This window comes from Microtus oregoni, unplaced genomic scaffold (assembly GCF_018167655.1).
Source record: "Microtus oregoni isolate MIOR12 unplaced genomic scaffold, Mior012 000006F_ref0000085, whole genome shotgun sequence".
NCBI lineage: Eukaryota > Metazoa > Chordata > Mammalia > Rodentia > Cricetidae > Microtus > Microtus oregoni.
Genome location: NW_024543065.1, coordinates 14,702,177 through 14,846,355, shown reverse-complemented (window position 1 = coordinate 14,846,355; position 144,179 = coordinate 14,702,177). Strand labels below are relative to the sequence as shown.

At 35.7% G+C, this 144,179-nt stretch overlaps 1 protein-coding gene across 1 annotated transcript; it reads right to left on the bottom strand.

The window, feature by feature from the left end:
- Positions 1-56,606: 56,606 nt before the first annotated feature.
- LOC121449227 (triadin-like) lies at positions 56,607-129,146 on the bottom strand. Its single transcript, XM_041653531.1, has 19 exons — positions 129,120-129,146; positions 106,227-106,253; positions 105,793-105,822; positions 102,646-102,675; positions 100,822-100,848; positions 100,410-100,457; positions 99,729-99,776; positions 98,267-98,271; positions 95,683-95,758; positions 94,538-94,558; positions 87,443-87,469; positions 86,717-86,755; positions 85,626-85,670; positions 83,394-83,426; positions 67,031-67,069; positions 65,353-65,361; positions 63,821-63,868; positions 61,789-61,827; positions 56,607-58,959 (listed from the first exon to the last, which is right to left on the bottom strand). Exons 9-19 carry the CDS (start codon positions 95,690-95,692, stop codon positions 58,820-58,822), a joined length of 450 nt encoding a protein of 149 aa, XP_041509465.1. The 5' UTR covers positions 95,693-95,758; positions 98,267-98,271; positions 99,729-99,776; positions 100,410-100,457; positions 100,822-100,848; positions 102,646-102,675; positions 105,793-105,822; positions 106,227-106,253; positions 129,120-129,146; the 3' UTR covers positions 56,607-58,819.
- Between the last annotated feature and the right edge of the window lie 15,033 nt (positions 129,147-144,179).

The window sequence follows — 144,179 nt, the reverse complement described above, 5'->3', positions numbered from 1 at the left end:
ATGGTGTTTGGCTTGCTTAACAGATGAAATTTACTGGCTCCCAAACAACATAACCTTAACACTTTTTTTTTTAAATTTAAGGAACTATCCAAATGTATATTGTTGTCTTATGTAAAAATAGCAATAATGCACAAAACTAAAATAACGTGTCTTTCTACAAATTCAGAAGTGTACAAGAATTTGCAATCAGGATTTGAAATTCATCTAAAGGCACCATGTGTTTGATGAGGAGTTATAGCGCACATCTACTATGTTAGCAATTGGGAAGCTGAAACAAAAGGGAAATGATATCAAGCCTAGCCTGTGCTAAATAACAAGATGCTGTCTAGGAAACACACAAGCAAAATAACACTTTTAATGTTTAGTTGCCAAACAGCTTTGTTCCCATGTCCTCCGACTTGGGAAGCAGTGTTCTACTGCAAATATAATAGTAGTACCAACTTTTAAAACATCGTGTAAGTTTTAGGCTCATTCTGTATTGAAATGTCTTTTTATTTCTATTTATTTATTTATTTTTTTTGCCTACAAAGTTAATACAGAAAGAAGTGAATATTAAGGGCAATGCTGTGCCATTTGAAGTAATGAAATAGTAAAATATATACATGCCTTAGGTCAGGAAATTCAGAATATGTAAGATCTGAGTCTCTGTGAAACTTAGTTTTGTTTTATGACATTGCAAGTCAATAATTTTGGGTGGTGGCAGTGTATGCCTTTAATCCCAGCACTCAGGAGGCAGGAGGATCTTAGTGAGTTTGAGGCCAGTCTGGTCTACAAAGTAAGCTCTAGTACAGTCAGGGTTGTTACATTGTTACAAAGATAAACCCTGTCAGGAAAGAAAAACAAAACAAAATAAAATAAAAAACAAAACACCAACCAACCAACAAACAAAAGAACAAATGAATAATTTCAATAGATGTGGTTTGTTTTCCTTTGTGCTATTCTTTCTCAAATAGAATGATTTGTCAAATGATAGGCACTGTTTTATAGGAAGTCAAAGAGATCATCATTTAGTCAGAATAAACTGTCAGGTATATGAATGAGAAGCTTTGTAAGACTGTCTACTTCTAAATTTCTCCTGAGTACCCTTAAAGTATGGTTAATTACTAACTGGAACATTCTTTGCTAATTTAGAAGATTTCTCCAAATGCCCTCTTATGCCATTTATTTCAGATGCAAGATTAATAAAGAGCTGAACTCAGCTTTGATTATTTCAGTTGACTGGGGTTTACCATTGTGATTCATGACTAAATAGTAGACAGCTTAATGTAACCAAGTTTCTTTAAATACATTATGTAATTAATTGACATTTTGTTTCAATGTCATGCCTGAAGAAATACTAAATATTTAAATTTAAAATGTTTTTATAATAGGAATAAAAAACAGCTGTTCAAGATAAAACATTCATACAGAAATCAATTTGATACAACAATTCTTTTAAAAAAGACAATGTTACATGACTATCTTTGAATCCTTGTTTTCATTCTGCAGTCACATGCAGTTTGAGATAGGTAAATGTTGGTCACTGTCTCCATATTGTAGTCTCTTTAAACTAGGAAGATATTCATTCATCTCTGGTCTTTCTGCCTAGTCATTCCTGGGGAGAAGCAGATGGTATAGAATTCCAAGTATTGCAACAAATTTCCTCCCTAGAAGCATTTTAATAAGTACCCACATTTGTTCTAATGACAATTTGTCCCGCACCTAAAGTAAGCCAAAAGTAACAATGGATGTTTATTTTCATATTGATTTCCTAGAAAGAAGTATGTTTCTTAGTTACAAACAACAAGATGTGGAAATCCAGTGGGACTCCTGTGAAATTAATATCTTTTCCAGTTCCTTGCTCGTTCTCTCTCTCCTTCTGCTCCTGATTTGGACCTTGGGATTTCGGTCTGGTGCTCCAATGTGGGACTCTGTCTCTGTCTCCTTTCATCGCCTGATGAAGGTTAATATCCAGGAGGATGACTATATGTTTTTCTTTGGGTTCACCTTCTTATTTAGCTTCTCTAGGATCATGAATTATAGGCTCAATGTCCTTTGTTTATGGCTAGAAACCAATTATGAGTGAGTACATCCCATGTTCCTCTTTTTGGGTCTGGCTTAGCTCACTCAGGATAGTGTTTTCTATTTTTGTCCATTTGCATGCAAAATTCAAAAAGTCATTGTGGGGAGAGGGAGGGAAATGGGAGGCTGTGGCAGGGAGGAGGCAGAAATCTTTAATAAATAAATAAACAAACAAACAAACAAATCTTTTCCAGTGATAGATAGCTGCCTGAGGAGAATGTGTAGCCTCATTCGTCTCACATTGTTGAGCTTTGGAAAATGACCTATGAGGAGGTGAAACTAGATTAACATAACCAGGTGGTAAAGTCTCCTCCATACTGAGGAAGAAGCTGCCAGTGTAGAGCCGAGATAATGGAAAACAAATCTCCATAAAAATTTTCCTCTTTTTACCCAGTCTGCACTTTATATCTGATAGTGAGAAAGCAGTCTCTGAACTACCCCAATGAAAGTTAAAGAATGATAGTACTTGGGCCATAGCTCATATTTTATGGGAATCAGTAACTAAGAATTTTCCCCAGAAGATACTCTGTGAGTTAGCAGACTGATCCCTGACCACCACCCTTGTGTTCCCCCACTACACACACACTGCTAAAGTCTAACACTAGATCTTTTAAAACATTGTTACATTGGTGTTTCAATCTGGGATTTAGTTTGTAAATTTATACATTAAATTTGTTCACAACAATTTTATAGACGTATATCAGGTATACTGTCCACTCTCATCTTTCATCTCTCTAATAAATACCGTTTACCTCCCACACTTAAATCTCTTTCTCACGTTCATTTCTATTTTGTTTTATGAGAACAATCTGTATGACTGTGGGTTTGGAGTTATTCTTTAGATGGTAACTTAAGCCTGATAGGCTTAGACAACTGAAGACAATAGCACCCCTTTTCCAGAATCTCTCAATGGCCAGTACTTCAGCAATAAGAGCTTTTTGGGCTATTTTCCCTTCTATGACTGATTTGAAAGAATTCCAGTCTTGGTAACTAGTTTAAGTAACTATATTTTTGAGTTCATGACTGCATTTTTCAGAACTTTCTTCTGTCTTCCAGCTCTAATACATTTTCAACCCTCTCTTCTACAGTACTCCTTGTACTTTAGAAGTGACGGTGTGTGTCGTAGTTAGGACTGAGACTTCAATGATCATTTATTATCAACATTTTGGACTGCTATGCATCTCTGTCTTCATCATAATTCACAGGAAAGGTGGAGTTATCTGATTAAGGCCATTAATAGACTTTGTCAATCATTTAAACACAGAGATTTAGAAGACATTTTAGTCCTATCAATTTAAACAATAGTAGTAATTTCCTTACATGGGCCTGCAACCTCCCAGGCACAGGTTGCTAACCATGCTTACAATACAAGGCATGGAATTCCTTCCTTAGAATGGGCTTCAAATTTAAACAGTGTGGTTGATTCCCACCACACAACAGTACTGTCACTACCTTACAAGTGGGCACACTTTGCCCAGCATGTTGGTTCTTTCATTCATAGGGTTCAAAGCTTGGTAAGATCAATGCTTTTTCTCTCCATGAAACCTACATAACTTCTTCCAGAACACCAAAGGCTGGTCAGCAGGAATGCAGTATCCAGCTCAGATCCAATTATATTCTTCATATCATATACACAAAGTGTGTAGTTTCTTAAGCAACAGTGTCTTTAGGCTCTAGTTCTGATGGCAATCCAAGAGAACAGCAGCCCATATCATATCCTTGACCTCTGGTACCTCCGTGATCCACTTCTGTGGAACTATCTTACACTTGGCACTAGGGATTTTATTTATTAATCCACTGTTTGTATGAGCAGCATTATCTAGGTGTGCAGGGTGACCTTCTTTATGGTCTCTTTTGTCTATTTTGCTTAAGTTATAAAGGTTCTATATGGTGTTCCTTCATTTTGGTTAATCCTCATTTGGTTAATCTTGCCAGCATTCTACACATCCGTGGTTAAGCTTTTCTCTTCTTTTTCTTTTGCCTGTTCCATGTTTTAGCTGAGAGATTTAGATGCATTTTTTTTATATTTGAACACATTAACAATATGGTCTGGAGAAATGACTCAGTGGTTAAAAGCACTTTTTGTTCTTGCAGAGAACTCAGGCTTGATTCCAAGCATGGACTTAATAGCTTTGATCTTCTATAACTCAAGAGTAAGGGTTCTCATGCTCTGAAGTCCACGGGCACCTGGCACATACTTAGTGTACATATATATGTACAAGGAAAACAAAATAAGATACAGTGTTTAATACACAAGAAATATAAATCACATCTTTGAAATTAGCAATAATAACTGTACAAACATGCAAAGTATAACTTTTTTTGTAATATATGTTTACAGTGAGAAAGAAAAATAATTTGATTGATGTGTTCCTCAATTTAAATACATATGCATTATATGTTGTGAGGACATTTAAAATTACTTTGGGAATTTTGAAATATATAAGTATGTGATTAATTATTCATAAATTAATGATTAGTTAGTACAAGCTGATTACCGATTATAATCATACCTTGTGAAATACATCACTAGAAATTTTGACTCCTTTATAATTAAACATGTAACCTCTCTTCATGCTCTGTGCACCTCCACCATCAACTTTTGACAACCACAGTCTACTATAATATTGGAACCCTATTTAAGCATTAAAAGGTAAGGTGCTGTGTTATTTATAAGGGAGTGTACGGATCTAGAAGACCATACTAAGAGAAATAAATAAAGCAGGCCAGAGGGATAAATACTATATAATTTCCATATATATATATATATATATATATAGTCTTAAGACAGTAGATTTAATTACTTATAATAGTATCTTTATTTTTTAAACATTTTCTTTAGCATATAAAATATCATAATTTATTATGTCATGTTCCCAATCAGATGTCATTATATTTTCTTTCATATTATCTATAAATCTTCTCTTGTTGCTCATACCTTGTTCTGCTGGTGCTTATTGTCTCTTATTGTTTTCTTGTTATATGCATGTACACGCACATGGAAAAACACACACACACACACACACACACCACAGATTCTTCATGAAATAAAGTGTGCAATATTGTCTTCTTTATTTTATTTATTTTTATTGATTTCAACATTTTTCTCTGCTCCCCTCCCTTCCTCTCCCCTTGCCTTCAACCCTCCCCTAAGGTATTGTTTTCTTTGTTGTTCCATACATCAATTCCCCTTGCTTTTTCTTCTCCCTTTCTTTAGTCCCCTTATTAACTCAAATAGTAAATTTCTTCAGAAGTCTGCACTTGGGCTGTTAAGGGCTCTGAAATGGCATAAGTGCCAGGAATTGGGGAATTTTCCTCACACCCTCCAATGCTGTAACAGCATCACCTAGAGTATAATTGTGTTGTGTACCTGGAAAATAGCCTAGCTTAATCGGCACCTAGAAAATAATTTCCCTGTGGCTCTAGATTCCTGAGAATGTGCCCTAAAAAATAATTTCACTGTGGCTTCTAGATTTTTGAGAATCTGTCAGAACTTTTTAAGACCATAGGGACACCTCATTACCAATCTTTGCCTTGTAAGTCTTTTTGTTAGCCTGTTTTCTGTTTGGATTTTTATCTGCTGCCATGAACAGCTAGGCTGTTTGCTGATAATTCTTTTTTTTTTTTTACTTCTACTAGGAGAAAAAGCTTTTTATTTTTTGTAATGGTAAGTATGAAGTCAGTAATTATGAAGAATAAAATAAAGATTCATATTTCAGGTATCAGAGAAAACTACAGAATCATTCCCAATAATGATAGTTCTCTCCAACCTGGGTATTCAGGATGTACAATTGTAATCTATCCATGGCTGGTAATCTTTAAATTTTCATCTTTAGGGAGGTAGAAATGGAGTAAACACTAGTTTAAAACAGTACAGAGCTGATGATCTTATTTCAGTTGATTTTCTTAAGTAAAAACTTTTTGATATAATCAAGTCCTTTGGTTATTTTCCAGAGACCAAAGCTTAAGGCCCAGGACTGGAGAATGTGACTCAGTAGTAGAGTACATACCTCATATGTCAAGGACCTGGGTTCAAACCTTGTGCCACTAAACATAAACAAGCAAACAAAATCTGTAAGGTTCATTTGAGCATTTTTGCAAATTTTCTAATTAATAATTTTTCATAATCCTGAATAATGAATTGATGGAGGTATCTTACTTTAAACTGTACTTCAGGGGTACAATAATAAAAATAAGATGGTATCCGAATAAAACATGCACATAGATAAGTAGAATTAAGTTAAGAACCGGACTAAAGCCTGCTGTTAACACTTAAATCTGTTAACACTTGATATTTTGACAAAGAAGATAGAAATATTAACTGAGAAAAAGTCAGCATCCTCAACAAATGGTATCAATCAAACCAGGTGCCTGCGTGTAGAAGAATGAAAATAGTACCATATTTATCATCCTAAAAATCTCACTTCCAAATAGATCAAAACATTAACCTAAGATTAGATGTACTGAAGCTGATAAAAGAGAAAGTAGAGATTAGTCTTGAACTTATTGACACAGAAAATTACTTACTGAGAATGACACCAATAGTATAGGCACAAAAATTAATAAGTGAGGCCTCATGAAACCTAAAAGCTTTTGCACAGCTTAGGATACCATAATTCTGGGAAAGCAACAAACAACAGAATTGGAAAAGATTTTTATTAACTACCCATCCAATGGAGGTCTAATATTTAAAATACATAAATAGCTTAAAAACTGTCTATGAAGAAAGCAATCCAATTATAATTGAAGTACAGATCTAAGCAGAGAATTTTCATGAGAGGAACCTCAAATGGTTCCTCTGAGAAACACTTAAAGACATGTGTTCAACATCTGTAGTCATCAGGAAAATGCAAATCAAAACTACTTTGAGATTTCATCTCCCACTAGTCACAATGACCAAAATCAATAAAATGTTGGTGAGAATGTGAAACAATGAGAACACCAATCCACTGATGGTAGCAGTACAAACTTGTTCAGTTACTGTGGCAAAAATTAATAGTGAGACCTCATCAAATTAGGAACTATATTATCTCAAGATCCAGCTATCCCACTCTTGGATAAAACCCCCAAAACTCCACATCCTACTATAGAGATACTTGCTTAACCATGTACATTGATGCTTTATTCATAATAGCTAGAAATTGGAAACAGGATAGATATCCATCAATGCATGAATGAATTTTTTAAAATGTGGTACATTTATACAACAGAATATAATTTAACTGTTAATAATAAAATCATGAAATGAACAGGAAAATGGATGTAGCTAGAAAATTGATCAACCTGAATTGAGTAACCAAGACACAAGAGATATATATGGTATGTATTCATTTATATGTGGATGTTAACTGTGAAGTCCTTGATATGCAGGCTATAATTCATATAACAGCAGAGCTTACGTAAAGATTAAGGTAATGTGGGGAGGATTAGGTCACCCTAGGAAAAGGAAACAGAATAGATAGCTATGAAAAGATGAGTCATATTGGAATGGGAGGATCAAAGTGGGAGATGGGAGGAAGAGGCGTAAGAAGGAATAAAGGGAAGGACAAATAAAAGTTTGGGGGAGCAGATGGAACCCTAATACACTGGAAGCTTCCTAAACTATGTACATGTATTAACAGGAACCCTAAGCAATATATTAAGCCTGTAGCAATATATGAAGATGATCTAAATGGAATTTCCAAATAATGAAGGAGAACGAATCTCAACTGGACATCTCTCCTTACCACATGAAGTCTCTAGTTGTATGAATAACTTACGTTCAATTGAGTTATTGACAAAAGGTACCCCATAGAACCCTCCAAAACAATGTATGTTATTGCCAAGACTATTGGATGTTCTCTAAAAACTGATGTTAAAGCACTATTACTGACCATAACACACAGCCCATTAAAAACAGGAGTTAAGCTGGTACATACCTAGAGCCTTTATAACTTGGAAATAGTGTTCATAGCTCTGGAAGGCACTCGGCATGCTACCAAAGGGGACAGGTAAACACCAACCCAGCTACAAATTCTTGGATCCACAGTGACAACCTGTCTTCAGTATATGCTAGTATATATACATTATTAGCAGAAACTAATGTCCTATTAAATGAATGTAGTCATAAAATGACTCCTAATAACATATTTTGCTATACTCATATATCAGCACTTGCTCAGCCATCATCAGAAAACCTTCCTCCTACAATACATGAGAACAAACACAGAGACCCACAGTTGGATGAAGTGCAAAGCACAAGAGACCTTGGAACACTCAGTCCTAAATGGGATGTCTCCATCAGTTTACTCCCCTCAGGTCTCAGGGAATCCGGTAGAAGAAGAGGCTGAAGAATTGTAAAAGTGAGAAGGGATTGAGATCATCCAGAAAAAGGAGGACTTCTAAACACAGTAAGATAAACACAGACACATATGAGCTCACAGAGACTGTTGCTGTATGCACAAAGCAAGCTTAGGTCTGAGCTTGATAGGGTTCCAACACTGGGTGAGGAAGTGGACACTTAGGGAAGTGAACACAAGCTGACATCCATAACCCCTAAGCTATCTAATTGATAACTGCTCACAAAAGAAAAATTTAGCTTTCTCTAATAAAGTCTCACTGTGGTTACAAATCCCTTTAAATGGCAGGCTTCATTTCCAACAGTGAATGTCAACACAAAATGAACTCAGTGGCATTTTTTTGAATTTCTTTATTTCTTAATGCTTCTCAGGGTTTTACATTTTTTTAATTAATTTTCATACCTTAACAGGGTATATATATATATATACACACACACACATATATATTATGATTTTTGATTATGGGAATACTCTGTGTATGAATTGTGTGTGTGTGTGTGTGTTCATTAGTCTGAATTTCCTGATCTTTTTCTTTGGTTCTTTTTGTTCTGTTTGATTGTTTGTTTTGTCTTCTTCTAACCTGTTTTTATTTTACCTAATTTCATTTTATTAGTGATAGTATCATTTTTTGATTCCTGTTTACATCTTAATGAGATATAGAAAGAAAGGATATAGATTTGGGTTTGTGAGGAAGTTGGGAGGATCTGGGACAAGTTAAAGAAGAGAAAAACATAATCAGAATATATTTCTTAAAATACCTATTTTCAATAAAAATAAAAATATAGTATTTTTTAACTTTCTCTGGTGTGGTGCTATACCTTCTTTTCTAATATAAGTACCATTCAGTGTCATGGTCTACACTTAATTCTCACACTGGCCACTATTTCTCACAAAAAAGTTTTTATAGCAAAGTAGCTAAAATTAAATTTTGTAAAATATTGAGACATGAATTTAGAAAAATTAATATCACTTTACAACAAGAAAACACTTAGAAAAATAACTAAGCAACATGATTTCAGAATTTATTTTTGTTAAGCTAATGACTAAGGAATAAAGGATATTAACTTATACTTTTGGTAAAGTTGTAATTTGAAAAAAAAACAAAAGAACTGAGGTTCTAGAAACACTGAGAAAATTACTGAAAATGTATTTATGGTCTGGAAAATAAAAATCAAGGCCTGAGGAGATGTCTCGGTTTGTTGTGGGAGGTCCTTCTGCTCCTCCAGCCTATAGCCACTGAGATACCAGCCCATTGGGGCGTGGTCTTTCTCCCTTTAAAAAAGTGCCACTTCCCTCTCCTCTCTCTCTTCACTTCCTGCTTGGCCGGCGACTAGACTCCCTTCCTTGTTGCACAGAGGGCTGTTGTCTGGGATGGTGATCTGTACGTTTTTTCCCCTTTAAATAAATACCACCCTTTATAAGTTACTTGCCCTTTTTCCTTTGCAGCTCTTAATATTCTTTCTTTAACCTGTATATTTTGTGTTTTAATTATTATATGGCAAAGAGATGTTTTTCTTTGATCTGTATGCTTCTTGAATATTTAAATTAATATCTTTCTTTATGTTGAGAAGGATTTCTTTCATAATTTTGTTAAAAATATTTTCTGGGCCTTTGAGCTGTGACTCTTCCTCTTCTTCTATTCCGGATGCTCACCTTACTAGATCTGGATGGAAGTGGGTGGTCCTTGGGCTTCCCACAGGTCAGGGAACCCTGATTGCTCTTCGAGCTGATGAGGGAGGGGGACTTGATTGGGGGAGGGGGAAGGAAATGGGAGGCGGTGGCGGGGAAGAGGCAGAAATCTTTAATAAATAAATAAATAAATAAATAAATAAATAAATAAAAAATAAATAAATACCACCCTATTAATCATAATTCCAAACTGGTGTGGCATTGTTTGTGACTTACGCCTTCATCAGTTGTTAAAGTGTTTTCTGCATAGCCACAGGAACGTGAGTTCAATTCATAGAATCCATAGGAAAATGCGGGGTGGATGTCGCATGCTTGTAATTCCTGCTGAGGGGAAAAGGTGAACCCCAGGGATGAACAACCAGCAAAGCAGAATTAGCAAGACTTTGTTCACAGTGAGCGTGACCAAGGAAGATACTTGCATGTCTCCACACACATGAAGAGTATATGAAAAGAAATAATTTGACCAAGGTAAACAAAGCTAGTAAATGATAAGATGGGGTCTTGATTCAACCAAAACCTGGTCATGGGGACCCTTAGCCCATGGTTGAAGAACCTGCATCTCTCTGGAAAGTGTCTGCCCTACTCACCTAAATACTGGTTTCCAAGCTGGAATATTCTGCTTAGCTGTAGGACATACTACTGTCTGAACATTGGGAGATGACCCTTCTTTGGGCAGATACTGGCAGTTGTGATTTCTGGATATTATAATGCTTCAGACATTTGCAGATCGATATTTCACTGTATGGACATCCTATCTTAATGGGTTATTTGTTTTTTTAATTTATTTTTTTAAGCTATACATTTTTCTCTGCTCCCCTCTTTCTCTCCCCTCCCCTTCAACCCTCTCCCATGGTCCCCATGCTCCCAGTTTACTCAGGAGATTTTGTCTTTTTCTACTTCCCATGTAGATTGTATCCATATATGTCTCTCTTAGGGTCCTCATTATAGTCTAGGTTCTCTGAGACTGTGAATTATACGCTACTTTTCTTTATGTCTAAAAGCTACTTACAAGTGAGTATGTATGATATTTGTCTTTCTGGGTCTGGGTTACCTCACTCAATATGATGTTTTCTAGATCCATCCATTTGCCTGAAATTGTCAAGAAGTCATAATGATGGAAGTTACAAAATAATCCCACACTAGTTCTGAATTACATATAATAGAGGGTTATTTATTTAGGGGAGACTTCCAGATCATTGTCCTAGATCACAGTTCCTCTGCATGAACAGGGAACAAGAACAGAATCTAGTAGCTGGAATCGAGAGCCGGAAGCAGAAGAGCAAGAGCAGGTTTTACAGCTGTGTTTATATTATAAGAGACTATGCCTAAGTGTGCTGGTATCTTAAAGGCTATTGGCTGAAGTAGCAGTAGGAGCTCTCACAAAAATCTCATTATTTTTTTCTGCTGTGTAAGTACTGCATTGTGTAAATGTACCACATTTTCCTTATCCATTCTTTGGTTGAGGGGTATTTTGGTTGTTTCCATGTTCTGGCTATGACAAACAATGATGCTATGAACATAGTTGAGCACGTCTCATGGAGGAAGGTCATTGGTTAATTAATAAAGAAACTGCTTGGCCCTGATAGGTTAAAACATAGGTGGGTGGAGTAAACAGAACAAAATGCTGGGAGGAAGAGGAAGTGAGGTAAGATGCCTCAGACAGATGCCATAGCTCTGCTCTCTGAGGCAGATGCGATGAAGCGTAGACCCAGGATGGATATAGGCTAGAATATTCCCGGTATGCATACCTTGGGGTGCTACACACATTAATAGAAATGGGCCAAGCAGTGTTTATATGAATACAGTTTGTGTGTTGTTATTTCGGGGCATAAGCTAGCCAGGTGGCTGGGAGCAGGGCAGCAAGAATGCAACCCGCAGCTCCTTCAACACATGTCCTTGTGTTATGATTGAACATGCTTTGGCTATATATCGTGGTGTTACTGGGTCTCAAGGAAGGTTGTTTCCAAATTTTCTGATAAATCATCATACTAATATCCAAAGGGGCTGTACGAGTTTACACTCCCACCAGCAATGCAGGAGTGTTCCCTTCTTTACCCACAACCTCTTCCATCATAAGTTGTCATTAGTGTTTTTGATCTTGACCATTCTTACAAGTGTATCTTATTTAAATGAGAGGGTTTCTGCATGTGTCAAGAGCTTTCAGTCATATACCCACACAACCACAGTCTGTTAATCTCTTCTACATCATTGAAGAGGAAACAAAGGTGACAGCAAAAGCTTATTTAATGCACACTAAGGACTTGTTGAAATGTTTCAGCGGCCCATAGAGGGTATTGTAACTGTTTTCATTCTTTTTCATTTTTGTGTCAGTTCTTACACTTGCAGATTTCTGCTTGCTCCCTTTCTTTCTTCTTTCCTTTCTTCCTTCCTTCCTTCCTTTCCTTTTTTTCAATTTTTGGATTTTTGAGAAAGGGTTTCACTGTGTTGTGTAGCCCTGGCTGTCCTGGATCTCACTCTGGCAAACCGGCTGGCCTCGAATCCATGGAGATCTGCCTACCTCTGCCTCCCAAGTGCTGGGATTAAAGGTGGGTGCCACAACCACTCAGGTAATTTTTTTATTAATATGTTTTTGGAAGCTTTTATTTCTTTTTGTATGTTTATATGGTATGGTCTGCATACACTGTATGTGTCCACTTGTTGGTATGTATGTGTATCTTATATGCATAATTGCCATATATAGTACAAATATCAACTTACAGACCTGAAATATAACTATGATTTTGTACTCCATTGATACGCCATAAGGAATGTATGTATTTTTGAAATTAAAATTTCTACTTACTCTAACAAATAATAACAAAAATGTGATTTTTGATGTTTTATTAAGAAATATTAAACTTCATGTAGTCATGGAACCTGATATGAAGATTATGAGAAGGTATGGGGTAGAGACAAGAAAGGAAAATTACAGTTGTACGAAGTATAACAAGGGTTTAATAAGCATATAGAGTCATCCTACCTCAGTTGTAAATGTAAAACAATTATTTTTTTTTCTGATTGAGATTATGAAAATATGCATAAGTATTAAACAGGTAAAGAAGTCAGTGTTCCAGGTACGCTGGCACACGTAACCAGTAGCAGTACATCTGGTAGAATTTCACTTTCAGCTGAACTTCTACCAAGAAATTAGTTTCTGTCCACAGATTCATGTGATATTGAGGAATCTCGAGCCATGTAAGAAATGATTTATCAGAGAAGGATACGGTCAAAAATACAGCCTACAGCTTCCTAACTTTCATGAAGATTACATTCTAGCAGTATAAAGTGGAGAATGAATGAATACTTGGAATTTGCTCAAGTTCCAATTACTCAGAAAAGTGAGGAAACTTGAGGTAAGTGTGGTTCGTTCAAACAGGGCAGAGTGGAAACCCGATCAGTTCGACATGGATTTCAGGATACCACTAAGAAGCTATTAGTTCAGTGAAGTCTTAAGTTTCCTGTGCTCTGATTTCTATAACCAAAACAGCTATTTTACAAGGCTCTCGTAGAATTTGAGAGTAGAATTTGTAGACTACATAGTGTAGCCTGTCAAATGGATAATCAATGACTCACCACATTTTTCACATTGGCATACCACAGAAGAGTCACCCTTCCTTCTAGTCACTTCTATGCTGCTACTGCAATACCCATCTTCTCCTGTCTAAATCTAGCCCCTCATGAAGCCTGAACCCAAATGTCCACTCTGTTTACTTCAAGTAACATCTATTTTTTCCTGAAATTTTAATCCCTTTTGCTTGTAAATCTGACATTACCTTGATCATATTTTCCTTTTGCATTTGTTTTCTTACTTTTCTCATTTGCAAGGCTAAAATAGTCTTTTTTTAAAAAAGCTGTGCTATTTTATCTTTTTTAAAAATTTATTTATTTATTTTTACTTAAAAATTTCCACCTCCTCCCATTTCCTTCCCCCTCTCCCCAAACCTCTTCCCCTCCCTCTCCAGTCCAAAGAGCAGTCAGGGTTCCCTGCCCTCTGGGAAGTCCAAGGTCCTCCCCACTCCATCCAGGTCTAGGAAGGTGAGCATCCCACAACGACTAAGCTCCCATAAAGCCAGTACATGCAGTAGGTTCAAAACCCAGTGCCATTGCCCTTGGCTTCTCAGTTAGCCCTAATTGTCAGCCACGTTCAGAGAGTCTGGTTTGATCACATGCTCTATCAGTCCCAGTCCAGCTTGCTTTGGTGAGCTCCCATTAAATCAGCCCCACTGTCTCAGTGGGTGGGTGCACCCCTAGCAGTCCTGACTTCCTTGCTCATGTTCTCCCACCTTCTGCTCCTCATTTGGACCTTGGGAGCTCAGTCCAGTGCTCCAATGTGGGTCTCTGTCTCCAGATGAAGATCTATGGTGATAATGCAAGATATTCATCAGTATGGCTATAGGATAGGGCCATTTCAGGCTCCCTCTCCTCAGCTGCCCAAGGATCGACCTGGGGACATCTCCATTGACACCTGGGTACACCTCTAGAGGCAAGTCTTTTGCCAACCATAAAATGACTCCCTTAATTAAGATCTTTTAATATATTATTTGAATGCACATAATAAGTATTCAGAAATATTTTTTGAATGGAAAATGACTGAGTTATTTTTTTGCTAAATGGGAGGAGAATTAAATTATGTGAGGAAGCTGTCTTGGGTACCACTCCTCAGTCACATTAGCTTCAAGTAAGTGGGCATGCTTTACAGATAGGAAAGGAATGGAATTCAAATTCCATTTTTTGCACACTATCTAATATTTCAGAAAATACTTTCTGCAAAATATGCATGCAAATAAATTGCCTACTGTTGGAAACATTCTGTGTGGAAATTGAATGAGCAGTTGCACAATTATTATCCTGGAAGCTGCTGACCTCACCAGACCAGTGGGATGACTAATTTGAAGATATTCAATCTCACTCTCAATTTCTTCACATTATTTAAATGATGCTAAGAAGCATCTCATGAAGGCTAAGTTGTCACATACAACTTATTATTTATTCTGTCACTATACCTCAGGTTAATTCACTGAAAAGACAGAACTTCGTCATGCTACATACATGAGTCACCATCAGATAAACACCAGACAAAGACTCAGAGTTTTCTGCTGAGTGCATTTTCATCATGGTCCAGTGGATCAACTGCAAAATACCATGTAAACCTTTATAAATTACCATAAGATGTTATTAAATCAGATTTTTTTTTCATTTTTTTCATAGAGTTTTTAATTTTAGTTTTTTGTTTTGTCCTAAATATATGTATGCATTAATATTGTTAAAGTTTAAAATAAATGCTTCTTCTTTATGTTTCTGCATCACTTGTAGAAAAGAATCTCCTAAAAGAAAAGAATGAACTGTAGCACAACTAATAAAATCCCAGAGACAGAAATTGGTGTTCAACCTGAAAGTCAGAAAAGCAGAAGAGCCAGACACTGACTTTTACCTCTACCTCAGTTTGAGTTAAAAATTAGCTTCACTATGAAACCAGTTTTGTAAATACTATGCATTTTTATAATATGTTCTGAGTTACTCTGTGCCAATTCAAAATGTTGCTCTACCTCAGTCTGAAATGGTGATACTGCCTCCAGGAATTTTAGAATAAGAATGTGTCTGAGAACTGTCTCCTCCCATCTTATATTTCTCTCTAGTGCTGGGATCGAAGTTGTGTACCACTACCACACAATTTCTACGGTAACTACTGGGATTAAAGCTATGTGCCACCACTACCTGGTCTGTAAGGCTGACCAGTGCAACTGTTTTACTCTCTGAATTTCAGGTGAGATTTGTTTATTAAAATACAAATAATTATCAGTATGATTAACTCTAAAATGCATTTGCCATTTGCAACTATATATCTGCCTGACCCAGGATTTTCTTTCCAAAATGATGTTGCTACTGAGAAAAGTAAGCCTGAAAATATTACTCATAGCCTGGGTTTTCCATCATATGGGAAGTCCTTCTGTCTATGTCTAACCATAAGAGCATTTATTGGTTAATAAATAAATCTGTTTTGGTCAGAGGCTTAGCAGAATAAACCTAGGCAGGAAAACTAAACTGAATGCTGGAAGAAAGAATGCGGAGTCTGTGAGAAGCCAAGTAGCCACCACCACAGACAGATGTACTGGAACCTTGCCTGTAAGCCACAGCCACATTGCGATACACAGATTAATAGAAGTGTGTTAGCCAAAGATATAAGAGCTAACTAGCAATATGCTTAAACTATTGGTCAAACAATATTGTAAATAATATAGTTTCTGAGTGCTTATTTTGTGGTTTGGGCAGCCAGGAATGAACAAGCAACTTTCACCAACGTGTGTGTGTGTGTGTGCGTGTGTGTGTGTAATGAGTAGATACAAAAACACCCATTTTTTTTGTATGTTAACCTTCTTACTTCTATGTAACAATTGGCTTTTTAACATAAGATAAATACAAATTCAATGTGTTGTCCAAACATGTTTGTGTTATATAGAGAAACAGGAAACTGTCCTGCTTCCTTGGAGGCCTCTGTGATTTACAGTCAAATAGCACCAGGAAATGCACATATTATTGCCTTAGTTGATAACTAGTGCATTAGTCTAGAATGATAATCATCCTGCAGCAATCAACACAGTAATCACTGGCTATGTTTGAAAGGAAAAACAAAAATAATTGGTAAATTTTAAGAATACTGTGATGTGCAATAAGCATTCCCTTTGACTATGCAGTTTTTTCTTGAGCTACATCTGTGGCATCTCAGGAAAGGCAAAATCAGATTAGCTCCACTCTGTAGTGAAGACAGAAAAGGGAAAATGAACACTCTATTATTTCTTCCTGTCTCTGTGAAAACATTCAGGAGGCAAACCAGAAAATAGTATCAATAGCATATTGATCTCAGCAGTGATGCTTCGAATCATCAAATTACCTCACGGAGAAATACCCTTCAAAGAGGTCCTTCCTAAAGCTCCTTATGTTCAGCTATTTTCTGAGTCTTTCCTGTACGATGTATCTCTATGGCTTCAGGTACATTATTCATATCCTTCACTTCCTTTTCTTGTGTCAATGCTATCTAAAATTGTCCCTTGCAAACTATTGACAAGAAGACACTATATGTACAGTCTTTACATGCTTGTGTGTACAAAAACTGAGTCAAGTATATTGGTTTATTCCTGATAAAATAAAAAATCAGTGAATGTTGCAGGGGGCTGCTTGTTCGTTCCGGCCGCCCAGAACCAAAACAATCACACAGAAACTGTATTAATGAAATCACTGTTTAGACCATTAGCTCTAGCTTCTTATTGGCTAACTTTTATATGATACTTTAACCTATTTCTATTAATTTGTGTATCACCACATGACTGTGGCTTACCGGCTAAAGTTCTGGCATCTGTCCCTGGCGGTGCTAGATGGCTTCTCTCACTGACTCCACCTTCTCTCTCCTACTATTCAGCTTAGTTTTCTCTGCCTAGCTCTGTTCCCCTATAGCTCTGCTATTGGTCCAAAGCAGTACCATTATTTATCAATGGTAATCACAGCATACAGAGGGAAATCCCATATCAGGTGACTACATATGATCAGAAAGGTTCTAAATCAGAGCTTGGGTTCATATTAATTATCTTTCTGATACTATAGAAACATATGCTTTGTTTTAGAAAGGTGAGAAATTAATAATGAAATACTTTTCATGTAGAGTTAACATATGATTAAGACATGAACCCTTTATTTTGTGGTGAATATCAAACTCTGGAGTTAGGCAGAACTTATAATAGAAAATATCAGATTTTATAACTTGTTAGAACATGTGGCAGTCAAGGAAGAGCTAGCAGGCAGTTCTAATTAAGGTAGCTAGCAGACTGATGACAGTATTATTAAATAACTTGCAAGGAGGATTTCTGTTATTAAAGTGGAGTGCATTAGCAGGCTTTAGAAAATAGTAAGTGGACTTTGCCAGAATACTCTGTCTTAGCATATTTTATTAATCCATCTTATTTTTAACAAGATAAGCAATAATCGTTTTGAGTGTTACTATATAGATTCGCATCTATATTTTCCACTGAAAATAGAACAATTATCAATTTCTGTAGTTCCATGAAAGATAATAAAGACACATGAATTAATGGGATGTGTTCTTTCCTGAGATATAACTTGTATTGATAGTTTGGTTTCTTTTCTCAGGTTTTTTATGACCTCCTCCTGCATAAACAGTCAAAGACATGGGACAATTTGGGGCCTGTAGTTTTTAGTGAATTTTTTTCAGTCTGTGAAAATTTAGACTGGATGCTTTTAAATGATGAAATACTAGTATCTGTGGAAATAAAATGACAAATAAGTATCATTAGTTCTACAAGTGAATAGCCACATGTAGTTTGCACAGTTATTATGTTCTCAGTGTCAATCAGTTAACCACCTTGTGTACCACTGTGACTTGTGAAAAAGGTTTATCAACAAGAAATGTTCTTTTAAATTCATGAGTGAGCAGAATTAAGGATTTCTAGAAAAGGTGCTGCTTTCTTGCATTGTTGACTTTGGGCAATTTAAGTGTCCCATGACTTTAGCACTTCCAGGACCAGTATTGTGATAAGCAATTGTAGATGGCTAATCATGGTTAATTATGTAACTTTGATGAGTTATAATGTCATCTTTCTGAATTTAATGAACGATGAGTATTTTAAAATTGTTTATACTTTGCTCCTTGCTGTGGTAGAGCACACCTTTAATTTCAGCACTTGAGAGGCAGAGACAGTTGGATCTCTGTGAGTTTGAGGCCAACGTGGTCTACAAAGCTAGTTCCAGGAGAACCATGACTGTTGCAGAGAGAAATCCTGTTTCTAAAAACAACAGAAAATGTTTTTTTTTAATTTATTTATTAAAGATTTCTGCCTCCTCCCCTCCACCCCCTCCCATATCCCTCCCCCTCCCCCAATCAAGTCCCCCTTCCTCATCAGCCCTAAGAGCAGTCCAGGTTCTCTGCCTTGTGGGAAGTCCAAGGACCTCCCACCTCCTTCCAGGTCTAGTAAGGTGAGCATCCAAACTGCCTAGGCTCCCCCAAAGTCAGTATGTGCAGTAGGATCAAAACCCAGTGTCATTGATCTTGACTTCTCAGCAGTACTCATTGTCTGCTATGTTCAGCGAGTCCGGTTTTATCCCATGCTTTTTCAGACCCAGTGCAGCTGGCCTTGTTGAGTTCCCGATAGAACATCCCCATTGTCTCAGTGTGTGGGTGCACCCCTCGCGGTCCTGAGTTCCTTGCTCGTGCTCTCTCTCCTTCTGCTCCTGATTTGGACCTTGAGATTTCTGTCCGGTGCTCCCGTGTGGGTCTCTGTCTCTGTCTGCTTTCATCGCCTGATGAAGGTTAATATTCCTGAGGATGCCTATGTGTTTGTCTTTGGGTTCACCTTCTTATTTAGCTTCTCTAGGATCATGAATTATAGGCTCAATGTCCTTTATTTATGGCTAGAAACCAAATATGAGTGAGTACATCCCATGCTCCTCTTTTTGGGTCTGGCTTAGCTCACTCAGGATAGTGTTTTCGATTTCTGTCCATTTGCTTGCAAAATTCAAGAAGTCATTGTTTTTTACTGCTGAGTAGTACTCTAATGTGTATATATTCCATACTTTCTTCATCCATTCTTCCGTTGAAGGGCATCTAGATTGTTTCCAGGTTCTGGTTACAACAGAAAATGTTTATACTTTGAAATAATTAATGAATTTCCTTATCCTTATCCAGGAACTAATTCTATCTTCCCTGTATTGTCCCAATTTTAGCATATGTGCTGCTGATGTGGTGTCGACACTTTCATTTTTAACATGGAGAATGGCATCAAAAACCTTGAGTATTTAGATAAGTAGATGTCTAGGAGATATAATCCATTGCCATGCCCCCTTCAGTCTCCCTGACAGTCTTATTTATTGAACATTATAGACTTCTGTGCCACTATATTTTTATTAAATTATAATTACTAATGATTAGAAAGCATGGTAATATTACATATGTTACATATAAAATGTAGACTATATAGAATAAAATATATATGATGCACATGTACATATTTATATGTGTATATGCACATATGTCCTGATTTTACACAGCAACTCCTGGGTTTAATGCAGAAAACTCATGAGTTTTGAGTCCCTCAAATTACTTCTTTTCCTGGAATAATTAAATTCTAATAGACTATTCATGTAAAAGAGGGTAAAAAAGAGCAGTGTGAACTCTGTATGCTTTATAGTCCACTGATAAATTTTGTGAGACTTTTCTGTCTTTAGATAGAGATGGGGCAATGTAGAAAGAAATAGAAAGTGGAGGTGAAAATGAGTGATATTAGCAGAAATGGGGTTATATACACAAAGGCTATTAAGTCTAATTCCCTGTGAATGGTTCCTGAATTTAATTGCAGTCATTGTAATAGTAAAAGTGAAAGGACAGTGCTACCAGTTTTGCAGTGAATAATGAGCAACAATAAAAACAGCTTCAGTAAAGTGCAGATAATATGAATTCTACAGATGTTTTTCATAGGCATTGTCCTAGAAAACATGGTTCATAAGCTAAGAAAAAAAATCAAGTCATCATCATAAATGGTATTCGTGTTAAGAAATTGTCTCTTTTCACCTCAAGGAAAAGAGTACAGAATTGCTACTAAATAAGTCCTTTTCTTGATCTGCTTCAAGGATAGTTAGTGTATTAGAATCTCCTTGCAATATTCATCACGAGTACAAGTAGAAGATAATTATAAAAACCGTGACTGTGAAACCTTGGAATTTCAGAGCAGAGACAGGTGTCACAGTTCTGGGATTACTGCAGCTGTGTCAGCTCAGGCTCTTGATCCTATTATAAAAATAAAATCTTATAACAATGGCAAGAACCACAGGTGAGAGTGAAGTTTTAAGTTGTTCTCAATGAGTAGACTCCACAGGAATCTTTGAATAGGTCTGAACTCACTATTGCAATGCTTTCTAGTGGAATGGCGGAGAAGATTGGGCTGCTAGTATTTCCAGCATAGGTCCCTCCTTAGTCTCAATAGTATTGCTGCTTACTACACCTCTGTTTCCTTTACATATCATTTGGTTAACACAGGTAGAGGCACTAGCTTATATGAAATATATTTTTAGAACATAATTAATAGTTAGAATAGCATGTGTTGTATGGTAAAATTCACAAATGATATTTTGCAGTAAGAAGAAAATGTGGGATTTTTTCCAGTTTTTTCCTCAGATATCAGAAAAAAAAAAAAAACAGCAGGTGGATGTTCAAGATAAATAGTAACTCACTTGGAGAATCAGCTGGAAAAAGAAACAGGATGTGATAACTTGGGAGACTTTAAACATCACGTGATGCCTTGGGAGCTGCAAGTTCAGTGTTGGGAAGCAGGTAGATGTTTTGCCATTGAAAAAATGAGGGGCAATTTACATAATCCTGGGGCTGGTAAAATCCTCTGTTTGTAAGGAAATGTTGCTGCCAAGCCTGAGAGCTCCACTCTTAGGACTCATATGGTAGAAAGAAAGAAACAATTGCTGAAAATTATCCCATGAACTCCACATGTACCCCACGGCAAATATACACTCCCTCATGCAAACACACACATACACACACATCCATACACACAGCCACACAATTTTTATAATAATACCCTCAAATTTGATTTGTTGATAACAGAGGGTTATTAACTTGTTGGAATCTGGTAAACAACATAATCTGATGTGTAACGATATGTGTTCCAGTGGAAGATTAGAAAGAAAATGAAAGGGTCAAGACTGGGTGAAAAAAATTTAAACAAGAATCGTGTAGAAAAGCCAAACATGGTGGTTGGCACACACCTTGTATCCCAGCCCTTGGGAGGCAGAGGCAAGCAGATATTTGTAAGTTCAAGGTCATCCTGCTCTAGTGAGTTTTAGAAAAGCCAGGGCTGCAAGGAGAGAACTTACCCTTATTCAGAAACAAAACAACACAAAACCAAACAACACTAAAGAAACATAGAAAAAGCATGGGGGTAGAATAAAGACGTGTGTAGTTTATAACAAATACTATAATCTGAGTCCCAACAGAAGAAAATAGTAGCTAAATTCATTGGGCATTTCACAAATTACGAAATAATCTATGCACTTTTCTTTATTTAAATTATCCTTTAGCTTAGTCACTAACATGTACTCAAGAACTATGCTGTATCAGCATCTCTGAGATTTTTTTCAGATTCCTTTTATGTGTATGCAATATTTGTGAGTATGTATCGCGTGTATACAGGTACCTGAGAAGGTCAGTAGAGGGTGTCCAGTCCCTAGGTGCAGAAGTGACAAGAGATTGTGAGTTGGCTAACGTGGATGCTGTGACACAAGGTTGGTTCTCTAGAAGCAGCAGGTGCTCTAACCGCTAAGCCATTTCTCCAGCCCCCTTCGGAAAGTGTTATCATCAACTGTTGTTTCCAGTATAGTTTGGAATCACTATTATAGTCCAACAAGGTTGGCATACTTCAGGAGAATGTAAAATGTCCTAATAATTTAACCCATTGAGCATGATAGCACAGTCTTTTTGCAAAAGAACCAAATTGCCCATTTGATTTATTTAAGGAAAAACAAAATATGGTGACAGAAGTTGGGGACTGAGGTGGCTGTGGGGCATTTTATATTGAAGCTGGGGCAGTTTAAATTTCCACTTCAGTAGAGACTACAAATATATAAGAAATAGAACTGTAGAGTTTAGTCTTTTGCACACTGCATGTCATTTCAACAACTCTAGAACCTAATTACTTCTCAAAAACAAATGCGTCAAAGCTCCAGTAATTTAAGTGTAGGAATTGTATAAAATATATGAGTTTTTTGTTTAATATAAATAAAGACATTTAGTAAGCAAAGAAACTCCATATGGGTTGTTTAATTTAATCATCCTGTTGCCTGAAAATGATTTGGTAAACCAATTTCCAAGTGCTCACCTACCATTACGTGTTTTCTTAATTTTGTTTCAAGTAAATTAATATTTCATGCTAATTAACGTTTCTATGTCTTTTGAATAGAAATACCTTTATGTATAACTTTAAAATGTGTTTAAATAACTTAAGGCACAAGTGGTTTTTGAATTTTAAAAATAGGTCTTGACTGCATGAGAGACTTCTACTCAGAAAGGGGGTGTGTGTCTCATTGAAGCCAGTTTTCCCTAATTAAAATTTAAAACTTTAGGATAAAAGCAACTAAAATTTTAAAAAGTGAGCAATACCATGTAGCCATAGGTGAGAGAACAAAATAATAAGTACATAATAGTAGTACATGTGTGATGAAAGACTATTCTCGGTTGTTAACAAGACTACATCTGAAATGAGATAAAACCCAAGAGGATGGAAACACCTGTAAGGATTTTTTTTTGATTAAATCATTTGAAGTGGAAAGACCACTTTTAATTCAAATATTTTGAGGTGGAAAGATCTGCCTTTAATCTGAGCTACACCTTCTGGTGGAAGCCTATATAAAGGACATGGAAGGAGGATGCTCTTGCTCTTTACCTATTTGTCCTCACTCTAGAAATAAAGAGGGTAACAAAATTGGTTAAATCTGGTGAAACAAAGCATAAAAAAAAAACTCCCCCGTTTAAAATGTTTAAGATCATTAATAGTAAATTTTAATACTCGGGACAATATTTTAAGTGTATAAACATAATACATGTGACAAACAGAGCCACAGTTAGGGTAAAAAACAGTTAAGGCTGGAAGGTGCTTGTGTATCCTTAAAGTGGAAGTACATACTCTAATCAGATTTCAAAAAGTTAAGTATTAAATATTCTCCTGAAAACTACTGAAAAAAATAAACAAAACCAAATAGCAAACTGGCTGAAAAGCAAATGAAAGTATAATTCCAAAGCATGAAAATGATACAAAAGGAAGAAAGAAACAAAATAGAGAAAATACATAAAGGAGACAAATGACAAATGTAATTTCAAACATTTTCTATTTTCTTAAAATATAAATGGCCAAAACACACAGATCCAAAAACAGATTTTATCATACTTCATCTTTAATTTATAATTGCACACTATATTTAAGACATCATCTCAGGTTAGGGATACGGCTAAGGATAGCAATACATTAGTCTTCCATATGTAGGCCCTAAATTTGAGCTTCAGCACGACAAAAAAGCAAAACACAAGTACACAAATACAAAAAAATTATATTTGTTTATTTTTCTTTTGAAATAGATTCTCGTATATTCCAGACTGATATTAAAGCTACTATGGGCTATTATACCCTTCTGATCCTCCTGTCTCTACCAGTAGAAATACCTCTAGAAATGTTGGTATTACGGACTTTGCAACAACACTGATTTTATGAAATACTATGGGTTAAACCTAGGTCTTCATGTGTGCTAGGTGAATACTCTACCAGTTGAATTACATTCCCATCCTGCCATTTATTTCAACTATAACCAGAAAGATTAAATGTTAAAGAGTAGTTAAAATATATTATGCAATATTGATCAGAATAATGACAAAATGAATCGTTTTTCTTAATAAACCTCAGAACAGCATAATTTTCCAATGAATTGTAAATTGAAAACAATTCTCAAGATTAACTACAACAGAATTTCTGCTGATCTGGAAACAACAGCCATCTGAATTTAGCTGGCTTACTAAGTATCTCAAGCCCATGCCTAGGATCTCTATGTAAAAAGTTCGTTTCTTTCATTGATGGTGCTTGCTTTGTTAGTTTCTGATTTGTTTTGAGAATGAAGACTTGGATATCTTTTAAGGAAATAGTTCCATTTTGTGCTTAGCTTCTGTTCTTTAGTTGCTGACTTCTGAGGGCTGTCTGTCTTTTTAACTTACACCGTTCTCCTTGGGGCCAGGACAGCCCCCTATACTTTCGTGACCACTCCTTATAAATTTTACTGACTCTTTGGATAATCACCTCTCTTTTAATAGATCAGTCATTACAGTGGGTGTGATAGTTTGAATGAAACGTTTCTGGCACTTAAGTTCTTGGTTCTCAGTTTTGGCTGCTTTGGTGAGGACTAAGAGGTGTGGCTTTGCTGGGGGACTTATGAGGGTGTGGGGGGGGGGAGTGGGTTTTATGGTTTCAAAAGACTGTGCCATTTCTAGTACAGACCTCTCTTTTCTACTTGTGATTCAAAACATGAGCTCTCAGTAAAGGCTTCCACTCTCTGCTTCCTGTCACCGCTGTTGGCCATTATGAACTCTAAACTGCTAGAACTGTAAGCCCCAAACAAACCATTTCTTCTAAAAGCTGCCTTGGCCATGGTGTCTTATCACAGCAGTAAAAGGTAGATAAGATAGGGGGACTTTCCCTTTTCAGGTTAGCTGATCTGTGTTTCATTACCCTGAGATTCTCCTGTCTCCAAAATAATTTCTTAACTATGCACTGTAGATTATACAGTTACTTTCCAATATTTATTTCTTAATTTACACATAATTTCATCTTCTCTGTTTATTTCTTCTACTTCTTCGGTGTGAGAAGATTTCACTTGGTTGCATTTTTCCATATTACTGTGTTTAAGTCTTTAAAACATTGTGTGGGGTGGGAATGTGTATGTGAGTGTATGTCTGGGTATCTGCAAAGACAAGAGGAAAATGTCACATCTCATGGACCGGAACTTACAGGTGATAGTGAACCCCTGACATGACACAGACATGCCATGAATTGAACGCCTGTCCCCTGTAACAAAACACTAAGGGCTCTGAACCACTGAGCAATCTTCAGGTCTGTTTGACATTTTTGAGGCTGTTTGAGAAATCCACTTGTTTTCAAGCTTTCTTCTCCAGACAAAAAAGCATAAGTGAACTATTCATTCCTACTCCTCTATACTTTTTTTTTTTTAAGAAAAAGCCTTTAGAGTCCAGGTCTTTTATTTCTTTTTGTACATCAGGCCATGAATTCGTAGGGAATGGGCTCCAGCAGCTCAGGCTCCTTCCCGTTAGTCCTCACGAAGTGTGCTTCTCTGGGTGGAGCAGGCTGGCGCTTCAGCTGAACTCAGGTGCCCTTCTCTTTGGCTTCCTTTTTCTTCTGGTCGTTCTCCTTCACCCGCTTCAGGAAGCTGTCTCTGCTCTTCGAGTGCTTGATGTGTTCAATCCGCACATTAATTCTCTTGGCAAGAATATTGCCCTTAACTTGCTTGTTTACAATGATGCCCACAGCATGCTGGGTGACATTGTAGACTCTTCCGGCTTTGCCATGGTAGCATTTATGGGGCATTCCTTTTTGAACAGTGCCCATTCCCTTGATGTTTACAATATTGCCCTTCTTGTAGATTCGCATATACGTGACCCGTCCTGCAGGCCAGGTTATTCGTGGGCCTCGAGTTCGGGATCACCTGGGTAGGAAGGGAGGGAAAGAGAAAGAGAACCAAGCGCGAGCAAAGAATGACAGAGTCAATCTGAAATGCGTCAAGGTTCCGTTTATTGCAAGCAATGATTTATTCTTATAGAGCAGTTTTGGCAGGGAGGGGTAAGGTTGGAGGGGAAGGAAAACTAGGATGCTCAAGGCCAAAGGGGAAGTAGTAATTTTTCATAAAATACCCTAGCCACAAGACACTTCCAGCTAAATTTGTGCTATCGGTAATGTCTCTGGACCACGGGACGTGTCAAAAGACAACAGCTATATGTGTAATGGCTCATCAAAAGGTCTGTGGTCAATTCTGTCCCAAGACCTATTGCTGATTGTGCAATAGGCTGTTCTGCAGTAATCTATTTTTGCAGAGGGAATGGGGAAGAGTGATCAGCACTTTGGATCAGGGGGCTTCTTGGTCCCCAACATATACGTGGCCAAAGGAACAACTCCATGTTTTCTAAAGGGCCTAGAGAACATATAGCGAGTGCCCCTCCTCTTTCCCTTTGTGTTTGTCATTTTGAAGAGTTACTGAAAGATGGCTACCGCAGCTGAAAGGAAGGGGGCGGGGCCGCGCTCTCCACCTATACCCTTTTTGAGTGTCATCTTTGGAAGTGTTTAATTCAGAAAATACGTATGCATGGAAACATCAGATTGATGGGCCTGGAGAGATGACTCAGTGGTTAAAAGGTCATGCTGCTTTTTTATTTCCCTCATTAATTTTCATTTAAAAAGTTACACTTCAGTGAGAAAAGAGAAACTATAATAGAAAAATGATATTGGAAAGAGTTGAAGATATTTGACATAATAAGCAGTTCATTTTTATTAAATATTGTAGAAAATCATCTGCAATCTACCTTAAATGAGTATTCATTTATTTGGTATTTGTAAATAAAATAAAGTTTAAAAATCACCAATGGAATAAATTTTCTAATAAGTTTGCTCTGCCTATATAGATAATTATCTAGATAATTTCCTTCTTTCTAAAATTACTTAGTACCTTGATCACTGTTAAAGACTGTAAAACAAAGGAAAATGTCAAGTCTCTTCAAAAGCTAAGTATGATTAGGCCCCTTGCTAATCAGTTGAAATATAGAGCATCAAAATAGAAGGAGGCAAAAGGTAAAACACAAAACTCCACGCATTTTATGAAATCCAGTGTCTAGTGACTATAAAATTTTACTGGCATCTGGAGTTTAATTCATAAATACCTATGCAAGACACTGTACACTGGCAGTCAGCATCTGGTATTTCTCCTATGGAGGAACCAAGTTCGGTCTCCAGCTTTGGTTAATGTGCTCACATCTGCCTGTAACTCCTGCTCCATGGGCATCTGAAGCTTCTGATCTCCCCAAGTTTCTGTAGCCACCTGCACATACTCAGCCAGACACATATAATTTAAAATAAAATAAATCTGTAAAAATTTTAAAATGGGCTGAGGAGTTCCATCTGGACGGAACCTTCATCTGGCAATGGATGGAGATAGAGACAGAGACCCACACTGGAGCACCGGACTGAGCTCCCAATGTCCCAATGAGGAGCAGAAGGAGGGAGAACATGAGCAAAGAAGTCGGGACCACCAGGGGTACACCCACTCACTGAGCCAGTGGAGCTGATCTATTGGGAGCTCACCAAGGCCAGCTGGACTGTGACTGAAAAAGCATGGGATAAAACCGGACTCTCTGAATATGGCAGACAATGAGGGCTGAGGAGAAGCCAAGGACAATGGCACTGGGTTTTGATCCTACATCATGTTCTGGCTTTGTGGGAGCCTAGCCAGTTTGGCTGTTCACCTTCCTAGACCAGGATGGAGGGGGGGGGGACTTTGGACTTTCCACAGGGCAGGGAACCCTGACTGCTCTTCAGACTGGAGAGGAAGGGGGAGAGGAGTGGGAGGAGGAGGAGAGGAGTGGGGGCAAGGGGAGAGAAGTGGGAGGCTGGGAGGAGGCAGAAATTTTTTTTTCAATTAAAAAAATAAAAAATTAAAAAAAAAGAATTTTAAAATGACTACTATTGATATGTATAACATATATGTGCTAACAGAATAATAAAATATAAGCTAAAATGCGAGTTTTGGTGGAAAATACATTTGGTGACTATATTGAGTATTTGGGTTGCATGAACATTATTGCTGTAGTGGAGGGCATAATTTATTTTTCCTTAGAAATGAAAATCTCCTTGTGTCCCTTTGATGTAACTAAAGATAAAACCACTTTGAAACAAAGGGAAATGAAGTAGAGGTTGCTGTCCATAAAGACTGAGCTTCCTTCCTCTAAAACTAAGGAAAACACATAGTAAACAATGTAACTTATCCAGAACCATTAGAGTTGAAATGCCATAGGCAATAAGAAGCAACATCAAATACCTGAACTAAATTTGGAAAACAACTGAGATCCAGAAACCACAGTTTTATTTAACTTGAGTGTATATGCTGGTGTATACACTCAGGTTTATGCATACTTCTTACTGCACAATTCAAACCCAACACATTTCTGTTAGTTCCATGTATTTTCAGAGAGTCATGAATAATTAAATGAACATGTTTATATTATAAACAATGAACACACAAAATGATTATAAGCAAAAAGTAAAGGCAGGGCCAAACCACTGAAATATCAATCATAGTTTACATAGTAAATGGCAACATAAATTGTTTGTAGAAATAAGAGCAAATTTGTTTATTATTAGACTGCTTATACCTAGTATTTCTAAGATGCCCAGAAAAACAACAGCAAAATTAACTTCAAATTATTTTAAGACTTTGACTTGTAAATAATGTTTTTTTATGCTCAAAGAGAGCCTCTCTTTTTTGAAAATAATTTCCACAATTTTTTTCTTTGTAGATGGTTGAAAGACAGACCTTCATATCAGTTCTTGACTGAATTATTTTATTGTTTTTATCGAGCTACTCATTTTTCTCCATTCCCCTCCCTTCCACCCTCTCCCATAAGTCCCATGCTCCAAGTTTGCACTGGAGAGGTTGTCTTTTTCTCCTTCCCATATAGATCCAAAGAAAATGTGGTACATTTACACAGTGGAGTACTACAGACCTGTAAAAATAATGATAACTTGAAATTTGCAGATGAATGGATGGATCTAGAAAAATCCATATTGCGTGAAGGAACTCAGACCCAGAAAGGCAAATACAATATGTATTTATCCATAAGTGGCTTTTAGACATGAAGCATAGACAAACCAGCCTACTGCCCATAACCCCAGAGAACCTAGACAACAAAGAGTATCCTAGGATTGATTAAATTCTTTATTACACCAGTGGGTCTATCCCCAAATCTTTTGTATTAGGAATTGCTGAAAATTATTAAGGTTTATTCAAAAGTCCCAAAGAGCAGCACTGGTTCACTAACACTGACTCATCTTCTGAAACAAACTTTCTGTAATATCTGCAGATGCATTTTGTTATTAAGTTTGATTCATACACATGGGTAAAGAAGCAGGGAAGGAAGTTAAGCACTTCCTTGACTACAGCTTTCTGACATGAGTCTTCACAGTTTTGAGCTGTTGTGACAGATTTATTTTTAGTGAAAATCTGAATAGCTAAAAGTGCCACTTAAATCTTCTTTCAGAATTTTATTTCTACAAATAAGTTATTATAATTTAATACTGAAAGATGAGATAACAGGGTCCTAGAGAGTGGGAACGGGTTCGCATTAGGAGTTGACACCTCACCCTTCTTTTCAAGGAGGTCACAAAGATCTGAAAACAAAATTTGCATGAAAAAAGTTTAAAAATAGATAAATGAAAGAGTAGTGTTCAATTATTCCTCTGTCTAGTTTGTCAGTGTATCATAGGCCATAAGTTATTACAGAAAAGATGAGTATTTTATTTTTCTCCTAGGTAATTTTTCAGTGTATAGTCATGGCCAAAATCACAATTTTACCATAGATAACTAAAACCTGATGCAAGTGTAATTAAAGTACTTGCTGCATATAAATTAAATTAGGTGAATACTGGTACTATGTTTATAGTCAATTAATACACTAATAATATACATCTATTTCAGTGTCCTTCTTTACAAGCTAAGTAAAAATCCCTGAAAAATCTCCAAACAAAAATATATAAGAATAAAAAAAATCAGCTTTTAAAAATCTTTGCCATTACTTTGATTTATTGCTGACACCATTAAAATTTCTTTCTTTATAAGAGATGTCTATTTACTTATTTAATAATCAATATCATGATATCTCTAGTAACACCAAAAGAAAAACAAGCATTGACATGTTCTGAAATGAGTCTGACGCAAAACTAAAGAACAATGTTATCCAAGATTAATGGTACAGTCTTTAGTGTTTTATACTTTATTAGATGAGATAAAAATAAAAACCTCTTATTTTTATGAAGCGCATTCTAGTGAAAGGAAAACAAATGAGGTTGAAATCCAATAACTCTCATGAAAAACAAAATAGGATAAAGACTGTGCCCACAATAATGTTTCTGAGTGTCACATTCCAATAAATGTGAAGTAAACACATAACTGATGATGGATCAGTCACCAAAACAGTCCTTTGTTTCAACAATTTACCAATCAAATATTTTCTTTATAATACTTGATAGCTAACATGATGTGGACTGTTACAGGTAAGAATCCCTTCTCTGTAGTCTGGAGTCCAAGAGATCCTCTATAACTTCACAAACAAACAAGGGAAAGTTTATCTGGAATCTTAGGCTAAGAATCTATTTAGTTAGATGGAACTGCTAAAATAAAATAACAAATATTCCTTGTACAAAACCCAGAAATGAATTTCTCATAATTCTAGAAGCTAGAAGTCAAAGTTGGTATGCCTATAGGTTCAATCCCTTTTGAGGGATGTGATCTCATTCTCCGTTTCACCGGTTGTCTTAGATAGGGTTTCTATTGCTGTGAAGAGATACCATGATGAGGGCAACTCTTATAAAGACTAACTTTGCATTGGGGCTGGCTTACAGTTTCAGAGGTTTAGTCGATTATGTCATAACTGGAATCATGGAAGAGTGCAGGCAGTCATGGTGCTGGAGAAGGAGCTGAGATTTCTACATCCTGATCCAGGAAGTGAATAAGCCACATTTAGTTCAACAATGCCACACCTACTCCAACAAAGCCACATCTCCTAATAGTGCCACTCCCTATGAGCCTTTGGTGGCTAATTATATTCCAGCTATTACACTGGTATAGACTACAGGGTATAGACTAGAGTCTTTTTGTGAATTGCCGCTTAGCTCTTAAAGCCTGTGATCCCTTCCACAGGGTTCTTTCTTTCCACTAAGATGGACCATCTCAAATACATGTGTTGAGTTATAGTTCTGACCACAGTCTTTGGCATTCAATATATCATGTTTACTTGGCTTTGATTCTATTATCACTTCTCCATAGTTTAAGAAGTTAAGATCTATCCACATCTCCATCCTGAATCCATGTATGTGTGATTAAATGCTACATAAACGCTGCATAAGGTTTCAGAAAATGCTGGCTTTATCGCATTACAAAATCAAATCTTGGCAAAAGTAATTTATTATTTGCAGTTCTATGGTTATCTATGTCTAAACATTTGTATAACATAATAATAATAATACTAACATTCTATATGTATAACAAAAGGAGATTAAAATTTAAATGAAGAAGCTTGCCTAGTAGCAAATATTTGTAAGTAGTGAATCAAGCAAGGCAAGAATGGACACTTAGACATAGAGAAAGGACCAAAGCAACCCAACTTCTCTCTATTTGCAGTAGAGAAAGCCTAATATTATGCATATGTGGGGAGGTTGTACATACTCTTTATTGTTTACATTTTATTTTTAAGCTGTGTTATTTTCAAGGCTTTCTGAAAGGGAATTTTACTGGGTATGTTTCCAAGTTTTATTTCAAACTACATGTTACAGATTACTTCCCAGTCAAAAATGTTTATGTTGAAACCCTGACCTCAGTATTTAATAGCAAGATTTTATTCATAAAAAAGATCCTTTATAAAAATAACTATGGTTGACTGGGGTCATAAGTAAAAGGATCTAAACTCATCAGAATGGTGGCATAAGGAATTAGGAATGATATAACCAAGATGAATATGCAAGAGAACAATAAGAAGGCTTTCTTCTGAATCTCAAAGAGATATTTAAGGAGACTCTTTATCTGCTGGAGTCTTATCTTAGATATCTAGATATTAGCATTCTGACAAAAGAAATTATCATGACTTAAGCCATCCAGTCTTACTGTTTAATTTTTACAGTAGCCTCACCAATCTACACCACTCAAAATCTATTTTAAAATTAAAAATAATAATATTTATGAACTGGTAAAATATTTCAGTCAGCAAAGTAGTTCCTGAGCAAGCTTTGGGAGCTGGGTCTGATCCTTGTAACAACTCACATAAAAATTTTTGTGGGGTGATGGATTCCTGTGTCCTCCGTGCTGTGAAGGTATAGACAGGCAGATACCTAGAGTTGCTGGTCAGCCAGATTCACCTATCTGATGAGCTTTAGACTAATGAGAAAAGTGACGGTAAAAAAAATAAGGTGGACTTATTGGAATCACACCCAAGGGTGTCCTCTGGCTTCTAAATGCATGCTCACATGTGTGCAGGTACACACATGTGAACATATACAAACATAAAGAAAACCATGCTTCCAAATACATATCTAAGTATTTGTGGTTGTCAGTAGTTCTCCCCTGTGCCAAAATTTCTTCAGATGAACCAAACCTGAGAGAAGATTAAGTTTAACTCACGGTTTAAATTTTTTTAGTTAGTTTATGGTCACTTGTCCCCGATGGTGTTAGTGCAGTGGAGAGGCAGTCCATACTTTTGGAAACATGCAACAGAGAACCGCAACTTACCTAGTGACATGTAGGAAACCAAGGCAGAAATAAGATAAGGTCTGGGTCTTGATATCATGACAAGTGCATAAACCTAACTGCCTGATTTCCACCCGTTAGTCTCCATGTCCCCGGGATTCCTTCACCTGCCAGTAGCACCAGGATTTAGCGTACACGTTCAGAGAGTAAATTAATATCCAGTACAAAATATCACTGATTTCCTCCAATTTTATGAAGTCATCTCGTAAGGAAGAAGAAAATCAGCTAAGCCATTTTCTAGTCGCATGTTTCCTTTTCACATCCTGTGATTCAAGTGTCTCATGCATGTTTGGGAGTGGTTTGGCCTATGAGCTAAGTTTCCTTTTGTAGAGCTTAGTGATTCTACAGTAAGCACTTCAGATCCTGCTCCTTTCTAAAGCAATTCTTGATAACAACTCATTTTGCTCGATTTCTATAAACTCACCCCCTTTTCGGCAGTTGTCAAAGAGACATCTAAATTGCGATAGCACACAGTTTTCGTATAACAGGTTTTCTTGCAAATTTTGAGTATGATCAGAAAAAGGGTAGATTTAAAAGGTGTTGGTGGCATTCATTTCTTTCTAACTTGGCATCCTGGACATTCGTAAGAGTGAGTCTGGGACGTTTTTTATTATAATGAAGATTCTGGTTTGTGAAGCACTAATATCAAAAGTGTTTGAAGAATTCCTCAAAGCCACAGCCTTTTAATCAGGTACAATTAGGAGAAGGTTATTGTTCTACCCACTGTTGTTTGAGCCCAAGGACCCAAAAGGATGAACACAGTCTTGTAAAGTTCTGTTTGATGACACTGTCGCCCTCCATTACAATGAATAACAGCTAATTGGAATTATGGCAGGATAGTATAGGATAGGCCTTAGGACCTTCTTGACTCTGAAAAAAATCTCTAAAAAAAAGATGTTTGTTCTTTTTTCTTCTAACACCTATATCTTGGATATTAAGGCATGGACTTAGATTCATTACTCCAAAACGACCTTAAATCTATGATACCATAGCCAATATCATATATTTATCTTCAAACAAAGAAACAAATTGACCCCTCTTGATTTAGATATTATCTTTTTACATAACTTGTGATTCCCACAGACAACTGTCATCTTGTTTTCCTTGAGCCACAGCAATGTTTTCTTCCGTGTCTTAAAAAGATCATCACGTTCTTGGTTTCGTAGTTCTCAGTCTTTCTCCCCCCGAGTTGTCTTTCCCTGTTTTGCTATTCAGTCAGCCTTTATGAAACCACAGTTCTTACTTTGGTACCTCATAGGCAATGATCTTCTGATTGCTAATAAATATAATTTATAACCCAAGAAATTTATTCCCAAGGTGATTTTATAATTTAGGAGATATGCAGTGATAGTTTCTTAGATATATAGATAAACATGGTACAGTAGCTATTTGGGAGGATAGGATTATCAGTTAAAGTCACCCAGATATGTTAAAATTTACAGTTCTCTAATTGAGAGTACAGAATGAACTACAAGCTAGCTCTCTTGTTCAATCAGGTTTACTTTGGGGAAGTTAAGTTAATCTGCCTAACCAATCAATATTAGTCATTGTGAAGCAAGTATTTAGGTACAAATGAGAGTTCCTACAGAGGAGAGAGGAAGGACCCAGGCCTTCCCTCTGCTGGCCTGACAAGCGTTCCTCTTCTTTAGTTAAGTAGTAATAAGATGTGTTTGCTAACTCAATTTAAGCAAGATACTTATTGTTTTGTTATTAGTGTAAGAGTCTCTCCCCACCACTTTGTTAAATTGAACTAAATGAGAAAAAAACGGGTGTTTTTAAGAGACAGCAACAGAGGCAATAAATTGTAAGAGTGCAGAAAATTACCTGGTGATTAAAGTATTTTCGTGCCAAAAACATCAGTAGGTGGGCAGCTTCATGGAGAGACTTGTTACAAAGGGCGGATGTAAAATCCTTGTTAAAAGGAAAAGAAACTTAAAGGGAAGTGAGGAAACCAAGGTGGGGGGAGTTGAATGAGACTGCCATAATTTTTTGAGGAAAGCTTTGAGTATATTTTCTTCCCAGGAACCCATATCAGAATAGGTGATGGCTGCGGAAAGAATACCATGATAATTGTAAAGTGGGCTCAATGAAGGGATTAATTAAAGTCAAAGAAGTTATTTTTTCCTAAGATTTTTAAAATTTATATTGCATAATAGGCTTATTTAGATATGAGATCTGGGATGTCTACATGGAAATATACATGTGGGAACCTGTCCATTTTCGTGTTTAATAAATGGGAATATCCACAAGATAAAATGTGTTATTGAATTTAGAAAGGGCTTTTAAAAGGAATGACTTTGTTCAGTGTTAATGCTGAAGATCTCCAAGAAACAAATAATGAGGGGAGCAGGATTCTCAGGACAAAACCCCTTGTTTTCTGTCTTCCTTCTGAGTTAATACTAGTCCCTCATTAATTCTGAATTTCATAAGAAAAAAAAACAGTTCCATAATTTTGACTAAAATTTGAAGCAAACTTTAACCAAACACTGATCAGAATGGACTCTGGTCAGGTCCACTCTGTGATCCCAGCAAGTTTTGCAGGAAATTAAAAAAAAAAAAAGCAAAACCCATAATTTATTACATTTCTCATTATCCAATCAGGGGCAAACATACATGCTGACACATTTCCTGCCTACTTGTGATCAGACAAATCTTGTGTGTTGGTTCAAACAAGCTTGTTTATGGGAGCAAACGTGACTTGCTATTACAGGATAACTTTGGCTCTCTCTTTCCGTGTTTATGTGTATGTGCTTGTGTGTGTGCATGTATGTACATGCCTGTGCACACATGCATGCTTCACAGTGCTTAGAACCATGTTTCACTATGTGAACTATGTGGAGACACTAACTAAATGTATTCCAGAAATGTCTGCACCAAGTTGCACTTGCTTCTTCATTCTGGTGATTCCAATTTGGGGTCACATTTATAGAAAAACAAAATAAAACAGACACACTAACAAAAATCATTCTTTTGTTTTTCCCTGGGAACTTTCTGTTTAGTGAGAAACCCTAAAAATATGTATTATAACTTAACTTATATCTGAGTTAAAATGTAGTCAGTCCTGAAAAAATTCACTAATTAGATATATTTAAATAAAAATTAAGTTCAAATCAGTTATTTTAACTTACATTATACATTAAATGGTGCAAAAGCAATTATATACTTCTTTATTATTATAGCTGTTGTAAATGCTTGATAATTAGACTAGGCCCATTAAGTAAAAATATTTATAATGGAAAATAATGACTTTTCAGGATATAGGTAGGCAGTAATAGTCAAATAGCTTTATTCCTAAATTTTTGTTCTTTTCCTATGAAACATATTTTAATATGTTTTCATTCTTGTCCTACCCTCTCACAATAAACACTAAGTTTTAACATCAAATGTGACTGAAAATCTACATTCATCTTACTTAATTCTCATACTATAATGACACACAAAGGATCATTAAATATTGTAGAACGGGTTTAAAACGTTTCTAAACTTGTGAAAATTAAAAATATAGAAATAGAAAACAGAAAAAGCAAGGCACAGTAGTAAGGTAAATCAAAATCATGGTGCTGAACCACAACAGCAGCAAGAAAAAGATTCAAGCCAGGAAAAAGATACTACTTGTGAATATTTTTTTAAATTGGATTGAAAAATTATTACAAAAATAATGTGAGTCGAATACAAAATGGTCTTAAAGTAATTTAAAATCAATATAGAGTTTTGGATTGAGTAAGTATATATTTTGTAAATATAGCAAAGAAAACACTTTTAAAACTTTTTAAATTTTTTTTATTCATTTTATTGACCTAGTCATTTATCTCTACACCCCTCTGTTAGGAATATTTCTTAATGCGAGCTCCCTGACAACGCAAAAATTCCCAATCAAGCCAAATCAAAGCAAGCCGAATTAAGAAATATCCAGGTTTAATGAGAGATCTTTGCTCTCAGGTGCCCCGAGGGGGAACCGGGAAGCCACTGAAACAAACACAATAACAAAACCAAATAAAAGTCCAAACAAAATAACAAAGCAAATTTAATAAATAAAAGGGAAAAATTCACCAGGCACTAAAAATAGAGGTTCATGATTATTGAGTTAGGTTCTGTATATAAAGGGGTGCCGATTCTCAAATCCAATGTTTCAGACAATCTTCATAATATGCATATGAGGAATTTCACAGGCTTAAAAGGGAGTTGTATTTATTCAAGGTGAGTTATAATGAGAATGTACTATTCTTAAATGTGCTAATTAACTTTAAAATATGTTAAAAATAAAAATATATTTTGATCTATCTTGACTGCCTAACTTAAATATTTTAAATAAAAAAAAGAAAAAACACAAAGTCTGAAATTAAAAGTGTCTCATAATGAATGTCCTTTTTAAAAAGAAATACCTGCTGTAAATGTGCCACATTTGAAAAGTAAAATGTCTGGATCATTTAAATTTAATGGTTGTGACCTTCTGCTTATGGTAGTTACATTGTATTTAACTTCTGCTATGATGTAAAATTGTGTTCTAAAAAAGTTCTATTATCATGTTAAATATTACAGAACAGTCTTTCATAGAATTTTATCACCATCTTTTAAATATTACAAAGTTTGGCTTAGCAATCAAACAAAGAAAGCAAAGCATTTTTTTAAATTTTGTTTTATATTATTTTTTTGCTCTTAAAATACAAGCAATAAAGGGGAAATCCAACAGCTATAAAATTATAATTGTTCATGTATCTATGTGAAGGTTGTGATTAATTTATAAAGATTAGCATTTAATCTATAAGAAGGTGTAAAGATGATGTAATTCCTTGTACTGTGGAGCAACTTCAGTAGCTGAAGCCTCGAAATCAAAAGGAAAATAATGTCCTGTAAAATGTTGTGGGAAGAGTGAGAATATGAGCAAAGAGGTCAAGATCATGATGGGGACACCAACAGATGTTTACTTGAGCCAATGGGAGCTCACCAACTCCAGCCACTCAGGGAAGGAACCAACATGAGAACAAACTTGAGCCCATGAATGTGGGTGGTAGTTGTATGGCCCGGGAAACCTGATGGGCACTGGCAGTGGCACCAGGATTTATCCCTATTGCTTGTCCTAGCTCTTTAGAACCCATTCTCTTTGAATAGACACCTTACTCAGCCTAGACATAGAGGGATGGAGTTGGATCTTCCCCAAAGCAATGTGCCTTACACTCTCTGAGGAGTGGATGGGAGATGGGATGTGGGAAAAGGTGGAGGAAATGGGAGGAGGGGAGAGAGAGGGAACTGGGATTGATATGTAAAATGAAAAAAGATAGTGTGTTTTCTTTTAAAAAATAAAATGAAATAAATTATAAAAAGAATCGTTAAAGAGTGAATATAGAGTACCACAAGAGCCTATAAAACTCAAGGCAGTAACAGCCAGCATAAGCAGAGGGAGCATTTACTTCCCATATACAGTCCCCTTACCCTTACTCATTTTGTGCTTTGTATGTGGGTTGAGGCCAGGCAAGATGCAAAGTCTATTTCAGGAATGTAATATTGGAGGACTGAAGATAGAGAAGGAATAGAGTATCCTGTCTTTGTGTTTACGATAAGAGGGAAGGCCTTTTCACCTCTTCAAGGAGGGCAGCAGATTTTTCTCTTCCATGGAAATGATGATGTCATATTGTAGCTGACAGAAATCTCAAAAAAAGGGAAAAAATAATCTAGGATGAAAGAGCTAGGAAAGCTGCCTCCTAAAGCTCAGAAAACAGTTTACTCAGGATAAGAAAATCATGCTCTCCCAACTCTCAGTATCCCATCCAGACTTCAGCAAATGCCAAGCAGCATCTATGCAGTGTTCAAGTTTCTTTCATGGCCATCATTCACATATTGATGGTCAGTGTCCTGTTAATGTTCATTATGGAATATGTGTTAGGAGTAGAAGAATACATTAGGCTTATGATATTCAAATTGGCCACGTGGACATCTGCCCACATGGAACATAGCATCTTCCTTTCTACTGAGAGCATGCTTGGTTGGCAGGTAACTCAAAGGATGACTTGCTGGCACTGTTTCACTGTGATTGACCTGGGGTCCCTGAAAACTCCCACCACTTCTCTCTGTCCTCACTTCTCAGTGGCCATTGGAGGACTTTTGAGCACAGGCTTTAGCTGTGGAGCAGTTCCAATCTCCATGTACCACAGAAGAAGAAGAAAAAAGAAGAGAGAATTACATTAAATCTTTGTGACTATTCAAGACAGCCCATTAAATATGCAAAATGAAATCTCAAAAGGTATTTCAAAAAGTTTAACTCTGAAAAAAGAATAAAATACTGTAAAGATAAGCAGGAGAAATATATAGCAGGGTTTTTCTTGCTTAAAACTCTGAAAGTTAGTTATTCCAAGAAGTAAATATTCCAAAGTTGGTAGGTTATGATGTAAACAATTGAAAAATCAAGGCATAAAACTTGAGAAGGTAGCATTTTGAGTGCAGCATTCTAAAGTATGCTTTATTGAAAGCTAGAAGTATTCTTTGAGAGTAAAATGTGAGCAATGAAAACTCTTCATGATAATACAAAGACAAACAAAAATGACTTCTAAAAAAACACAAGAAGGTAATAGTGAAAATAACTAATCATGATTAATAGTAAATACCTAAAAAAGCAAGCAGAAAAGAAGAAAGAGAGGTAAAGAATAACTAGAGTAAGCAAAATGTTAGTTTTATATCCAAACATATCAATATTATCTATTTTAAATTGTCTAACATTACTTCTTAAAATGCAAAGAATGTAATTCTAGATAATAAGACAAGAGACAGTTGCATGCATTTCAAAAAGGAACTTTTTCAAATATAAAGGTATACCTGGGTTTAAAGTAACAGAAAATAAAAATATAAGGAACATTAATAATAGTGAAAAGAAAGATACAGTAACTATGGAAATATTAAAGTAAACTTTGTCACAATGAAATTTGTCAGGACAAATAGATACGGAGTAACCTTAAGTGCAACAATTTTTCAGAAATCCATCCTTATATTTCCTCCAATTCCAGACCCTGTCATGTCCTCCCCTAACTCTTTACTCATCTAACATCATGGTTTTCCTTTTCTTAAAAACAAGCAAGGAAATGAACAAACACAATGCATGGAGTCCAGTTGGTCTTGGCTGCCCACTCTTGAACATTGGGCCTGCTCCGGCGTGTAGTTGCTAATCCTAGTACCACTTCATTGAAAAAATTGATTTTCCCTTTCCCAGGAAAAAAACATCTTTTTTTTTTTTTTTTTTTTTTTTTTTTGGTTTTTCGAGACAGGGTTTTTCTGTGGCTTTGGAGCCTGTCCTGGAACTCGCTCTGTAGACCAGGCTGGTCTCGAACTCACAGAGATCCGCCTGCCTCTGCCTCCCGAGTGCTGGGATTAAAGGCATGCGCCACCATCGCCCGGCTTTTTTTCTTTTTTTATTGAGAAAAGGAGAAAGAAAAAAACAAGTTTCCGCCTCCTCCCAGCCTCCCATTTCCCTCCCCCTCCACCCCCCTACGCCCCCTCCTCCCACCCTTCTCCCCCTCCCCCCACTCCTTTCCCCCTCCCTCTCCAGTCCAAAGAGCAGTCAGGGTTTTCTGCCCTGTGGTAAGACCTAGGACCTCCCACCTCCGTCCATATCTAGGAAGGTGAACATCCAAACAGGCTGGGCTCCCACAAAGCCATCACATTACATAGGATCAAACCCCCGTGCCATTGTCCTTTGCGTCTCATCAGCCCTCATTGTTCGCCATGTTCAGAGAGTCCAGTTTTATCCCATGCTTTTTCAGTCACAGTCCAGCTGGTCATGGTGAGCTCTCAATAGATCAGCTCCACTGTCTCAGTGGGTGGGTGCATCCCTCGTGGTCCCGACTTGTTTGCTCATGTTCTCCCTCCTTCTGCTCCTCATTGGGACTTTGGGAGCTCAGTCTAGTGCTCCAGTGTGGGTCTCTGTCTCTATCTCCATCCATCACCAGATGAAGGTTCTATGATGATATGCAAGATATTCATCAGTATTGATCAAGGATAGGGTCATTTCAGGTTCCCTATTCTCAACTGCCCAAGGAACTAACTGGGGACCTCAGCTTGGGCACCTGGGAGCCCCTCTAGGGTCAGGTCTCTTGCCAACCCTAAAGTGGTTCCCTTAACTAAGAATTGTGGTTCCGTGCTCCCCTGTCCAACCTTCCTTTATCCCAATCTTCCTGCTTTCCCAAGGCCCGACCACCTTCCCTTCTAACTTTTCTCTCCCCATCTCCCCTTACCCCCAACCCACCCCACCCCAAGATCCCAATTTTCTCCCCGGCAATTTTGTCTACTTCCCTTAGCCAAGAGGATAACTATATGTTTTTCCTTGGGTTCCCCTTCTTACTTAGCTTCTTTAGATTCACCTATTGTAGACTCTGTGACCCTTATTTATGCCTAGAAACCAATTATGAGTGAGTACATCCCATGTTCATCTTTTTGGGTCTGGGATACCTCACTCAGGATAGTGTTTTCTATTTCAATCCATTTGCATGCAAAATTCGAGAAGTCATTGTTTTTACCGCTGAGTAGTACTCTAATGTGTAGATATTCCATACTTTCTTCATCCATTCTTCCATTGAAGGGCATCTAGGTTGTTTCCAGGTTCTGGCTATTACAAATAATACTGCTATGAACATAGTTGAACAAATACTTTTGTCATATGATAGGGCATCTCTTGGGTATATTCCCAAGAGTGGTATTGCTGGGTCCAGGGGTAGGTTGATCCCGAATTTCCTAAGAAACCGAAACACTGACTTCCATAGTGGTTGCACAAGATTGCATTCCCACCAGCAATGGATGAGGGTACCCCTTCCTCCACAACCTCTCCAGCAAAGGTTATCGTTGGTGTTTTTGACTTTAGCCATTCTCACAGGTGTAAGATGATATCTCAAAGTTGTTTTGATTTGCATTTCCCTGATTGCTAAGGAAGTTGAGCATGACCTTAAGTGTCTTTTGGCCATTTGAACTTCTTCTGTTGAGAATTCTCTGTTCAGATCAGTGCCCCATTTTTTAATTGGGTTAATTAGCATTTTAAAGTCTAGTTTCTTGAGTTCTCTATATATTTTGGAGATCAGACCTTTGTCAGTTGAGGGGTTGGTGAAGATCTTCTCCCAGTCAGTAGGTTGCCTTTGTGTCTTAGTGACAGTGTCCTTTGCTTTGCAGAAGCTTCTCAGTTTTAGTAGGTTCCATTTATTCAATGTTGCTCTTAATGTCTGTGCTTCTGGGGTTATACATAGGACGCGATCTCCTGTGCCCATCTGTTGTAGGGTATTTCCCACTTTCTCTTCTATCCTTTTCAGTGTGTTCGGGCTGATATTGAGGTCTTTAATCCATTTGGACTTGAGTTTTGTGCACGGTGAAAGATGTGGGTCTATTTTCATTCTTCTACAGGTTGACATCCAGTTGTGCCAGCACCATTTGTTGAAGATACTTTCTTTCTTCCATTGTATACTTTTAGCTCCTTTATCAAAAATAAGGTGTTCATAGGTTTGTGGGTTAAAATCCGGGTCTTCTATATGATTCCATTGGTCGACTTCTCTGTTTTTATGCCAGTACCACACTGTTTTCATTACTGTAGCTCTGTAATAGAGTTTGAAGTCAGGGATGGTAATGCCTCCAGAAGATCCTTTATTGTATAGGATTGTTTTGGCTATCCTGGGTTTTTTGTTTTTCCATATAAAGTTGATTATTGTCCTCTCCAGATCTGTGAAAAATTTTGATGGGATCTTGATGGGGATTGCATTGAATCTATAAATTGCCTTAGGTAGAATTGCCATTTTTACTATGTTGATCCTCCCAATCCAAGAGCAAGGTAGATCCATCCATTTTTTGGTATCCTCTTCAATTTCTTTCTTCAATGCCTTAAAGTTCTTGTCAAATAGATCTTTCACTTCCTTGGTTAGATTTACCCCAAGATATTTAATGCTGTTTGTGGCTATCGTGAATGGTGAAGCTTCTCTGATTTCCCTCTGCTTCCCTATCCTTTGTGTATAAGAGGGTGACTGATTTTTTGGAGTTGATCTTGTATCCTGCCACATTACTAAAGCTGTTTATCAGCTGTAAAAGTCCTTTGGTGGAGTTTTGGGGGTCGCTTAAGTACACTATCATATCATCTGCGAATAACGAAAGTTTAACTTCTTCTTTTCCAATTCGAATCCCCTTGATCCCATTATGTTGTCTTATTGCTATTGCTAGAACTTCAAGTACTATATTGAAGAGGTATGGAGAGAGTGGACATCCTTGTCGTGTTCCTGAGTTAAGCGGGATGGCTTTGAGTTTCTCTCCGTTTAATTTGATGTTAGCTGTCGGCTTGCTGTATATAGCTTTTATTATATTTAGGTATGACCCTTGTATCCCTAATCTCTCCAAGACTTTTAACATAAATGGATGTTGAATTTTGTCGAATGCTTTTTCAGCATCTAATGAGATGATCATATGGTTATTTTCTTTCAGTTTATTTATATGCTGGATTACATTGATAGATTTTCGTATGTTGAACCAGCCCTGCATCTCAGGAATGAAGCCTACTTGATCATAATGGATAATTTTCCTAATGCGTTCTTGGAATCGGTTTGCCAGTATTTTGTTGAGGATTTTTGCGTCGATGTTCATGAGTGAGATTGGCCTGTAATTCTCTTTCCTGGTTGAGTCTTTGTGTGAACGGTTTTGGTATCAGAGTAACTGTAGCTTCATAAAAGGAATTACGTAATGACCCTTCTGTTTCTATATTGTGGAATACATTAAGGAGTATGGGTATTAGCTCTTCTTGGAAGTTCTGGTAGAATTCCGCATTGAAACCATCTGGTCCTGGGCTATTTTTGGTAGGGAGGTTTTTGATAACAGCTTCTAATTCTTCGCGACCAACAGGTCTGTTTAGATTGTTCACCTGGTCCTGTTGTAACTTTGGTATGTGGTATTTATCTAAAAAAGTGTCCATTTCTTTTACATTTTCCAGTTTTGTGTTATACAGGCTTTTGTAATATGATCTGATGATTCTCTGAATTTCCTCTGTGTCTGTGGTTATGTCCCCCTTTTCATTTCTGATCTTATTAATTTGCGTATTCTCTCTCTGCCGTTTGATTAGTTTGGATAGGGGTTTATCAATCTTGTTGATTTTCTCCAGGAACCAGCTTTTTGTTTCATTGATTCTTTGGATTGTTTTCTGTGTTTCTATTTTGTTGATTTCAGCCCTCAGTTTGATTATTTCCAATCTTCTACTCCTCCTAGGTGAGTCTGCTTCTTTTTTTTTCTAGAGCTTTCAGGTGGGCTGTTAAGTCTTCAATATGTGCTTTCTCTGTTTTCTTTAAGTGGGCACTTAGTGCAATGAACTTTCCTCTTAGCACTGCTTTCATAGTGTCCCATAAGTTCGAGTATGTTGTTTCTTCATTTTCATTGAATTCAAGGAAGACTTTAATTTCTTTCTTTATTTCTTCCTTAATCCAGGTATGGTTCAGAAGTTGACTGTTCAGTTTCCATGAGTTTGTAGGCTTTCTGGGGGTAGCATTGTTGTTGAATTCTAACTTTAATCCATGGTGATCTGATAAGACACAGGTGGTTACTAATATTTTTTTGTAACTGTGTAAGTTACCTTTGTTACCGAGTATGTGGTCAATTTTCGAGAAGGTTCCGTGAGCTGCAGAGAAGAAGGTATATTCTTTCCTCTTCGGGTGGAATAATCTATAGATGTCTGTTAAGTCCATTTGCTTCATTACCTCCATTAATTCTCTAATTTCTCTGTTAGGTTTCTGTTTGATTGACCTGTCTATTGGTGAGAGGGGAGTGTTGAAGTCTCCTACTATTAGTGTGTGTGGTTTGATGGCTGCCTTGAGTTTTAGTAATGTTTCTTTTACATACGTGGGCACTTTTATATTAGGGGCATAGATATTCAGGATTGAGACGTCATCCTGATGAATTGTTCCTGTTATGAGTATAAAATGTCCCTCTCCATCTCTTCTGATTGATTTAAGTTTGAAGTCAACTTTGTTAGAAATTAGTATGGCCACACCTGCTTGTTTCTTAGGTCCATTTGCTTGATAAGCCTTTTCCCAGCCCTTTACTCTGAGTAGGTGCCTGTCTTTGTGGTTGAGGTGTGTTTCTTGTAGACAGCAGAACGTTGGATCCTGTTTTCGTATCCAATCCCTTAGCCTGTGCCTTTTTATAGGTGAGTTGAGCCCATTGACATTAAGTGATATTAATGACCAGTGGTTGTTAACTCCGGTCACTTTTTTAGTAGTAGGGTTTGTGTGTTTCCCTTCTTTGAGTTGCGCTGGTGAAAGGTCTCTAGATGACTGAGTTATTGTGGGCATTGTTGGACTCCTTGGTTAGTGATTTTCCTTCTATAATTTTCTGTAAGGCTGGATTTGTGGCTACGTATTGTTTGAATTTGTTTTTATCCTGGAAAATTTTGTTTTCTCCATTTATAGTGAACGAAAGCTTGGCTGGATATAGTAGTCTGGGCTTGCATCCATGATCTCTTAGTTTTTGCAGTACATCTATCCAGGACCTTCTGGCTTTCATGGTTTCCATAGAGAAGTCAGGTGTAAGTCTGATAGGTTTACCTTTATAAGTAACTTGGCCTTTTTCCTTTGCGGCTCTTAATATTCTTTCTTTATTCTGTATATTTTGTGTTTTGATTATTATATGGCGAGGGGATGTTTTTTTTTTTTGATCCAGCCTATTTGGTGTTCTGTATGCTTCTTGAACCTTCATAGGTACCTCTTTCTTCAGGTTGGGAAAGTTTTCTTCTACAATTTTATTAAGTATATTTTCTGTACCGTTGAGCTGCACTTCTTCTCCTTCTTCTACTCCAATTATTCTTAGGTTTGGTCTTTTTATTGTGTCCCAAATTTCCTGAATGTTTTGTGATGAGAATTTGTTGGTTTTGCTGTTTTCTTTGATCAGTGTGTTTATTTTTTCTATGGTATCTTCAGTGTCTGATATTCTCTCTTCTATCTCTTGTAATCTGTTGTTAGTACTTGTTTCTGTCATTCCTGTTCGTTTACCCAGATTTTCCATCTCCATTCTTCCCTCGGTTTGTGCTTTCTTCATTGCTTCCATTTCATTCTTCATGTCTTGAACTGCTTCCCTAACCTGTTTGATTGCTTTTTCTTGTTTCTCTTGGTTTTCTTGCGTGTCTTTGAGCGATTTATTCATTTCCTCTACCTTTTTGTTTGTAATCTCTAATTGTTTATGGCAGTTTTTCACCTCCTGTTTAAGGTCCTCTATTATTTTCATATAGTTCACTTTTAGTCGATTTCTTCAATTTCTTCAGGAGTAGGGTGTACAATTCTTCTTATTTCGGGATCCCTGGTTTCTGGTGGTGTCATGTTGCCTTTCAGATTGTTGGAGGAATTCTTGTATTGGCGCCTTCCCATCTCTTCCTTCAAATGGAGCCAGGAGAGGCCTGGTCTCTTGGTCCAGTCTTTGCTGTGATTGACTCTCAGGGTATATCTCTTCAGTGTAGAAGCAGGAACCGTTCCCGTCCAGCTGGGATTCCTCAGCAACCGTCCTGATGTGATTCCTCAGCAACTAAACAGGGCCGCCAGTCGCCCAATGATCCAGGAGCGCGCAGGAAGCCTGGCGCCAGAGCTGAAGGTGCCTGGCTCCCTTACAGGGGACACTGAGGCCTGCCTGGCAGGCAGGCACTCACCGCTCTGGGTGGGTCGCCTTAGTTTAGGAGCTTAAAACTAAAGTTGAGCACTGGTCCTAGCATACAGCAGGCCAGGGTTGGGAAGGGGTGCTGGGGGTGCTGGGTCGTGCGAAAGAAAGACAGCCCTGCAGAAGGAGCTGGGGGAGGGGGTTTGTGCTCTCTTCCGGGACAGTCCACCCCTGGAGGCACACACTCACCCGTCCTGATGGGATTCCTCAGCAACTAAACAGGGCCACCGGTAGCCCAATGATCCAGGGCCAACAGGATGAATGGAGCAAGGCGGGGGGGTCGCAAAAAAAAAATTAATTACTGCACAGATATACAGGTTTATTAATATCAAGGTTCTCATCATTTTTGGTTTGGACCTAGAAATAGGAACTTATACCTGTTACCTTAGCACTCAAGAGACTGAGGCTGGAAAACTAACATAGGATTGAATCAAGTCTCATCTACATGCGTAGTTTCAGGTCATCTTGAACTACTGGGATACCTTGTCTCAATTAAAAAACGAAACAAAATAAAAAGCAAGAACACAAACTAAAATAAAAACTTGTGATTTATATAACTTGATGAACTTTTTCTGGTCTGGTCATTCCATTATCCAAATTACAAGAATGTCCATTTAACCTAAAAATATTTTATTATTATTCAATTTAGGTAGATTTTTTTTAGGCATTTAGGAGTATTTACATTACAGACTAATTTTTCATGAATAGTATTTAAAAATAAATTAAACATAAAATAAACTGCATACTTAAATTGAACTTTTAGGTGTAAGTGGGACAAGTTCTTGCTGAAGGAAAACCAAACTTTTACATTCTTGCCTCAGTACCTGACGCTACATCCTCATTAATCACCAGCTAGGAACTTATCCTTCTACTTTACTAGTGGGTTTAGGATATATCCCAGCAGTTGATCCATGGAAAGAGTCTGACATCATTATTTTAATTCTCTCTGTCTTGCTCAACTCATCTATTCATAGATCTCAAAAAAGCCTGGTAAGCATAAAGTAGAACACCCCTATTAAAATTATACTCTGTATTTCAAGAAGTTGCCTATTTTCTGAGTAAAGATAGCCCCACTCAAATGTTTTGTTTTCTGTAGTAGATAATCTCTTCCTCATTATTTTTGTTAATTTCCACAGATAATGTACAGAGTTTTCAAACCATTATTCACGAAAAATGTTACAAATAACCAATAAAAAATGATGAACTTTCATTCAGTCTTAGCCTTGTGTGCTACTAATAAGCAATTATTACAATAAGAAATTAACAAAGAAGACATGTAAGTAACACTGGTTCCCATAACAGCGACTAATTCTTTAGAGTTAATGATTTAACAACCTGTAAGGAATGTATGGCAGGAGGATGTTACCAGGAGAAGTGTTACTAGTCTGAACTAAAGTTTCTAAGCATTTTTCTGTATGGTAGTTGCAGGCAGTTCTCCACTGTCTAGGTAAGACAGGCATCTGATACATTTTCTTCCCTTTAGACAAGTCATTATAAGTGGTGATGGAAGAGGGGAAAAAAGAAGTGAAAAGAGAATATTTATTAGATTAGGAAAAGATTCTGTTGAACTAATGACTTAAGACTTTTTACATCTAAGTATAACTGTATTACTGAGGGAGTTAATGGTATGAACCATGGGCTTTCCATTTCTTTATAATATATATTATATATTTTAAAGTATAAAATATATACTATATATATATATATCATAATAACATTATGATTTAGGTGTAACTTCAGGTTATTTTGGGTATTAAATATGAACTATTAAAATTGTTGCATAATTAATTCTCTTATAGTTTTGCAATTGAGAGCTACACATTACAGTTTATTCCTTACTCCATCTTACAAATCGATGATTTACTCATCAATTTTGAAACTTTATTTGAAGTGAAGTGAATATGCTGCTCATAGTTACAAAACTACATGATTATTGAGAAATGTTATTTAAATGGGTCATTTTACTTGCAGTAAATTGTGCTACTTTTCTAAAAGCTTCTCATGAAGTTGGTAATGATGAGATGCTGAATTCTGTCATTTGTAAATGTCAGTTTATTTTTTCATTATTAAAATATCTATTTTGATTAATTGGTTGATTTATTGATAGATTTTGCTCTGATTTTAAATATTCTCTTTTTAATTTTAAAATTTTGTAACTAGATCATTTCCCCTTTCCTTTTCATTCCTCTAAATCCTCTCAAACTTTCCTCCCTCTCTTTCAATGCATTTTCCCATTTTCATATATATACATATATAGACACACAACATATATGTGTGTATAAACATACACATACATAGATACATACATACATACATGCATACCTAATGCTATGGGAAGAAAATGGTGTTATTGCCTAGGGATCAAGATACATTTGTCTCTTACAATTTGTTCTTGTTTTAGGTACATCATGACCATAGTGTTACCTCTCACGAATCCTTCCAGTCTCCTGACAAACACACACTTTGCTTCTCTCCTAGATCCACTCCTCCTCCGTTTCCTTTCAGAAAGGAATTCGCCTCCCAGGGATATCCACTGAACCATGGCATAACAAGATGCAAAATGAGTAGGCTTAAATCTTCATATCAAGGCTGAATGAGGCAATTCAGTAGGAGTAACAGAGTCCCAAGAACAGGCAAAAGAGTCAAAAACACCAACAACTCTCACTATAAGGAATCCCATGAAAACACTAAGCCAACAATCATAACATACATGCAGAGCACCTAGAACAGATCCATGCAGGTTCTGTAATTATTGCTTTGCTTCAGTCTCTGTGAACCCCTAGGAACTCAACTTACTTAGTTGATGTCTGTGGGCCATGTTCTCCTCCTTTCTTTTTTGATAGGGTTTTTCTGTAACTTTGGAGCCTGTCCTGGTACTAGCTCTTGTAGACTAGACTGGTCTGGAACTTTCAGAGATCTGTTTTCCTCTGTTTCTCAAGTGCTGGAATTAAAGGTATGTATCACCACTGCCCGGCTCTTCCTTCTCTTCTTCTGCAGGGTTCCTCGAGCTCCAAGAGGAGGGACCCAATAAAGATCTCAAATTTGGACTCTATCTCCATCTAATGTTTAACTGTGGGTCTTTGCACCTACTCCCATCATCTGCTGGTGAAAGCCTCTCTGATGACATTTAGGCTAGGCATCTAACTATGAGCATATAAGAATATTAGAAATCATTTTATTGCTTTTTTTTTCTATCATTGGTCTCCTGTTCCTGATCATCTACACAGTTTTGGTCATGGGCTTCCTTGCACGGTATGGGCCTCAAATTCGACCGGTCATTTGTTGGCCACTCTCACAAGTTCTGTGTCTTCATTGCCCTAGCCTATCTTGCAGGCAGGATAGACTGTAGGCTAAAGATTTTGTGACTGGGTGGATGTCCTTGGTAGCATAGCTGAAGCATATATTAATTTTAGGTTAAAAGCACTGTTTAGAAAAGGTAATATTAATGGGTTATTTTTAGTTAAAAACTTCAAAACACTATTTAAAAACACAGAATAAGAAAACGTGTTTGTGATATTTATGACTAATTAAGGATTTAAAGTAGAGCAGGGATTCTAATATTTTGAAAAATGACAAAAATCTAACTAGCAACACTTAAAAATTCTTAGGATGTACCTAAAAGATGGTATTCAAATGATCAATACAGAAGGTAGCTATATCCCTATATCACTAATCACCAGGTTAATCTGATTTTTTTTATTTTATTTTTTTATTTTTTTTATTGAGAAAAGAAGAAAAAAAACATAAACAAAAAAAACAAGTTTCCACCTCCTCCCAGCCTCCCACCTCCCTCCCCCTCCTCCCACCCCTCTCCCCCTCCTCCCACCCCCCCTCCCCCCACTCCTCTCCCCTTCCCCCTCCAGTTCACAGAGCAGTCTGGGTTCCCTGCCTGTGGCAAGTCCTAGGTCCTCCCCCCTCCGTCCATATCCAGGAAGGTGAACATCCAAACTGGCCAGGCTCCCACAAAGCCAGCACATCAAGCAGGATCAAAACCCCGTGCCATTGTTCCTGGTGTCTCACCAGCCCTCATTGTTCGCCAAGCTCAGAGAGTCAGGCTCTATCCCGTGCTTTTTCGGTCACAGTCCAGCTGGCCTTGGTGAGCTCCCCGTAGATCAGCTCCACTGTCCCAGGTTAATCTGATTTTTAAAGATAATCATGTTTATCTTCATACTCTCATTAAAGTTGGTCAAGTAAGAGGCTAACTAGTGCTTGCAAAGGTTTGGAGGAAATGGTACCTTTACACTATGCTAATGAATTTTCATTAGGAACAGCTAGTTAGAAAATGTTTAGCAGTATGTACAAAAGACAAGTGTTGTCATACTTAAAGATGCAGCAGTTGCATTCATGTGTATAATGTCTATTTACATGTACACACTAAATACACTGCCATGTGTTTTTAGAATGCTATTTTAATAGACACATTTAGAAACAACCTACTTCCCACACAATAGGGTATATAAACATTTCTTTTAGTATTTGAGATAATTGAGAGGAATAAATTGCTTATATTTGCACAAAAATAGATGAGCCTCCCATTTGTAATGTTTAGACAAGAAACTTGGCAAAGAAACTACAAAATTTTATTCACATGCAAGTCAAAACAGTAAATTCTATGATATTAGAGTCTGTGATGTTTGCTAAGGAGTAGAGACTGGAATATGAATGAAGCTTTGGGCATGCTATTAACATACTGTACTTGACCTTGGCTGTGATTTCTTAGATGCGTGTAGTTTTGTATTGAAATGCTGCATGGTATGAAGGTATAAGTCATAAACAATCCCACACCAGTTTGGAATTATGATTAATAGGGTGGTATTTATTTAAAGGGGAAAAAAACTTACAGATCACCATCCCAGACAACAGCCCTCTGTGCAATCAGGAAGGAGTCTAGTCGCCAGAAAGGTAGCAGGAGAGTGTGAGGAGGGAAGTGGCCACTTTTTTAAAGAGAGAGACCATGCCCCAATGGGCTGGTATCTCAGCGGCTATTGGCTGGAAGAGCTGAAGGACCTCCCGCAACAATGGTACTATAGGCAGGAGAACAATCTGTGCCTTTTTCCTTTAATTAACAATTATGCTTTACAGATACTGGTATAGACACATACTTGAGTCCACATTGTTCAGAAAAAGAAGTAAATGATGTTTCTTATATGGGATATAATAGTAAGGAAAAATTAAGAATATGCTTGCTTTCTGTGTAATAGTGTGAAACAGAAACATGACTATAATCATGACTAGCTGTAGGATTTATGGATTTAAAGGGCTGAATGGGGATGGAGGCAGTAAGAATGGGATGACAGTATGTTTAATCTTCACTTCTAAAATCATTTTGATTTTAAACCAGTGAATTAACTCAAAATATTTTTTGAAATATAAGCATCACAAGATGAAAATGATATGTTTCCAAGTTGCATTGTTCTTTCTTAAGATTGCAGAGACTTAGTATGTCTCCCTTTTATATAAAACATTGTATATAGAGTATAGCTTCAATATCAGTTGTATCAATATTTACAATAAGCATACACAGGTGGTTTAAATTTAACTATGTGAAACTGAAGTGTGATTCCACTCTGTATGCTGTGAATATAATTGGTTAATAAAGAAACTGATTTGGGCCTATAGTAGAGCTATAAGGGAACAGAGGTAGGCACTGAAAACTAAACTGAATCCTGGGAGGAGGCAGAGTTAGAGAAAAGCCTTGGAGCCACCATTGGAGACAGATGTGCTGAAACTTGGCTGGTAGACCTTGTGATGATGCACAGATTAATGGAGATGGGTTAAATCAAGATGTAAGAGCCAATAAGAAGCTAGAGCAGTGATTTAAATAATACAGTTTCTGTGTGATTATTTTGGGATTAAGTGGCCAGGAACTAACTAACAGCCTCTGGCCTCCTTACAACATCAAAGAGAGAGAGAGAAAGAAAAAGAGACAGTGGAGGAAGGGTGAGAGAGCAAAATGGCTAAGGAGGAGGAAACTGGTCCTCAGCCTTTGTCCTGGAGGGGAAAGAAGGAGAAAGAGGTGGAAAAAGGGAAAACAATTGGCCTTTGAAAGGAGCATGTGGCAACATAGAAGGGGAAAAGTGGCAGGGTTCAGGGGATGGGAGAGGAGTCAGTGACTTTTAGGACATGGTCAGGACAGAATGTTCAAGGTCCCAGTCCCCGGATAAATGGGAGTCTGAAGTTACAGCTACCCGAGCCAACAAACTTGGGGCATGGGGCACTGGCTAGAGAAGGATGGGAGTGCAGAACCTAAAGTTTATGGGTGTAGGGGAGTTCAGACCATTTGTACATATGCCAGCAGAAATTTTCACAGAAGATAGTAAAGTTGAGTTTCTTCCGGTGGCCATCTTGACTGTTTCTCAAGAGTATATTGAAGACAGGCCTTAGAGCATACAGAAATCAGACATTAGAAAGCTCTAATTTCAATAGATTTTGTAAAAGACACCCAAAGGGTGTTTGGTGATTGGGCTTAAACCTGTAGCTGCCAGCTTCGCAAGCCTGTGTTGAAACCCAAAGTCTGAATCTGTCCACTGCTATAGGCTTGGGTTGAGGGTGGGTGATGGGAGGTGCCTTTTTGCAGAACTCTCCTGTACAAAAGGTTTCATGGAGCAAAGACAATCTTTGCTCTGTAAAAAGGATAGTCTTGCACTGGTATGGCAATGTCCTAATAGGGTATCTCAAGAGTAGGCCCAGAAGAGATCCTGGACCTCTATAGACTGTACTAGGAGCTGCGGGCTGCATTCCTGCCACCCGGCTCCCTGCTGCATGGCTAGTTTATGCCCCAAAATAATTACACAGAAACTATATTCTTTTAAACACTGCTTGGCCCGTTAGTTCTAGCCTCTTAATGGCTAATTCTCACATCTTGCCTAACCCATATTTAGTAATCTGTGTAGTACCAGGCTTACCGGGAAAGATTCAGCATGTCTGACCTGGTGGCTTCTTTTATCACTTCTGCCCTGGAGAGGAGCAGCGTGGCGTCTGCCTCACTTCCTCTTCCTCCCAGCATTCTGTTCTGTTTACTCCACTCACCTATGTTCTAACCTATCAGGCCAAGCAGTTTCTTTATTATTTCTTTATTATTATTCTTTATTGATGGACCTTCCTCCATCAATAGACAGTGACTTGGAATGGGTTACTTACTGAGCCAAAAGTTGATCTATTCTGGAGGAAAGGGGGCCTAAAGAAAAGAGTGGATTCCCAGGTGGCACTAGCCCATAAGGAAAGCTTAACTCTTCCTGAACAATGTACTAAGATGAAAGGTTTCCATACGCCAATATTAAGTCTCTCCACTGATGCAGCAAGCGAAAACAAAACAAATTAAAAGTAAAGGACCAGATTTATTAAACAAAGCATTCCAAGGTGACCTTTCTGGTCCCTAGAGATGAGAATAGGAGATGGGGATAGGAGACTGGAAAACAAAATCACATGGCCGCAATCAAAAAGGTGTAATACATACCCTGTTTGCATGGTCTTGAATAGCTCCAGGAGAGCAGCTGTTGCTTGGAAGACTTTCTTCGAGGGTGGGACAGCTGAACACTTACCGTGTGTGTGTGTGTGTGTGTGTGTGTGTCTGTGTGCATTTTGAGACAGAGTTTCTCTTTGTATACTTAGCTGTCCTGGAACTTGCTCTGTAGACCAGTAGTTTTGTTTCAAACTCAGATATTTGCCTGAATCTACCTCCCGAGTGCTGGAATTAAAAATGTTTGTCAACACTGTCTGGTTTTCTTAACCTCTCTAAGATCCACTCTTTGTATAAGGATGACAAATGAACATGGCAAACATTCCTCAGCTTGTGAGTAGAAGCAAGTAAGTCTTTCCATATAAAATTACGATACAGATTATATTCTTAATATAAATTTGGAGGGTGTTAGAAAAATCAGTCAATAGTAATTTTGTGCTGTAGAATAATCACTGTACACTGTAAATAATTGTCTCTGTGATTGGTTTAAAAAACAAGCTGTCTCTCTAATAGTTCAACAGAAAAAGGTTAGGCGGGAAAGCCAAACTGAGACTGCTGGAAAAAAGAAGGGTGGAGTGAGAGGAGATGCCAGGAGCCACAGATGGAGCAGAACATGCTGAAGGATGGGTAGAGTCACAAGCCACATGATGGAATATAGGTTAATAGAAATAGGTTAATTTAAGTTATAAGACTTCTATTAGTTCTATTTAAATTAGAATTAGCTTATATTGTGTTTTTATTTTAGAGTTAAATCATTAAACTCAAAAGGACTAGTTAGGAATAAACCGAAGCTACCAGCTGAGCATTTATAAATACTATTAAACCTCTGTGTGAGTATTTGGGAGCAGCTGCAGGAAAGAAACATGTACCTACAGTTATGAACCACAAAGGGCCCAGAAAGATGATTTAGCAGTTAATTGTACTTTGTGCTTTTCCAGGAGACCAGAGTTTGGTGTCCAGCATTCAAATAGGTGGCACAACATCCTGTAGCTTCAGCTTTGGAAATCTAAAGCCCTCTTATGGTCACTGCAGTACCTCTGCTCACAGTTACACTACTTCACACAGGCACACAGATAATGCAAATGTACTTTTCAAATAATAAAAATTTTAAAGAGTACCCTAAGAACTAGCCAAGGAATTCTGAAAGTTAGGGAAGGTTCAAGGCCTAGCTTTGAAATTACCAGTAACTACTGGCATACACTGATGGAGGAAGGTCATTGGTTAAATAAAAAGAAACTGTTTGGCCCTCATTGGTTAGAAGATAGGTGGGAGGAGTAAACAGAACAGAACGCTGGGAGGAAGAGGAAGTGAGCTCAGACTCCACAGTGCTCCTCTCAGGAGCAGACACCTCAGGGAGACGCCATGCTCCCAGCTCCCAGGCAGACACACGCGATGAAGCTCCGACCCAGGATGGACATAGGCTAGAATCTTCCCGGTAAGCGCACCTAGGGGAGCTACATAGATGATTAGAAATGGGCTAAATTAATATGTGAGAATTAGCCTAGAAGAGGCTAGATAGAAATGGGCCAAGCAGTGATTAAATGAATACAGTTTGTGTGTTGTTATTTCGGGCATAAGCTAGCCAGGCAGCCGGGGTGCTGGGGACGCAGCCCCGCTGCCCTTATTACTACAATACACACAGGTGTCTTCTCCTCTAAAGTAACGATTGTGTGGTTATGAAGTTTGGGCTGTCCTTTAATCCCAGTCACCAATAGTGAAACTGAAATTAGACCTGATAAGTGACTGAACACACTCCTCACATTGATCTGTTTATAAAAAGTGATTTAATAAATGTTCCTTTTTTGTGTTTCTTGGAGTATTTTCATTTTCTGAAGATGTCAGCTGTGCTAGGTGAATTTTTAATTTTCTACCAGCAATGTTTGTTATTATTGTTACGTTTTTATTTAGCAAGATTACTCAGGAAAATAGGCAGAGTTCTTAAATATGCTTTAACAGTTATGAAATAGTTCCCCTAAGAGTTTAGGCAAGAATATATCACATTGAGTCCACAGAATGCCATTTTCATCAGAAAAACACACAAATTACTTTCATTACACTTGAATTAAGGTTAACAGAATAGACATAACTGTAGAGAAATAAGAAAACATGGGTTAAAAGATGTGTTCTTATTTTCTGGGTAATTTCAAATATCAAGATGGAGTGAAAGATGGGAGCAAGGAAAGCTCACACCCACTAGATAAATCCAAAAATTTAAGCAATTTCTTACACATTTTTACCACAAAGCATAAATCATGAAGAAACGTTTAAAATGGAGAATTAGCTTATTGTGTTTTTTTTATTTTAGAGATAAAATCATTAAACTCAAAAGGGCTAGAAACACTTTATTGATGTAAAGATACAAACAGATGGTTGTTGAGAAGATACTTTCAAATTATAATCATCAATAATAGTTTGGACAAACTTTAACAATTATTGTCATTGTTAATTGCGCCATAATTAGTTTCTCTAAATCTACATTTGCAATAACATTTGTTATTTTTTGTCAATTTATTTCATAAAGAAATAACTAATGATATTTAAAACTCCATGGAGATAAAATTAGTATCATCTCCAAAAGGTGATTTCAGAAAATATTTTCAAACATCTTAAGATACTTTATCTGTTGCCACAGTAAATCTGTGAAGCACTGTGCTGCTTGTTTTGTTGGTTCTCCTTTACACATGGAGATACAGACTCAGTCCATTTAATAATTTTTCCAATGTCATTTGCTGTGCCAGAATAGCACTAAGTAAAATTGATTGCTGTATTTATTTTATACAGTTTAGTACCTGACACAGAGTAGCAAGAGTAAGTCCTTATTACATAGTCACTGAAAGATAATAACGAGGAGAATCCACCCCGTCACAGGAATTTTAAAACAACTGTAATATTTGCTCTCTCTTCTTTTATGCAGGAAATTGCATGAATGAAACCACACCTAAGCAGAGCACTTCATTCACTGTCCTCGTAAATTTGAGTTGCTGAATGAAGGGGGTTTGCAAGATAATACCATCTGCTCAGATCTGAAATGATCCATTTCTTGGTCTCCTTTCCCCTCCAAATGGTTCCATTAATCTAGTTCACTGTAGTGTTAAGTTTGTTGTGGTGTGAATAAAATCTGTCAGCATCTGGTTAAAACTAACTTTCTTACAAAAGTTATTGACATCCCAACATTAATACTGATCCACACCTTAGTTGACGATTGATAAACTGACCTGTATTTTAGATCTCAAGAATTGTGGTTGGTTGCATTGCTTGAAAACCAGTCACATGACTAGGTCAGTCACTGAATAGCTCAGCCAGTGCTGAACTGATGATAGTGACAGAAATGGTAAGTCAAGTCATTTCCTGAGTTAATTTCTAACAAGTTCACCTGCAACTGGAAACGTGATGAAAAATCACAGACACATTTTTTTTTTAGAGTTGATAAGAAAAGCTCATTAAAACAGAGCATTTGTATCATCACTAAGATGAACACTCTCAAAAGTTATTTATGGTAATGCATGGATGAGCAAGTTAAAAATTGCCATTCATTTAACTGGCATTAATGTCCAATTAGTAAAAGAAAGTAAGACATCTCATGAACATAACAAGGACCAAATGTCTCACTTAAACATTGAACAGCATTTGTACTGTTTTCATTTGAAAAAGAAAATATTTAATTTTACAGGAAGAATGTATTGAGAAATACATTCTGTCTGCCTTGGTCACCTATGAATATTGATTTATCTAAACTTTCACCCAGGTGATGTTCTCATTGGGGCACAATCTGGAGAAACGTGAAAATTTCACATCTCCTTGACTGACATATTAAACAAACGATTTACAAGACATGCTTAACTACATGTCCATAGGAGAAAAAGTCTTAATTGGAGCTCAAGACAAACCTCAGAAATAAGATTTGTCAAACATATGTTCTTTGTCACGTCCTCTCTGTCTGATATTTGAAGAATATGACAAGGGACTTACAACACTCTGGTGTAAGTCATACCTATTGTAGAACCTTGCCACAACTGAACTAGAAACAGACACGAATATAATGATAAACTTAGGTATTTAAGTAAACTGAGTTTACTCACACGATGCAGAAGAGCAACTTTTGTGTATGTTCCTGTACCATTTAAGCCTAGAACACAGTCTGTTATCAATTTAAAAACTACCTGAAGCCAGAAATTTTGTTTCGTAAGTGTGCCAATTACATTTAAAAGACCAATACAAAATAAATTATAATGAGTGTACACTCTCACAATGAATAAAAACCACTAAATGTAAGTACCCTTCCCACAGCAATAGACACACATGAATATTCTTGAGTATTAGACCCTCCAACACATTTAATTATTACTCAACCCCTTTATCCGTGCCACCTCTTTATACCAGGCAGAAGGGCAGAATGTTTACAAAGAAATCTCAGCACTGGATAGTTTCAGTTGCCTGTGCCACCATTTTGACTAAAGAGATGATTTCTTTTCACACGGTCAATGCAGTTGTCAGGGTTATACATGGGGGTCTACTGTCCTTGCTGCTTTTGTCCTGGAGAGTTTGGTTTGCCAGAGTTCTCTCCAGGACGTTGGGCAGGAGTGACAGGAAACTGAAATCCGTAGCCATTGTATCCATCCAAGTAGACACATTGAAAGAAACTGATGGGATCTAAGGAAAAGAGTAGAATTTTTGTTACAAGTAGGACTTGGGCAGCAACAGAGCAAGACATTGAGATTGTACACCACAGTAGACTAACTACTCTCTGACTATAGTTAGCCCTCATAACTTCTAGACAAAACTAAACTTCATCATGTTTTGGGATCTTCATGCATAAAATCAAGATAATGGAAATCATGATGGGAATACTGAAAAAATAAAAGATTCAACATAGGGTGTGTGTGTGTGTGTGTGTGTGTGTGTGTGTGTGTGTGGTGTGTGTGTGCATGTGTATGTGTGTGTATAAAATAATATCCCATAGAGTCTGCAAGTTCTAAAATAATGAATTGTTCCATTTATCTTAATTTTGAAGCTAAGAGCTCTACTGAGACAGCCTAGTGCAGATAATTCAAGCATAGTACACAGAAAAGTGAAACCAATGTAGCACAGGACCAGTGAGATGACTTAGCCAGTAAAGGTGCTTGCTGTCAATCTTGACTAAGTAAGCTCAAGCCCCATGATGGAAGGGAGGATTCAACTTTTAATACAGTGTCTTCTGAGACCCATACACTAGATCTCTATCCCTCACCTTCAACTAACTAAAATATATATATATATATATATATATATATATATATATATATGTTTTTAAGTAGGGCAGTGTAAATTATTGCATGAAGCAGTATGCAGAACCTGAGCTCTGAACATTAAATCAGGTCTCCCTGTAAGCAGCAGTGTTGAAAGGAAACGCCTCTCCTATAATCACAGATAAACTTCCTGATGTTTCACTATTTTCTAGCCTATCCATATATATTTTTGCCAACAATTCTAGACATTTTGCAGAAGACCAGAGAAGAAAAGACCAAATTCGTATGAATGAAATGAAATGTGGCAGGGCTAGGGGGAAGCTGAACGAAGTAATACTTCCTCATAGGCTGGGCTCACAAATTTTCTTTGGCCATAGCCTCCCAAGTTCTGAGACTATAGGCATGAGTCACATTAATGGTATCCCCAGATTTCAGGGCTTAAAGGTAGTCTAGCCTCAATAACCAGGTTCTCAGAAATTAACCTGTTTTCTGTTTTGTTCTACTTTGGTGGTACAAACCCTCTTTTTCCAAAGCTGTAGTGATTATAATAGTGTATTAGATGGAAATAACAAAAAACTGAAGAGTCAGGGAGAAATGGCAGCATCGATGCGAAAATTCAAGAGCCTATTCATGACTGGTCTATCCTTTTTGAACCTCAGAAGATACAGGTGCTGTTGTGGCATATGCATCTAACATGCTGAAAGAGCTTTTAATAAAAATATCACTAGCTCCAAAACGTTTAGAACCTGCATTAAAGACTCATGAAGACTAGGATATAAAACTACTATGTTAAGATAAAAAAAATGTTGTGATATAATAAATTCCACAATTGGCAATCTGTGCTGAAAAGTATTTGACAATATTTAATGTGTTTATTTTTCTTTCTCTTTCAAGAAACATTTTGGTCTGTAACAATGGCTATCCAGGGTCACTTAGTATGTGTCCCAGGATGGTTTTTGAACGCAAGGCAATTATCATGACTCAGCATTTAGAGAGCTAGTAGTAGAAACCATGCCTGGACACTTTTAATCACATCTTTCCTTGTTGAAATAATTTTAGATTCACATGCAATTGTAAAAAAAACGATACAGAGATATTCCACCCATGTTCACCCACTTTCTAATACAGACAAGATAAATAGGAAATTAATATGGATACAACCTACTTATTGAATTTCTAATGCTTATTTGTGAAATAAGAAATCTCAACCAATGATGCAATTTAGTTGAAAATTATTGACAATGCTTTATCAATTGGAGAGCACTGCAGCTTGGATCATAACTGCTTTTTCATGAATTTTGAAATGGTATCTGAAATTATTTCATCAAGACTGTTTGCATGCCTCCATTGTTCACAGTCTGATTTTATTAAGCATTTCAGGGATCCTCTTTCAAGCACTGCACTCACGACAGTGTCACCAGCAACACTTGCAGCTTTGTAGATATCTGAAGCTCTCCATTAATAAACCACTGCACCAAATACCTGCAGAAGGCATGGAGGAAGCCATGCAAACCCTACAGGAATTATTTTCTCAGCTAAATATCCAGTTGTTTACTTTAAAGCACTATGTGTGATGATCATAATGGATCGTATTTTAAAACTGCTTATTCTCATCTTCCTGGTGAAAGGTGTGTGTGTGTGTGTGTTTATCCATGATTTGTTGCTTTACCATCTGAAAACAAATGTTTAATTTGGAAGCACTGGGAAATTGGGACTCTTGAGCTCCAAGTGTTGGAACTGCATGTGAATGCAGATTGGATTATACAATCAAGGATCCCAGAAAACGACTGTTAAAGTCTTGCCAGGTATTCAGCGATGTCAAAAGGAACTCTGAATCTTGGGAATGAATCTCTAAGCAACTGAATTGCTAAAATATATTTCTACATTTTTAAAAACTTGAGTTAGAAAAGTTCAGCCCCTCACTTCTGTGGATCTGTTATACAGCAGACAAGAACTCACATTTAAGCAAGATTCTGCTAGAAAGCCAAGGATCAGAATTATGCAGAATGGTTTGTGATAAATGCCACTTCAATGATTACTTGGAGTTATCCAACCCTGTACCTCTTTCCTGACATAAAAATGACAAGTTTCTCTTTGGAGCATAAATGGTTCATTATAAGGTTATTCTTCAGGTCAAAAATACTTTTTAGCTAAAAAATCTTTTTTTTCCTAATATTGTTCATAGGAGGCTCCAAGTTTAAGTTCTACATGGTATTGAAAGTTCGCTGTTTTTCTAATTTAATTATAAACTTACTTTTTTGCTTCTTTTGGGAAGATACATCATCAGTTACTTCTAGAGGAGAAAAATTTAAAAGGTAAGTATTAATACATGCAGAGATGTCATAGCATGCACATGGCTTGAGTCTTCAATACATCAGTACAGTAATTATTTTTTATTTTATTAGACAGGATGTCTCTATGTAACAGCCTTGGCTGTTAGAACTATCTCTGTAGACAAGGCTTGCCACATACTCACAGAGAACCGTCTGCCTCTGCATCCTGAGTGCTGGATTAAAGGTATGTGCCATAAATGCCCAGCACGAGCACAGTATTTTAGTGGCAGAAAAAATCCTTCTTACACACTTGAGGTTTTTATCAATTCAGATTTTCCGTATTAAAAATGAGCTCACAGGTATAGAGAAACATGCTCTTGGCAATGATACAAACAGGAAGGCTGGCCCTATTGGCTGGAGTCTGCTGGATGGGAACAAACTGGCCTATCTTTATTTCTTGATATACAGTCTTTGATGTTCAGATATAAGATAGTAAAGTAGCATCTATGTAAATAATTATGTCTCTTTAGAGGTCAATCAGTCTTATGTATTGGAGAGTTTGTAGTTTTCTTTTAATAATTCAAAATATCACATAGACTATTTCAACCAATAGTTACTTCAGTGCACTATGGGAAAACAAAATTCTTCCTTTCTGGGTTTGGTGTTGTGTAGTTTGCTTATTCTTTACTTCTTTTCTGCTATCTTCAGTTTGTCACAACTGCTCCATTCTATTCTTGTATCCAATTGAGATCTAGTTTTGAAAACAGTGATGGTATGTGGCATTTGTCTTATTTCACTTAACACAATGACTTTCATGCCCATCCATTTTGCTGCAGATAACAGTTTGTGGTGTTTCTTTGGTTAATTGGTTGGCTGGTTTTGGTTTTGGCTAAATAACAACCCATTGTGCATATATGTCACTATTCTTTTACCTTTCATTCACAAAAAGGCATATGTGTTTATTTTGTGCTATAACTATGTAAATAGTATGGCAATTATTATGGAAGTATGGTATCATATTGTGATAATGACTTATCACCTTTAAATATATGTCTAATAGTGGAATTGACAGAAGATGTGTTAGGTCTAATCTTAGTTCTACTAGGAATGCTTGTATCATGAATTGCTGAATCAATTTTCATTCTCACAAATTTTATACATTTTCTGTAACACACTTTGATACAAACTAAAATCCAAAATTTATTTTGCAAGGCGTGGGTATCCACTTTTCTTGCTGTGTGTTTGATTTTCAAAGCAATGTTTGTCACATTTTTAATAAAGAACAGTGCCAGTTACAGAGCATATTATTCATAGTAAGAGCAACTATTGGACAATTTTTAGTATTCACAGAATAAATTATAAGTAGAAGAGAAAATAAGTGTGGTTGGTGTAGCAGTTCTCGAGTCAGAAGTTAGGAGTCATTCACAAACAACAATGACAAAAACTGAGAAAGCTAGTTCCAACTCTCACTTTCCAGATAGTGACCTCTGGAAATGTTTCATTTAGATTAGACGTTTAAAGGCACAGGGTTTTCTGAATACATATACTATGTGTGTGTGGTGTGGTGTGTGTGTGTGTGTGTGTGTGTATGCATGTGTATGTGTGTGTCTTTTCTAGGGTCTATGTTCCCTTCCTTGTTTTTTTTTCTCTTTATGAAAATTGTTTTGTTATAAGTGGCATTTTCTTAATTACAGGTATTTCTTTAGGAAATAATTCATTTCCAATCAATAAAGTGATAATTTGTTATTAAACATGATAATATTAAAAAACATTTCTGTATGTTAAATAATAAATTATTTTTACTTGTAATAATGTCTCTCTAACTTTTTTCAATATGCAATGAAACTCATAGTTTACAAAACTGCATGATTAGTAAAAGTAAATCTACCCTATAAATGTGGATAATTATGAGAAGAGATCCAAAACATTAAATTAATACAAATGAACAAAAAAAGAGCAAAACATTGCATTCTTAAGAGAAAATGTGTAAATGAGCAAAGGTAATAGACCCACCTTTGTCTTTATTTGAAGCTGATATGTCTTTGGTGTCTTTGGAATCTTCTAGAGAACAAAAATGAAAGGCAAATCACAGTTGAAATTTTTGTTGTTGTTGTTCAAAAGAAAACATTCTACTTAAAGATTTTAATGAGTTACAGGTTGGTAATCTAAACTCAACTTCTAAATTAAACAGTCTGTATGGGGAAATGGTGGAGAGAGGCAGAGGGACAAAGTATATGATATGCTTCTCATCAAAGTACTGCACACATCACATCAAAATACAGGGCACATCACACCAAAGTACAGAAAATATCACAACAAAATGTTTCTAAGCAGCAAAGCAAACAATTGAGAATAAAAAGACAACTTATGAAACGAGATAAAATATTTGCAAACCATGTAGCTGATAGAAGGTAATCTATTAAAATATGTAAGGAAGCCATATGCCTAGAGATAAAATAGCCCAATAAAAATATCCATAAAAGGTATACACATGTTCAAAAGAAACATAAAATGTGATCAATAACCATGTTAGAGTTCACACACCCAGAGAGGATAGGTAACAAGGAGGGCTCAAGTGGGAACACTCAGAACTCTCTGGGAAGGGGAAATATAAGAGATTTCCTTGGAGGACTGGGGCCAGGTGGGGATGGGAACAGGAGGGATCAAAGAGGGACAGGGAGAATGTAAAATAAATAAATATAAAATATTATATTTATAAAAATATAATTAAAATCATACATTTAAATTACATATATGATCCAGATATATATTTTTAAACTAATTGTCATGGAAATAAAATAACAATAATATGAGATATTGAGTGTCAAATTGACCATTTTCAAATAATGTCTAATAGAGCAAATATTTAGAGGAAAAGAACATTTTTTTGTTTACTTTCTTGGTTGGAAATTAAATCGGTCTATGCACCAGAGAAAAATGTTGGAGTTTTTCAAATGCATGAAATTGCTATATGTTACATAATATCCAGGAACTCCAATTGGGGGTACTTGTTCGGGACAAATCTAGCTCATCACAGGCATGTAATTTTCTAAGACAATGCCCGGAGAGATGTTTCAGTGGGTAGATGGCTTGCAGTTGTGGGGTCTTGAGTTTGGATGCTCAGAACAAACATAACATGCAGTGGTGCCCATGTATAACCCTAGCTCTGGGGATGAGGAAACAGGAGGAACTCTATGGAATTTGCTGACATTCCTAAATCAGTGAATATCAGGGACAGAAAGAGACCATGCCTGAAATGCCAACGTGAAGAGCTGTGCTTGAAAACACCTGTCACAGACATATAGCTTCCACATACATGTGCCTGAACTTACAAGGACCTGCACCTGCTCATGTGCACACAAAGCACATGCACACCAATGGGACATATGCACAATTATCTAAGACAACAGACTGTAAAGTTCATCCTACAAAAGTTAACTAAGCCAATTAATAAACTGATTATATTAGTTATAATAATTATATCTTGATGCATATGTATAGTAAAGCATCAGATTGTATAACTTAAAATGTACAATTTATCTTACCAACTGTACCTGAATGAAAGAAGAGAAAAAGACATTAAATTTGAGCTGACTCTCAAAGATATAAACAATAACTTATTTTATTACTTTGTCTTTAATATATTCTGACTTGCAGGCACATACAGAATTGCATTAAAGTACTTTTAAATCATAGACAACACTAACACAATATATTGGAGCAATTTTAATTTTCATTGAAATCTTTTAGTACTTATAATTGTTTTATTTACTCAAAGTTTTTATTCCATATTTTAACTGGTAAATGGAAAAGGGGTAAGATAGTATTTTATTTTTTCTAATAGAATAGAAATTATGAACTTCAAGGAGAAACATTATTATGTAAAAGAACAAAATGGAAACAAAACAAAATTGCTTGCACCGATTTGGTAGTTTGCAACTAAAGTATGAATGGGCCTCTTTTAAAGTTTGTTTCAGTGTTGGCTTTGATCATTTAAATACTGATGAAATGGTCATAATCTTAACTGATAAGCATGCATAAATAAGGAAAATCTATGAATGGTGACATGGTGTTTGGAATAAGATAGTGTGTGTCTTTTGAAAATTATCACAGAATATGTAAATGAATCAAACAACCGTTTTATGCTTAGGAATATGAATACAAAATTTCAGCATGAATGTAAAGCAGTACAAAGTCCCTATCCATAGATTAATACACAACAGCTTTTATGTTGCAACATAGTCAAGCCGCTAATTCCAAGACCCTTAATATCAGATGCAAGTTTTTTCCCTTCAGGATAAATAAAAATGATCAAAATAAACCTTAACTATATTTTTAAAACATTTATTTTAATTATGTGCATATTGTATCTGTATATGAGTGTATGTATGAGTACAGTGTCATTTTATTTCCATTTTTCTTTAAAACAGTGTTATCAAACATTGTATGATTTTTATTAATATTAAGGAAAGGTTGAGAATTCCAGAGAACTATTGTATGTGTGTGTGTGTGTGTGTGTGTGTGTGTGTGTGTATATATATATATATATATATATATATATATATATATACTGATAATGGTTATATGGAAATTAAAACAATGATTTTAAAAAAAAATTGAAGGAATTCCTGACATGTATTCTCTTAAAGAAATGATGCATGTTTTAATAGTCTCTGGAGAACTCTAAAAATAAAATAGTGGAAAAGGTTATAGGGGATGAATGTTAACAGGAAAGGTTTTTTCTTTAGTCAGTGTGATTTTGTGTGTATGTGTGTATATGTATGTATGTATGTATATATGTTTGTTTTTCAGGTCTTATCTTCCCTTTCTTGCTTTCCTATTTTCTCCCTTTATGAGACAGCTTTACTATAAGTGACTTTTTGTCTTAATTAAGAGTAATTCTTGATGAAATAATAGCTTTTCCCTACTTGATAAAGTTACCTTTAAATATGATAATCTTTAAAGGATGTTTCTGCAGATTAGTCAAAAATGTAGCTGATGATTACTTTTAAATAACATTCAGTTATTTTTTTCTAATATATCATGAAATGCATAGTTCATAAATATACAAATTTATTGAAAAAATTATTTAACCACATCAATGTGGTCTAGAAATTCCAATAATTGTATCAAAAGATTAAACTAAAACAAACAAGCAATAAAAAGCAAAATGTTGCATCATTGAGAGAAAATGTGTAAATGAGCGAAAGAAAACAAACTCACCTTTTCCTTTCTTTGAAGCTGGTGTGTCTTTGGAATCTTCTAGAGAACAAAAATGAAAAGTAATTCAGTCTAAATGATTTTTGTTGTTCAAAGGAAAACACTGTACCTAAGGATTTTTAAGAGTTACAGGTCACTAATCTAAATGCAGCTTCTAGCTCAAGCATTCTGATTTGGGAAATGGGTGCAAAGGGACAGCACTGAACTGCTCCAAAAACAGAGGGGCAAAGTATAGGACACATCACATCAAAGTACGGGACACATCACATCAAAGTACGGGACACATCACATCAAAATGTTCTAAGCAACAAAGCAAACAATTCAGAGATTAAAAAGACACCTTAAATGATATAAAACATTTGTAAACCATAGCCATGGTAGATTAATATATAAAAATAATAAATAAGTCATATACCTATAGAGAAAAAATAGCCCAACTAATTATATCTAAAAAAATATATGCACAAGGTAAACAGAAACATAAAAATGGGGTCAACCACATTAGTTATCATGGAAATGAAATAAAAATAATAAGACATCACATCATAGGTCAGAATGGCCATTATCAAATAGTGACAATTATTTAGAGAAAAAGAAACATGAGAATTTGGGATTGGATGCTCTAAATCAACACAAAAGATCAGGTGCGATGGCACATATCTGTAATCCTAACCCAGGGGATGGGGAAATAGAAAAAAAACTCTGAAATTTTCTGATAACTAGCCTTCCCCAAACAAAAACACCAGGGTCAGTTAAAGACCCTGCCTCAAAAGCCAAGGTGGGGAGCTATGGAAAAAAACACCTGAAATGGTCCTGAAGATTCAACATGTATATGTGCACACATGCAACGTCCTACAATACACATGTACACAGAAAAACACATCACACACAAACACACTTCTCTAAGACAGCAGATTGTAATGTAAATTTCTTAGTATAACACTTAACTGAGCCAATTAATATGCTAATTAGCTTAGTCATGATGATTATATCCTGATGCATATGTATATTAAACCTTTACATTGTATACCTCAAAATGTACAACTTGTCTTTACTAATTATACATCAATGACTTAAAATGTACAGTTCGTCTTTACAAATTTTACTTCAATAAAACTTAAGAAAAAGACATTAAACTTCAATTACAACTCATAGACATAAACAGTAACTCAGTCATATTTTGAAAATTACTTTGTCTTTTATATATTCTGACTTACAGGCACATATAGAATTGTGTGCAAGTAATTTTAAATTGGCGACAACATTAACACAATATACTGGAATAATCTTAATTTTCATTGCAATCTTTTAGTACTTATAATTGTTTTATTTACTCAGAGTTTTCCTACCATATTTTAACTTATAAATGCAAAAAGGACAAGATAGGCCAGTATTTGAATTTTCTCTAATAGAAAAGAAATTATGAATATCAATGAGAAACGCTCTTATGTAAAAGAACGAAAAAGAAAACAAAGCAGAATTCCTTGTACCACTTTTATAGATTGTAAATAAAGTTTGAATTGACTCATTTTAAAGGTTATTTAAACAAGCTTGTTTAAATACTGATGAAATGGCCACAATTTTAACCTAACTGATGAACAGTTATAAATAAAAGAAATCTATAAGTGGCGACATGATGTTTGGAAGCAACATAGTATGCATCTTTTGAAAATAATGCCAGACTACCTAAATGAAAGCAAAGATCTTCTTCCTTTGAGAATTTGTATACTTGTTAGAAATTTATGCACAAAAGAAAAATGGTTCAAGGTCCTCATCCATAAAAATATACATAGCAGTTCGTAGGTTATAACATACCACAAACTAAAATGAAGCTGTATTTTTCTTCAGGATTAAAAAAAATGAGTAGAATAAAACTTTACTATATTTTTAAAGCATTCATTCACTTTTATTATTTTAATTTTTTTTGCATGTATATGTTTGTGTGTGTGTGTCCATGTGAGTACAGTACTTCTAGCACAGTGATTCTCAACCTTTCTAGTGTTGTGACCCTTTACTACAGCTCCTCCTGTTGTGGTTACCCCAGCCATAAAATTATTTTGCTACTTCGTAATTATAACTGTGCTACTGTTATGATTTTAAGGTAAACATATGGTATGTAGCATGGTCTTAGACAACTTCTGCAAAGGGGATGTTCAGCTCACAAAGGACTTTACACCCACAGGATGAGAACCATTGCTCTAGAGTATGTCAGACCTCTTGAAGATGGAGTTCTAAGTGATTGTGAGATGTCTTTCTGATATGGTGCTGGAAACTGAATTCTGTTCCTCTGCAAGAACAGTAACTACCATTTAGCTGCTAAGTCATTTCACCAGTCCCCAAACATGACTCTTCAACTGGACACTGTTCGGAGAGTGAGAGACTGTGGCACGCTCAGTCTTAAATGGGAGATCTTCATCAAGACCATCTTCTCATATCTCAGGGAACTATGTGGAAGAGGAGGTGGAAAATCTGTAGAGCCAGGAATAATGGGAGATGGATACAGTCATATCTGATGGGAATCGCAGGAGTCAAAAAGACAACACAATTGTTGTCACAACTTTGGCCTGAGGATATTTCTTGAGCACTCTAACCTTTAAGAGTTAATAATACACTTCTTGGGTCATGGCAATCTCCCTAGATTAGCTTGTATATTTTGTTTTGGTTTATTGTAGCCACAAAAACAATACTAGTCTGAGAATAGGCTGTCATATGCCTCTGGATTCTTAAAAGTTGTGTTATGATGTTAATGAGTAAGAATAAAAGATAACTCAGTTTATCAAAGATGCCAACAACTTGAGAGAAAATGATTGGAAATGATAATTCTATTCTGTCATAGTTTATTAATCATGACTAAAGATGATCAAAAGGAAGTGAAACACATGTCTAAAACCAAAAATGATATGATCTATATTTTGGAACAACATCAATCTATTTCTATTTACTGAGTTCTGTATAAATAAAGAAGCATTCTGACTACGAGTCAGTCAGGGTGCAAGATTCTCACCCCTGCTCACTTCTGTCCCCCACTAACTTTTCAGACCTAATGCTGGGACCTATCCATCACTGGAGATGGCTCACCCAGGAGACACAAAAGAAACCATGAGTTTTAGACATGCCAGAGTATATATATATACTCACAGAGAGAAAGGCAGCATATACTGTATTGTCCTGGTCAAAGCTAGATGAGGTCCCAGTGCTGAGAAAGATCCTCCATACCTACCTCAGTAATTATCTCCAATTAACAATCATGCACAGCGGATAAAGTGTTTTTTCCAGTGAAGTCTCACTGGGTACAGAAATCACATTTAGAGATGACCCATGCCCAGCACTAGACAATCAACCCAAAAAAGAATGCAAATGATATTTTTGTATATGTCTCATAATGCTTTAATTGGGCCTTTTAAATTTTTTTAATTGGGCATTTTTAAAACTTTTTTTGCTTATTTATTGTGGTTTCCAAGTTAGTGTTTCTATGGGTTTTCTGTATGGGCCTTGTGTGTCTGTGTGTGTTTTGTATTTGTATGTGTTTGTTTATGTTTGTGTTTTTTTGTTCAGTCTCTGTCTACAATGTATATTTCTACATAATATATGGATTTATAATACTAAAACTGAAACAATTTGCAGAATTTAATTTTTAAAATGTACACATGAAAATACATTTCAGTAACATCATAAGAACTATTATTATTTTTATGCCAGATACTCTACATTATGTTTTCACTGAAACTTAAAAACATACCTAAGAAATATGTAGAAAATTTCCCTTTTTTAGAAGACAACCGTGAAAGAATGAAGACTGAAATGTAACTTTCCTGAAGCAACATAGAAAAAAGAGGCTTTGCCCCTGGTCTTCTAGGGCCTTACTGGTATGGGAGATTCTTCTGGCTATGTGCTGCTTTTATTGGTTAATGAATAAAGAACTGCTTTGAACCTATGACAGGGAAGAATAGAACTAGTTTGGGAAAGCTAGGCTGTATGCTGAGAGAAAGAAGGGAGGTGTCAGGGAGAAACCATGTATCCACCACCTGAGACAGCCGCCGGGAACTTTAGCTGGCAAGCCACAGCCGCGTGGTGATACACAGATTACTAGAAATGGGTTAAATGGGTTGAATTAATATGTAAGAGTTAGCCAAAAAGAAGCTAGAGTTAATGGGCCAAACAGTGATTTAATTAATACAGTTTCTGTGTGATTATTTCAGGGAAAACTAGCCAGTTGGCAAGGAACTAAAAAGCAGCCTCCTCCTACACCTTTTTTTTTCCATCAACTTACTCCGAATATTTACAGAGACCATCTCATTGACAATGGCCTTCAAGAAATTATAAGAACTTGGGTAGTCAGAGATAAAAATAATAATTCTTAAATATATAATGGTGATACAAATTTAGAATGAAATTTTTATCTATATCTCAGAGTTTTCTAAATAAAGATCTTCAACTTTAATCAATTTTCACTGAAAATCTATTGAATATTTCTTATATTACTGACCTATTCATTATAAGATTCTTTTGTGAAATAATTTGGGTTAACACAGAGAAGAAGAAGAACCCAATAGGAAAATCATTCATTCTGTCATTTAACAATGCTTGCAATAACTCTGGTAATAAACAGAAAGAAACAATGTGATTTGGTAAGGAAATTAGATGAGAGATGAGGTCCGCTGATTAGCCAAAGCTCTATTTGTGGTCTATGTGAAATTGTACAGGGAATAGGACTCAGCCTGTTCTAGGAGAAATTTCTTGGTGATTTGGAGTAATAGAAAAACTGAAGAAAGATGACATTCCAGAAAAATCACAAATAACTATGAAGTTGAACATAGACTTCAGAGTAAGGAATAATCTTTAGAGCAATGTAGAGTCTCATTCATCCAAATGTAGACAGCAATGTTAAAAGTCACAGCAGGTGATTCTACTGGGAAAGAGAAAAGGAGGAAAGAATACTAAGATTGGAAGAATTCGGCCTCTGGGGCAGTGGTTCTCAACCTTCCTAATGCTGTAACCCTTTATTTCTCATGTTTTGATGATTCCCCCACCCATAAAATTATTTTCCTTGTAATGTCATATCTGTAATTTTGCTACTGTTATGAAATGTAATATAAATATCTGTATTTCCTGATGGTCTCATGTGAACCATGTGAAAGTGTTGTTCAGTCCCCCCACACACACCACAGTGGATCATGAGCCACAGGTTGACTACCTCTTCTTTAAGAAGAAACTATTAAGGGAATAGATTGGCTTGATATAATATGGTACTAAAGAAGTCAAGAAGTTAAAACATTTTTTAAATGTGCTAGATCTACAGTGTAGAATGTTTCAGAAAGACTAGACATGGTCACGGAGATTTGTAACTCCAAATTCTGCAATGAAATTTAAATGAGGTATTTGAAGTAAGTGTGGGGTGAGTTGATTCACATGGTAAGGAGTTAAAGCTGATGGAATGATAAGGGATTGGTGAGAGATTGATTTTAGAAGCATGACTATACGGAAGCTCCAGGGAGCATATGTAGCCAGAGGCATAGGGAAGGTCATCCCTTAGAACAGTGGTTCTCAACCTACCTAAAGCTATGACCCATTAATAAAGTTCCTCATTGGGGCTGGAGAGATGGCTCAGAGGTTAAGAGCATTGCCTGCTCTTCCAAAGGTCCTGAGTTCAATTCCCAGCAACCACATGGTGGCTCACAACCACCTGTAATGAGGTCTGGTGCCCTCTTCTGGGCTGCAGACATACACACAGACAGAATATTGTATACATAATAAATAAATAAATATTTTAAAAAATAAATAAAGTTCCTCATTTTGTGGAAAATAATGCTAACATTATTTTCTTTGGTACTTCATAACTCTAATTTTCCTACTTTTATGAATCATAACATAAAATCTGTTTTCTGATGTGTAGTGATAAGGTGCAGGCAGGCCTGCTTTTCATCCCACCCAGCTCCCACATGGTTAGCTTAGCCCCAGAAATAACAATACACAAACTATCTTTTAAATACTGCCTGGCCCATTATATTTAGCCTCTTCTTGGCTAACTCTCATATCTTGACTAACCCATTTCTAATAATCTATGTAGCACCACGAGATAGTGGCTTACTGGGAAAGATTCAGTCTGACCTGACTGTTGACTCCATAGCATCTAACCTGGAGAGGAGAAGCATGGCATCTGCCTCACTTTCCTTCTTCCCAGAATTCTGTTCTGTCTACTCCACCCACCTATGTTCTGACCTATCAGGCCAAGCAGTTCCTTTATTAGTTAACCAATGAAATAACAGATAGATAGAAGACCCTCCTACATCACTGATGAACATAAGTGAACCCCATGAAAGGGTTATTATACCCCAGAAGAGTCGTGACTCACAGGATGAGAACCATTGCTTTAGAGTGACCACAAAACATGCCTGACTGATGTCACAAAATGAGAACTGGCACAAACAGGTCAAAAAAAGGGGGATTTTACTTTGGCTTGTTTCTTTGTTTTTAAATTTTTGAGGTAGTGTCATACAGCCCAGACTGGCCTCAAGATAGCCATGCAACTAAGGCTAAGAATACACGCTGATCCTTCTGCCTCCATTTTCAAATTGATGCGGTTACAGGAGTAATCCACGATGCTCTGCTTCGAGCAGGAAGCTGGAACGATCATTTCCTTATCTGAGACAAAAGTGGGGAGTGATGACACTGTAGGATGAGAAAGATCAAGACACTGTAGCTTGGAGAGATGATACATGCTAAGGAATTCAAAGTGATAGCAGAGATTGTTAATTTTGTCTATTATAAGTCAGCTTTCTGTAGTGGCAACCAAAGTACCAGACGATAACTTAAAGAATGAAAAAGCTCCATTTTTGTTCCCAGTTTCAGAGTTTTTCATTCATTATCCCTCAGCCCTATCATGCTGGGCTTGAGTAAGTCTGAGCATCAGAGCAGTTGCAGTGTATGGGCAAGATCATCATATTATGGTATACACGAGTAGTAAAAATAAAGGAAATTTGCAATCGCTGAATTTATTTCATGTGTGAATCTAGCCCACAAAATGGTACTATCATTTTCAGGGACACATATTCCATTTCTGTTAGATCCTCTCTAAGTAAATTCTAAGAAACACACAGACACAGACTTCACTAATTGCTAGGCACTCCTAATCTAGTTCAATTGACAATCAAAACCAACCATTGTACATATAATTTTCCTCTGTGATGTTCAGAAAGCTCTTCATGCTCTTAGCAAACACAATAAATAAATAAAATCCACCTAAATAATGCATGCATTTGGTATCCACACAGTTACTGCATCTTGTTTCTGTTTGCAATCTGGATAGCTGCGGTTCCCAGAGATACTCATTATTAAACATCTGGGAATCTTAGGCACAAAGAAAGGAAATTAGCCTGGAGTTTTGCATTCTTCATCACTCCTATTGTTTCATTAAATTCAGCTCATTGCTTTGTACTTCTAGAGCTATCCAATACTGCAAATTATCTTTCAACTAACTTTCTGAATTGTGCATAAACAGGTTCATACAATTATATATTTTATGAGTTTATATTTTCCCAAGAAAACAATGCATCCACCATCCTTCAAAGTAAGAGTTAGCAGATAGTTTATCTTTAGCCCTCAGGAGGGAGAGGCTCCTCTTATACATTCTATTATTAAAAATGATCATGAGATTTAAAGAAAACTAACTGCTACAGTGAACAATAGACACAACATTCTTGAACTTAGCTCCAGGGAATAATAAAATATGCAGAGAGAGCTCACATTTGGAATTTTGCACACATCATACAGTGAAGCCAAGGGTGTTGAATGAAAGTATGTCATCCTTTAGAGTATCCATACTGTCACTCTTAGAGTTTGATGACTGTCTTGAGGGCGATGTCAGAATAACTTAACATCACCCATCAATGAATGAGGCCATTCTCCTGTGACTCAAAGACTAATAAGGAACAGTGGCGAACATATCACCAAATACATCTTACATAGAATTCCTCAGGGTCAGCAAAGAGGAGAGAAATGTTCAGAATGATATTCATGCAACCAGGCCACAAGACATGTCAGTCAAAAGTGACTGTTTCATTTTTAACTTCTGGAACAAAGCGAATTCAGTTACACTTCCTCCAAAAGTTGAAATGGTTTTCAAATATAATATAAGCGGCAGAAAACACATTCTTCCTAGTAATTCATTTAACAGTTTTGCTCATGTTTATGCCAAAGTGGAATCTGTCCCTAGGGTGAGAAGAAGGAGGTTTCCATGGATAGTCAATACCATAGTCCTCATTATCACTCAAATATCCACATAAGTAAATGACCAATGATCATTATGCACAAAACAGTATTTATATACTTTAGTATTTTATGTTAGTTGATTTCCCAAAATTTTGTAGACTAATATCATTGCAACTCAAATTTTAAAGTCAATCCAGAAATATTAAGTAATTTTATGCAAGTTAAGAAATATTAAGCAATTTTCTAAATTTTAACAGTTTTTATGTAAAGATTTCTAAAATTGAGGCCCCCTGTATCAGCAGTCACTATCCATTAAAATAATTTTGTAGAAATTTGATGTTAATTTCTTTATATCAAAAATTTCGATATTACAATTTTCAATATTCCGTCCCAATAACTAATCTTCCCCTAATCATTGAAATTTAGAATTCTGTTATCAGGAACTCTAACACTTCATTTATATAATTAGCTTATAAAACAGTCTAATTTTAAGACAAACAATGTTTCTCCTTTTATTTTATAAAAGTGCATATTACTGCTCAGTTAATATCAGATGGGGAAAAATTAGAAAAATTTTCAGGCACCAATATCTCTGGTAATATGCTAGCTTGCCTACCCCAGAGCTCATTCACAAAATAAAAAACAAAAAAGATAGAAAAGACTCTCATTTTGTTTAGGGTCTGAGATCAAAGTAGGGGCGATGAGCTCAGCTGATGAGAGGTGGGTCCCAGTGTTGTACAACATGTACAAGTCCATTGCCAGTTAAAATTTACAAATTAAACTTCTGTGAAGGGTGTGGAGGCTGGGGTGCTTTGTTAAGCTAGAATAGGACAATGAAAATAGAAAAGAGCAGTACAAGAGAACTTAAATCTTTTCCATCTCTATCAAAGAAATGGGTAAATAGACACCAAAGCACACGCATATAACAAAATTAAATATACCCACAAAACTTCATGGTTGGAAACAATGGTTAAAACTCTAAGTGACTCAAACCTGTGAGGGAGGAACTGAGGCAAAGAATCAGGTCTATGAGCGAGTGGAGAACAGAAATTCCCCAAAGTGAGTAGATATCTCCCCCTGAGTGAATCATGCTGACCTGAGATCATCTGCTGAAGTGGGCAAGGACCTCTGGCCACTTCAAAAGTAAGAAAGCACAAAAGTCCACCTTGAAAGCTGAAATCCCAGGAGCAAGCAGACACCCTTGACTTCTGTTAGCTAACCAGGTGTAGTTCATTTCCACAGTGAGAACTCAACAAAGGTAAAAAACTGCTGAGCTTGTAATAAAAGTGTGAAAATTGGGAATATATATATGATTGGTCTTGAGTTTTCTATATAAGTAGGATAACCTTGAACTTTTCATTCTCCTGGCTCTATCTCCTAAGTGCTGCAGGAGCATGTACCACCACAAAATGTTTTTTTGTGGTGAGGGATTGGAACACATTATCTGTACCTGGAGCATTATATCAAGTTCCTCCCCAGTCCTGAATCATGTACTACTAAAATGTTCAAATTTTTAGTCATTTACTTTCCCAAGGGAACTGAACTGAACCTGTAGCAGAGCAAAGACAGAGAGAAATGACAACCTCACAAGAAGAAAGACATGTAAACTGGCCACAGAATTCTCCTACCCTAATGGTAGACTAGAAATAGAATGGAATCATAGATTGAAAGCCTCTCTCAACAAGAAAGGAGAGACCCAATTTATGTTGCTATAGGCTCAATGACAACAGATTTCAGTCTGGAAATAGTAGAATTAATCCACAATCCCATAATGTGGGAATCTGGTAGAAAAGGCTCACTAGCAGATGATCCTAGACTAATAGGAAGAACTTGTTCCAACTCCACTCCATCCCTAGCATCCTAAACATAATAAAGGGCTAATTGAAGAATGATAGAGAATGAGTCATGTTAAATACAAGCAGAGTGAACTCCCAAATGACTTTACTGAAGGCAGTTCTAAAGAAGATGCCACTGGAAGGCAGACGCATCCAAATATTGGAAGCAGTTAAGCTGGCATAAGTATAGATATATATTGACTCAAGTACTTAAATTAATATGTTAGGGATTTTAAGAACTACAAGTACAGAACACAATTACCATATAAATGACAAGATGTGTTGGATTTGCGTGTTTCAAAAGATGGTTAGAAAATGTACAATCCCTGAATGAACACACTAAAACTTCAAAGATACCTCTTTAAGTAACAGAATAAGGGAGACCTCTTCCATCAGTGAAAGAGGCTACAAAATAGAACAACACATTTAAAAAGGAAAAAAAAAACAATCGAAATTAGAGAAGACCTATTTTGAAAACAGTGTGATTAAGTTAGAACTTCTTTTAAATTAGGATAAGTCTGTAAAAGAGTGAATTATGACTGTAAGGAAATAAGGAAACCTAAGAAGAATATTAAGGGGAAATCTCAGAATGCAACCTCTAGTCTTTGTTATGTTGCTCATATTTATAAACATACACAAAGTTGGAAGGACAATATAAAACCTTAAATGGGAAAAATAAGCTAAGGAGCCCAAAACCCTGATGTTTTGTTAGTACATGCCTCTGACAAAATCCAAGGAACGTGGCAAAGTGGAAAGCACATTACTGGTGGCACATACGCTTTGTGTGGGATTTTATACATGCCGTATTTTACATAAGGATCCAGGTTTAGGAACAGAATCCCTCCAGACATTTATATTTATTTCCAAATGTAACCAAGAAAACATAAAACTCAAATAATTACAATTAGAAGTGAGAGCAAGAACAGCGAAACTGCTCAACAGCAGTAGAAAGGATATCACACAATATACAAATGTGTGCTTGATAAATCATACACAATGAAATTCTTCTTTATGCTTTGTTTTGTCTTTTGAGACACAGGTTCTTTGTTTAGCCCCAGCTGTCCTAGAACTTGGATCAGCCTGGCTTCCAACTCAGAGATCCATCTGCCTCTTCCTCTGCCTCCCAAGTGCTGGGAATAAAGACTTAAAGGCAGGTGCCACCATCACCTAGCAAAATTCTTTTTTAATTGACAATTATCCTAGATGTTTTTTGTACCATGAAATAATTTTCTTTTTTCCTTTTAAATCTAAAACAAATAATTCTATTTCAGTGCCATTTAATATTTACATTTTAATGCTATATATATATAACATATATATAAAATATAGATCTTAAGTAAAATTAAAACATTTTAAAAGTGAATATTTTTTAGAAAAGTATATCAAAACTGATTCAAAAAGAGTAAACTGAACAACATATTCTTAATAAGTAAAATGGTTGCATTGACAATATATTAACAACAAACAGAATACTTGCAAAGTAAAATCCATGTCCCAGATCACACCACTGGTTAAGTCTATAAAACATTTTAAAGAATTCTTTTCATAGTCTTCCAAAATATAAAAGGGGGGCATATATAGTTCACTTATACTATGAGGCAATCTCACTCTGAATCAAACCCAGACCAACACACCTTAAAAATAAATAAGCTAAAACCACTTGGACCACTATCCTCCTATAAATTGGGATGTAAAACTCTCACTAGCAAATTGATACCATCAAATATAAAATCTATACAACAACCAAGTGAGATGTATTCTAGAAGTGCTAATTTGGTTTAGCATCTAAAACTCAATTACAGCATTATACCATGGCTATTATGATATTATACCATGGCTATGACATAAATATAGAAAATGTTATTTGCCAAAATCCAATATCATTACTTTATGATTGAAAAAACAAGCCAGGGAGGAATAGGATGGAGTTTTCTCATCTTGGTAAAGAGCTAACATAAACAACAACAATAAAGAAAAATAATTTCTCTTAAATCATCATTTGTTTACTCCTTTCCTACATTTTTATGTTTTGAGGAATTATTTTATGAATGAGAAGGACCGGATTTTCCTTTTGATTTGAACAAGTCCTAATATCACTGACTGAAATGATACAAAGGCAGTCATACTTTAAATCTTATGTTGACAGCACCAGGGATGACTCAGTCCTGCACCCCAACACTTTCAAGAGATGAGGGGGAGAGATTTAATAGCTACTTAGTTTTTAGAATACCATTTAATTCTTGTTTGTACTTTGGTCATATTTAAAACTAATTAATCCAACATATATTGGCAAAAATCTCACCATTCCATTTGGTTGAGTTAAGTAGACAGTATATCAAGGCTTGTGATACAATTGCATCTTAAGATTGTTCCATTTTCTTTTTTTTTCACTGTTTAAGGAATTTTTATTAAAGCAAGAATTTTATAATCCAAATTACGTTTCCTTGCTTAGTTATCAGTTCTGCTACTTAAAACAGAACTGACATCCCAAGCTATTCCACGGTAAAGAATTACAAAATTAAAGAAAGGAATGCTTTAAATTTTTGTACTTTGCTGAAAATTCTTTTCCCAGGGTCTATAAAACATTAATTTGTTTTTATATTTTACTATTTTTTTTGTATTTTTTGTTGTTTTAAATCAAGTAATCTAGGACTAGCACTGTTTGCTAGACCTGGCATTTGCTCGGTACATAAGGTTCAAAGTTTCCTTTCCTTTTTTTATTTATTTTATATTTTGCAATGTTTTTTCATAATATTTAAATTTTTCGATGTTTAGATATTTTTTCTTCGGTGAAGCACGAGTTTCTTTTCGTGGTCCCTGATCAATTCAAACAGTTGGAACACCAGTGGCACTGTTCACTGCCTTCTGGGCAGCCTCTTTTGCTTGGTGGGCTTGTAGTACAGCTACAGCTTCATCAACCTTTGAGCGGAGAGACTCTGGCATGTGAAGTAATTCTGAGTTATCAGTCTCCAAAAGCATGCCAGTGATTTTACCAGCAAGAGTAGGGTGCATGGCTTGAATAAGAGGAAACAGCCGTTCACCCAACATTTGCTTTTGCTTTTGAGGGGGGGCAGATGCCAACATGGAAGCAGTTAGAGGTTCTTGACCTTGCACATGAACAGCAGGCTGTGGCATGGTAACTTGTGGCTGTGCATTAAGATGTTGCTGGGGATTGCGGACTCCCGCAGCATATTTATACTGGGGAACGGTGCGGACAGCAGGAGCGGCTGCAGCAGCAGCTGCAGGACGTGGACCCATGGTCTGTGTTGAAGTGTTAGCAACACGCTGTGTTGACATGACTCGTGGAACCTGTGAGGAAGCTGGTCTCATAGTACTAAACGGTGGTCTAGGAGCAGCTGGGCGGATAGCACCGGGCATGTTCTGGAATGGATGAGGTCTGGCACCCTGAGCAGTCCAGCGAAAGATTGTTCCATTTTCTTTGGATCACAAGATATGTGACTGGCATGTGCTGTACAGAAGTAAGACTAATTTACTTCTTTATAAGTTAAAAGGATGATATGTTTTCATTAATTAATTGCAAGATAATTTTCTCGGCAACTCATTTAATTTCTTATAATATTAATTAATTTTTGAAGTCAACTAACTTTTAAGTATCTCTCAGGATAGCTTTGTATCACTTCAGAAAAGACCATAAATTCATTCATTTAAAATAATAGGGCTAAGGATGGTAACAACATAATGCAAAACTGAATCAGCAATATCAAAACCATTATTTTAAAAATGACATATTCCTTCATTCATAAATCAAATTTACTTTGGGATATTCTGGATTTTTGAAGCTATTGGAAAATTTTAGTGTAAAATATTCATAAAATTATTAATGATTTTATTAATGTCATATACTATATGTTTGTTATAATTCTGTTCTAAGAAGATATATTTAATAGATGGTTATTTTAGAGGTGGATTTCCAGACCTACATATGTAAAAAATATAAATTGAGGATAAACATTAACATTTATACTAGTGAAATCCTTATTTAATTATACCTAAATCTTATTAATGCTTCATGCAAATTTATAAGATAACTTGGAATTACTGAAACCTGAGTGATCCATCCTACCTTAATATAGAAGCAAATTACTTAACAACTACATTTGCATGAGAAAATCTTAAGTTAATGTCCTTCACAACTAAACCACAGAGAAGATCCTGTTTAATCCATAATCCTGTTTGAAGCATGGAATACTTCACTCTGCAGTGCAATGTTGGCTCTGCGTTTTGCTGTCCTATCAGTGGGAGCCCTGCTATGTGAGACCACTGGGGTCTTCAGGCATCCTCTAAGAAGGAGCACTACAATGCAGTATAATGCAGCTTGTGTTTGTTCACAAACCACATGTTTCTCATCTATCCGTATGTCTTCCCTTTTCTCCACACATGGATTGTATTCATGCCCACCGAAACACAACACAACACACACACACACACACACACACACACACACCACCACCAACAACAACAACAACAACAAAACAAAATAGCAAAAAACAACCTAATCTGTTAAATCTGTTAATTTAGTTAGAGGACCCAGTTTGCCAGCAGATAAGAAATGCAAGTAATTATTTCAAACACAACTATTTTTTTTTCTTTTCTTTTCCTTTCCTTTCCTTCTTTCTTCTTCTTCTTCTTTTTTTTTTTGTTTTGTTTTGTTTTGTTTTGTTTTGTTTTTCAAGACAAGGTTTCTCTGTAGCTTTGGAGCCTGTCCTGGAACTCACTCTGTAGACCGGGCTGACCTCAAACTCACAGAGAACGGCCTGCTCCCACCTCCTGAGTGCTGGGATTAAAGGCAAACACAACTATTTCTTAAACCTCCTTTAGCAAGAGAAAAGTAAATGATGATAAATTTAAAATATCACACTAGTAACTCTCCTGCTCCTCCAACTCATTAAAAAATGCCAAGTAGGTTTGAGGGATATAGTGGTCATTGTTTGTTAGAAGCTACATTTAGTGTGCTGTACTCTACAAATCTCACGATTTTATAATTTTCTCCAGCCTTCCATATCTTAACCATTCCTCTAGGTAATACTTCTTCCATGGAGTCTGCTCTTGTGATCCTTAGCTTTAAGGCCATAGAGAAAGAATTGTGGAAAAGTGTAGTTTCCTAGGGCTGTTCTCGAGGCTCAGCTATAAATCTGTCCTCCCACCCATGAGATAATTCATTAAACTTAAAATAATTCTCCTTTTTAAATTACTGGAGACTGTGTGAGGTCTTATTGTTTTCAATCAAAGTATTTTTGAATGACAAATGTGACAAGTTATATTTACTAATTATTATTTTATGAGCTCTTCTGTACTCAGCTATTGGATAAATAATCAATAAATATTTAGACTGTTCAGTACATGTAACAGTCATTAACTACAGAGTGTATGGGGAATTGAAATACAGGTACTACAAATGTACATGTGAAATCAGTATAAAATACACAAACAAGTTTAAAATTGCATTTTATAAAGATGTGCACCTGTATGCTTATTACATATTTTAAATGATATACATATTGGATTAGTTATAATATTAAAATAATCTCACAACCTTTTTAAAAACTTTGCTTGATATGTATCAAAATCAGAGATTACAATATAGTTGCAGTGTATTTATGATAATCCTAATCTTCGAAGATTAATTTTCTTAAATCTGGAACCACGGCAAAGAATAAATTTGATTATTCCAAAGAATTCTTGTAATTTTTAAAAGTTTGTTTACAGTAGGTTGATACTTAAGATGCCCAGAAAACTTCATGTGAATATTATATTAAGTAGAACAGTTAGGCAGGGTTCTTGCATTCAGATAAACAAGAGTCAGAGCTATTCTGCATGCTGGCCAGGGACACAGGTTTGTGTAATCCCAGTTGGAGTAATCTCTGCCGAGGAGCAGCCTTTAGGTCATAATCTTTCCAGAGCAAGCAGACAGCTGTGGTGGAACTTTCCTGCTCACACTGTCAACATTACATGACTGACATGCATCTAGAACTTCACTAGCTCCTGGCAGATGTGTGAGTAGCCAATGGGATTACTACGATGCACTAATCTAGAGGAAGGATGTTACTGAGGCTGTGGCTTTCAACAGGACATCTTTGCCGTGGTCCTCTCCATTTCTCTGCATGTCAACTGCTTCTGAGGAAAGTCTCCTCTTCAACCACTTGTTCCCACTACCATGATACCCCACCTCATCTCAGGCCCAAAGTGACGGAGTGCTGACCACAGTCTAAAACCTCTAGAACATTTCCTTCTTTAGATGACTTTTCCCTAAGTGTACCGCAGCCACCTACATGTACTAAAATGAATTTATTGCCAACACATACCATACTTACTTGGTATCTTTGCAGGTTTTTCTTCTGAAAAGAGAATATATATTTTGTTTTACTAAGATAATAAAGCAAGAGGCTGAAGCACTTGTCAATGAACTAGGTAAATGTATCTAATGTCCGTGGGTTCCTTCCCTACTGATTTAACGAACAAATGTAGTTTTCCATCGCCTGTGAAATGTTTCTTTGAAAAACGCAGTCTCTTTTATAGATGACGATATTCATGCTTACAAAGAAGCCATTCTTCATCTCAACTGCCAAACAATTTAATTTTTTAAACACTCTTACTAAAATCAGCAGGATCTTTTAAAAATTATGTTGGTTCAACTGTAATTACAGATAACTTGAATAAAATTACTTTGCATGATGAAGTTTATGTACACACTTTATAATTTCTAAACTACATGAGATATATTGAGAATTATTTCCCTTTCAAAGATGAATAAAGGCAAGTAGCCGCCAATTACATTAAGAAACTAATGACTCTGTAAATGCATCATACAAATTGGATTTTTTCTTTTTTCCTTTCAGTGAGAGATGATTATTTGAAGTAGTGCATCTCATTTACTGTATGTTTCTACCATAAAATACACAGTGAGATGATTATTCAAAATGCCAGAAGATAGGCTATTTTCACAGGAAAGGAGATGGGCCATTGAAGTAGTAAGGGCAGCGGCGGGGCTGCGTCCCCAACACCCCAGCCGCCTGCTAGCTTATGCCCGAAATAACAACACACAAACTGTATTCATTTAAACACTGCTTGGCCCATTCTCTTCTAGGCTAATTTTCACATATTAATTTAGCCCATTTCTAATCATCTGTGTTGCACCCCTAGGTGCGCTTACCGAGAAGATTCTAGCCTATGTCCATCCTGGGTCGGAGCTTCTTAGCGTGTGTCTGCCCAGGAGCCAGGAGCAGGGCATGGCGTCTCTGCTGAGGCGTCTGCTCCGGAGAGCAGAGCTGTGGAGTCTCTGACCTCACTTTCTCTTCCTCCCAGTGTTCTGTCCTGTTTACTCCTCCCACCTATCCTCTAACCAATAAAATGGGCCAGGGCAGTTCCTTTATTAGCCAATGACCTTCCTCCATCAGGCCATATATTCCTTCAACCACCAGTTGTTAAATTTAAGTGGCCAGGCTCCAAAATACGATGCAAATGGAATCTGCATTCCATTTGTATATTTTGAGATCTATACTGTTTCTAATACAGAATTGAGAATTGCCAGTTAACAGAAATACAATTTGTAAAGAAAAGAGTTTTAATTGGGAGAGTTGTCTTAAACAGAACATCACAACCCTAAATAACTTAAAAGTCTTCAGTAATAATTCTATTTTGAAAATTCTGTCATGTTTAAGGGGATAGAACCTATAAAAGACCCGAATGGAAACCAAGATACAGTGAACTACCCTTAAATGAAGGAACAAGTGATGCTTTCTCAACTCCCGGTGACTTGGAGTCATGCTTTGACAGTTCTTGACGTGAATTAACAGTTGTTCTTCACTGAATGCTATGGTACTTCTCAATTATAATAAGTATAAGGCAAAAGTGATCTAGGAACATCCTGCCTGTTGAATGTACAGGCTACAACAAGCAACAATGAGACCTGATGGAAACCAGGGCTCACCTTCCTCTCAGTGAGGACCCACCTGTTTATTACAAAGAAAAAAAAATGGCTTTTTGGTTGTGTTTCTCTACTATCCTGGCGGGACTGGCCTAAAATAATGTCACCTCTATTATGTAATTAATAAGGTTTATTTGTAGTTTTGTGATAGTATCACACAAACACATAACTTTATTTTAAAGATCAGTGTTCTGCTATTTTCATGCTGGCATTTTTCAGTTTACTGCTAAGTTAAACTAGTTTAAAAATCAACACATAAATGAAATACATATGTGATGATAATTTTCTTCACAATAAAATACATCTCAGTTGAAACTGTTTTAAACTACTATAACTATATAAACTTTGATATTATTAAGCAGCTAAAGCTTTTGGTAATGGAGAAATATTTTTCTTCTAGCATGACTAAAATATTTCACTGAATCTATGAACTGATAATATTTCCTTCCTAATTTTTCTGCCAGATTTTCTGCCTGTTCTCACTCTCAAATTAGCAAAAAAAGCATATCTACAAATCTTCTTAAAAACATTAGTGTTAATAATAGTATCAAATACCATATGAATTTCCATGGCAACAGAGAATATAAATATTCATAAAGTTCAAGTTTACCTTTAGTCACATTGTGGCCCTGAAGATTTTCTTGTCTTGTGGGAACTGTTTATTAAAAATATATTTTAAATATGAAACTTTAAAATAACTTTACATTAAATAATTGTCTCAATTTATATATTAAATTTATGAGATTCAAAATTGCAATATTATAACTATTTTCTCAAGGTAATTCTTAGGAATTTCATCTTATATTGAACTAATGTCTAATGAGAATAACCAGTAACAAGATAATCATTCTACTGGTGCAAAGAGATTTACAGTAGTAATGCAATTATTTAGAGGATTCGTATTTGTGGAAAACACGTCACCATAAGCACGCAAATTTGAATAAATCAAACATCATTTTTATTATTGGTAATCATGCTTTCCTCTGGTTCTGGGATATATTACTTAGACAATTACTTCCTCTGTAAAATTTCCGAATGAATATACTAAAACCAACCCTGACTATATGATGCTAGAAGCTTACTAATGGAAACCTTACTTAAACTTAATTTTAAGGGAAAAGGATAATGGTCATACTTTGTCCAAATTGTCCAGCAATGGTAAAATAAATGAATTCTTAATTTCAGCAAATTATCTTTCATTCATTAGTCATTTTTACAATGACATCAGTACATATTCACCAATGATTTCTTTAATCAAAGCAATGCCTTTAAAATGCACACACATCAATTTTAACTTAAAGATGATATAAATAAAACATAACTCAAATGAGTTTAGTTTCAAAATTTTGACTTATTTTTATCTTTTTCTGATAATGTATACTTATTTTTAGTGTTCTTTAGATAAAAAAATCAATTACGTCTTAAATAAAGTTTTTATTCATACATCCTGGAGTTTGATAGTGAATTTTGAGTCATCAATATCCACAAATCAAAAGTCATATGTATGGAGATTATTTATCAATAACAGGTAGAATTTGCAGCAATCTAAATTTCTACTCCTTTAATAGTTAATAACCATGTAAATGCCATGAATTTTCAATGTTAAACTTAAATTTTGATATAACCAATAATGTAGTTCCTATATTTTCATAAACTGCTTTTATTTTTTGAGAAATTCACATATAAATTTACTATGTTTACCTTTACTTTCCTTTTCGGATTTTTCAACTTTCTTCTTCCCTAGGGAGAATAAAATGACATATAATAATCAACTTATGAAACATAATGTTTTCATTCACTCCTGGAAAGTTGAATTGAGACTTGAGCCCATGAGAAGAGGTGGGTAAAATCAGGTCTGTTTCATTTCGAGATGAGTAGGAACATTCTATAGATAAAAAGAAGTATGCTAATTATAATTAGCTACCTGTATGTATAGTGCCCTTTCATTTTTTCTTATGTATTTTGAAGAATAAGACAATAGCATTAAAAAGAGAAATTCAAAATAGAAACAGAAAAAAAGTCTAAATTTTCATTGTTGCTGTAGGTAATTAAGATTTGACATTGCATAGCACTTTCTCAAACTAATGAAAGTAAACAATTAAAATTCCCTGGGGACGGCAAAATAGATTGTAGAAGTAGATTAGCAATCTATGATGTTGACTGGCTGATGGTTTTCTTTTGTATGTATTTTACACAAGAGCAAGAAATAATGAGGGGAAACTAAATATATGGTAGGAATGTGAAGTACGGTTTCCATTCGCTCTTAAAAGTGGGTTTGGAACATCTGTGTTTTTCTGCAGATGAGTACACCAAGAACTTGGGCATTTGGGTGACTTGGCCTATTATGACACATAGTTAAAGAAAGACCCAGGTTTCAACTGTTTTTCACAATTAAATATTATTTCATTTCAGAGATGAAATATTTACCTGAGTCTGTGACTTCTGATGTTCCCTCTTTAGAAGAAATATTTACAAAAGAAGAAAATAGAAGAGAATAATGTTTATTTCAGTAGGTAATTGAACTTTATTTTCAGATATTCTTATTAAATCAAAATAGATAAAATGCTCAAAATGACAGAGAAATAATTTGAAAATTAGTGGTACTTCTAAAATATGATGAGATATCTACCTTGAAAATGGATTTATGGTACAAAGTAAACCATATAAAATTACAATATAAACCTTAAAACTCCATTGCATCAATGCATAACTTGATCTCATAAATGCATGCATTATCCATTAACTTTTATTAAATTCCCATATATAAGACGCTGTGCCATGGGCAATGAAGGGGAGCTATAAAAAGCAATGAAAACTAAAACAGTAACTGACTTAGCACCTAGTGATATAAAGTGACATTTGCCTTTACCTGTAGCATCGCTTAGATACTGTTCTTTCTTGTTTAGTTAATTCACAGACTAATAATATTCTAAATGTTACTCGGAAAGTTTTCTTATCTTTAAAATTATATGAAAAGATCAATATTTACTGAAAATAAATCTTTCAAACCATAAAAACATACTTCTTAATACATTAAATTCCAGAAAACATGTATTTAGTTTTAATCCTCTGTAAAATTCTGGAAGATACTTCTAGAGTTTAGGAAGATATAAAATATTTTTACTAATGACTATAATATGTTAATAATAATAAGGAGTTCATAAACAAAATAGTGTTTTCATATGGCAAGCATTCTATTTTGACTTAAAACCCTTTCTTTTGGTAATATTCTTTACATCAAAAGTGATAAAAACAGACTAAAAATAGAAACAATTTTCTCCATTGTAAGGGCAGTATTTCAGGAACCAAGAAATGGCCTCTCCTCCAACATTCAATGTTTAAAGTTGACACAGGAACTTTTCAGAGAAAACCATGCCTATATTTTTTATTAAATTTTAAAAATTATTTTACATACAGCCAGTTTCCCCTCCCTTCTCTTCTCCTGTTTCCTCTTCTCACCTACCTCCTTCCCCTTATCCATTCCTCCACCACCTTCTCCATACAAAAAGAGCAAAACCTCCATGGGAGTCAGCAAAGCATGACATATCAAGTTGTATTTTTAAAGAATATTATAGTTCTTTCAAGAAAGATGTTGGTCTTTGACTTAAAAAAAAATCTGAAATGAGCTCTCTCTCTGATTCCATGTCCTAGGAATACTCATTACCCTTGTATGGAGCCAACCTCCCTTCTTATCTGTCTCTTTGTGCTAGCCTCCAATACGTTGAGCAGTATCTAACTGGGAAGGCACTGGGCAGCAAGCATGGGAAGCAGGTAGGTTATCTTCATTCCCCTAAGTCTATTTCCAAATCCCCAGTATTATCTCAGTCCCACAGCAGATCACTCGCAGAAATCTGTCATCCATTTCTGCCTCCATAACCTTTGAATTCTGCTTTACTTAACCAGCTTTCTTCCTTCGTGTGGATCATTTCAGAGCCTACATCAAGCTCATCCCCATTCTTTCCTGCCATCACTAAATACCTAGAATACTTCCTAACTGACATGAAATCCACAATGGCCAGACCTGACAAAAACACAGAAGCATTTCCTACTAGGCAGCTTACACCTTCCACACTCTCCTAAGATCCAGAGAGCACAAAGAAACAAGGAATGGCGTGCCTACTCCAAAAAGACAAGACCACGTGATTCAAGACCCAGAATCACAATCATCCCAAATACAGATGCCTAGGTGCCAGCACAGAACAACTCTTTAACACCAAAGACCACATGTCTCCACTAGAACCCAGCAGTCTACCAAATAAACCTTGAGAAATATACAGTAACTAAAGCACATGACAAGGACTTCACAAGACTATCATGAATATGTTCAAGATCCTTAAAGGGAGTATTAATAAATCTATTAATGAAATCTGTACACTAACAGCGGCATGAAATCATGAAAACCATTCAAGGCATGAAAGTAGAAATAGAATCACTACAGAAAACTGAAAATGAAGTAAAACTGTTAAGAAACAATGAGTAAGCTAAGCAAGAACCTCCATGGTAAGCCGGACTAATCTTTCACACATTAATGGAAGTGATGTGGGAGTGATTTCTTTCTGATCTGTTGCTTTCATTGGTTAATTAATAAAGAAACTGCCTAGGCCCATTTGATAGGCCAACCTGTAGGTGGGTTGAGTAAACAGAACAGAATGCTGGGAGAAAGAAAGTTGAGTCAAGAAGTTGCCATGATCCTCCTACTGGACACAGACACAGGTTAAGATCTTCCCTGGTAAGACACCTCTTGGTGTTACAGGGATATTAGAAATGGGTTAGATCAATATGTAAGAGCTAGCCAATAAGAGGCTGGAACTAATGGGCCAGGCAGTGTTTAAAAGAATACAGTTTCCGTGTAATTATTTCAGGGCATAAGCTAGCCATGTGGGCGGCCGGGTGCCAGGGACGCAGCCCTGCTGCTCCTATTACAACATGGAAGGGAGACTTTCAGACACTGAAGACAAGATAGAGAAAAGAAAATCTCTCAAAAAAAAACTTTAAAAATAAAAATAAAATATTGAGGCACAAAATGTCCAAGAAATCTGGAACATTAAGAAATGACCAAACATATGACAAATAGTAAAAGAAGAAGAAGATAAAGTTCAAGTCCAAAGAACAGACAATGGCATTTATTTCTTATTTTAGTTGCTATTGAAAATAGATTGCTTTCATGCAATATATTCTTACTGTGGTTTGTCTTCTCACATCTTCTCCCAGAGACTCTCCAATTATCCACCCACCCACCCAAATCTACAACCTTTATTTTTCTCTCTCATTAAAACACAAATAAGATTAAAATAATAATAAAGTAAAAGTAGATTCCAACTAAATGATAGGAGAAAAGTTCCCTAACCTTCAGGAGGAGGTGCTTATCAAGATACTAGAAGCAAAAAGAATACAAGAAAGAAATTCTTCATGACACATCAATGTACCGAAAAGAGATATAATTTTAAAAATTTCAAGGAAAAAGACAAAATAACATATAAACCCAGACCCATTAGAATAACACCTGCCTTCTAATAACATGCTCAGGCACAAAGCAGACTTTAGGAGACTATGAATATCAACCCAGACTGCTATATCCAGAACAACTTTAAATCACAATTGACAAAGAAAAATATTTTGTTAAAACCAAATTTAAGCACTCGGGAGGCAGAGGCAGATGGATCTCTGTGAGTTCAAGGCCAGCCTGGTCTACAAGAGCTAGTTCCAGGACTGGAACCAAAAGCTACGGAGAAACCCTGTCTCGAAAAATCCAAAAAAAAAAAAAGAATATATTCTCATTTCAGCAGTTCTCATCAGGAATATTTTCCTGAACTGACCCCATGCTCAGGCACAAAGCAAGCAGCAACATATACAAGAAAATTGATGTAACAAATTGCATTCTATCTGACTTCCATGGATCAGAGCTGCCTATCAACATCAATACTAACTACATGAAGTTTACATACTCATGAAAATGGAACAACTCACTACTGAATGAAAATTTGCTCAAGACAGAAATTAAGAAGGAAACTAAAGACTGTAGAATCGAGTGAAGATGAAAATGCAAAGTACCCAAACTTGTGGAACACAATAAAGTTGGATAAGATCAATAAAGTGAATGATAGCTCATCCTGGTGAGGACATGGAGTAAAGTAAGAACTCATTCACTGCTAGTAGGCATACAAACCTGTACCATCACTATGGAAATTAATATGGCAGTTCATCCTAAACCTGGGAATAACATACAATGAAATCCAGCTACACCAAAAGGACCTACGTTCTACTACAGAGACACTTTCACATCCACGTACATTGTCACGTTATTAATAAAAGCCAGAAATTTAAAAAAGCTGATATGTTCTCAAAGGGTAAATACATAATGACAAAATGGTACCTATACACAACAGAATATTACTAAGCCTTTAAAAATGTCATATATTCAGGTAAGTGAATAGAGCTAGAACAAATCCCGAGTGAGGTAATCTAGACTCCAAAAGACAACTATGATATGTATTCTCTTATATATGGATATTAGCTATTTAGTCATAAAATATTGAGCCTCAATCCATAAATCCACAGAGGTCACATATGGAGTATGGGATTAGGGGAGAGGGAAGAATTTTATGAAAAAGCAAATAAGAGTATATAGTTAAGAGAGGTAGTGGCAAGGAACCCGGAACAGAAGAAGAAAATTGAGAAAGAGAAGTAAGAACAAGTAATGGACAAATTATAAGGAGGCACAGCTAAAACTAAGGATAATTTGAAAAGTAATATGGAAGCTTACTATAGCAGAAGCTTCCTTAAAGATAAACATATATGAAAAAAATCTAAATGTAATTGTTTCATAATGGTAGAGACAAAGCGCTAATTCAACATCTTTTCCACCAAATGAAACTTTGTGTCCTCTATTTGATTTGTTGTTCAAAAGATGCCACAGGGAAAACCCAAACAATCCAGTATCACAAAGGCTATTGGCTGCTCTCCAAAAACTTATGATAAAGCCCCGTTGAAGAAGACAATGCCTATATAACTCATTGAACATGTAAAGTCATACCTCTAGGCTTCATGTCTACTTATTAGTGTCTATGGTACTGGAAGGTATGTTTCATGCTACTAATAAAGCAAACTAAATACCAACTCAGTTATCAACCCTTTGATCTACAATGGCAATATACTTTAAATACTCTGGTGCAATGATGGCACATGAATTTTGGGAGTACCCAAACACTATCTGATTAAATTAAAGATCCACTCCATAAAATGGAAATTATGGCCATGCTGCTCCGGTTTCCAAGAATCTGAGACTAGAAAGGCAATGGGCCTATGGGAAAAGCAAATGCTACTGTTCTCCTGAGAGATCATAGCAACACAATGACTACTAATGACATTCTGCAATACCTTAGGGCATTTTCATGCTGAGCTATTATTAGAGATGCTTCCTCCTGAAGTACCTGGTACAATACACAGACTCTCAACTGGACAGTGTGCATAGTGAGAGACCTTGTAACGTGTGTGTGTGTGTGTGTGTATGCCAGAGGAAATGAAGGGCATGAAAAGAAAAAGGTCTTATAAACACAACCGGACTGATGCACATATGAACTCAAGAGACTGTGATAGCATCCTCAGGTTATGCACAGGTCTGAGTCAAATGGGTCCAGTGCTGAGAGGAAAGTAAAAAGAAGCTCCCACCCCTAGCCTAGAAGCTATGTCCAATCAATAACCACTTACAAATGAAAAATTACTTTTTTCAAGGAATTCTCACTGAGTATACAAACCAGACATTGGGTTAGGCCTCATTCTAATCAGTAGATGGCCAATACAAAATGAACTCAATATTACTTTCGGAGATGTCTGATTGTTTATTTGGTTGGTTGGCTAGTTAGTTTGTGTCTCCTAATGCTTTGACTAGGTTTTCTTTTTAATATTACAGTTATTTTGCTAATATATAATGGTTTTGATTTTGTTTGTATAAGATTTCTGTCAGAGACACAAAAGTTTGTATCTCTGAGTATGCATGTTTTTTGTCCTTTTTCTCTGACTCTATTTTACCTGTTGTTTCTTTGTTTTGTCCTATTTCTTCTTTGTGTCATTTTATTTTACTTAGATATCTGTTTTTTTCTCTAATGAAAAGAAAGAAAGGATTTGGATGGGTGGAGAGGTTGGGAAGATCTTGGAAGAGTTAGGAAAGCGAAAATTGTAATTAGCCTACATTATATAAAAATAAATCCATTTTCAATAAAAAAAGTAAAAAAAGAGTGAGGAGAAGAAAGAGGAGGAGGAAGAGTTTGAGGAAAAGAAAGAAGTTGTGAGGGAGAATGAATTTAATCAGAATTGATTCAGAATGGATGCAATCATATTTTATTGTATATATGTATGTGTTTCCCAATGAGTAAACCTTTTTAAAAAATAATGATCAACCTCTAGTTAATTTTTATACAATTTACGTTATTTTTCCTAAATAAAGCTTGGGTTTTTAAACATCGTTTTTGTTTATAATGACATTTTATTATTATCTGAAACATGAAAGCATAATTTTTAATTACTGAAATCAATGTTTCAAACATTTAAAATTGAAATAAAAGGATACAGTATTAGTTGAAGATAATTGAGGAATATATTAGAAATATCGAATTATGAATTATCCCCACTCACATTGTGACTTTCACACTAACATTGAATGAATCTTCACATTGTGTTTATTGAATAAACCCTAACAACTAAACAGAACTAGATAAAAGAGAGATGAAACTACTTGTGGGTTTATAGAGATTTGTTTACTTTTATTTTATATTTTTAGTTGTTTTGCTTGCATGTATGCACTGAGCACATGCATGGTGTCCTTGGAGTCCAATAGGGTATTGGACTCCCAGGAACTGGACTTACAGATGGTTGTGATCCATCATGTGGGTGCTGATCTAGAACCTGGGTTCTCTGGAAGAACATTCAGCATTATTAACTGCTGAAACCTCTCTTCAGTTCCACAACTATTGGTTTTATCTACTTGTATCATTCATGAAAAATATGATACAGGGGCACAGTGAAGGAAAGCATTTTAAGCATTCCTGATATGTTCTAATATAGTGCACTAGGTATAACCATAGACTCACATGCCCTGGTGTTAATAAATAGACAACACCATGTATCTTTTGTTGATGTTTGTTATATAAATAATATAATAGTTTTATATTAATAAACCTGTTTTTGAAATTTAACTTACCAGTTAAACACACTGTAAAATAAAGTTTCATAACAGAATGTTCTTTTTAAAAACTGTGCATTATTAGTATGTGAGCATGCTTTTGTGTGTGTGTGTGTGTGTGTGTGTGTGTGTCTGCGTGTGTTTGTGGGTGAGTGTTTGCATATGTGCTATATAACACATGGATGGAGGTCAGCGGTCAAAACTGTAGACTCAATTTTTATTCTGTCTACCTTTAACTGGGCCCAGGGGATTGAATTCATGTCACCAGGAATGTATAACAACTAGTACTACTCCATGAGCGAGCTCACACACCCATATCCTTCTATTCTAAATGATATACTTACTTGAAGATGATTTAGGCTTATCTAAACAGAAAAAACATGAGTGAAAATTTTCTATTATATATGCATATATATAGTTAACTATATTTTCTATTTTACTGTTTTAAATGGGATAAATTAAGTATATATTAAAGTAAGTAATAGAGTAATATTTCATAAGTCTTTAAAATATTTTCTAAAATGTTTTAATAGATCTGCTATAAAATTTGGGAGTGTTGAACTTCTTAGTTTTCTCTTCATCTGCAAAATTTTAACTTTTATTGGATAAGACAATAGGCATTTAAAATAATCTGAATGTCTACCTACTTATTATTGCCACAGAATAATGTTCCACTGACCTTTCTGGGAATGCATTAATATTCAATTAATAATTTGAATTCACAAGAATGTGATTGAAAAGTGATATAAAATTCGGGAAAGTATACATTTGTATAGGACATGAAAATCTACAATTTATAAGTACATTCCTCTATATCCAATGAAGTATGCCTTCTGGAATTATTAATTAATGTATTATTCAGTCTTAAATATAAGCTTTCTTCATTCAAAAACAAATATTTCATTATAATTTGGGACATTTTTGAATGGTGAGTGAATATATAAAAAAAGAAGACAAAAGATTATTTTTTTCGGTTAGAACACTTTGTTACAGTACCTAAGCCATACAAAGAACCTCATATCATAAAACTTAGTAATATTATAAAATTTGTAAAGCTAATTGTTACATATTTTAATAAATATATTTCAAGAAAATATTTTTGCTGAAGTTCACAGTCAGTCAAATTTAACACGTGTAATTGTTAATAATATTTTTAAGCCATATAAAGGCATACCAAACCATGAGTATGATAAATGGCAGTAATAGAAATCTTGCTAAATAGCTAATATTATGGAAAGAATTTGTAAGTCATGAAAGCAAATTCAGTTTGCTAGTTTCTCTGTATTATGCAGCATTCTTTGACAATCTTTTTTTATTACCTCTGAAACCACAGCTAGTGTCAGAGAAGATAGATTATAGTACAAAACACAAAGCTAAACAGTACTGATAAATAAAACAAAAAGTGCCTACTTCATTTTTTTTTTTTAGTGCTCAGATTTAATGAACATGATGAACAAAGACAGCATGTAAGCCAAAAGGCCAAGAATACCTGTTGTCATAGACTGACGATCTTTTTCTTGAGGTTCGGCTTTTTCTAGAGGGGAAAATGAAGAATCACAGGAGATGTGAATATTTTTGGAGCAGGGAGTGTGGCACATTTCATCTTGGCAGAGACCCTCACTTGCACAGGAAGCATATTCTTAAAGCCATTTCTCTGCAACTTGTAACACAGAGAGTCTATTACCAAAGAATATATTATAAACAGGGTTAGATTCATTGTCAAGTGACCCTGAAAATGTGCTCTCCCAACACCTAAGGGCAGTGCCAGGTGTTCAGTCTCTTGTTGTCCTGTGACTTAAAAGGAAAGAGATACAACATGTCAAATAAAACAATTTGAAGAAGCTGCTGTGTTAGTGAAGGTGTCCCTGTCTTGTGGCAAAGGGCAGTCTTTTCCTCCTCCTCTGACATTGCTGCCTTCAAGTTTCCTTCTTCCCTTGTCAGAAACGATTTAATTCTGAACATTGACTCTCGTCTTGCTTAAAATGCATTATAGATATGCCTTACCCTACAGTGTACCACACTTCATACCCTACACATCACCTACCCTCCAGATCCAGCCAGAAGCATCAATGCTTAAACTCAACCGGTTCCAGGATGTGGCAAATGGAACCCAAATTGGTGAGCAACAAACACCTTTCTAAGCCCTCTGAAAATATCCCAAGAAACAATTATTTTTAAAAACTATCTCTTTCCCACCAAACGCAGTGTTTTAAAGTCCCACATGATGGAATATTTTAAAGGGAAGTGGGTTTATTTGGAAACTGAGCAAAAACTAGAGCGGGACACACTAATGACCTCCAGAGCTGTATTGGGGTGGTCCCAGTATGTGTCTGTCTTTCCTTTCCTTTGCTCTTTACCTTAGAAATTCTCTTTAACTAATGATATTTTCCTTCAACATCACGTACCAGCCATTTAAGTAGATAGAAATATGTGAGAAGTGAAACCACCTGAGAATAAATTGTAAACTAAACTTGAAATCTCTCCAGAATAGAGTTCCATTAACTGTATTTACCTAAATGGAAAATGATATAAACTTGTACATAATAACAAGTAGACGCCAACATTCCAATATAAAATAAAATGAGAACATTTCAAAAGTTAAATAAAATAACAATTATAGCATAGATACACACACACACAAAACACACACACCCATCTGAAATACCTGTCAAGTGTTAGTGTACCTTTTTGTCAAGTGTAAATTTTCATTCTAATTAGGCTCCGTAAATCTACATCCCATCTCCTGGACCACCAATATGACATCCTTTCTTCTTGTTCACATTTGTCTTTAGATCTTATCATTTAATTTTTACTCAGTGGTTAAACAAATTGTGTTCTACAAAGATATCTCCCTGCAGAAGCAGAATGATAATTTTGACACATTATTAGACTTATTTCACTTCTGTGAACATGGGTTTTTTTAAGGTTCACAACCTCCTAAATCCATTAGCATTTCTTGAAGAATTCATCATTACAATCTCTGTATAAGGAAATGATCTTTGCAGTTCAACTCAAGGAAATTTTACAGTTTTACGATTTTAGTAGATAAGTGGCAAAATGTTTATAAGTTTTTGGTTTTCTAAATACCAAATCTATAAGGTATCTTGAAAATTAAAATTAATACTAAGTATTGTTAATAGCATAATTACTCATTTAATTTCCCCTTGCTATAAACTATGTAAATTTACATGATTTGCTAACTACTTTTTGTTGTTGGTATTTAATTACCTGTATGGACTTACCTTTTTAATATTAATAATATTTATAGACCTTCCAGACATTTCTTCCACACAAATATCATGAATCATTAATTAATATTGAACCACAAGGAGTTAAATCAAAGCCATAAAATAACATCAATTTATCACATGTAGAAATTTAGTTATAGTCTACACTAAAAACAAATAAAAATGAGCAAATTGTTAAAGTTGAAGTTAGTAGGCTATTTTATTTGATGATTAAGGGCTTCACTTTGGAGAACAAGGCAAAATAGATGGCATACTGATGAGTACTAGCCACAGAAAAATAAAAAAAATATTTCATTCATACCCATATGTATTTGTTCTTGGCTCAGATTATTTTCTCAGCTTAAAGCAAGCCTGCTTTTTTTCCTGAGCACTATTATGTTAAAATAACAAATATAATTATTCATATTGCTTAGTGAAAAGCTGACTAAAGATATGAAATGCACATAAATTTACAACAATCTCTGTTTTTGGAATACAAATATGCCAAGATAGCTTTTCCTATCTTTAAATATCAACAATGGGCTGAGATACTCCAGGCTTGAAGGATGTCTCAATATGGCACTATGAAAATTAAAGGAACATTTATTGGTGTTAAAAATTAACTCAGTGGAAGAAGAAAGAGAAAAATGGTCATATTTAAAGTGAAGTTGTCTTGGGGTAGCCTATAATTTGTATGAGTTATTTTCTCTTGAGTTTTATTTTATTTCACAAAATATTTTTATCTTATCATCTCAGTTCAAAGAAAAGAATGCTTCATAGATTGTTTGTGTTAGAAAAATTAAGCGCAATAAAATGTGGATCACTGTATAATCAAAGAGATGAGATTTCATCTAAGATTCAAAGAAAGAGGATAAGAGGTTCAAGACATCAGCTTAGAGCAAGACTCAAAAGTTTCCTTTGTCTTCTTGGGAAAGTCTCCAAAAATGAAGAGTGTGAATCCTTTTTCCTACCCATGAAATGATGGAGGTGTGTTCTACTAATCTTAAGGCAAATCTTTAAATAAACATAACCACACAACTCTTTGAGGAATGAACAGAATCATATGAGCTAATTTATAAGCAGACAAAGCTTCAAATTCTGTGATTTTAATTTATTTTAAAATTGTATTGTTGTTTGTGCTTAGACTTACTCTGTGTGTATCTCACTTGCATATGCACACACAGACTCTTTCACACACACATATACATAAAAACTGAGAAATAGAAATATAGATGATAGATAGATAGATAGATAGACAGACAGATAGATAGATAGATAGACAGACAGACAGATAGATGATTGAAAGATGATAGAGATCAGGTGTTCAGATGTGTCCATTGTGAAAATCAGAGAACAACTTTGGAAGCCAATTCTCTCATCTTATAGGATTTGGGAATTAAGTTCAGGTCATCTCACTTTTATACCAAGCATGTTTACTTGTTGGTTATCTCACTTATCTGGATTTCTGCAATTTTAAGATTTGAGAAAATGTGATTTGACAATAAGATGAAAGATCAAATTAGAATACATGATGTTTAATATTTTTTTTTTTTTTTTTTTTTTTTTTGGTTTTTTTTTCGAGACAGGGTTTCTCTGTGGTTTTGGAGCCTGTCCTGGAACTAGCTCTTGTAGACCAGGCTGGTCTCGAACTCACAGAGATCCGCCTGCCTCTGCCTCCCGAGTGCTGATGATGTTTAATATTTAAATTGATCTCCTAATAAATTATATATAATTTTGCCAATCACACTCTAAAAAATAATGTTAAGACACTTTCGTTTCTACTACCTTCAGTGAAAATTATTTTGAAATTATCCACAATAACTCATAATTTTGCAATTTATGGCTTTAAATATATACATGACTCACCCATGATAATTCAGACTAACAAGAACTAAAAAACGACAAAACCAAAAGACATGCTAACATGTAAGGCATGGAATCAATGAGGTTTCCACCCTAAATTAAGAACTACTAGAGACTAATAAACTCTGAAAGGAGAATTTGTTTCTCTCAGTGATGAGCCTCCTATTGGCTATCCAATATCAAGCTGTCAGCCCTAAATAAACAACATTTAATAAAGTAAGCAGATTGTATTTATCAATTTATGCATACATATGTTTGTGTGAAATAATAATAAAGGAAAATAGGCAATGAATATGAAAAGTAAGGGGCATGGCAGGGATAGAGGAAATAATGTGATTATATTTTAATTAATTTTTAATTAAAAATTGTACATACTTAATGCATACTTGTGCATATCTATGTGCACAAAACTGAACTAGAAAAGATTATAAAGGAATTTCTTTACCTGTCTTCTCTGCTGTGATAACTTTTACCTGCTTGAGAACTTTTTGTTCTGTAGTAAGAAAAAGGATTAATACAAACAGAAGTTTCCAACATAGCAGTAAAAAGCAATCAAGTATTCCAACCTTCATAGTTTGTGTTTGTTTAGATAAAAAATTAAAAAGTTAGATTTTCAACGAAACAGCTAATTACAAGTTCTTTTAGATTGAATGAAACCACAAGGAAAATGTCCCGGAAGAGATATATCTGCCCAGTAACTCTCTTGGTAAATTTTGGCAAACTTAATTTGTCTTTGAATCTGTGCATATTAACCTTTCCCTAAAGGACAATGTTTAGAAGACTCTCTTGTCCAGGATTAAAGGACAATATTTGGAAGACTGTCTTATTGGAAAAGACAAGTTGGAAAAGGTAAGTCCCCATGTGAGGTCCATTTATCTGGGGACTGAGTGGGATGCTGTTTGCAGTAAGCCCAGGTCTGTTGGGCAGGGGAAGAAGGCTGCCTACTTGAACCCTACTGTTACACTCTCTGTTCAGCCTATGTTGGATGGATGACTTAGAAATGCTCTCTAGAAGCTGATTGCTTAAGGCATGTGTTACTACAAGTGGCTTTGGATCTGACTCTTCCTTTTGATATAGGTAGAACAGTGGAAGACCACTGGATGCCACAGTGCCGTTTGGGAAATACCTGGTTTAGCATGAGGAACGACTTGCTCTGGTTTGGAATTGCCCTGTTCTGAAAGTCATAAAAATGATATGTCAGACATTTTAAAGTTTTCTAGTATGGCACACAATGAATATTCTGTATGACTTGTGCCAATGGTTTTTAAAATTGAAAATAGCAATTATTCCAATAAGGAGAATTATTTTGAAACTTCTGGGCTATCCCATTTCATATCAAAATGCTAAAGGATTTGTTTTCGGAAAAACAGTACATGCATACAAAACCTTTTCTTTACATAACACCTGTAATTTTCAAATCACAGGCTTTTTCAAAGTATAAATGTAGACGCATAGATTAAAGTTTACAGTTATGGAAATGGAAAATGCTCTTTAAAAAGATTGTATATGAGCATTACAGAAGAAGCAGATATACATACTGTGTGTTTGAGCTTTGTCAGGTGGAGCTGAAAGAATAAAATTTTAATAAAATATCTGACAAATACAATGTTTTAAAACAACTAATATTAAGTTTTAAGTGGTATTAAGTATAACTAGCTTTAAAAGGCTCTTTATTTTTAATGCTGTACCAGTGATGTATTTCAACAGCTATGTACTGGTTCATCAGGTTTGGACTTGCCACCAAACCCTGTTGATAACTTAAACTTCCTCCCCAAAATTCACAATGTAGAAAAAATAAGCCTATTTCCAGAAGTTAGCCTCTGATCTCAATTTCCACACCTTGGCATCAGTATATGAACACCACACACACACACACACACACACACACACACACACACACACAGACACACACAATGTAAAGAATTACTTGTAATTCTAAAATTAACACACTTTCTGGTAAAATGTGCTCACCTCTAATAAACAAAAGACATGAGAAAAAATCATAAAAAGGTAGATAGACATTTATGTCTGATGTATACACCCATTATATTATTTACAAGAGCCTACAGACACAAATTATGATTATAGCTGCTGAGTAAATTCTCATGAGGAGTGGAGCGGGATGGCTACACTGTACATGAAGCTAGATTTAGATTCTTAGATTAGTTGATAAATAAAGATTTTGCTACATCATTTCTCATAATGAAGGAATGGCTTCCATAGAGCTTGAGGGCTTTCACAAACTTGCCTCGGGTCAGCAACCAGTTGGTACCAAACACGATTTAATCATGACAGTATAAACTAAACGAGGTCATCTTGTTTTTCAGGTTAACCTCAGCTGTTAATAAAATGATGCAGTTAGTCTGGAATGGGTTCTTAAGAAAATTACTCAGGGGGTTGTAAAAAATTAGACAGGGTGTAAAATTTTAGCTCCAACATTTGTTAGCTTGAAAATACTGAAAAACTAATTGTATGAATTTGGCCTTATGAACCATCTCCAAACTATTGCATAAGGAAAGCACTTGCTGTGTTGTCTGCTTCCCTAATGAAGAAAGTTACAGTGCAGTGTCCATTTGTACTTCATAAGCGTCCTCTTGAGTACTAGCCATTGTTCTCCTCATTCCCAAAGAGCTCATGACTTTGTGTTTGCGACTCTTGTAATAATTGATATAAATAAAGCCACAAAACAGACATGATCACACCTGATATCAAAACACTCAGATGAATACTTTCTAAATCTTGGAGTCATTTCTAAGTTAAGTATAAATTAGTGAGACAACAAAGATGACCCTGAGAGAGACATACATGGATCTAATCTACATGATAAATAGAAAAAAAAAAACAAGATCCCCTGAGAAAATTGGGAGCATGGGGATCATGGGAGAAGGCATAAGGGGAGGGCAGAGGAAGGAAGGGGAGCAGAGAAAACTACATGACTCAATATAAACAGTTAAAAAAGGTAGTGGTCCTCCACCAGTGGGTCATTGACCCCTTTGGGTGGGGTCACATATCAGATATTTGCATATCATACATTTACATAATGATGAATAGCAGTAATACGTTACAATTATTAAGTAGCAATAAAATAATTTTATGTTGGAGTCACTACAACATGAAGAACTGTATTAATGGGTTATGGCATTAGGAAGGTTGAGAATCACTGATATAAAGCCATATTCTAGCCATATCTCACAAAATAGAAATCTGAATTTTACTAGAGTATTATGAAATATTATTAGACAATAGATAGGGAGAAATCACAAGTAACTGAGAGACTGTGGAAATTCTGTTGGTAGTCAGTGAAAATTTCAATTTCAGCCTGTGGGAGGTATGACTTCTGATACTATTAACAATATTGTTACCTGGTTTTGCTTCCTTTTTAATTTGTGGCTCTGAAAGGAGAAAAAGGCAAAAAAAATGACTTTAATGGAATAAACTAAAGTATAAATTTATCATTAAAAATATTTTGTGTTCATTTCCATAAACAGTGAAGAATTTTGAATTATTATTCCAGATCCTTGGTGCACTGTTAAGGAATGATTATTGAACACAGTAGATAGACTCCTACTATCCACTTGTCTGTCATTAAGGTGTTTTTTTAAAAGTAAGTCTCAGGTGAACAGGTAGTTGAGAGTTTATTTAAACCTAAACTGTCTTCTTGGTTTCAATCTGCTTGTAAAAAGTAGTTCTAAACTAATATTAGATAAATCATTTCAACCACAAAATTAGAAGAGGTTGTCTGAAATGAATCTAATTGCTATCTGTTTAATTTAGGAAATTAGATATATACTATTATGGATTGAATGTATGCCCCCCAAATAGGTTGAGTCCTCAGCATTAATATCTGCAAAGTGACTTTATATGGAAATTGGGTTAGTACAGGTGTAATGAATTAAGATGAGATGAGACCTTGTTAGGGTTGGGTGGCTCCTCATAAGAGGCAGAGAGGGAGAGGATGGACATGTGACAATGGAAGCAGAGATTGAAGTGATGATGAATTTAAATCTTAGGGAATATATGAATTAATGTAACCACCAAAACTTAGAAGAGCCAAGGAAGACATTTCGGTTAAGCTTGGAAAAGGAATGTCATTCAACATGTACAGTTGTGGTGGAACACACATGTTGTTTTAAGAAACAGCTTGGAGTACGTTATTCCTTCATGGAAACTCATAGATTGTATTGATATGTGAAATACTGCTATAACATATGCAAATATGGATGTAGACTGTGAATAACACAGTGGGGAGATACTGGAAAATTTGTGAAATGTATGAAAAGAGCCTGGATTCACTTGAAGAGATTACTATTTACATAAAAACAGACACTAAAGACTGTTCTGAAGACAGTTAAGAAGGAAAGAGAATGAGATCAATCATGGTCATTGAAGAAGAGGGTGTATTTGTTGAAAGGCAAAGCACTTAACTGAAATATGTTCTTCTGTAGACTGAACGTCCAAAATTGCAAGCAAATAACTTGAGATTCTATTAACAGAATATTTCCAAGAACATGATTAAATGTAGGTAGACTAATACCAATCTGTCCCTTATAACAGAATGGGAAAACTATCCATAAAAATTTTTATCAAAACTATTTATAAAAAATAAATCATTCCATAGTGATTTGAGAAAATTTCATCCAGTCCTTAATTATCCTAGATACAGGTCTAACTGTACCTGGACAAAAGAATGAAACTGTGTGTAAATCAGCTTGATCCAACCAGTCACTTCTATAGAAAACAAAAGAAAAATGGCCCAAGAAAGAGCTATGGAGGATCTGTCTTTATTGAATTATCACGGATTAAATGTGAGATGAATCAAGCTCCTGAGAATTTTAAATAAGCAAAGACAACACAACTAAAGGGACAGAGACAAAATCAAGTGAAAAAATGACTAAAAGGGGTAAATCCATTCTTAGCAAGGGCCTGATATACACCTAACACCCCATCAAGTTCAGAAGACTGAACAGAAACAGAGAGAATATTCTGAAGACTTGAATTCCAGGATTGAGAACTTGTTTACTTATAACATCCTTATTTTTACTTTTAAACTTTCCCCTTGGAATGAGAATGTGCACCTAATGGCTGTCTCACCGCTTTGTTTGTAATCAGATCATTCACTATGGACTCACAGGTAGAGAATATTTTCATCACATTATTCCACCCAAAGCTGATGTAGATAACCTAGAAATGGCATCAATATCTGGAATTGTTAGGTGTTTAACACATGGGATTAGTAGTAGATGTTGTAGTAATTAATATTAGACAATGTAGGTATGGTATCAGTGTATGTTGCACATAGGAAAGACACAAATTTTGGCAGGATAAAGTACAGATTAGAATGGAATACAGTATTTACTCCAAAAAGTATGTCCAAGTCCTTATCTGCAGGATCTCAGAATGTTATCCTACTGGAAATATGCTTCTTGCAGATGTAACTACTTAGGATGTAACAAAAGGGGTGGAGGTTGGTATCCCATCCACTGTGAATGGAGTTCTTAAGAGGAAAGCTACTAAAACAAAACACACTCATGGAAAAGATGGCCATGTAACCATGGAGACGGAAGTTAGAGTTATCTGTAAGCAAAAAAGGCACAGCTAGAATGCTGGTAAGCGTTAGCAGTCAAGAAAGGCAAGGATGGATTCTTTGTGGGTTTCAGAAAAAAAACATGGCTCAACCAACTCATTGATTTTGGATCTGTAGCCTCCGGTAACTGAAGGAATAAACATACATTATAGAGTCATCAGTTTGTGGTGTTTTATTGAGCTCTATTCTACAGCACTAATATATTCATCAGGCATGATTCCAAATTTTAACTGTTTTCACAGTTGTATGCTGTGAGTTCCTTTGAAAACGTTTCTGCTGCATACTACGAGTTATGGAATTGACTGTCTAAGTCAGGAGGTTGGAAAGAGAAGTATGTGACAGATTTACCTGACAGGAATCTGTGCTTGCAAAATTTAAAGATGTGGGTTGGCAAGAGTCAGGCAAGTACCAATTGCTTTGTTTGAACCATAGAAACTTCTTGTAGTGTTTATATATACATACCATGTTTTTTAGAAGTTGATATCTTAGATGAATTTACAAAAAGCTTTGTTGTTTTATTTTTTCTTTCAATGAATAAATATTACATACTTGTAATTCTCAAGGTACATTTGTGAAGTATAAATGGATATTTCAGGACTGCAACAATGTTAGAAATATATGTTCTCTTTAAAAATCAGTAGCATAGCAATCTTGTCTATAAAGGCCTACTGGTTTATTATTTGTTTATTTAATTGATTACTTATTTAATTACTTATTTATTTATTTGTGTGGGGTGGCAATTGTTTGAATGACTGAGAAGTGGTGGAAGGAAAATGGCTCAGAAGAGAAGGATTATACAGAAACCACAATTGGCCAGAATTTTACTTTATATATGAGAATGTAGCTTCCCATAACATTTCAAAGAGATATGCTATTCATTATAAATATGGAATACATGTATAAATTTGTACATTCAAATACATACCTGACTTCTCTTCTTTTTTCACTTGTGGCTCTAAAAAATTAAATTATAATGATAATCAATATAATTGATCTCTTTTGTACACATGCATTTCTATTTTATAGTATCAATTATATTTTAATATGAAACAAGCAAAGGACATTCCTTTCCAACCAAAACAAATTTTTTTAACAAAAAAATGTAAACACCAACTAAAACTCGTAGTGACAGTGTCAAGGATGGGTATATTTCCAGTGAATCAAAAATAAAGCAAAAAGGAAAATTTCAGCATAGTATATAAAGTTGGAGTCTATGCACAATGTATAGACAAAACTGTGAAGCAACCAGCTTTCAGAATAATATTTGAAATGGGCAAAGATGAATCTGTAAAAAACATGCATCTAATATCTGTGGTTTTCTGCTGATTTATTCATTCATTAAGCATGCACATAACATACGTGTTGGTATGGGCTTCGCATCTTTGCCTGTGAACCATTGAAAGAAATTAAAGATGTCAGTCATAAAATGCTTATTGAATTGTTATCATTCAATATCATAGAATTTAGATGTATTTAAAAATAAAAACCAAACAATATAGATTTCAGCTACTCCTCTTTACTAAATATGTATAACATTTTTATTTATTGCTCACGATAAAGATTCTAATGGTGATTCGTTTTAATTATAGAATTTTAGTGTGATTGCATTCATTGGTAAAGTTAGGATGCTCACCAATTCTTGTGCAGCATAACCTTGTCTATAAAGTTAAGCACACACATTTAATTTTGACACCTATCAATTTTAGCTCATCATTGTGCTAGACGAATAATTCAAAGATTTTAAAATTTTTAGAATTATTAGTATTATCTACTGAATTGGAAGCTCTGACTGAGTACAGACACATTTATCCCAGCCTGAGCAGATAGTGCAGGGATTTGCAATCTTCTATAGAAGGTCAGGTAGTCTGAACCTCATTTTTAGGTCATTATGTTCCATACATCTATAATTTTAATAAAACATATTTTGGAGGAATATATTAAATTATTAATGAAGCAATTTTATGCTCCATATTGATCTCAGACTTTCTAATCACCTTCAAAATGATAAACACAGAAGTTATTCTACAGTGCCCAAGGCTCATTGAATTGTTTAAAATTTGAATTTAAAGTAAAAAGGGAAAGTTCCATGTACAAGTAGAAAACAAATGCTCAGAAATTTATTTACCATACTCATAATTTGAATGATTACTTTTACTTGATTTAAAGAAAGAAAACAAGTTGGTTATCTCCAAAATTGGGGGATTATAATACTAACTTTTAAGATGATTTAGACAGTTATAGTACAATTACAGACTCATAAAATTCTTGAACATAATATCCTTTTATGCAAATAAAACGTGGAAATTTTTCTCTGGCAGAATTGCTTGAGGAATCTTATATAAAGTATCATTTAAAAAGTGAATTAACATTACATAAGAGATAATGGCTTAATAGGAATTGAGTGGAATCTTAGAAATTTTACAGTACATAGTAAGAGATTTAAGAATACATTGCAATCAATTATTTTGGTCTTATAAAATAAAAACACCTGTTTGTGACTCGTCCAGGTTTTGTCAAGTGTTTATGTGTTCATTGAGAAGCCTTATCAGGTCCATGTTCAATTGTAAGGAATTCCAACTACAATTCCCAGAGCAACCTCATTGTCTAAGAAACAGTCCTCACACCACATCTGACATCTGCTCCATAAGAAACCTTTTTATGTTTGTTTGTTTGGTTGGTTTTTCAAGACAGGGATCTCTGTGTAACAACTCTGGCTATCCAAAAACTTGCTTTGTAGACCAGGCTGGCCTCGAACCGCCTGCCTCTGCCTCCTGAGTGCTGGGATTAAAGATGTGTGCCACCACTGCGTGAATCATAAGAAACTTTTGAGATGTGCCCTAAAATTTGTCATTTGGGAGCTTTCTCATACGATTCTGAGGACCACTTAGATTGCAAACAGTTATCCCAAAGGGGTATTAACAGCATGTGTGCTGGGGCGTGATATACTATGTCTTGAGAGACGTATATGGCTGCACATTTTTAAACTGTTATTAATGACTGGTGTGAGCACATTGAAAGAGAACAAGGATGCCCTGATGAAGAACTCTCACCAGTAAATTGTAGTATCACATATACCATTTTTAGCCCTGATTTGATAAGCTCACATATTCAGTTAAGATAACATTGATTGAGTCTAAATCTAAAAAATATAAGAAAAGTCACAGATGAAAAAATGGTTATCTCTTTATGATTGACTATTACACATACACACACACACAAACACAAATGTATATGTATAGTCTAAGTGGATGCATTAGATAAAGTTAATGTTTAGGCAATAATGTAAAGGAAATATGTAAAACATTTACTGGAGAAAAAAAATCTGTAAGGCAGTAGTTCTCCAGCAATAGTAGTATATTTGAGAGGAAGTTTGAAATTAAAACTTCTTTGCTATAGTGTTTTGTCAGCTTTACAGCTGAGGAGGAATTTAAATTTCTTTTCTTTCTTGTCTGTTGTTCTCGCACCTTTGGGTGTTACCAGAACTAGTACATGTAAATTCCAATTCAATTTCTCCAAGCATTGTGTTTGAAATGGGCTTAGTCTCCATCAACTGTATTTTCCTTTCAAGTTCAGAAATCAACCAAGGACAATTGGCAATACCTTCTATTGTTTAGGAAGTTTCTTGAACTCCCTCGACCAACAACTCTAATGAGGTTTCTCACGTGCACCACCTGAGATTTTGCTAAGTCGTTTATTGCTCTTGCGTGGAACATTATCACCTCAAGTAGCCTAACTTAAATTATTTCAATATATAAACATGTACACACACACATATACACACATATATATGTATATAGTGCTTTCTTAGTTAAAATAAAATGTCCCTCTATGTATTTTTCCAATTATCCATGGATCCTTGGTGTTCTTTATGAGTCCTCCTTTCCTCTCCCTCAACATCCCCCTCAAAGAGCTGTAGAAAATGGCCTTTAATCTAACTCGGAGTTTTGTGGTAGTGGGACACAATTGCTCCTGGCAACACCGCTCTATTTCCGCGAGAATGTTGAGCACCAAAGACACTCCACATGGAGCCTTTCTTTTTGGCAGAACTGGCCTTTGGGCAAAGAAATGCCCATACCTCAACCACTGACAGAGATACAGAGCATGCATCAATGGATAAAACAGGACAAGGTAAGACAGGGTAAGATAGTTTTGTAAAGTTCCTTGCCTTTAATAATGGTATGTCAGTTATGTTAGGCCTTAGCCAAAGTTTGTTGACTCAACATTGCAAACGAGACTTTGGGTAATTGCCCAGGTAGTCAGTTGTCTCAGTCAATTGTTGCACATTTTGGAAATACCTCGTTTGTGAAGTAATATTTATTCCCTTCTCAGATCTTTGACGGAGTTTAAGATTATATAATTGTAGTTACTCTCTACATTATTTAGACCCCTTGAGATAGAATGTTTAGCAAAACTTTTGTTCTCATATTGTTTGTTATATTTATTATTTGTTATTATTGTATATAGTTGTATTTGGTTTAGTTCTGTCTTATTTAGACAAAAAGGGGAGATGTAGGGATAAGTCCTGCCCCTTGGGGGCATGTTCCCCTCAGGCTAATGTTTGCCTATAAATTTGGCAAGCATGCTCCAGCCGCTGCTTCTGCTTTCCTGGTCTCCGAGGGAACGGTGGTTCTGTAAGTCTATTTCTCCATTAAAGCTGTATATATATATATATATATATATATATATATATTTACAATCTGTCTGTATTCGTTTACGCCATTACAAAGTACCATCCAGCTTTTTCCACTTCTGCCTTCACAGCACCCAGGTCCTATTTTTCCCTTTGCTACAACTCCTTCTTTTCCTATCCTAGTTCTTTTTGCCCTCCTGATTTTTTTACTTACTCACGATTCTATACTCATAAAAGATTTGGAGCTAGAATGGATAAATGATGGTGACTGTCTTGCTGTTAGATGCATGGGTGAGATTGTGGCACTTACATCTCAAGGGTAATCAGAGATACAACTCAAGACATACTCAATAGGCAAACTCATGCAGGGCACTGTACACCCAGCCAGCTTTGCATGAATAGTGAGGTAAAGAACCCTGGAAGAGAACCAACAACCACCACATTCCTAAACAAGTAAAATTGCCAACTATATTCTAATATCCATCCTGGAACAAACAAATAAGTATAATTCTCAGCCCTCATAATTTTTTTCTTTGTACAACAGATAGAGCCCAATGCAGAAATCCACATTGCCCAAAATGCAGAGAAAACTGACTGTGGGGTGGGCATCCCATTAATACGTCCATAATATAACTTTTACACATAAGATTCATCATGACAGATATCTGCAATGAGATAGTTTTCTTAATATATGACAGGGAGTTACCACTGTTAACAATAAGGTCACCCAAAGAAGACCTGATTAATAGTGATATCACCAGTTAAGTTCCAACACGAATATGGGCCATCTCAAAATGCCCCACACCTAGGTGAAGAGCTACAGGAAACTAATGGCTACTGAGAAGGGCAGAATCAGTCTTCTCCAGGGATGAGCTCACTGATGGGTTATCCAATCCAAAATGGTCATCCCTAAACATGTATACATTATAACAATACTTTACGGACTCAGTAATATGTATTTATAAATATACACATGTATTCATAAATTGCATATATAACAATAATAATAAAAGAAGAAGTCATAACGATGAGAGGAAGTGGAGGGGCAGGAATGGAAGCAGGAGGCATGAGATGGAAATGATATAAATACAGTATCACATACAAATATATAAATTCAAATATAAAATAAGCAAATAACTGTTAACAAAAACCCCTCCAGGATTACTCAATACATATCAAAGTTTGATAAACCCTATTCAACACGATGTTGCACTTGCTCACAGAATTAATTTAGCACACAATCATGGTTATTTATCACAATTATGTCTCCTAATTGTTTATTGATATCTAAGAAAACAAAGCTTAATTAAGAGCCAGATAAAATGTTCTCAATTTATTGAGGTATAAGTTAGTAATTCTAAAAAGAGCATGTCCTTAAATTATAGGGAAAACTTTTCAATGTCAAAGATCGTAATATCCTATCAGATAGATTGTCGAAATCTAGAAATAATGAGTTATACAAACCAATTTGTATAGCCAGAATTATTTTTACCACAGAAATTACAGTAACTTTGATTCTTTCAAGTTGGTAATAATCAATCCAGTCTTAAAAGTAATTTCCAATGAGTAACAATATAAGGATACACATTAGTGCTTTTATTCATTTTAATAGCTTCAATTTTATATTTTATCACATGTTTTCAAATTATCTGAGTTAATGTAAGTAAAATGTCATTGCAATACTTCTCCACACTATAATCAATCATGTCACAAATATTTTTATGTAAAAAGCAAATAATAATTAATGAAATATATTTTATATTTGACACACAAAATGGTAGTCATAACATATGAAATTTGGGCCACAAAAGTATCAGGGATCTACAATAACATATTAAGAAAATTCTCATAATGTGATCAAATGACAAAGTGTTTGGCTTATTACATTTGCCGCAAACAACTGATAAAGGTCTTCACCCCAACTAAGGATCTATTGGCAGCTGATGGCCACCAGTGAAGGGAGATTATTAGTTTTGGGGTTCTGGATACTGGGACGTTGATCTTGAAATAACTAATAGTCCATACTCCTGCACAAAAAGCCAATATCAATTAGATTTAATGGCTTGTTTTCACAAAAGTAAGAGTATCAACAGATGGGAGAGGCACGTGTTACAGGGGAACCATGGGAGTTGGAGGAGAGAAATGTGGGTTGAAGTGTGTGTGTGTGTAGCTTGGCAAGCTACATAACCATAACTTATATGCAGAGGACCTGGGATGTCAGGTCCTTCCTAGGTCAGGTACGTGCAGGCTTTCTGGTTCTCTGTTCAGTCTCTGTGAACACCTGTGACCCCTGGTTAGTTGATTCTGTGGGTTTTCTTGTGGTGTCCTTAACCCCTCTGTCTCCTACAATCCTTCTCACCCACTTCCCCAGGATTCCTGGGGCTTCATCCTAATATTTCACTTTGGGTCTCTGCATCTGTTTCCATCAGATGCTGGATGAAGCCTCACTAAGGATGATTGGTCTTGGCATTTTATTTTAACATAAAATATGAACTAATATGTAAGTTATGCAAAAGCCTAAAAGTAGAATTAGCCTTTGATACAGTGATGTCAAAGTTGGGTAGATATCCCTAAGAATTGAAGAGACTCAATCCACTCCTGTTCATTTCAACCTTATACACAATAATCTTGATATGCAATCAAATAGGTGTCCATAAAAATGCCAATGGATACAGAAAACTTGAACCCAGTAAAATGCTATAAAACTTTTAAAAAGGAGAAAATCATGACTTTTTAAGCATATAGATGGAACCTAAACAGAGCAGCAGAAAAAAAAACAAATACAGCCATGTTCTACATAAAAAGGGCTAGGTTGGTGAGCAGATAAATATAGTAATTAAGTGGATTGAGATTTTACACAAACATCCAAATATTACAATGAACCACAGGAACATACATAATTATTATTTGTCAGTTAAGAGTTAATAGATATTTACAATTAAAGGAAAGGTGGATGGATAATATAAACTTTAAAAATGATGTGGGATTCCCCTCTGTGCTTACTGTCAATATGGTTTATTGCCATTGATTAATGAATCAAGCTGTTTTGGCCACTGGCTTAGCAGAGCAAAGCCAGGCAAGAAATCCAAACAGAGATGTAGCAAGAAAGTAGGCAAAGTCAAGGAGACACCATGTAGCTGCCAAAAAAGAAGGACCCAGAAATTTCTAGCAAGCTGCAGCCCCGTGGCAATACACAGATTAATAGAAATGTGTTAATTCAAGATGTAAGAGCTAGCTAAAAATATGTCTGAGTCACTGGTCAACAGTGTTGTTAATTAACATAGTTTCCGTGTGTTTATTTGAGTCTGGGCCGTGGGGAAATGAACAAGCAGTCTATGGTTACATAAAACTGCATTAATTTGAAATTAAAAGAGAGTACCCTTTACTATGGAGAGACGGTCAGATAGAAACCAACATGAAGTGCCCCAGACTAATTCCTCCTAGGCTTTATTGCTGTTTAGGATGTCTTCTTCCTTACTTACTGATAGATTTTCTGCTGTGGAAGCTTGTTTAAGTGTAAGGGCCCATTAACACACCTTGTTTGTAAAAGGAGTGATTCTGTTCAGATCTGTGCCCAGGGCATTTAAAAACACAGCAGAGAAGTTGGCTCTGCTGGGATATTCATCTTGCCTGAAAAAAAAAAGCCATCTAAGAAGCACTCCATCATTTAAATTGGCTTGAAGATTAATCCCTAAATTGAACACCATATATATTGAACGAACAATCCATGCTTCAATCAATTTAGGATCTTAGTATGTCGTACTAGAAGGTATCTTTACTAGCTTAGTTTCATTTTAATTAAATTGATTATTAAATTAATATTAAATATTCTCCAATATTTTAAATACATTATTATAATAAAAGAAGTATAAAAGGAAAGTATAAACAACAATATGTGATAAAGTATCTGCTACACTTAAAGAGTACATGCTTTTTGATGTATTTGTGAATTTGGACAATGATGTGTTTTACTTTCCCTATGGAAATATGCTCACAATATGGGAACTTTATTTAAAAAAAAAATCTACTCAATGTTCAAATGTTACTGGGTTGAAATAATGAATTACCATTAATTTAAAATCGGAAGAACACTTTTGGAGAATTAGTTGGAAATTGTGTGAGGATTAATGTTGTATATAACTGATACAATTGAAGGAAACACGATAACAAAGTCTTCAAAAAGTGAGCCTGATATCCTGAGATCCATGTGAAAAGGAGAGTCTTTAATAAGTAGAATTGGATTATTAATGTTTATTATTTTATTATTATTATTATTTATTCGTTTGCTTGTTTTATCCCTAGCTAGCCTGGAACTCACTGTGGCCCAGGCTGATCTTGAACTCACAGAGATTCATTTACTTGCATCTGCTTCCCAACTGCTGGGATTCAAGGCATGCACCACCATAACTAACTTAGAACTGAATTACTCTATGCTTTTATTTTTGAGGTTACAATTTAATCACATTTCTCCCCTTCGTTTCTTTCTTGCAAACATTGCCATTTACCTTTCCTTTCTTCCTTTCACATTCACAGCCTCTTGTTTTCACTAGCTGTGGTCCAGTGCCAAATGGTTAGTTCTGAAGTGTGATTATTATGTAATCACATGGGCTGAATGGGTTATATTTAGGAATATATGTATACGCATATATGTATACTATAAAAATTAAAACTGAATTTTTAAAAGAATTTTCACTTCCTGTGATAGTAGATTTCTGAAAGCAGTAATATTGGAGAGAACAGTGTAAGATACCAGTAGAAAATCTGTTATCCTACTCCTCTCTTTGGGCTGATGCCATCAGGTGGATCTCAGTCCCATCAATTAATCAACAGCTAATTAATAGGTTTTCCAAACTGAGCATTGGTGAGATTTGTGGGAAGGCAGCTACAAAACTTTATAAAGGGGCATAAAAAGAAGACATGTATAAATGGAGAGACATAGCTTGCTTTTGTACAGAAGTTCCTATCCAACATAAATCTGTTTCTTTCCAGAATCTCATGAAAGTAAAAAAAAAAAAAAAAAAAAAAAAAAAAACCTTATTAAAATTCCAACAATTTTTTGGGGAAAAAAAAATCTGTTATCCAAAGCCTGTAACTGATATGTCTTTCATTTTTCACAACATAGGCATTGTGCCACATTGTCTAGATTCCTGTCACTTAGTTTAATGTCTTGAGACTGTACTGTCCTACAGGGAATGTCTATGAAATATTCTAGTCATTACACCCCCTACTGTTTGCACAGTCTCAGATATGACCTAATCTTTTGCCTCAAATCAGTTGTGTGAACACTTTCTATCCTGTGATTTACTCTTCAATGAACTGGAGATGATCTAAAAATAATTAGTAGCATATAATTTATTTAAATAAGGATTAAATATAACAAATTAGAGGAAGTTCATAGAGTACCAATTAACCAAAGGTACCCAAACCATTTATCAAAGTACAGACAAAGATTAGCATTGTTATAACACCATAGTTACATTCTCATCTACATGCCCAGCAAGGCTTAGCATTGGTATAACACCCTATTTACTCATAGACTTATCTACATCCCCAAGAAGGCTTAACATTGGTATAACACCATAGTTTCTCACATTCTCAACTACATCCCCAACAAGGCTTAGCATTGGTATAACACTATAGTTTCTCACATTCTCGACTACATCCCCAACAAGGCTTGGCATTGGTGTGATACCATAGTTACTCATGTTCTCATCTACATCTCCAGCAAGGCTTAGCCTTGGTATGACACCACAGTTACTCATAGACTCACCTAAATCCACAGCAAGCACTGTCAACTCTTAGTACTTTCTAAGAATTCTACGATTCTAACAACATCAGCCTCTCACACTAATTTATCTACAGAAACAAAATCCTTATGTATGAGTTTAGTCTCAGTCATTTAGAGAAAAGATTTCATTGAAATTTTATGCTGTACATTATTATTTTCAAAGAGCTTAACAAAAGAGTATCTACTCCAGATGTCATGCAAATCATTTGAAAATGTAAGGTAGATGAGAACATAAAGGGAAGATAGTTTTATTTCCCATTGATCCAGATATATAAAAATCTAATGACACAAAATTTAATTCTCCTAAAATTTGCAATTTCTCTCATTAACACACAAGTTGGTCTGGAATCGGAAACCTTTGGAATAGAAATGATTTTTGGCAAGTGGTGTGTCCACAAAGCTGTGTTCTTCTTTCAGTACAGAACAACCAGCCACTAACTTTTTAAATGGCAAGTTACAAAGCCAGCTATGTTTAATTTTACCACACTGAAAGAGCTCCAACACACCATACTTAATTAGCTTTCAAACTGAGTTGAAAATGGGAAAAATGAATTTTAGTGAATTGTGTTAAGCAGTTGACCTTTAAAAATTCTCATAAACTAATGTTACATAATAATTAAAATTTCAATTTGAATTAATTGTACATGTATCTTCAGGATTTTTAGTTGTAACTCATTTTGATTATTGCTTCAGTCTTTTTCATTCTAATAGATATTACCAACATGTTTTACAAATTAAATTATTATAGAAATTATATTCTTCACGTGCCTACCTAAATCTCTTAGATAAAGAGTTATAGGATATCAGTCCTCCCTCACAATGTGTTCAACTGGACAATGTCTATTAAAAGATAAACCATATTATAATAATTTTGGGAAACATTTACTTAAAATGAAAATCAATTTGTTTCTTTATGACTACCTGGTATCCTAGACAGTCTATTTGATATATTATAAGAGCTTTCATGAAATATACTTAACCTTAAAAATATGCTGTTTACTAGTAATTAAAACTAGGATTCTAAATAAGGAATTCTTTGAATTGCAAAATTTCAATTCAGCTTATTTATACTGTGGAACACTCCATTCTTTGCATTATGAAGTTAGTAGCTTATGATCCTAGCTGAACCATAAAGTGTGCTAAGGGAATTTGGGCTAAGTAAACATTTTATAATTAAAAGTGACATTTTAATGAAACTCTAACTTTATAAAGTTGAAAAGAACCGTGTTTATTTCTGTTTGCATTGAGAACCATGTGAACCAGCTCTCTTCCTTCTGCCCACTTCCACCGTGTTTCCAAAGGAAATCTACTCTTTGTCTTCCTTGAGTCAGAAATTTTGTAAGAATATCTTTAAGTGTATAGAAAAGTACATTTTTCTTTAGTCTTTTCATTTTAAAGGGATGTGTCAAAGTCTGGTAATTCTATTTCATCTGCTTCAGCTCCAATAACTTGCTCTTAAGATTATCAATGACTTCATTTTATGCATGCCAATGAACACTGTGCAGTGACTATCCTGCCGTCAGTTTCTGCTACAGTTATCATTTTAAAATTATTTCCTCCACGATTCAAAATTAATTAATATCTCTAGCTTTTAAGACACTCTGACTTTGCTTTTTTTTTCTTCCCTATATCTTTAAAGTTCTTTTATGGTCTACTTCTTCTCTGTCCATTCTCTAAATCCTAATGTCCCTCAAGGTTATTCACTCAGTCCTTCCTCCTTTCTCTCTTCCCAAGCTCTGTGCAGAATTAAGAATGTCTTGTAATTTTAGCCAGCGTATCCAGGCTGAGATACCGAGATCTGTCACAATATTCTTTTCCTACCTTCCTGAAAAAGTTTCCTGCCTGCATGTCCGTCAGATCATAACACTTAAGGACAGAGCTTTTGTATCTGTTTTATGCCTAGGCTATCACTTCACCCGTAGTGAACACTTGAAATGTGTATTATTAAACACTCCAAATTTCCTTGATCTCTCATTTCTTTTGTAAATTCAGATCAGGCTATATGACATTGATGCATACAACCTGTTCCAACATAGAATTCTAAGGGTTATCTTAGATTTTTCTTAATATTCCCCTCCATAGACTTATTGTAGGACCATAATGTCTACAATCTTTTTCTTTCTACCCTATCAATGATCTATAAAAATCTTCCAATGTCTCAAAGTAACAGTGCAATAGCATGTTTATGATCAATGGGATTTCCTTAATTCATTGGTATCTGTTCTATTTCTAAATCACATATGCCATTAGAATGAACAAATTAAAAATATGATTTACACGTAACCTTATTTTTCTTAACTGCATTTGATCCTTCCCATTTCATGTAAGAAAAGTGCAGAAGCCTTGGGTACACGGTGCTGACTGGACCGCTGTGGATGTGTAGTATTGCCTGTTCCTATTTCCTAGGTCAGATTTGATGCTTAGCAGTGCTGAAATCTTTTTGGGGCTTGCCACACTGTTTTCCATCAGTAGCTAGATCTTGTGCACCCTGGGACTTTTGCTGCTAATAATTACTCATGTTTTCAAGACCTTCTTGGAGTTGTTGGTCAAAGCTGTCTAAGAGACTCTCAAAATATATTGCCGAATTCTGATGCCCTTAGCTCCGCCACCCCACCGAGGTGGAAAATAAATTTGCTAAAGCTGAAAACACTATGCACTACAGAAATAGTTCCAGAGGCTCTTGAACTAAAACTGACTTGAACACTCCTCCCTGAGGACTAGTTTTCATAGTAACAGAAGGAGCCATGTAAAACTTCCAAAGGAGAGAGACAAAACACTGTCCTATCCAGCTATGAGATCCATGAACCACATCAATTACCAGCATGGCATGATAACCCTAGGGATGGAGTAATGATATACTACTTTAGAGGTAACCATTGACTCTAATTGGACTTAATACTTTTTAACATGAGGGATGTCGTTCCTGGTACTGGGAATCAAAGTAAAAAATGTGTGCTAGTGTAGCCATGGAATTGGAGAGCAATTAGCAAACAATAATTTACTAAACCAGCATAATCCCTACCAACAATCTATAAACATCTGTGGGAACAAATAAGTGTAGACTTCAGCTTTCTTCAAGGAAACTACCCTTCAGAAAAGATAGAGAACACAACAGAAAACCACAACCAATCAATATGCAGAGTTGTGGAGACCAGCCCCAGTAAATACAACTACAAAAATAAATAAATAAACAAACAAACAAATAAATAAATAAACTCTCCCATACTAAAGATACAGGGAACCTAGCAGTAGAGGGAGAGGCACAATCGGGTCAGCAACTTTGCAATGAAATTGTTTCTTCTAGTAATGACAGAAACTTTACTGGCAAAGTCTCACCAAAGTTACTGCCGAAATGTGAAATAAACAAGTAGAATACCAACAAAGAAAACAAACTGCATTGGGGAAAGCCAGAAAACCTCAACCCTACACAAAGACCTAGAGCCAAAAACGGGGGGTGGGTGGGAAGGGAGAAATATTGTCAATAAGAAACAATCTTGAAAAATAGGCAAAAATTTAATTATTCCTGTTTGGGGATTTTTTATATCAACTGCTTTGGATATTGTTCCTGAACAAATAGCAAGTGTTTGTGTGTGTGTGTGTGTGTGTGTGTGTGTGTGTGTGTGTTTACATAATGTGGATATTGTCCATGCATTTTTTGTGTGTTTTATTGTACTAATCTTTTGATTGTTATTGTCTTTTTATGTAATCACCTCTCTCTCTCTCTCTCTCTCTCTCTCTCTCTCTCTCTCTCTCTGTGTGTGTGTGTGTGTGTGTATGTGTGTTGTATGGAAGTATGGGAGGAAGCATATTTGAGGAGATGTGATGCAGTAGGTGTAGAAGATAGTCACTCAGTATCTTGCTCATGGCTGATACCATGTTACAAAGGAAACTATGGCAGACTGGTGGTAGAATTTTAAACAATAAAATAAGAATGATTAGTTAATGGTTTCATATGTTTGCTCAGAAAAAGAAGCCAAGAGTCAGAGGCATAATCAAGAAAGAGAATGAGTGAAAAAATTGAGGGACATTTTGGACAATGGAGAATGTAGTTCCTACATGAATGTAAGTTCAAAAAGAAAGAGAAGGGGAAGGGACTCAGCAAAGTTTAAACCACTGAAACTGATGGTGACTTCTGAGTCATTCACAGAAATAAAGACAAAAGGGAAGGAAAATGTAACAAATGCTTTGTTTGATTTTAAGGAAGGTGAGCTACACAGAGAACTTGTATATGTGATTATAGAGTTTTCATATGAATATTATTTTCTTAACAAATATATAGGTGCTCCTTATTTTGGCAAAGCCCTTAGTGAAAAAAAAATCCTATTTTGATTCTCATAGTCTATAAACTACTAAAGTGTATTTCAAGAAAACAATTGAGTATACATATATTGTATATACATATATAAATATGCATATATTAGAGACATGTAATACTTTGATATGTGTATAAATTATAAATGCTTATCCCAAATCAACATAATTTGCATATATATTACTTGATATATTTTAATTCCTCTGTTTTGTTTTGGTAATAATACCTAAGTGAATACTCAAGTATTAAGTTAATAATACTTAAGTTAAAAATCTCTTGACAAAATTTAAGTATATGTTGTGTTGTCATTAACAACAAATTGATATGTTTTGGCTGTTCTAAAAACACCACAACCAACAGCATTGTATTTACTCCATTTCAAGACTGGGAAATAAGTCCCAGTTTAAGGTGTTCATTGACTGGTACATTAAATATCTGATGATGGTTTTCTGATTCATAAACAAAGTCTTTGCAGTGTGTACTCAGATGACATAATGGGCAGGAAAAGTCTCTGAAATCTCTTTTTGAGGACACTAACATCATATACCTCTAAAGATTCTACATCCTGATATGTCACACAGATAATTCATTTTTCAGTGTGTGGATTTGGTGAGTACCTAAATATAGCCATAGAAATTGTTATGCTGTATTTATAATCCCAAGACACATCTTATATAACTGAAATTATATATTCTTTACTGACATTTGCCCATGTCATTTGCAGTCACTAAAATTCCAATACTAGAAAAATCTTCATAAGATGCAGAATACAGAATGTCTTTGTAATCATTTATTGTTTTCAATCACTGCAGCTTTCTCCTAAAGGTAACAACTGTTCATAAATTACCTCATAAAATACATATCCTTTAATAGTAATTAAAACATAACAATATAACTTTGGCACTCACAGTGGGAACAAGACTTGTATTTTCCCCTATGCATTCCACTGTGATTATCATGCCCTTAGAAACAAGGGGACATAGGGGCTGGAGAGATGGCTAAGCGGTTAAGAACATTGCCTGCTCTTCCAAAGGTCCTGAGTTCAATTCCCAGCAACCACATGGTGGCTCACAACCATCTGTAATGAGGTCTGGTGCCCTCTTCTGGCCTGTAGGAATACACGCAGACAGAATATTGTATACATAATAAATAAATAAATAAATATTTAAAAAAAAAAAGAAAAGAAACAAGGGGACAGCCGGGCGGTGGTGGCACACGCCTTTAATCCCAGCACTTGGGAGGCAGAGGCAGGAGGATCTCTGTGAGTTCGAGGCCAGCCTGGTCTACAAAGGGAGTTCCAGGTCAGGCTCCAAAGCTACAGAGAAACCCTGTCTCGAAAAAAAAAAAAAAAAAATCCAAACAAAAAAGAAAGAAAGAAAGAAAGAAAGAAAGAAACAAGGGGACAGAAACTGAGGTGGTAACAAGTATACAAACCATTGCTACCACATCTGCTTCTGGTCCCTGGGGCCCACAATGTGTGCCTCAATTTGGGAACCTGAATGTGAATCACCCCAGGCTTTGAATCCTGGTTTCTCCACTAATTGGACTGATTTAGAGCCAGTTATGTAAGTTAACTCATGGTTGCTCACCAGTTAGGAGGGTTATAAATAGTATTTATCTAATATGATGACCAGGAGATTAGAAAGACTGATGCTCGTAAAAACGTAAATTGTGAGTTTGGCCTTCTTAAGTGAGAAGATGTGATTCAGGTGAATTTCCTGATTCGGCAACAGTAGCAGAAAAAACGCTGTGTCATTTTAAAGCACGACTTCCTGGGGCTGTGCCGCCATTGTGATCTCTGTCTGGCTCCTGCGGGAGACAGAGCTTTTGAATAGAGCTTTTGGAGTAAAGTGCTACGATTTGTTTGATGGCAACTAGACTCGCTGTGTTCTTGGGCCTGCTCTGCTTGTTAGAGGCAAGCATGCGCTTTCATCTAAGAGAGGCTTCCTGACTCAGCTTTAGCTGCAAAGCCTGCAGCTCATTAAGAGGTCCTGCCACGAAACACTTAAACGGTGTTGATGAAAAGCTGAACGCATGCTTTTCGGTTTTCAGCCTTAGCAGGAAAAAAGCTGCGCCCTTTAAAAATGCTGGCTTTCTGGGCTGTCCTGCCAGGACAAACTCTGACTCTTTTACGCAGGCGGTTTGTGCGGTTTGCAAGCACAGGCTGCTGAAGCTCACTTGCCGGCTACAGCCAGTACCTCAGCCATGAGGCTGGAAAGCTAAGGAATGGGCTGGATCCAGCAGGCAAAGCCACGCCTTTAATCCTACTGATATTGCTTGGTAAATTAAAGACTCCTGTGGTCAGAAAAAGAGAGATATACAGTAAAGAGAGATTCAAAGACAAAGAAAATTTCTAAATGGTTTGAAGTGTGTTAAAAATATATGCAGACTAAAAGTTGAAGTTCTTAAAATAAAAAACAAAAAAAGGAAGAGAGTTGTTGTGTGTGGTAACACAGGCCTTTAATCCCAGTGCCTAGAAGGCAGAGGCAAACAGATCTCTGTGAGTTCAAGGTGTAGTAGTGTACACCTTTAATCCCGAATGCGTGGGAGGCAGAGACAGGCAGATCTCTGAGAGTTCAAAGACAGCCTGCTCTACAGAGTTACTTCAGGTCAAAGATACAGAGAACCTGTCTCAAAAAGCAAAGAGTTAAAAGTAAAAATAAACAAAATAGAGGTTAAAACAAAGCTGCACAAAGATGGAAAATAGACAGAGAATTTTGATACTGTATGCTATTATGCTCTCTTTAAATTATTTAAATGCTGAGGAAGGAGCAACAGATGCTAAAAGATATTTATTTATAAATGCTGCTGAACTATTCCAGCATAGATATTTTGAATTTGGATCTAAGGATATGATACTTTGAAAAAGAGATTCTTCATTTGTTTTCACAGAGGATCAGACCTTGTGGATTGCATTTATCCCGATTTGGTATGATGGACCACGCCCTCCTGAAGGGTTGGTGTGAACACCTTCAGAAAATTGCTTTGCTCAACTGCCAACTGAGATGAAACTAGCACACAGGTTATACCATGAAAGGCCTAATTAACGACGCCCCCATTCAGCAGGAAGCAGTTTGGAGAGAAATAACTGTGCCCATGTTCCCAAATATAGTTTATAAACGTCCTTTTACATTTAAAGGGGGATATGATATAGATATGAATAATTTATATTAGTATAGATTTTGCTTTATTGATAGAGATTTAAGGTCAATTTTGTTATATAAATATGTTTCTGATTTTGATTAAGGTATTGTGATTGTGTAGTTCATTTAAATATGTACTGTATAATTAAGAAATATAGATTGTTAATGGATAATCATCGATAATAATAAAGCTTGTAGTCATGTTAGTTAGATTTTCTAGACATATAGAGATATATTTCAGATAGGCATTCTTCATATCTCTCAAAGGCTGCAGAATATGGCATTTAAAATATTTTAATAACTTAGGACTTTTCATGACAATGAGACACTCTGCTCCTGGCAGCACCAATCTACTTCAAGAGGAAGATGGGCATCAAAGAGGCTCGTTATGGAGTTTTGATAGCCATTTGGGCAAGAAACTGCTCTTGCCTGGACTATTGCATAAACTGGACACAGAGAACCCGCAGAGAGAGGACTACTGAACTTGCCTAAGGTGAGATGATCTTTCGGGGTTCCTGATTCATTTTGAAAGAGTCTGCAAGACATTCTGCAGGACACAACAGATAGTGACTGACCTGACTTTGAATTTTCCTGCTTTATGGAAATGTCTGCTGGATACCATGGGCCTGAAGGCTGAAGATGGATGCCCCAACGGTACAAAAGAACTTTGGGTGACTGTCCAGGCAGTGAGATGTCTTTGTCATTTCTAGAGTTTGAAGTTTCTTAGTTCTTGTTTACTTAGGTAATATTATATCTTTCTGGAGTCTTTGATGGAGTTAAGAATAGTTAGTTATAGTTATAGTTTTCCTTAGTTATGATAAAGATTATTGTAACTTTTACTTGATAACTGTTTTTTTATATGTAATTTTGCTATGTTAAAGTTAAAGCCTTTTTTTTTTTTTGTTTAAACCGAAAAAGGGGAAATGATGGAGGAAGGTCATTGGCCAATGAAGAAACTGCTTGGCCCTGTGGGTGGAGTAAACAGAACAAAACGCTGGGAGGAAGAGGAAGTGAGGTCAGAGACTTGACAGCTCTCCTCTAGGGAGCAGACGCCTGAGAGAGACGCCATGCCCCGCTTCCGGTATGAAGCTCTGACCCAGGATGGACTAGGCTAGAATCTTCCCGGTAAGACCGGTTCTCACAGATTATTAGAGATGGGTTGATCGGGATGTGAGAATTAGCCTGTAAGTGCTAGAGCTAAAGGGCCAAGCAGTGCTTAAAAGAATACAGTGTCTGTGTAATTATTTTGGGGCATAAGCTAGCCGAGCAGGTGGCCGGGGTGCTGGGAACGCAGGCCCGCCGCCCCTTATTACTACAGTAATAAGAATGGGCCTGGCCAGAACCCATCTATCTGGCCAGTAAATAAAGATTACTTCCAATTTGGTTTTAAAAAAAATACATATCCTATTTACCTTCACTATCAGTCTACAATATAAAATATAACATACAATATAAAATAATTCATATCTACAGTTCATGTAGCATTAGAAATTTAGCCATCTTGTACAGTTGTTTTATTTTTAATTATTATGGCATAGTTTAACTTTTCCAAAGAAAGGCAGCTTTAATTAATAAGGAAGTTTGGGAAATATTATCTGATGATCTCCAGAGATGTGGCTGTGTTAAGAAAGGATATTACATTGGATTTTGCAATAAGCATGTTGATAACCATCACAATCATTTTAGAAGAAAAGAGCACTAAACATACACTCTCTTACACTCCTCCATTTTAATCCTCATACGCACTCTTCTAAGTTAATCTATTCTTTCATTATGTCCTCTAAGCTCAAGGGAAATTCTTCTTCCTCTTAATTAAAATACTTCCCTTCACTCCTCGTATAGACCCCAACACTACCTTTAATTAATATTGTTCTCTGTGGACTATTGCTTCCCGTCTTCCAGGAATTTCCTCTCCTAAAGAAAATATGTAAGTATTAATATTTCAAAGGTTCCCTGTGCAGGAATCTCACTGTTTTCCCTGCGTTATAAACTTAAGAAACAGAGCTGTCCTTCTCTGTCTTCAGTAACAATGGATGAATTCCCTGTTAGCTCCTACTACAGTCAGGTTTCTGCTCTCATCACCCTTCTGAAAGCTTCTCAAAAGTCATGGCATGACAGCTTTATTTGTTAAGTATACTAGCCATTTTTTCCCTGTCATCTTGCCTCTCGCCTTTCTAAGAGAGACAGTGGTTCTGAGTGTTGGCATTTGACTCTATCTTGAAAATGTCTACTTCATATTGGGACCCTGCACCTGTTTATTACCTGGTTTCCTACTAAGGCAATTTCTGCTTCGTGTCCACATTGTTTAGGTTTCCAAGAAGTGAGCCTTTCCAGGCCTTTTCCCTCTCCATTCTCATTGTTGTAAAATAATGTTCTTTTGTGTTCTCCTGTCTTCTATTCCAAACCTCTTAATGTATGGTTATATTACGAGGATTCAAAGCTTTTATGACTCATTTTCCAGGGCCTATAGACTCCCTCCCTGCAGATGTCACACCTTCGTCTATTTCATGTTTGCAACTTGTATAAGTAACACTTGCTGGGACATCTCATGCTTGAAACCTTGAAATAATAAAAATACTAAAGTCACATGCATCTATTCTCTGATTAGAAAATATCTTGAAAATGACAGAAGCATCATAATGCAAGGAGAATATTGTTGTTCTCTACACACCCCATTCATATTCCTTGAGGAATGCATGACAAATTATTTTTAGTGTTTTTCAATAGGTTCCAGAATTAATGATTTTTAAACAACCTTTCCAGGTTGAACACGTGCAATGGTTGTAAATCATTTTGAAAGTTGTAGTTGTATGAATAGTAATAAAATGATCCCCATTAGCTCATAGATATGAATGCCTCATTACCAGACTCTAGCACTATTAGAGGTATGACTTTATTGAAGCAAGTGTGACATTGTTGAAGGAGTGTGTCACTGGGGTTAGGCTTTGTGGTTTCAGATGCTCAAGCCTGGCCAGTGTCATTTTCTCTTCCTCTTCCTGTTGTCTGATGATCCAGATGTAGAACTCTCAGCTATGCTATAATACCATGTCTGGCTACATGCCACCATACTTCTTGCCAAGATGACAATGAACTAAACCTCTGAATTGTAAGCCAGCTCCAATTAAATGCTTTCTTTTATAAGAGCTGCTATGGTCATAGTGTCTCTTCTGCAATAAAAGCGCTAGCTAAAGAGTAAATAATTAATCTGTAATGTCTTAAGATCATTATATCTTGTCTTTATCAAACATCAATTGTGGTTATTTTTATTTTGTACAACTTAGATTATTATAAAGAATTCGGGTTCAACTTATAAATAGTTCCATGAACTGTCATAACTCTCAATACACTTACTCCTTACTCAGGTCCTCAACGATGCCAATTTTGTTCTGCTCCTCATTCCCAGTCCTGGATTTCAAAAATTATTTTTATATGTCTTCTTCTCATTGCTGCATTATTTCCATCTTCTACCCACCTCATTGCCTTTGGGAGTCATTTGGAAAGATTAATTCTCTCTTCTTGCCTCTCAAAAAACTTAACCTTGGTTCTAGGATCCCTTCTAAATACAGCTACTACATACTGAAGCTAACCCAGTTAGCCAGCAGCAATTATCATCCACAGAACAGCCTTGACAGGTGACTATGAATACTTTCAGGAAAAAGAAAAGAAACAAGTGGAAAAGAGAGACAAACAAATATCTTTCTAGCATAAAGTCGACAATATCTCCACTATTGTTTTAATAAACTTCCTATCTCATAGGTTCTTATGTATTCCTAAATTAGAGTTTAAATACACCATCACCATGAGAATTTTACTGATGGTTACATACTGTAAGAATGTTTCCCCCAGAAGGGCGATGGTGGCGCATGCCTTTAATCCTAGCATTCGGGAGGCAGAGGCAGGCAGATCTCTGTGAGTTCGAGACCAGCCCGGTCTACAAGAGCTAGTTCCAGGACAGGCTCCAAAGCCACAGAGAAACCCTGTCTCGAAAAACCAAAAAAAAAAAAAAAAAAAAGAATGTTTCCCCCATTTAGCACCCTAGAACACTCTTCAGTAATATTGTAACTGGGTTGAATCATTCATGATTATAACTTTTGGAAAGAAAATACCATCTTCTCACATGTCTGCAAATTTTATACTCATCCACACAATTGTAGGTACATGGCAGTGATACTAAGCATGCTGTATGTTCTCATTCATTTGTTGGTTGATTACATGTTATTAAATGTTACTCATACTTATTTTTTTAATTTTCCTCTATAAGCAAAAATGTTTTGAATGTAAAATATCCTTGTGTTAAGCATTTCACAGTGTTAAACATTTCCAACAGAACTGTGTGTGTGAGTTAAATTTAAGGAATTTTTTACTTGTAATTAATGAAATGTTAAACAGTTAAAATATTCTTTTTTTAATTTAAGCCAGATTTAATAAGAGAAATGTTATATGTTTCCTCTCATATGGTGGGAAAAGTACAGTGGGATGGAGTGGGGTTAAGAAAGAAGAGGTTAATAGCAGGTGATTAGCAGTCAAGATTCCTGACATACATATTAGAATAAAAATAGCATAAATGTTATTTATAGTTCCTTCTATAGTTTATATATTGCTAGTTCAAAATGATCTCAACGTCATACAGTAAAATAAAAAAACATTTTACTTTTTACATGGTCTTTTTATTCAATAAACTTAAAACAAATATACTGCAGAAGTAAATATTGAATATGATGTGGTAGTAGTAGTTGATAGCATGGCTATTACTTTTGTTTTAGATGACAGCATCAAAATATAGGGTAAAATGCAATACCATGCTTACAACAAGTGATGCTATAATGTAGCTTTTATGTATTAGTAAGCTTTCACTGAAACCAATCAGAAAGATCTAACAACACAGTGCATTTTATATGCAGTTCTTCCTTTCTACATTTATATCTGATTTTGGTATAAGAAGGGAAAAGGAATAGATCATCGCCATCATATTACTCATTTTTCATACAATTTAAAATGGTAAAATTTTATACTGAGAACAAACACTATCTCCTCAGTCCATATCACCCTTTGTTCTTTTATAGATTCTTCCTGAGACCAAGTGTTTTAAGATTATAAGTCACTTAAAATGATTATATGCACTCACTAAAAAATGAGAAGAATCACTAAACTTCTTTAAGATTATGGTATTACTTTTGTGAAAAGCTAAAACAATCACTTCAGTCCCATTAAATGTAAGATGGACAGAGGGTATTACTTCTATTACTTAGATTATACTAAAACTGGTGCAAATGAAAATATGCAAACGTTCTTGGACCAAGAGTATAATGTTGTCTCTGTAGAGCCAATTTCCTCTACACAGAGAGACAGGGATATAGGCATAACCATCTATTGCTTAGGTCTGTGCACAATATTTTCTGCATATTGATAGCTATTTCTAAATAGCTCAGATATCATTGGCACTAGAAAGATTGCCATTAATTAGAAATTTGCTCTGGATTTACGCTATGTTTTGTCTTTCACCTGTTTGTAATGTTTCTTCTTGAACTTGTACCATATTCTCTAAGTGCTCATCTAGTCCTGATTTCCTCCCTCATAGAACCCTGTTTGTAGAATGTCTACTTCAAGGATATCAGCAGACAAGGGAGAGAGGTCGAGAGGACCTGTGCCTGTCACTGAGCCTTTCAATCTGTGTCTCCATCCCTGGAATCATCCTACTGGAAGAAGAAAATTGTCTGCTTCAAGTTGTCCTCTGAACCCCAGACGTGTGCCAACACCCCCTTTAGCATATACAACGAATAAATAAATACAAAAGTAAAAACAAATAATGGAAATTTTAAATAAAATCCAAAGAGAAAGATTTACCTCTCCAAGGTACATATCCAATGAGTGAAAAAAAAATGATTGAATCTATACTCTGGGCTATATGACACTACCAATTCAAAATAAAGTTTGGTTGAACCTAGGTGAAACTAAGTGTGTCATATTCAGCCAATCATGTAGATATATTTCCAGATATTTCTAGCATTTATCATGCTCTGGTTAGAAGATTTGAGAAACCAGTTGATTGTTTGGTGTTTTGAAAACAGTGTTTATTTGCAATGTATGTAAAGAAGATGCAGTGGTTGGTAGTGATTCTAACACTTAAATTGGCTTACGTAAAAACTGTCTCTAAAAAGCACAGGGTTTATTTAAAAACATATTTTTTTTGGCTGTAGCATACATCTAAACTTATTACTTGTAAACTTTAAATACATGTGGAGGATGGATTGCTGCTTTGTTTGTTTGTTCTGTTTGCTCAATATTTTGGAAGGCTCAGCTTTACTTTGCCTTAATTGTAAATCATTTTTTATCAAACCCCAAAGACCATCTATTGCTATAAAAGTGACAGCAGCCTTACCTGTCTTGGAGATCTTTTCATTTTTTTTAGTTTCAGATACTGGAGTGAAACAAACAAACAAAAAATGATGAAAATAAACATTAGAAAAGGGATGAGAATAAGCCTTAGAAAAGTGTTCAGTACCAAGCAGACTAATAGCATTGATTTTTCTTGTAAGTTTTCAGTTTCAAATATAGTCACATATGTTAACAATATATTAATGCAACATGATCCTTAATCAAATGTAAAGTTATTTAAGCAAAATAATCTTGAATATAAAATTCATTGGCTAAAGATGATTTCCGCAAACACTGATAACCTAAGCGAGATCCCTGGGACCCACATGGTGGAAGGGAGGAACCAACTCCTGCACACTATCGTCTGATTTCTGAGCTCACACCGTGTCATGTTCATTGCCACTTCGAAGCCACACACACGTGTGTGCACACACACAGATGTGCATCCTCCCACAGACTAAAATGAGACATTTTACTTTTAAAATTCAGCTTATCAAAAATTTTACACTAGCTAAACTGGGCATAGTGGCACACACCCTGAGTCCTAGTACACTAGAGGAAGAGGCAGGTATAATTATGTGTTTGAGACTTCCTCAAAAAAAAAAAACAAAAAAGGAAAGAAAAGAAAAGAAAAAAAACAGAAAGAGAAACTAAAACAAAGAAATCTTATGCTAGTCAAATCATTTCTGTTTTATTTTTGATAATAATAACTTATTATTTAAAAATCACTAATTATTACAAATGAGAAAATTAGCTAAACGTACTCTGGAACAAAGAGTGCATTACTTTCCTTAATTTGACAAATTTAATCAATTCTCTGTGGACTACTACGCACTCAATTCCTGGAGTGCCACCTGGTGGTTTCCTTAACAATTTCACAATGATAAATGTAATTTTACTTCTGTTACTAATTTTACAAACTCATTGAAGTTGCCCTATAGTTAATTATAAATGTGAGTACCTGTTATTTTATTATCATAAGTCAATGTTTGTGTCTAGAAATTTTGCAACCTAACATAACATAAAATATATAGTTTTTTAAAAACACATACTTTAAAAAATGTGTAACTAACATTGACAGAATCAGCTTAATTATCATGAAAATGACTAGTTAAAAAAATTCTGATTCATTAGTCAATCAAGCTTGTCTGAGATTTATGTTTCTCATTTTTGGCATAGATGCTTCTGACTTATTACCAGTACATAATAGTTAGTTGTCTTCCTTTAAAGAGCATAAAGGTTTCTCCTAGCATGTTTTCATTTTCACTATTTAAATAAAAAGTGCTTCATTGTGTAGAACTTATAAATACAAATTAGCCCTGAGATTAACATAGTCACTCAAACATGCATCTATGCAAACCCAAAGTCTATGCATGTCAATTATCTTGAATACACTTAGGTAGTCATTCCTTTATTAAAAAAAAAAACCTGCATAGTCATCTACACCCTTTTTTTGCTAAATACTCAAATGCACACAATGTAAAATTGTTATTGGTACTAAAGCTATATTTTTGACATCTTTGGCATATATTACTCTTGCTTAGTTTGACACATTCACTTAATTTTATATAACAAACCTAATATTAACATTTATATGTCTCAAGATATAACTAAACTTCTATACAGGTTTATAAATAATATGTATTCCTTTTTGAGATACTTTTCATCAGAGTAAGAATTCAGCCTTTAGTTCACAATTTCCAGGATTCGACAAAATATATAACACAGGGGAAATGAACAATTAATAGTTTCTTTTTAATTTGAAAATAAATATTTTCAAATACAATTTTTCTGTTCAGTTTCCCCTCCCTAGTGTCCTCCACGAAACTCCCCAATTCCACACCCTATAAATCTCATGTCTATAATTAACCTCTGTAGTTATACAGATAATAGCATGTCTATTAAAGGCTTTAAATATGAAATCCATATAAGACAATACTATATGTGTCTTTGGGCATCTGAGTTATTGTACTCAGAGTGATTTTTTCCTCAGTCCTCTAGCTGTAAATACCATGATTATATTTATTTAACAGCTTAACAATATTTCTTATGTAATGTGCTAATATTTCAATATCCATTCATCTGTTGATGGACATCTAGGCTGTTTCTAGTTTCTAGGTAGTAAGAAGTCAGCAGAAATGAACATGGTTGAGCAAATATCTCTGTGGTAGGATGCAGAGACTTTTTGACCAATGGTGGTTTAGTTGGATCTAGGTAAAAAAGATTCCCTGAATTCTGAGGAACTGTCACACTGATTTCCATACAGGCTATGCATATATGAACTTCAGCGAGCAGTGATTGAGCATTCCCTTTACCCACACACTCACCAGCGGTCATTTTGCAAATGATTTTTATCATTCTGACTGTGTAAGATGAAATCCCAAAATAGTTTTGATATGTGTTTCTGTGATGACTAAGGATATTTGTAGTGGGCTAAATAAAACTTAACAAAAGGCTTATATATCAGAGTGTTTAATCATCAGGGAGTGGCACCATTGAGAAGGATTAGGAGGTGTGGTCTTGTTGGAGTATGTGTGGCCTGATTGGAGGATGTATATCACTGAGAGTTTATTTTGAAGTTTCAAACCAAGGCCCAGCACCCCCCTCTTGCTGTGTGTGTGTGTGTGTGTGTGTGTGTGTGTGTGTGTGTGTATTTATAAACCAGGATGTAGCTCTCAGCTACTTCTCTAGCACCATGCCTGCCTGATGCCATGTTCCCCATAATGATAATAATGGTCTAAATCTCTGAAGCTGTGACTGAGTCACAAATTAAGCACTTTCTTTGACAAAATTTTCCTTGTTCATGGTGTCTCTCCATCGTAGTGAGACAGGGACTAAGAGAAGTTGGTACCTAGGACTAGGGTGTTGACATGACAGAAATGACAATGCTATTTGTTGGAGATCTGTGGGAATTTGAACTAAAAAAGCAGTTGAATGATTTAACTGAACAACCCTTGTAGGCACATAGAAAGTCTTGCAGTGTGATTTAAAACATGGAGAGGGGGCAGCTCAAAGGGTTACAGAAGAGAAGAATATTAGTAAGTGACCTCGAGACCTTCTTATAACATTTTTGTAAAGAATGTGCTGCCTTTTTACCCTTGTCCTAAAAGTCTGCCTGAGAATAAACTGGTGTTTTAGATTAACAGTGGCGGCAGAGGGTATCTCAAGACAGCGTACTCTTGACTCTGACATGTGAACCATAGTAAAACATTAGAAAAGGAGCAAGCTAGACAAAGAATATACGCAAAGTGTACAGTTTGAGGAAAAAAGGAGTGCTAAAAATGTTTTGTTGGAGCCACATCTTATGCTCAAGGAAATAAAACATTTAAAGAAAATCCTTACTCTAAATGAAATATAGGCATGTCTGACTTAAGGGCAAAACTCCATCTTGCTAAGCTTCCAACTTGTGAATGGAATTAAAGGAAAGCTTTCACAGTGAAGGACTCATCAAACAAAATAAAGCTGATGCAAATATAACCCAAACAGGGTCAAGTTGCAGACCCATCAAGCCGAAGAGCTTTTTAGCCATACATGTCTGGCTTTTACATCAAGGATACAGGAAAGAGGTTATGGAATCTCCCTCCAAGGCTTTTGGCTAAGTAAGCCACCGGGGCTAGATGTGTGTCAGTGGAACCAGGCATTGAGGCCTAGAGAGGCCATTATATGAAGCAGTGAAGGTGAAGCCTAGATTGCAAAGACTCCAAGGTGTTAAAGATGGCAGTGTACTGGAATATCTGTGAGGAAAGCCACAGACTGGATATGGAATCATCCTGAGAGAGAGAAGTGTGCTGCAGTCAACAAGAGTTAGAAATCTGAAGCTCTATTTGCCATCAGATATGGAGATACAGAATTTGGAGTTTGTCGTGCTGGTTTTTGGTCTTGGTTTGGCCTTGTATTTTCTCACTATGCTCTATTTCTTCTCTTTTGGAATGATAATGAATATTCTAGACCCTTTTAAATTCCAAGTATGTGATCTTCTTTATGATTTGCATTTAACAGTGGTTGCCATGAGTCTCCTGAAGGAATTTGAACTTTAGACTTTAAAACAGTGCTGAGACTGCCATAGACTATGGAGACTTTAGAAGTTGGACTGAATGTGTTTCTGCATTATAATAGGGCTACAAGCCTATGGGTGCCAGGGAGTGAAATGTGGTGGTTTGAATAAGAATGCCTTCCATAGACTCATATATTTTAATTAAGCATCAGAGAGAGACACTACTTGATAAGGATTATGAGGTATGTACTTGTTGGAAGAAATGGGAAAGACTTTATGATTTCAGAAGCCCAAGTAAGCACATGCTCCATCAGTCCCATTCTAGATGGCCTTGGTGAGTTCCCATTAGATCAGCTCCACCATCACAGTGAGTGGGCACACCCCTCATGGTCCTGACTTCCTTGCTCATGTTCTCTGTCCTTCTGCTCCTCTTTTGGACTGGGACTGATGGAGCATGTGATCAAACCGGACTCTCTGAACATGGCTGACAATGAGTGGTGACTGAGAAGCCAAGGACAATGGCACTTGGTTTTGATTCTATTCCACGTACTGGCTTCGTGGGAACCTAGTCTATTTGGATCCTCACCTTTCTTGACCTGGATGGAGGTGGGAGGTCCTTAGACTTACCACAGGGCAGGGAACCCTGACTGACCTTTGGACTGGAGAGAGAGGGGGAGGGGGATGGAGGGAGGAAGAGGGAAATGGGAGGAGGGAAGGAGGTGAAAACTTGTAATAATAATAGAAAGAAGGAAAGAAAAAGAAAGAAAGAAAGAAAGAAGCCCAAGTGAGGCCCAGTAGTTCGCTTTCTCTGCTTGTGATTCAAGATGTACCTCTCAGATATTTCTCCAACCTCATGCCTTCCTGCCATCATGCTTTCCACTGTGGTGATAAATAGACTAAGCCTCTGAAACTGTTAGAAATAACCCAATTAAATGCTTTCTTTAATATTTTTTTTTTGGTCATGGAGTCACTTCCTAGCAACAGGGCAGTGACTAAGTCATTGTTGCTCACATTTTAATTCTTTTAAGTGTTTGTTAGTCATTTGTGATTCATCTTTTCAGAAATCTGTTTCATTTTGGAACCTATTTTTTTTATTCAATTATTTGGTTTCTTGATTATTTGGTTCCTTTTATAGTTCTTTATATTTTTTAAATATTAATTATCTTTCATATACATAATTGGTAAAATTTTTTCCTATTATGTAGCCTGAAGTTTTGTCCACATGATAATGTTCTGTTTCATACAGAAGTTTTTCAGTTTCATGAGGTCCTGTTTATTAGACATTGGTCTTATTACCTGTGCTATTGACATTTTATTCAGGAGTTCTTTCGCTGTGAAGAATGCTTTTGTACAGTGCAAAGATTTGCCATTCATATTGGTTTAATAAAACACTGATGGGCCAGTAGAGACAAGAAGTATAGATGGGACAACCAGAATAGAAGAATTCTGGGAAGAGGAAAGGCAGAGACATAGTTACCAGTCACACGCTGAGAAAGCAACATGAGAATACCTTACTGAGAAAAGGTGCCAAGTCATGTGTCTATTCTGTTCTATCAGATTCAGGATATCTTCTTTATGCTGAATTCCTTCATCAATTTGGGGTTGATAAATATGGATATAAAGGCATTCTATATATGATGGAAGAATTTCCAGTGTAATCAGCAACATTTTTTTTTTGAAAATACCCTTTATTTCCAGTGTGTATTTCTGGCTTCTTTGTCAAAAATTAGTTGTCTGTAAGTTTGTGTATTTAACGTCTTTATCTTCAATGTTATTCCATGAATAATCATGTCTGTTCTTAGACTCACACCATGTTCATTTCATTACAGTAGCTCTTTAGAACAACTTGAGGTCAAGGACGGTGATACCAACAGCAGCTCCTTTAAAATCGGGATTGTATTAGCTAGCTCAACTTTTCTTCTTTTCTTTGTTTTTGTGTTTCCATATAAAGTAAAATAAATAGTCCTTTTAATTTCTGTGAAGGATTGTGTTGTAATTTTGATGGGGATTGTGTCAATCTGTAGGTTACTTTTACTGCAAAGACCATATGCATTATATTATTTCTATAGATCCAAATCCCAAAGATCTTTCCATCTTCTGATAACATCTTCAATTTCAATTTTCAGTGTCTTAAAGTGACTATTATAAATCTTTCAATTGCTTGTTAGTGTTACCCTAAATATTTCTATATTTCTATCTATCTATCTATCTATCTATCATCTCTCTAGTTAGTTAGATTTTTAGAGACAGAGTCCTACATTCTAGCTCTGGCCATCCTGGAATTCTCTATGAAGAAGAGATTGGCCTCAAATTTGCAGCTTCTCAGAGTTGTAGAACATCCTGACAGTCCCCTCTGGCTTTTAGAGTCTTACTGAGAAATCAGGTGTTATTATAATTTGCCTGCATTTATATAACATGGCTTATTTTTCCCTGAAGTTTTTAGTATTCTTTCACTGTTTATTTAGTATTTTGATTATTATTCATCAGGGGATATTTGTTTTCTCTTGTTGTTTGGTGTTCTGTGTTCTTGCATTTTTATAGGCACTTCCTTCTTTAGGTTAGGGAAATTTTCCTCTATGATTTTGTTGAAAATATTTTTTGTGCCCTTGAACTGAGTTTTACTCTTTCATCTATTCCTATTTCTTGTAAATTTGGTACTTCAATGCTTTCCTAGATTTCCTAAATGTTGTGTACCTAGATTTATTTTTTATTTAATGTTTTCTTTGACTGAGGTGTCTACCTTTTCTACCTTTCTTTAATGTCTGAGATTCTCTCTTCTATATATTGCAGTCTTTGGTAATTTTGTTTACTCGGTTTTTATTTTATTTTCTGAATTTTCATTTGCAGTTTTATCTCAGCTTAAAATTTCTTTAGTGAATCTATATCTAATTTAATGTTTTGAATTTTTTTAACTATTTCACTCCTCTGTATTTTCATAGACTTCATTAGGACATTTATTCATATTGTCTTCAAATCCTTGATCATATCCATAGTCACTACTTTGAAGTCCGTGGTTTGTGCTTCAGCTATGTTCTATTTCTCAGGGTCTACTGTCGTGGGTTACTAGGTTCTAGTGGAGAAATATTGATTTGACTGTTGATGATTGTATTTTTGTGCTAGTGTCTAGTTACCTGTTACTGTGATAATTGAAGTGATTCTATGACTTGTCTTTGTTGGTTAGTTTTATGGGTCTTGGTTTTGCTTGCTCTCTCTGGATCTTTTGGAAAGTGTTGGGGTTGTGGGTTGCTTAGTAGGAAGTGTTTCTGCGAGATAGTGGATAGCAAAAAGGGATAGTGGTGAGAGAGTAGAAAAACCCAAGAGAGTCAAGCTTCAGGAAAGATCTTAGGCAATCCTGTTTGATGTAGGTGGGTCTTCTTTCTATGTGTTGCTTTCATTGCTTAATTAATAAAGAAACTGCTTGGCCTGATAGGAGTAGACAGAACAGAATGCTGGGAAGAAGGCAAAGAAGATGCCTCAGGCAGACACAATAACTCTCTTCTCCAAGATGGACAGGTTAAGATTCTTCCCGGTAAGCCACCACCTCATGGTGCTACACAGATTATTAGAAATGGGTTAATCAAGATGTGAGAATTAGTCAATAAGAAGCTGGAGCTAGGGGGCTGGAGAGATGGCTCAGTGGTTAAGAGCATTGCCTGCTCTTCCAAAGGTCCTGAGTTCAATTCCCAGCAACCACATGGTGGCTCACAACCATCTGTAAAGAGGTCTGGTGCCCTCCTCTGGCCTTCAGGCATACAGACAGAATATTGTATTCATAATAAATAAATAAATTATACATAATAAATAAATATTAAAAAAAGAAGCTGGAGCTAATGGGCCAAGCAGTGTTTAAATGAACACAGTTTTTGTGTAATTATTTTGGGTAAAGCTAGCTGGTGGCCGGAAGCTGGGAGGCAGAACACAGCCTGCCACTCCACACTTCACATGTTCACATCAGGGAATTAGAGATGTGGTGGGAAAAGGAGATCCAGAAAGTATGTTGAGTAGCACAATTAAATATCTGGTGAGACAGGGATGAAATGATGAAATAGCTAGGTGGATCCTGGGTCAGAGCCAAGAGCCAGAATCTGATGGGGATAAAGTTGAGGTTTGCTGAGGCCAGCAGCTGCTCTGTTATAATCTTGTCATTTATAAATAATCTTGTCATTAAAGAGCTTAATGTATAAAAACTCATTTTATATATGAAATCTCAATCAAGGGATAAATACATTTTGATGTGGGAAGTCCTTCTGTCTATGTGTTGCTTTTATTGGCTAATAAATAAATCTGTTTTGGCCAGTGGCTTAGCAGAATATAGCTAGGCAGGGAAAACTAAACTGAATGCTGGGAAAAAGTAGGAGGAGTCAAGTGATACCATGTAGTCACCAGAGGAAAGACATGAGCTGCCAGCTAGAAACTTGCTGATAGGTCACAAGCCTTGTGGTAAAGGGTTAATTATAGATGTAAGAGCTAGCTAGCAAAACACTTAAGCTATTGGTCAAAGAGTATTGCAAGTAATGTAGTTTCTCAGTGATTATTTTGGGTCCAAACAGCCAGGGAATGAAGGAGCAGCTTCTGCCAAACTACAAATTAGCATACCAATGTGGTTTATATCCACATAAAACCTGAAAAAAAACATAAAAAGAAATTCTAGATACAAAAGAAAAGAGTTAAGCATAGCTTTTTGGTAACGGCATTTTCATGGGTATACTCTGTTTGATAAAGGAAATGCACAATTCTTTTAAGAGAAGGCTTCTTGACTCAGCGGTAGCAGCAAAAAATGTGCAGCTTTTTAAAGAAGGCTTCCTGGACCATGATGCCAGCATGAACTCTGGCTCTTTCAGGAGACCAAACATTTTAATGGGTTTTGTGCGCAAAGTGCTACAACTTGCTTAATGGCAACATAGACCTGCTGTGTGCCTAAAAATGGGACAATGTATATTGCTCTCAGAGGCAGTGAACATGCCTACACCAGTTTGTTCTAGTTTATATTTTTATAAAAGGGATCTTTTGCTGAAAAATAATTACATATACACCATAAAGACAGATTTATATAAGAAAGACCTCTAAGTGGTTCACAGTGTTAGATAAATGTACGTAGGCTTGAGAGAGAAGAAAAAGTATAAACAGTTATAATATAAAAGAGTATAGACAGTCTTAGATTATAGGAGTAAAGATAATAAAATAAATATTAAGCTTGTAGAAAATGTTATAGAGTAAGACAAGCCACATAAAGATGGAATATACACAGAGAGTCTGAGTTTTGTATATTATTTGTTTTCTTTGAATTTTTTTGACTGTGAAGCAGCTAAGTACAGAGAGACATTTCATTGTACAGGTTGCTAAACTAAGCAAACATATATATTTTAGAGGTATCTTGACTTCAAAATTTGAGTCTAATGATTTGTTGCTTTGGAAAAAAGGTTCCGTTTTTATTTCCACAGAAGATAAGAGCCTAGGAATTCCTTCCAGACTAATGTGACTTGATTAACCAAGACCCGCTGAGATGTTGTTGTGAATACCTCAAATATTACTTCACTCAACAAAAAGAAGGAAGCAGTTTGGAGAGAACTACACACAAATTCCCAAATATTGTTATAAATGTTTGCTTACAGTTAAAGGGGATATGCTATAGAGATTTGTATTGGTATGGACCTTGCTTTATTGACACAAATTTAAAGTCAATGTGTATGTATGTGTGTGTGTGTGTGTGTGTGTGTAGATAGATAGATAGATAGATAGATAGATAGATAGATAGATAGATATTTCTGTTTTTAATTAAGGTATTGTGCTGATGCAGCTCATTTGAAAATGCAATGTATTATTAAGAAATACAGGTTAATAGATAGTCTTCTATAAGAGACAGGTTTGTAGTCATGTTAGTTGGGTTTTCTAGACATATAGAGATATATTTCAGTTAGATAGATAGTCTTCAAACCTTTCAAAGACCTATGGAATATGGCATTTAAAATGTTTTAAAAACTGATGACTTTTTATGACAATGAGATATGTCTGATCCTGGCAGCACCGTAACCCAGACAAAGAAAGACAATTATCACATGTACTTACTCATAGGTGGTTTGTAAGCATAAAGCAAAGAAAACCAGCCTACAAACCACAATTCCAGAGAACTTATACACCAATGAGGACACTAAGAGAGACTTACATAGATCTAATAGACATAGGAAGTAGAAAAAGACAAAATCTCCTGAGTAAATTGGGAGCATGAGGACCTTGGGTGGGAGTTGAAGGGGGGAGGGGAGAGGCAGGGAGGGGAGCAGAGAAAAATGTAGCACTCAGTAAAAATCAATAAAAATGGAGAACAAAAGAATGATGGACATTGAAGAAGCTCCTTATGGAGTTTACTAGCCATTTGTACAAGAAACTGCTCCTCTCTAGCCTGCTTGATTATATGCTGTATGAGAAAGACATGCAGGACCCATGGAGAGAAGCTAAACTTGCCTAAAAGTGAGTCGGCCCTTTGGGGTTCCTGCTTCATGAAAGAGTCTGCACTACATTAAACAGAAGAAAGTGACTGACACACTGCCAACATAAAAGGAAATATCTTTAAATTTTCCTGCTTTGTGGAAAAGTATGCTGGATGTTATGAGCCTGTAGGCTGAAGATGGAATTTCCAGTGATTCAAAGGAACTGTACAGGCAGCGAGATGTCTCTAACAATTCTAGACTTTTGGAAGTTCCTTACAATATTCTTTCTATTTATTTAGGTAATACTATATCCATCTGGGGTCTTTGATGGAGTTAAAAAATGGAGAGTTGTTATAATTATGGTTTTCCTTAGTTATCATAAAAGATAAAGTAGATATAAGTATTATAACTGTAATTCTTGCTTAACTGTTTTGTTATATGTAATTTTACTATGTTAATATTAAAACTTTTTTATTTAAACATAAAAGGAGAAATGGTGTGTGAAATTCTTCTGTCTATGTGTTTTTTTTTTTTTTTTTTTTTTTTTTTTTGGTTAATGAATGAATCTGTTTTGGCCAGTGGCTTAGAAGAATAGAGCTGGGCAGGGAAAATTAACTGAATGCTGGGAGAAAAGAGGCAGCGTCAGGGAGAAGCCATGTAGCCAGGCCAGAGACAATTATGCTAGAACATTGCTGGTAAGCCACAGCCACATGGAGATACATAGATGAATAGAAATAGGTTGACCAAAGACATAAGAGCTAGCTAGAAATACACTTATGTGATTGGCCAAGCAGTTATTTAAATAATATAGTTTTTACGTGATTTTTTTCATGGTCTGAGCAGCTGGGAACAAACAGGTGGCTTCTGCCTAAAATATTTTGAATTACAAAAGGATGTAGTAAGTAGGATGTGAATGTTCACTGAAATGAAACTGATCCTCAAATATCCATTAAAAAGTAATAGTTGGAGCTGCAGAGATGGCTTAGCTATTAAGAGGACGGACTGCTTTTTCAGAGGACCAGAGTTTAATTTTTAGCATCCACAAAGCAGCTCACAATTGTCTCTAACTCCATTGCCAGGGGACCTGACACCCAAGACAAAAATGCACACACAAAAAATAGAAAATTATATTACATTTTAAGAAAAAACAGTAGTCAGAGCTTCTTGGAAGATTCAAGGGAAAAAAAAAACCTTGGGGTTTGTGAAGATAGTACGACTTGGATACCTGGGGCATGGGCTTTTATTTTTTCACCTTCTTTATTGTTTTTCCCCTCAAACTTATTAGTAATGCATTAGAACAATTTATCTGGCTTGAAAAGAAAATACAGCAGGGTTCTTCATTTTGAGAATTTCAGAAACTAAGAATCACATAATCCCCAAGCAGAGACGCTGAGCAGAGAACTTGCCTTTTCACAGAGGGCACTCACTTTTCCAGGCTGTTGGTTTCATTTATGAAATGTAAATTGCTGTTGAGCCTGGGGAATAGACCTTCATTAATGAGTTTTCAATGTCATCAACACTCTCTTCTGAAGTAGAACAGGCAGGCCATAACTTCAGAATGCATACAAGGGAAAGGGGAGCCAGCACCAATTTTGCTTAGGAGTTTCTACTCTATCCTTTTAAGAGAATCAATATACAAAATTCAGGAATCTTTTAGAACACCTTGGTTTAAAAACTTGCAAAATGGAACAGTAATCCCTTATTTGTTTTGTTTGCCTCATAGTGGCCTATTTACTGCTTGAGCACACAAAAGGCTTGTAGAGTAAAATATGATAATGTTCAATATCATAGTAACCAGTGTTACTTTGCCTTTGGCATATGAAATTCACACAAAACAAGTGTATTAAATGCATCCTCTACATTTTATTAACATAATGATAGCTAATAATCTTCAGTGTTCTAACCTCAGCATCATATATACTTTAGCTATTGTAGATGGATTTCTATTTTTGTTTTTTTGTTTTGTTTTGTTTTTTGATTTTTCGAGACAGGGTTTCTCCATAGCTTTTGGTTCCTGTCCTGGAACTAGCTCTTGTAGACCAGGCTGGCCTCGAACTCACAGAGATCCGCCTGCCTCTGCCTCCCGAGTGCTGGGATTAAAGGCGTGTGCCACCACCGCCCGAATCTATTTTTGTTAAAATTACTTCTCACACAGTGCTTTGCATAAAATTCGGGCCATTAAACATTTGTTAAATAAATGACTAGTTATATAATCCTCAAAATCAATCATTTTAGGTAAATATTGGGCCACTTTACAGATGAGAACACTGAGGCTTAATGATATAAAATCCATTTTGCTGTATAAACAGAACAACTCGTGTTCAAATGTTGTATTTTTCTCCAATTCTGAAACAATTCATTTCTCTAACATTATTGCTATAAAAGAATTTTCAAGCTTTTAATCATGACACACACAAATACTATATAATAATGAGCCCTTTATGTAGGCAAACTATATTTAGATTATATACCTTAGAAAAACTACCAGCAGTCATCAATATTGAAAGTGCATAATCTCAGATCAGTCACTGGGGCATCTATGTTTTTGAGTCAATCTTTAAAGCACAAATTGTTTTAATTAGTTTCTTAAATTGACTTGACAAAAAAATAAAAATTCTAGGTAATTGCTATCTATCTCATATACTCCAGAGGTAATAGTATCTTGGGAATATTTTCAATTAAAACAACAGATAATAAATCTATTCATACAAAGGAATATTATCTATTGACCTATGTTCAGCATATTGAGCTTTTGTCTGTGACTTCGGGGAAGCATGATAGCTGAAGACATAGGTATAGAGTGTCTCTGAAGATGAATTCTGAGTCTACCAAGATAACTGTGAGACCTGGACAAGGCACCCTCACTACTCCCAATTTTATATTAATAAAAACAGGATTTCTGAGAAAATTCAATTGAATATTACACATAAAGTATTTAGAAGATACTAGGTACTAAGCATTCAGGGTGTGTTAGCCACTTTATTAATATTTACTTCTCTGCACTCTGACATTAATCATAAGTATTTAAATTTATTTTAAAATAAATCAGTGACATTTTAGTTTGAGTTATATTAGTAAGTATGCAAAAACATGGTTTTTATATCATTTGAGTAAAAATTTATATTTAGGTGAAGTTATGCTACTCTACTACTAATGTACATATACAAACCCCATTTTCTCTCTCTCTCTCTCTCTCTCTCTCTCTCTCTCTCTCTCTCTCTCTCACACACACACACACACACACACACACACACACAAAGACAGAGAGAGGCTACACAAGCATGCCTCTTCTCTGTCTCTCATTGCCTGTCTTATGTCTCACGCATAGCTTTCAAGCTTTCAAACCATTAGGTCAACAAGGAAAAACAACTATTCTTTATACCCAGATAGGAACAACTCTAACATGGCTGTGTGTAACTGAGGTGCTCACTGTGTTATGCTGAAACTCTGATTCTGCAGTTGATGCTCAGACGAGTTTGCTGAGTAGACACTGAAAACACATATTAGGCTGGAGGGCTTTGTGTCCGTTCAGTTCAGCATGAAGGCATACATAGTCCCTGCCTCACCCAGTCATCATTTTATCTTCAGGATCCTCCATCACATCTGTGTGCTAAATACAGTGTACCACACTTCCTATAGCATCACCCTGCCTCTATCTGTTCCTCCTTTTATGCCTAGTTACGTACAATCTCATTAGTATTTCTTTCCCTTAAGCTTTCAAATATGAAGTGTGTGCATTTAAATAGGGAAGATATCTTTGGGGTGGCTGCATACAATGCAGGTCATACAAAAGCTCTCCAACAAGAACAAGTCCTTGTGTTGTTATTTAAAGATGGCAAGGTAACTCTGGCGTATTCCAACTAATGATCCATTAACCTTTCAGGGGATTCAGACATTGTATAACACTCATTTGTTAGAATGGCAAACAGATATATCTTGTGGGTTGTTTTGTTTTTAAAAGGCAAAGTACCTAAACAGATTTGTCTTTGCTTCTTAGGGTGACAGCTTAAATCTTTTAAACATAAATGGGAAAAACAGCCAAGTTAAGATTTCTGGTATAAGTATGGATAGCCTTATATCTGGTTCATAACTGTAAAAATAGTAGATAACGCCATATAAAAGTGATTCATTAAAGAAAGTTAAACTAAGTACTCAAACTAAAAGGATTGATATGATATTTAAAAAATACTCCAATTTTGTTAGGAATTTTGTTAACTTCTCTTACTCTGGTCAAATCTGTGTGTATATAAACTTGACATTTTCAGAGGGATAACAATATACTCTGTAAAGGTAAAATGCCTTGCCTTTCCATTTTCAGTTATGATCCATTTATTCTGTGTATACTTTGTGTGATACAATGCTCACATTGAAATGACAGTTTTACATTTTCCTCACTGTTGTGGATGTATGAACTCTGTTATTTGATCTTCATTTTCTTGCTTGCTATTCATTGCTAATGAATCAATGCTGGTATTTGGAGGACTTTAATTTCCCGAAATTATTTAAATGTCTCTCTTCATGTGTATCACAAGTGACTATAACCAGGAATCTTAGATGCCCTTATTTTTGCTATAATTTAACAAGGTGTGATATCTTATGAAAGTCTTAGGTGTCTAGCTCTTTTATTTATAATTGTTGTGCTATA

What these genes read in the sequence shown, in the direction of transcription:
- LOC121449227 (XM_041653531.1), bottom strand. An exon ending in TAAGCCTAAATCATCTTCAA is followed by an intron (nt 87,470 to 94,537) that starts GTAAGTATATCA and finishes TTTCTTCTAAAG; the next exon opens with AGGGAACATCAGAAGTCACA. An exon ending in AGCTTCAAATAAAGACAAAG is followed by an intron (nt 61,828 to 63,820) that starts GTGGGTCTATTA and finishes TTTCTCCTCTAG; the next exon opens with AAGTAACTGATGATGTATCT.